Source organism: Mixophyes fleayi, chromosome 3, assembly GCF_038048845.1.
Source record: "Mixophyes fleayi isolate aMixFle1 chromosome 3, aMixFle1.hap1, whole genome shotgun sequence".
NCBI classification, from domain to species: domain Eukaryota; kingdom Metazoa; phylum Chordata; class Amphibia; order Anura; family Limnodynastidae; genus Mixophyes; species Mixophyes fleayi.
This window is the reverse complement of record NC_134404.1, coordinates 174,250,092-174,394,270: the sequence shown is the minus strand read 5'-3', so window position 1 is coordinate 174,394,270 and position 144,179 is coordinate 174,250,092.

The following is a 144,179-nucleotide window of genomic DNA, read 5'->3' as shown; positions in this document are numbered from 1 at the left end:
ATTAAGAACAACACTGCCAGCTCTATTATATGTATTTTAACAATGACAATTAGCAATGGAGCAATGGACCTCTACTCTTTGTGTGTTACCTATATATCACCGTACAATGTGACTGCAGATTAAGAACAACACTGCCAGCCCTATTATTTGTATTTCAACAATGACAATTAGCAATGGAGCAATGGAGGTCTCCTGAATGTCACTGGAGACTTTGAAGAACACTGCTACCCCTCCTCTTTCTTTTGTACCTATGATGCTGCCCAGCTGCACTAGAGACTGCCAAGAACTGTGCTACCCCTTCTGTGTCCCTCTGTGAAATGGCGCTGTATCAACGTGGAGGGTGGTACTTATAGAAACCAAAACTTGTAAGATCCGAGGTCTGACGACGTAACAATGAGGTTTTGCCTCCTTTTCAATTCCGAGGGCATGCGAAAGTACTCGGATCTGCTAAGTTCGGGCCCAAGCATTTCTAATATACATATATATATATATATATATACAAGTTAACCCGTGCATGATACTCATGCATTCTAGTCAAATCAAGCTACTTAAGGTGTTAAAAAGGATCTTGTCATGCATTTGGGCCATAGACCAGGCCTCCTCAGGGGAAGAGCGTTACTTCCCAACGCAAGCACCCTTTTTTAACGTGGTTTTGTCCACATGTCACCACCTCATCATTTTTCTCCATCACCTCATCCTTCATCTTTATCGCCACATCTATCCAGATGTCTATCCAGACACAGGGTTCTCTCTCAGCGGTCCTGAGTATCACACTCCTCTCGCTCTGTCACCCCCGGCAACCACCAACCACTCCCAACTGTCACCCCTGGCAACCACCAACCACTCCCAACTGTCACCCACGGCAACCACCAACCATTCCCAACTGTCACCCCCGGCAACCACCAACCACTCCCAACTGTCACTTCTCCTTCAAGAAATATATTTATATTTTTTTAAAATCTTTATAAACACTTTTAACAGTTAACAAATTAAATTAACAAATTAAAAACATTTTAGTATACCAAATTTCAGCCCTTTCTGAGTTTTTTTCCCACACACACTAAGAATTTAGTAGGTCAGTGTATAACTCCGCCCAGCAGGTGGCGCTGCAGCTTGTTTTTTTTTCCACACACAGACACACGCCACTAGGCTTTTATATTTTATATATATATATATATATATATATATATATATATATATATATATATATATATTTATATATATATATGTATATATATATATACATAATTATTGGAAAAGATTGCACTCACATCTTCAAGTAAATCCTCTTTAGGGTGCTCTACAATAGCTCCAATTTCCATAGTAGCTAGTACAAATTAAAAAAATTGAGAGGGCACTCACCATTTAAAACAGATAGATTTTTCTTTATTTTCAATCCAGTTCCTTTATATTATAGTCGACATTCCGGTTTTACATCCAGACCTTTTTTAAGACAGATTTTCATTGAACAGCAGACTAAACAAGCATAGACAATACAACATTATAATTACCTGACTATATATAGTGCCAAAGGGTTGTTAACTGTAGCTTATTTTAGGAAATTGACAATTCTAGTGCATGTGTCCATCTCCCACAGTGTTACAAACAATATGTGTTCCACCCTGGAACGCATATGAAGGTCACATGGTTTCAGACTTCTGTTGATAAACTGCTTCTAAATACTACATTCTACAACTACACAATAAATATCATTTCCCATTACTCCACCAATAAACATATCACCTTCTCCAGACACCATTTCTATCTGCACAACAAATTAGCTATAAATTCTTTAATACAAGTTTGTAATTCTAATTCTGTCATGCATTCCACTGTGGAATGCATAGCAGGAAGTCTAAGAAGGCATTTCTGGTTTGGAGCTAATGATAGGTGGGCAACGTCCGGTGTCAATGCAGCCCACCCCTTGCACCATCTCCACATCCAAACAGGCCAATTCTCTGGTCTCCAATGAAGTGAGTTCTAGTTGGGCCGGGGGACCACTGCCTTTGAGCATGCCTCCTGTGCTCTGTCAGTTTGTCCTTAAGGCAACTCTTAAAGTCTTGCCACCTGTGTCCAAAATAGATGCATTAGAAGGATGAAATTATCCCCAAAACCTTGACACATTTTATATAAGAACAAAGAGCTAATTGTTTCTCTATTTCACATTTACCTTTTTCGGACCTCATTCACCTTGTGTCTTATTGGAGCTACGGCATTGACCTCATTTGTTATTTCTTCCCATATTCTGGATTTAGATGCGGCCGAGAGTTGACGTGGAGTGGAATGGAGCCTATCAACAGTCATTCCCACCAAAATGTCAATTTTGGCATTAGTGAGATTTGTCTGCCGTTTTTTTTTTGCCAGCAATGGACGATGATCTGGAAGCCTAACTTGCCTCCTGTTCAGACATCTCTACAAATTCAATACAACAAACTTTAGTCCATCACTATACAAAAAGGCGCACACCTAGGCCCATTTTACTTACCTCACGCGTGGTACTGTAGTCAATCAAAAAAAGGTCTTGGATCACATAATTGGTGTGAAATACAAAGTTAACTTTAGTCACATCCCCCCGCAAAGAGGCCAAGGGAGCCATGAGGCCAGGGCAGCGGTCGATCCCAGTTACATAATAGATAGCCTATTGAGAGATAGCGAGATGCCAGACACAAACGTGAGGTGGCTGCAATGCTAAGGGTTAAGGCTGGCAGTATTTATATTCACCACCAGGTGGTGTTACAAGTTTGGAAAGATATAAAGTAGCAGCAATTGCAGTAATAAAGGCTTGCAATATAAGCTTTCACCACTGGATGGAGCTGTGAGCACAGAAAGTCCGTTCCCTGTGTAAGTGAGCAAAATATGAAAAGGAAGTGTTGCAGGCTTTAACACTTTGGTGGGAGCAGGTCTGTGTGTCAGATGGATAATCCCTTCAATCCGCCGTGGTTCCACTACAGGTACACGCCACAGGGAAGCTATTTGCCATCCTTTAGTGTGTGGTGCCAGTTAGATTGACAGCCAAGTCGCAGACAAGAGATAATGACGCCAAATTGACTGGAAGAGAAGAGGAGATGGCTGCCCAGGTACCTCTGGTATGTCTCTGCAGGCAGGGGTACACTGCGGGTGTTGATGGGCTAGTCAATCTGCAGTTGCCGGTAGTGCGCAGTGAGAAGTGTTCCACAGTGTGTCTGCTGCAGGAGGGGGACAAAGGACTGCGTCCACAGATCGCAAAGCAGTCCCAGGTGGCAGGTGAGTGGTGCTAATGAGGGGTCGTGGTCACTCAGTGGCCAGGGGGTATGAAGTGTAGATCTCCAAATCCATGCACCATTACTCACTGTGTACAGCTCCAGGCTGACAGTTGGAGCCGATGTGCAGTCCCAGGGCCAGGTGGGTAGTTGGGTTGCCGCACTTCAGCTGTAGGAAGAGCTGGATTCTGATGCTCCCTCAGATTGTTCTCAGCAGTGCCCAAAAGGTTATAGTTTAGCTGGACTGAGTTTAAAAGCCTGGCTAGCTAGGAAAGATAGTGATAACAATGAGTTGGCTCCAACAATGCATGGAGCTCCTCCACAATGCCACCGGCCAGGAAAGCTCCTAAGCCACATCCCCTCTAATCAATTTTTGATACAATCTCAGTGTAAATTTGTTTATATTGGTGCTGGTCAGATAATATGTGTCAATAATATATGCAGGCCTCTTAAGGAGTCTATAGGGATAACTCCAAGGAATCAATATAACGTAATCATATTTCATATGATCATGTGCAATAAAACATAATTTTTTTTTGTGGAATTAATGCCATATCCCAGAGAGAGGAAGTTCTTATAATATATTTGTAGCACCCCCTTTCTCGCAGTTCAGCTGGGTGTCTATGTAAAGTGTATTGTGACCTCTGGTGTTTCCTTTACTTCTATTCTCAGTTAGCGCAGTGCCTCCACCTTGGCCTGAGTGCAGTAAGCTCTTCGTTGGGTGGGGTTCTTGACAAGCAACAACAGGGGAAGACCAAAGAACCCTCTACACCTTACTAACAAAAACATAGGCACACACAGAAAGAGACAGCAATAAACAAATTGGACTTTGAAAGCCACGCCATCACTTTTATTGATTGGGCACGTGCTCGCAAAGGATTTTCATGTCTGATTAGACTTTATAATACAATATCTCTTATATAAACTGTATTTTAAAAGTATCCCTTTTAAAAAAGGTGAAATATAGTGAATGCACAAGAATACAATGCAATAGCCAAGAGGTACCTCTATCTTAAATGCTTAAGTGTAATTATTATCCAACTGGAATAATGTCTAGCATTAATACATTCTAAACTGAACACATATCCACTAACTTAACATGTTATACACCAAAATATGCATATTTAGCAATAAAATGCAGTTAAGCCGTCTTATGAGGAAATTAATGACCAGCAAATGTCTCTCCACTTCTCAGAAACAGTAGACTAGGGTAGAAAGTCGCTGGTGTCAGTTTTCCTCAGCTTTGTCAAACATAAATCTCTTTTAATGGTGACACTCTGTAGTATCCCTCACTTTTTTAATAAGCACAATCTCTACTCTGTGTTTAGTACACACTTTCCTCCTTGTCTCATCTTAGTACACAGGCCCAGTCTTGCAGGGAGCTATCTCTCCACTGTATTTCACTGCAACAAATGTCACTTGTCTGAGGTAAATTTTTTGTGTCTAGTGCAGATTTTCACAATATATCTCAGTCTCTGTTCCCTAACTGTCTTTCCATATCACTACCCCATATAGTTTATCACGGTCCTGCAACGGGGTATACAAATTATCCTCAGGGCTTCCCACCAAGTCCCTATCTATCTAATAACAAGATTCACAATACTCAGTTCCATCAAATAATAAATAAACAGCGGTTACTTATCCATTTATATAAAAAAAATAGAGGGATAATCTAGCGCTTCCTTCCCACAGAAATAAATGTACTATATACTATATCAAAATACACCAAATAGTATAATATAAAGAGAGAATCTGACTTATCTAGTCCATATAACGGAAGTCTTTTCCAATGTTATATTCCTTCAATAAGCAGTATCTAATCAGTCAGTTCCTCCGTCGCTTTTTCTCTGAACCAATATGTATTTAGATCTCAGTGTAACTCTCCGATCTGCCGCCTTATCCATTTAGATTCGTTTTTCTCCTCAGACCTCTCACTGGAAATTTCCGCTGTTTCTCTCACAGGACACGGTTGACAAATCTGACTGGGCTCTCCCTACAGTCAGAGCTGATACTCTTCTGTTCCTCCCGGAGGTTTCCTCATGAGCTGATTTTCTTCAGAGACTCACAGGATTTTTCTACTGACAACATGACTTGGTTCTTCCCTGGCAAACTTACAGGTTTTCCGCAGACCAGAACTTTCCCTTACTCCCTTAGTCTCTGTGATGTCACTGTGAGCAGAGCTTTATCATTCCCTGACATTAGTGCACATGTGTGTGCCATCATGTCTGCTGGCACTACATATTTATAGGACACATTGTTATAACTTTTTTTAGGCAAAAAAAATAAATCACAATAACTCAGTTGCAAAACAGATTAGCCAGATTAGCCAGATTAGACCAGTACACCACTTGCCATAATGTCACAGAGGATGGAGGTTTGGGCAAGAAAAAAAGTAAGTAAGTAATTAATGAAATTAATTTATAAATTGTAATTTTTGGGGGATCAGTTTTCTGCTGCTGAATTATTTTGTTGTTTTTAGCCTTCCCAGGTGGAAGATTATACAAAAGAATATGTGAGTGCTATTCTTCTATTTCTTAGGTTTTTTTTCTGTTTTATTTTAAAGAAACTTTGTATGTATATTTTCTTTATGTCAATTTGTATTCCGGATTTTTATTAAATAAGAATTGTGACGTTTTGTCATATTAAATTACATTTTGTAATTCTATGTCTGTGTTGTATAAGTAATCTTCGAGTAGGTACTAAATGGATAAACAAGTTTTCTTCCAATAATAGTTTTTTTTATTGATTAATAATGAAATATAATGAACTGAACGGAGCAAGTACGTTCAGTGTATATCAAAGTCAATATGATAGCCAATTCTGATTAGATATTATTAGTGTCAGTGTTTTTATAGGGTAAAATGGACACTGGTGCCAAAAACATTACATGTCATCAATTGTCATTCACCAAAACCAAACCTCCTGGCGTCCGATAAGACAGACAATATATCATTACTCCTTCTTTAAGGAGGACATTTCCTTGGACAAGGGTTTTGTTTGAAAGGTCTTTCTAACCTTATTTTAGGCCAAACTGGCCTTGATTCCCATCCTGTTGACTCCATCTTGTGCAACAATTGGACCCTATGCTATAAACCTGTGTCTCATTAGTAATATTACGTAAGTTGTTTTTCAACTAAAACTAGGGTAAAGTTCGTCTTCTTAAAAGTACAGGTCTTTATAATACATTGGTTCTATATATTAGTGTTATATGTGAATTCATATATATTTCTGTTAGTTTCGTTAAAATTTACTTTGACAGGTCCAGCCCTTTTATATGCACATAAAAACTTCTTTTTTCATGTGAAATGTAACTAAATGTGTGTGTAAATTTCTGTCATCATCATGGCTTCAGGCTTTGGTTTGGTTTTCGCAAATCTTTGAATACAACATATTCCACATTTGAAGAATGTATACAAAATCAATATTCCCATTATTATGACAAGAATAAATTTCATGCATGAATACAAAATATCGGATAAACATTTTCCAAATCCAGAAAACCAGGTGTTTGGATTTAGCCATGACCAAGAAGAATCATTCTCAGAGTCTTTATCATAATTTTGATGACGAAACTCCTCCTTCATGTTGTGAGCCTCATTCATATGATTAGCAATTTCGATTTCCGGATCAGAGGTGTTGGTGAGGTAATTACAACAATGAACGCCAAATTCGGTATCGAGTGTCAGACTATATCCTCCTGTCTGTGTAGTTAGATAGTCCAGAACAATTCGATGTTGCAAAAGTTAATTTTTAAATGCCTGTAATTCATGCCCATCATAACGAAAAGTATCATCATAGATTTCAGTCACATTGTCAATAAAACCTGCCAAACATTCAATTTCCTGTTGGTTAGTTATAAACCCAAGGTTTCCGTAAGTAAACACATTAGCTAAACTTATACCAAGTTTGTCTCTTGTTGACTTGTTAAGGAGTGGAACATACTTTTTATTGACATTTTCCCTTTTCTCTCTATTCAAATCATATGTCAAAACCTTTTTTAACTCATCATGTGTAATTACATAGAATTGTGGAACAACTCTTCCCAAATAGCATAATCCTTCAGAATTAACTGGTTACCATTTGTATGCATATTTTCCACCTATGTAATATATGTTTTCTGGTAACATGAATGGTATGTGCTGTTTTAACACCATAGTTGAGACAGTCATACCCAAGTGACATTTGGTATCTGGGATTTCTTCTTCTTCATCAAAGTCTGGTTCTTGTAATGTATGATTAAAAATGTGATTATAATAACTCATTGTGCATTGTGTACATATTTTACTTTTTAGTGCTTTGTTGGCGTACCTTTCAAACTTTGTGGTATCTGTATCAAGTTCTATTTGTAACTTTATTTTCTCCTCTTTCGTGATTTCTAGATCTCTGTCTATATTAAAAGTATAAGGTTCTTTACATTTAGGCACGTATGTTTCAGGAACTGTAATCACTGTATCCCATTTACTCAAGCTAACTCTTCCTGCTTGGAATACCTGTTGCTCTAGAGCGACATTGTATATACCAGATGCTGTCCATATTTTCGGTGTTATTGGTTTGAGCTCACGTATTGTTTTGTTAAAACAAAAAGGAATTTGTTCTGTCGTGTGTGCTGCTAAAACCATAACTGCGGGTTTGGTTAAGTTATATGCCCTTCCAACTGTTTGACCACACTTACTATGATCACAATTTTGTTCTTTGCACTCTGTGTCAAATCTAATACGTGTCATCTCATCATAAGATACTGGAATTGGTAATATTGGTATATCTTTACCCAGTAAAGGAGTTTTCGTACATACCCAACAGTTTGTAACTCCCAACACTTCACCTAGCATTGCATGCAATTTGTCAATTGGATATTTTTTCTGGTAATACGCATTGTCATATGTGCACCACTGTATACATCTTTCCTCTGGTGGAGAACCACAATACTCACAAATACATTTCGGAATTGGTGGTAATCCTTTACAGTGACTGAATTCTCTGGTTTGCCTGTTTAGAAAAGAAGCAGAAATGGTCTTATTAGCAACAACCTTATCTGGTATATCAGATGGGACATCACTCCCCCAATTCCTCCTCAACCCCTCTCCAGCATACACCAACCCTATAATTGAGACAACAATCACTGTTCCAATGAAGAGGGCAGCAATATTGAAAGATTTCTGCGACATTATTCGATGAGCTTGTAGCTGCCTATACATCAGCAGCTCCATCTTGATTGAAGAGATCTTCCAGATGCAAGTCAGTCTCTGTATCAGAGTTCAGTTCTGTGTCCTTTGGTTTCTTTAAGCTTGGGTCTTTGACCTGTTTACAATGGGAACTGTGAATCCAAGTGTCCTTTTTCGGTGACTTTTACAGCTGTATCAGTTGTTAATAAAACGTGCCACGGACCATCTCATTGATCTGTAAGGGAACCAGAGCGTAAGAAATTTCTCACCATAACAAAATCTCCAGGTTGTAGCTTGTGTGCAGGCCCAATTGATTCCGGTTGAATGTCTTTCTGGGCCTGCTGAAGCTTCTGTAACTGCTTAGACAACTGTATAACATATTGAATAGTTATATCATGATGTAAAGTTAAATCAGTCTGTGGATTAGTAAGATATTTTGGCTGAAGTCCAAACAACAGTTCATATGGAGAGAGATTGAGTGGAGGTTTAGGTGTGATCCTAATACTATGAAGCACTAAAGGAAGCGCTTCTACCCATGCCATTCCTGTTTCTTTGGTAATCTTGGATAACCTATTTTTAATCACTCCATTAATTCTCTCAACTTTCCCTGATGCTCTGGGGGGATATGGGGTGTGAAGTTTTGACTCTATTCCCATCATGTCACACATTCTTTGAAACACTTTTCCTGTAAAATGAGTTCCCCTGTCACTCTCTATGACTCTGGGTAAACCATATCGACATACAAATTCTTGCAAAATCTTTTTAGCCGCGAACTGCGCGGTATCTGAGGCCATAGGCCACGCCTCCACCCAACCCGAAAACATGTCAACACAAACCAACACGTACTGTAAACCTCTTATCTTTTTCAGCTGAATAAAATCAATTTGCAATATCTGAAATGGACCTGTAGCATTTGGTAAATGCTTAACCTGTGTAGGGACTGTCTTTCCCACATTGTTCTTAAGACAAATTACACATGTTCCACATTTTGATTTAGCAACAGTAGTAAATCCTGGTGCATACCAGTAGGATTTAACAATTCTAATCATGCTATCTGCTCCCATGTGTACTAACCCATGAGCACCTTTTGCAAGTGCTGGTAACAACATTTTTGGTGCCACAGGTTTATTTTCCTCATTTACCCAAATTCCATCTTCATTTTTATGACATTGTTTTAAGTTCCATGTGTTCACTTCATTTAATGTAGCCTTTTCCTGACATTGTTGTAAGAACTCAAGTGTGATCTCATGGAAAATCCTCAATCGGGTGTGTGGCTGTCCTTCTAATGCAGCTTCTAGTGCTGCTGAGTCTGCTAGTTTGTTTCCTAGTGAGACTTCATCTGTCTGTTTTGTATGAGCCTGACACTTAACAACTGCAACTTCTTCTGGCAACTGTATAGCCTCTATCAGTTGCTTGACTGTTTGTGCATGTGATATAGGTGTACCTGATGATGTTAGGTAACCCCTATGTTTCCAAATAGCTCCAAAGTTATGAACTACTCCAAATGCGTAGCGTGAGTCTGTGTAAATGTTGACCCGCTTTCCTTACGCTAACTGACATGCTCTGATGTGTGAGGTAAGTTCGGCTATCTGTGCAGAGTAAGGTGAACCCAATGGTTTAGCTTAAACTACCTCATCTTGTGTAGTGACTGCATATCCTGCCACTAGTGAACCATCATGTGTTTGTCTGTGACAACTTCCATCAGTGATTCTGACATTTGTGTAATGTAATGTTAGTAGGTGTTAGTAATGCAATTTCCCATCGTGAAAACCTTGCAGCAGACACATGTCTGGTTTGCGCATTATTCAGGAGTTGTGCGACAGCATGTGGAACAAACAAATGTAGCTCATGCTGCAATACAATATCCTGTGTCTTTTCCACTAGAACTGCTGCTGCAGCTATAGACCTTAAGCATGAAGGTAATGCTCTTGCTACTGCATCTAATTGTGCACTGAAATAACCCACTGGTCTATGATTTCCTCCATGAATTTGTGTAAGAACTCCTAAAGCAGTGTTCTCATCATCAGTGCAATATAGCTGAAATGGTTTCTTGTAATTAGGGATGCCCAATGCAGGGGCAGAGACCAAAAGTGTTTTCATTTTTTCAAAGGCCTCAATGGATTCAGGTGTATGCTCAACTTTATCAGGCATGTTTTGTGAAATTAATTGTTGAAGTGGCAATGCTATAGCTGAAAATCCTGGTATCCATTGGCGACAGAATTGTGCCATACCTAAAAATGAGCGTACTGCTTTCTGATTTTGAGGTAATGGATGCTTAAGAATAAGATCCACCCTTTGGGGATCTAAGTGTCTCTGGCCAGGTGTCAAACAATGGCCTAGGTATTTGACTTTATCAGTGCATAACTGAAGTTTCTCCTTGGACACTTTGTGGCCTGCTTCTGCAAGAAAACACAATAGCTGTTTAGTATCTTCCAGTGAAGCTTGATACGTTCTGGAACACAGCAAGAGGTCATCAACATATTGAATCAAGACGGAATCTGTTGGTACAAAAGATTGCAAATTATTCTGCACACATTATAACAAATAATTAGAACTGTCTATAAAACTTTATAAAGATTAAACCCCCCTGTTGGCAACAGCAAAAACAAAATTCTGAATACTTCTTATTAGCATTAAAAATCATCGCTGCGCAATCTATGACTGAGGTCTGCATTGGTATGCAGGGCGGGGTCCAGTCATTTGTCCGTTCGATGATACAAGCTCAGAACACAGAAAATTTTCCATATACTGAACTCCTCCTCTTGGCATGACAAATGAAAAATCCGCTCCATTCCATAAGACGTGGGAGATGGGAGGAGAGACATCTTTTCAAAATGGCGAAACCTCAAAAAAAACGAATGGATCACTGACGCAGCTATTATTTCTCAATCTCCCTATGTAAATCACTACACAGATGCCATTTTCAATGCAACTATTTTCTGATAAAGCTAGCATAAAACAGATTTTGTTGCCGTATTTCAAATATCAATTATTCTAATTCAAAACAGCAAAGAATTCTCAGTTTAAACACCCACACATTGTGTTCTATGTGTAACCGGAGATTCGTTTCACACTACATGCCAAAAATATTATGCAAGCGCTCTGAAAATATTTTAACATACATTTCATCTGCAAAATCACTATTTCACTATTTAACACACATTAAAGACCTTATTTAAATATTGATCCCTTGCCTTTCTGCCGATTCAATCAACAAAGTCCCTACCAATCTGGGTGTGACCCTGTCATTTGCAGTTGCTTGCTATAAAATTGACAAATACTATTTATTTACTTAATACCTACATAAAAGTTCTTTAAAAATTAAATTTAATCTGTACATCTTCCAGATTCATAAAACCAACATATTTTCTGACAATATATATATATTTTTTTCCTATCTCCCTGTCGTTCTGAAAATTAAACACACCACTTTCTCATACGTACTACGTTTATTAAAACCAAATGTTTCACTGAAATGACACACACACAAAAACTCAGCTATGCACGCTTACAAGATAAACTTACACTTGCAACAGGACATTTATCTATGCTTTAAAACCACATTTGATCATTTCACAAGTCTTAACAGGCACTACAAAAAAATCAGACTATCTTTAGCCTATTGTCTTCACAAAACAAACTTATTTCATCTCAAGATGACAAAGAAATTAAATGTCAAGAATTTACCGCAATAGAGCTGAGTATCAGTATGGATACCAGAAGTACGAGACAGATGTATAAAACCAAAAAATCACTGATCAAAAAAACCTCATTATTAACCCTATATGCTGCGCTGGCTGTATCATTATACTGCTTTCCTTTGAAATTTATGCATTTTTTTTTATTTATTCTTTTTTCACTGCTCATGTCACTTATTAACAACTAACATTTTAACGTCTTATTTTTTTCACTTTACTCTTATAAGAGAATTTAATCTCTCGTTACGTCTAGGTTCACATTTTATAACATCTTTGTTATTATAATTTTTTTCCTGGCATCCCCTCATTTTAGAGTTTTCATGCAATCAGGATTTAAAACTCTATAGGCACACACTTATTTGCCCAGGGAGCCACGCCCTTTCTCTCCTTATGAAAAGCAGACTTTATCTTGACTTAAAGTCTCAATTCATCAGGGATGCGTACATCACGAGAAACAGGCATTTCTACTCGTATATTATAACTTATTTTTTCCCTGAAATAAGTCTACCGAGTAGATCACAAAACAACACAATGCTTTCTGCCAAGTATAGGTCATCAGCCTATACTGCAAAAGCATTTCATTTAACACATTAGCTTTGCAAGTCTCATCTCTTAACTTTGCAACCAGTCATATACAGTGTTAAGCACTAAAATGTCTTTTGACAGTTATGGGTGGCTAGTCCACACTGGAAAAAAACATATTTTAGCCCATTTAAGCCAACAATATTTTCTTAAGTTGCTAAGTTTCTGCAGAAACACATTAAATTAACTACTACACATTTAGCAATAAGGTCCTAGGTTACTTTACATAACAGCATTCACCCCCACCCTCTCTTCACTCACTGCTTTGGTACATTCGATACACTTCGGAGCACAGATATATTTATATTTAACACATCTGATAACTCACCAGTGCAGAGGTGTGTAGGTCATCAAATCGTCTCCCCCTTGTCGAAGCAGTCATGAAGAGAGTAAGGTGTGGTATGTGATACTCATAGGATGATCGCCCCCAGCTTGTATAAGTAATTTTTCTTTCCGTCTCTTTAAATAATAAATGAGATGAGCAGGTTTCCAAAATATAATATTTCTATAAGTTATTAAAAAGATATAATACATAGATACAGCCATACTGGCCGAAGCAGACATATGCCCAGGGTCTCAAATGCCAATTGACACTCTATATTTGATTAACTTATTCTTTTATAGAATATGAAACTCCTTCTTACTACAAAACACACCTTCCCAGCTTACATCACTGCTGGCACTCTATCATTAAAATAACATGTTCTATTGGATGGTCAGCATGACCTTTAAGGGTGCCAATATTTATTTTGGACATATCCGGTGATATTGCTACATACAATCATATGATCATGATCTAATCTGTTTTTCTCAGGAATTGTGCAGTAATGGAAAATTACTAAAAACCTGTGTCTCCTTAGTAATATTACGTAAGTTGTTTTTCAACTAAAACCAGGGTAAAGTTCGTCTTCTTAAAAGTACAGGTCTTTATAATACATTGGTTCTATATATTAGTGTTATATGTGAATTCATATATATTTCTGTTAGTTTCGTTAAAATTTACTTTGACAGTGTTCTTAAAAAAATTCACACTTACATGTCACACATTCCCAGTCGGGTCTTGTTGTGAGACCCATCTCCAGAGACTACACAACAGGGGTAGGCTGGGCAGGGGGGCATATGCCTCCTGGACCAGTCCCATAGTGGGCTACCTTGGGATGGGTCACTGGGCCACCGGCATTTGCTTTCCTTTAAAATGTTTCTAATAGGCTGCTGAGCTTGTACCCTGGGCTAAAATTTGCCAGTCCTCCCCTGCTACACACTTTGTACAGAAAAGCATTAGGACCCCAGTCTATCATACAACAAGGTCTAGTTTGCATTGAATGACCTCTCTTCGTGCTTTTTTTTTTCTACTGTCAGTTTTACACTTATGTAATATAATTAATAAGAGTATCTAACATAGCAACACTAGTATTTACTTTATACTAAGCAAAAAAAGAAAAAACAACATTCTGTTTAACATACAGTATGTTGCATACTTTTATTTTAGCTCAGTTAAAATGTAAAGGTTTCTGATTATTTATAATACAAACCATGAAGGACCTTAGGATGTTTAAACAATCAGATCATTCAGTTGACTGAGCAACACAGCTATTGTTAGTTTTTGTACATTGGACTTATGTACAAAATGAAAGCTGATACTTCTGCTCTGCTACAAAGCTGTAGAAAAACAGGACTATATATTGGAGATATTTAAATATAGTTTTCTATCATAATAAAGAATTTTTTACTTTACTTACACAAAAACTCTAAGATGCTAAAAATATACAAGTTATTTATAAAAAACAGCGCTGAGTATTTTAAGATGTATTATTGCTTTTGCTGTAGCCAATAGGTATTTCATATTATTTTATAACATTTAAATTATAAAAATAATGTGAGATCATGTGCTTGACCATAAATACATTGGGTTTATTTAATAACAAATTGTAAAGGTGCAACTTTTCAGTAGCCTCAAGTACCCCTAACAGTGCAGGTTTTCCAGGTCACAAGTGAAACAATTAGTACCACCTGTGGATCTTTCAAAATATGTCAGTCAGTAATGAGTGCACTTGTGCTCCAGCAAGGAGATATTGAAAACATGCACTGTTAGGGGTACTTGAGAACTAGGGTTGGAAAACACTGGTCTAGATGATCAATGCTAATTGCAGACTGCTGTGGGTTACTGCACACTTCCATTTTAATATCACAACACATTTTCTGTGTATTTCTACACCAAGGTAGGTAATGGTGCTATTCAAAAGTACATTAAAAATTGTGTTTGCAACAGTCAGTGTATTTAAACAAATAGATCAGGTGATATTGTTTATATCTCAATTTATTGCCTGGGTAGCTATACACCTATTTATAAAAGCAGCTAATCTTGCTAATGACAAGCGCCAACAAATGTTTTTTGCATCAGTCAGTGCCTTGTAAAAAATAAACCAGTGTGACTTAAATATATTTGCCTGTGTATTTCTACACCTAGATAGGTAATCATGCTAAATACAAACAAATGTGTGTTTTGTGGAAATCAGTGTATTGTAGTGCGGGTTTAATGTGTAATGTGCAATGGTATGTTGAAGAAATAAAGGGACCAGGTAAATCAAATAGGCAACACTGTTGTACTATTTAATTATAGTTTTCCTTGATTACATAGCATCATAAAATTTGCTTTGATAGGGAATCTTCTTATTCCTTTGGAAGTAAATATTGACATTGATGAAATAATCATTTAAATGGCTTTGTTTTTCACCAAACTGTTCCTATTCTTAATATAAATCAGTGTACTGCACTATAAGACTATTATAATCTATGTCATTTCCAAAGTCCGGGATCATCCCGCTCTTGGTATGTAATGTTTTCAAACAACTAACAATTGGATCAATTTGGAGATATTGCTATTGGTGTAGTAACGAGCAGCCTGACATCTCTCCTTTTTTGTCCAGCATCCTCCATCCATGAATGTATGTTTATTTATGACAGATATTGCTCTTAGTTTAATCACATCTGAATATCCTTTATTTATATAACGCCACCAAATTATGCAGCCCTGTACAGGTAATACAGAGGGGTTCCATGGTGCATTTTCTGTGTTTGTGGCTCTGTGTAAGGAAACAAAGGGTGCTAGTGGGGGTGGGAGCTTACATTTGTGTAGCACATCACTTTAGCTTGGTGTGTACAGGGTGTGGGTAAGATCAAATATATAAATGAAGGTGCATCAATTGTCCTTGTGAGGATATATCAATTATCCTTAAAATTTTAGGTCTGTTGTGATAGAGGACTTCTGGGGGTAAATTTAAAAAAACTGCAGGTTTGAAAAAGTGTAGATGTTGCCTATAGCAACCAATCAGATTCTAACTGTCATTTTGTAGAATGTGCTAAATAAATGATAACTAGGGGCCTGATTTATTAAGGATCTTAAGGGGTGCAAATTAGTGTTCTGTTTTGCACATAAGTTAAATACTGACTGTTTTTTCATGTAGCACACAAATATCAACTTTAAATTTCAGTGTACAAATAAGCTATCAAGTATTTGTGTGTTACATTTGTGTAATGAACAGAGATAGATAAGAATAAGGCTGTTTATGGCTCTGGGGATAAACATTTTATCCCTCGCTAATAACAGGCTAGGAGGCCCCTCACTAACTATCCAATACAGAGCATGAGAAATGAGAAAGACACTCTGATTTTTTAGCAGCAGCTAGACCCCATATGGGATCTAAAACAAAAATTGTACACACAGCGCAGAGGGGAAGATACACACAGTGATTATTAATCAATTGATTTGAAAAGAGTGCTTACTACTAGTAGACAACTGGGAAGGAGGAGTTCGGTCGAAGCAGGAATAAGCACAAACTGATGCTCTAGAGACTGTAAGTGAAAGACTTTGCTAAACTCCTTTTTAGTCTGTAATTATGCCGGAATATGTTCGGAACTCCTTCCAGTGTATTCTCTCTGTGATGATATATTAACAAGTGCAGTTTGCTTGAGATTTTGGATCTAATGAGCTATTTAATATGATAATACTGCGGAATTTATTGTGGACTTATCAAGTCATAACATTCAAATTATTTCTAGAGAGATATTTATGTGCAGTATTGGTTCTTTTACTCATCTGTTCATGAGTTTTGATTTAAATGTTTGTGTTTTCATATTTTGTGGAATATTTGTATTTATTCATTTTTTTCTTTCTTATGCTTTTATATCGTATGTACAATCTTATGGGAATGTAATAAAATATTTTATATTTGCAATTGCCTCAAATACATTATTTTCATGTTAATTGATTAATAATCACCATGTGTATCTTCCCCTCTTAACTATGTGTACAATTTTTGCTTTGGCATACCTATTTAGGGGAGATTGACACTATACCCAACACAGCTGCATTCGGAAGCTCCATAGGGTGTTTCCATTATAATTAGCGCCAGGGGCAATTTGTTGTTTTTTTGGTTGTTCCCATATGGGATCTAGCCTTTATAAGCAACATTGATAAAATGTAGGGCAATGCTAAAAAATACACGTAACATAAGATATGCAGAACTCTAAATTAACATGTAAATGTGCTTCTTTGCAGCATGCACTATGAGAGTATAAAACAATTAATAGTTATTAAAAGGTACAAATATATGTGTAAAATACCTTAAAAACTATAGTACAGATACAGAATTGAAGAAAAACAAGTGTTTCCTATGGAACAGACAATAGCAGGATGCCAGACTGAAGGAAACGGCCTGGAGGAAATTATGTAGAACTTGACAAAGGATGTTGCCTTATATGTATTTATTGTTGCAAAGAAATATTTGCTGTGCTAAAGAGATTTCCTTATATGTACTTACAATTGCAAAGAAAGAGATTTCCTTATATGTACTTGTTGTTAACCAGATAATGCTGGACCTTGGGTATAAATAAAGGGCCAGTCTGAAAAGACCCTTAGAGCTGATTTTGAAGCTGCAACAACTTGTTTTTGCTTCACTTGTTTGTGTTTCACTTCCTCCTCTCCTGTCGACAGATTTATGCTAATAGGAAATCAGGTTATCAGAGATCAATAATGGGGGCACCAAACCTTGGTACCCTGACAGCACTTAACACCTGCATATTTGTCATTAGACTTGAAGTCTTCTTATATTCAATATCGCAGATCCTTCTTTATCATTTTATGAAACATATGAATGTGACTACTCTTGGATTTTAATTGATAGCATTTAGAATTTGGTTTTAAACCTGATTCAGATATATTTTCATAATTAAAAATTATTTATTTAATTTATTTCTGACAAAATGTATTTCATCGTGAGCTTCCTTACATATTTATTCAAATCTGAAAACATTGTTCAGCATATGGGTAGGAGCAAAGAAAAGACCCAATGTAAAATCCCATGTATACTAGATTAGTGTTTCTTCACATGGGTTCCTTCTCTTTGGGTTTCTTGATAACTTCCTCCTCCCACCACTTACTTTTTCTGAATAGCATATTTTTAGGGGCATGCTATTTTTACTTTCTATTTGAACATATTTCTTTTTTGTACTAAACTTAGGATAAAGAGTGGGATCTGAAGATACAAAATCATTGTCACAGTTGGATTCCTTGAAAGTTTGATTTAAAGGAGATGACAAACTATTTTGCAAGTTTTTACATTTGGGTCTAAAGGGAACAGTGGTGCAATCTTCACAGGACTGGTTCCTACACTGTTCATCCACCATCAACAACAGAGCAATCTCCATACTCTTTTATAATTTGCATCTATATGAATCATATTTATATAACCTCCAAAGAAGATCAATGGAAAATCCCCCAAAATAAATGCAAATAGCCGAACAATACCATCTATCCAAAAGCAAGTAAAAATTAAAAAAATGCCACTAACCAGTCTTTGTTTTTACACTAACTACAAATTTCATCTGCTTTGGACTTGTCCAATAACAATTTATAGATTTGCTACCTAATGTCACATTTCAATGCAGAAAATCACAGCTAAGGAACCCAGAATATGGTGAAATACACAATATTTATTGCAGATATGTTTCCAGAAAATGCTGTATGGTGCAAACCGGATGGTGTAGATAAAGAACAGGGATTGCAAGCAGATGCAGAAAGTAGATAACAGTAACACGGCTGATGCAGGTGAACAGGTAGTTTGCCCAACAAGGCGCAGCACAGCAACATATAACAACAAGGACCAGCAGAGGAGAGGAAGAGAGGCAGGTATAAATAGGAAATACCCAGGTGTAGGAGATAATTAGTGCAACAGGTCAACCCCTAGTGAAGAAAAGGAATGCCCAATAGCAGCATCTCTCGTGAATAGTTTGTTTATTATGTTTGTCCCCAATTGTAAAGTGCTACGGAATATGTTGGCACTATATAAATAAATGATGATGATGATGAATAGAGGTACTGCAGATAATACAATATACTGCAAGTCCAAGGTCCTGGAGGCAGGAGCTGACAATAAGCACCATGCAATGCAGAGGGTTGCAGGCAAATCCTTGCACCTAAATTGCTAACAATGTTTTACTTTCTGACAAACTAACATTTGGGGCATAGGTGTACGAATGTATGAATTTCTGAACCAAGGACAATACACCAGGTCGCCTGACACCTTATCAAAATTTTGCTCTTGTGAGAATGCATGGGGACCAGCATAGGGAAGCCCCCTTCATCCATCTCATCTTTTGGCCACACCCTGTGTAGTGGCAATAATTCTGCCATTGTCCTGAGCTATGGCAAATCAAATTTAAGAATTAGCCTACTCTCGAATGGAGCTCAGTGTTCCATTTCTCACGGCATTGTTTTTTTCAGAATTACATAATATAATCTATACAATTAGAAGCTTATATATTACTTTGAAATTTAGAACACTAACAAATCTGTTTTACAATTCATAACAGTAACAAGGCTATTACTTTTGTTCAATTAATAACACTTATTGAGCAATCTTACGCCAATATCTTGCAGCCAAAATATTAACTTAAGTTATTCCAAGTAGTGTTCAATAATAGTTTCTCAAGCAGGGAATACTGATTGTGCCCAGGAGCAGTCAGATAGAGTTTCGGAAGATTTGTTAAGCAGCTCAATCTAGTTCCCAGGACACACCATTACACCAGTGAATGCAATACTGAATAAACAAAAAATATTGCCATCGCACTAAGGACGGGTTTATCTACTGTTATACTATCTCAGTTCAGCAGCTATGTCCAGTAAGTTCAACTGCCATTGCTGTTGTCCTCCCTGTTCTTCCTTTGGTGATTGTGAGGTAACTGCAGACTATCAAACATATACTTTTTCTAGCCCTCTGGTTTCCCAATATTTGACAGTCATATTTAAGCTTGTGTATATTCTGTTTTGAAGTAACTGCCAGCCTGTATAGTTAGCATGCAGACTAGGCCATTGTTTCAGTGTAGGAAAAAGGGTAAATGTCCACCAGTCCTTTATGAATGTACATCACACCAGGGGGTTTCTTGTCTTCCTTTAGCTGTGGGTCTGTGTGTGCTAGTATAAGAAAAGGCCCAGAGACAGAGCTCTATGTTTAATGGCAGAGGACTGCATTGTGTATTTAAATGTAAAGGTGTCTGGATACTGATCTCTGTTTAAACAAACTTTCCTGTATAGCCACATAACAATATCTGTTCCTAATTAAATCAGAAATGATTCATCTGCTATCTCCTGGTCGGTTTGTTTACCTGTGAAAAGGTAAAGAAAGGAAAGGACCAATCAGGCTGGTCCTGGAATTGCTGATGAGGACATTTCTGGGTTTAAAAGAGAGTTCTAGGGGACAACAAATTGGCATTCACTTAAGAGAGATAGCTGAGGTCAGGCTGGCATTGAGCTGTATTAAGCTCTGCCCCTGACAGGAAAGGGACAATTGGTCCCTTGAGTACTGCCGTGACCTGAATTACCTCTCCAGGTCTTGGGGAGCTGTGTGTCCACCGAAAGCGGAGTGACAGTGACTTAAGGCCATTACATTTGCTGGTAGTCTTAAAGGAGAGAGGCAGCAGTCCCTGAAAGTAACAAGGATATGGGTGAGGTGTTTTCATTATACCCTGTATGTTGTGTGTGGCAGATTGTAGTGTAGTGATATTTGTTGCAAGTTATTATTATTTACATCTGTTGTTGCTGTTTTGTGCTACCATTTTGTTAAATAAACTTATTTGTGTTCTTTCGGATATTTGCCTGGGTGATGTTGAACCTTGGATAGGTACCGGGTAGGCCAGCTGTGCGGCCCAGAAGGTTACGTTAAACCCGGTATCCTCACAGTGATCTCTACTATCTCCTTGATAGCAGCAGTTACAGACCTGCAAACATATGGTTCAAATGTCCTGACTTTTCGTCCATCAGAGAACATGATGCCAAAAAATGTATTATTCACACAGCTACTTCAAGTTAATGTATATCTACAATAGAGTCCATGCAGCACAAAATTTAAAGCCTTCTCCACAACCAGAAAAGGAAGGAGGTTAGGTTAATGCAAATGTTTGCCAGCAGCTAACTGTCTTAATATGTCTCCAATTACTATTTCATCTTTTATGTCTCCACCTACCAAAGTCTCTCCTCATTCCAAATGCACCACCTGTAGAAATGCCAGTTGCCAATTGTTGCTTTAATTTTGATGCCTGATCATACTTCTGCCTTATGCGGGGTACACAGTACAGAAAAATTCTCCCAATGCGATATCGTTAGTATGTTTACCAACTAGTGAAAAAAAAAATCCCTTTCAGCATGCTAATTCATGTGTACACACTACAAACATTTTACAAGATTTACCTTCAGATCGGTGCTCTTCATCTGTCATAACCATCGGCTGAAAAAATTGTGACCCTGCACAATCCATAGAGAACTATGAACACTGCCGGTTGTGAGTGCAGACACACCGAGGAATTGTAACAAGATTGTTCTATCGTTGAACGAGATTTTTAGTTGGTTTAAAAATCAAATGAAACGATATGATGTGTTTTGGAACGATAACTGTTTATCGTTGGAGCGTACACATTAATGCAATATCAGGCCAAAAGGTTGTTTATTGTGTGATTGCCCCAATAATGGGCAGCATGGTGGTGAAGTGGTTAGCAATTCTGCCTCACAGCGCTGGGGTCATGAGTTCAATTCCCGACCATGGCCTTATCTGTGTGGAGTTTGTATGTTCTCCCTGTGTTTGCGTGGGTTTCCTCCTGGTACTCCGGTTTCCTCCCACACTCCAAAAACATACTAGTAGGTTAATTGGGTGCTATCAAAAATTGACACTAGTTTCTTTCTCTCTCTCTCTTGTCTGTCTGTCTGTGTGTGTGTGTTAGGGAATTCAGACTGTAAGCTCCAATGGGACAGGGACTGACGTGAATGAGTACAGCGCTGCGGAATTAGTGGCGCTATATAAATAAATGCTGATGAGGATGATAATGCTGTAATGTGCACCCAGCCTTACAGTAAACACACACACTTTCCCCACCATCAACAACAATTGTTATTCTGACAATATATATTTCAAATTTTCACTGCACAATTTAGACTGAAGCTCATTTGGTCAGGGTCACGTTTTCCTTCTGTTTCAAGTCATTGCACATTATTTTTATTTTTTTATACCCTCAATGTACAAAGATGTTTAATATTTTATAAATAAAGGATAATAACAATAATATAACTTAATGATGAAATCAACATTATTACTAGTTGTTTCATAGGGTACACCTCATGTATAGATGAGATTATTTCAACTAGAGATGGGCGGGTCCAGTTCCCCGAGAACCGAACCCACCCGAACTTTGGGTATCCGAGTACCGAGCTGAGTAGCTTGGTACTCTCCCGCCTGCACCGAATCCAAATTGAGGCCGAACGTCATTGTGACATCGTCGGATCTCATGGCTCGGTTCTCGCGATACTTCAAGATTATAAATACACGCCTCCACAGCAATCCATCGCCATTTAACAGAGGGAGAGAGCAGGGTGTAGTCACAGGCTGATTAGAGCAGGCTCAGAGAATACAATATTCTTATTCCAATTGTTGTAACAAAAATCGCTAGAGAAGGGAGGAGGATAGAGGTTTATTTTATTTTTTTAATATTTGGCACTCCCCAGTGCTTTTGGGGTGTCCCCCATAATTGTGCATAAATATTTCTGGCTGTCAAAAGTCATATTTGTCAGCAGTATCTACCAAATAATTTTTAGCACTCCCCAGTGCTTTTGGGGTGTCCCCCATAATTGTGCATAAATATTTCTGGCTGTCAATAGTCATATTTGTCAGCAGTATCTACCAAATAATTTTTAGCACTCCCCAGTGCTTTTGGGCAGGGCCGCCGAGAGGGGGGGGAGCGGGTACTAATTACCCGGGCCCGGCATGTCAGGGGGCCCGGCCCGGGCCCTTGCGCTGCTGATTTTTTTTTTTAAAAAAATAGAATTTTCAAAACGTTTTTTTTTCCTTTTCTTTTATTTTTTTTTGCGGCGGGGGGGATGCTCGGTCATTGGTGGTGGGAGCAGGCTAGTTTAAAAAAAAGAAAAAACATACTCACCTGATCGCGGAGCCGGCATCCCTCCTCTCTGCTGCTCTGTGCTCTATTCAGACTGTCTGAATGCCGGGTGTGATGTCATCATGTCATGCCCAGCATTCAGTCAGTCTGGATCAATGGAGCACAGAGCAGCAGAGAGGACCAACAAAGGAGAAAAGGTAAGTGAAGGGAGGAAAACGAGGGTGGCACAGAGGGGATAAAAAACGGGAAAGCAACATGTCAGAGGGGTTAAAAAATGAGGGGGAGCACAGAGGGGTTAAAAAACGGGAAAGCAGCATGTCAGAGGGGTTAAAAAATGAGGGGGAGCACAGAGGGGTTAAAAATGGGGAAGCAGCATGACAAAGGGGTTAAAAAATGAGGGGGAGCACAGAGGGGTTAAAAAACGGGAAAGCAGCATGTCAGAGGGGTTAAAAACAGGGGGCAGCATGACAAAGGGGTTAAAAAATGAGGGGGGCACAGAGGGGTTAAAGATGGGGAGGCAGCATGACAGGGGTTAAAAAATGAGGGGGGCCACAGAGGGGTTAAAAAACGGGGCAGCATGGCACAGTGGGGTTAAAAAATGGTGGACAGCATGGTACAGTGGGGTTAAAAAGGGGGGGAGGCATGGCACAGTGGGATTGAAAAAGGGGGGGGAGCAGCATAGTATAGTGTGATGAAGGGGAGCCAGATGAAGGGGGCAAAAGCAGCATGGAGGGCGCAGTGTGATCATAAGGAATGGCGATGATGAAGGGGCACATTATTGTAATATTGGAGCTGGAGGAAGGCCTAATTATTAATCGTGGATGGTATTGATTTAACGCCAGGGTTGTTTGGAATTATCTAAATGTAGCTCTTTTATTCCAAATAGGGCCCCCAGCATTCCAGGATCCAGACAAGCCGCAACTAGAGAAACATGCAGCAACAGGTGGTGAAAGTGAGAAGAACAGGTAGGAGAGAGCAGGACAGTATGTGAAATGTTGTGATTCTAGTAGGGACAATGTCAATTTTTGGTGAGTGTTGTGCCCAATGTAAGGTGGAGGCCAAGACTGAACTCTTTGTGTACACACTGCATTTTTTCTATACTACATTTTGGTGCTAGATGTCCTGAAAGTCAGGAGTGCTTGGACATATGTGAGGCTCGGGTTAATTGAGAGCCTAGTGATTTTGATGTGTTAGCTACGCCCCAATGGTGCATTTGCCACACCCCCAAATGCATGACTACATGTCTGAAAATTTTTGCGGCGCCGCATTTTTTTTTACCATACTCAACTATGAGGGGGGCCCCATGAATTTATTGTACAGGGGCCCTGAATTCCTCTTGGCAGCCCTGCTTTTGGGGTATCCCCCATAATTGTGCATAAATATTTCTGGCTGTCAAAAGTCATATTTGTCAGCAGTATCTTACCAAATAATTTTTACCACTACAAGTGCTTTGCGCTCTGAATGGATTTAAAACAGTTCACATATGATCAGAATGAGCAACCAGGTTCTGTCACCAGTCCTGATGTTAGTGTTCCCAGTACGTCATCTGGGCAAGGCAATGTCAAACTACACAGTGTTTCGAAATCAGTCCAAAAAAACAAAACCCAAAAATTTTTTACTGTGTTGAAGCGAAAAAGAAGTCTTACTGAGCAAAAGTTAAGTGCCGATAAAAAAAAAATTGCCAACATGCCATTCTACACACGCCATGGCAAAGAGAGAATGAGGCCTTCACCTTTGGCTATTAGTGGCAGATCCAAAAATGTTACCGAGCCTACAAGTGGTGCACAACTACTTTTACGCGTCAAAGCCGAGCTGCAAGATAACAGTAAGGCATTAGAGGATAATGTTTGCTCTGAATCAGAAATTACACCAATCCCTGTGGAGAGTCCATCCAACAGTGGGATGTCTAATTGTGAGCATTCTGATAGTGTACCCATAAAGAAGGGCCCTTTCATCAGTTCTGCTGATGTGTACCTGAACAGCCCGAGTGTAGCCGGTGATACACAAATTGAGGATGCCACTTTGGAAATAGAAGAGGATGAGGGGGAGATTTGTGTAGGCGACGAGGATGTTGATGATTATGATGCAGACAGATACCAAATTGCCTTTCTCAATTTCTATTTATATTCTAGATTATATAACGGCTGAATAGTTTTTTATTTTACTCCTAGTGGAGAGGGGATCTGATGCAGACAGATACCAAACTGCCTTTGTCCATTTCTTTGTATATTCAAATTGAATATGATCCAGAAGCCCCTGGCTACCATGAAAAGCTGGCATTTGTTGTTTGGAGGAGCTCCAATATGCTCTGACAGCTATGGGCATACTATCGTGTTCAAGAACCAAAATGCCCAAGCAGTCAATGGCTGCCAGGGCTGACCGTGACTTGTAGTTTAACAATAGTGCTTAATCTATTCTACACATTCAAATCCATTTGTTTCTATTATTTTGGCACTCACCATTCCATAGGCATATTTTGTGGGCCAAATTTCAATAGAGTTTAAGGCCATGCCGACTGAGATTTGGCTGGTTTCACTTTATGACAGGAGGACCCCATCCTGTGGGTCTACCTCTTATAGTGCGAACAGCATAATGTAACATAGCCTGATGCTGGTTAAAGCTGTTATGTTGGACCCCATACTAATTTTTTCCCCTGCTTTAGTGTTTCAGTCCATGCTATGGTATTGTTGCTGGATGCTTATTTGGTGAGATGTGGCTGTTTATTTATTTATTTTTAAACAGTATACATACATTAGTCATCATTGACAAGTTTGTAATGATGACTGGTTTATCTTTACTCCAGCTGCATCTATACACTCTGGGCCTGATTCATGTTTAAACGCAACTTGCACGTAACTTGTTTGTCTAAAAAAAGTGCACAGAACTTGTGTGTATTTCACTATTCCATGCCTACAATCACCACTTTATCATAGCCTTTACTATTAAATATGTCTCATTATTGCAGATTTGCATTTCAGGACGAAAGGAAACCCACAATTTTTTTATTAGAAGCTTGAATTGTTATATAACAACAATATAACTAACAAGCGTAAAACCAAAAAGCGCAAACATTGCAATGATTTAAGAAAAATGTAGCAATAAGATTTTTTAATTTCATCAATATATTTTTGTATATTTTATTTTCAGTTTTTTCAAGTAACACAGGCAGCTCTAACTGTCCTCAGCTGGATAAAAAAAAATATTAACTACTATATTTAAACATCACTACATGACAGCATTATTATATGTTAGAAACATAATTTTCTCCTATGGGTGTATTTTGGTCCCACATTTCTCAAGCTATACAGAGCTGAGAGGTGCTACATTACTATAAATTATCCTAAGGATTCATCTTTGTGTTAACACTGTATTAGCCAGAATACTGCATTTTGGAGGCAAGCTGTTATCGCTGCACAAATTGGACCAAATCCATATTAAAGTATATGTATTTGAATGCAATCTCATTACAGTCCCTGTTGGTGTAATGGTCAAGCGTCTGAATACTTTTGTCCATATAGTGTATGTAAGACTATTACTTTATCCACTATATTTTTAAGCAAACTTTAGAATTTTTGGGCACTTATCACCTCTGTTGATAGTGTACATCTAGGTTCATGGGAGAAAAAATAGCTTTACATTATATAGTTTTATCATTCTACTAATCTTCCTGTTTTATGGTTAGGATGCATGAATTAGTTTGCCACTCATTAGCCCTGCAATAATCTGCACTAAGACATGGGGAGCAGCAGTGTTCTGCAAAATGATGATAAAGTTCAGTGATGCATCTGTCCAAAAAATCATTACATTATACTTAACCATGGAGTTCAGATGCCAGAAATAGTCTGTAAGTAGATCATAGGACTTTTTTTTATTAAAACTTGATGGGGGAGAAGATTGATAGAGTGAATTGATAAAAGCATGGTGAACTTGTGTTCCTGTATCTGTTGTAGAACTACAAGGCCTGGCATGATGGGACATGTAGTACCACAACAGCTGAAATCCATAGGTTGCTTACCTCTGGTCCTGTCTATGAGTAGAGGAATAACAGAACAGTTTTATAGGAAGAGGAGGTGGGACACAAGAGAGACATAATTGGACATAAGTAAGGTTTGGGGCACCAAGCAGATAACCTTGCATTATTTCCAGCAGTTACACCTGCCCTGTTGCAGATGTGAAAGATACAAGTGAAAACAAGCATTCTTGAGACAAACACAGGACTTGAATCAGCCGCATCTGAGTTGTAACACTGTTACTATACCTGCTCTATGTTAGTTTTCCCTTTCCTTCCTCGTTCCACCTTTCAAGACATAGCCAGTCATAGGTGTCAGATGTGTGCAGATATGAATTGCCTTCTAATGAGCTCATTGGCATAATGACTGGTTCTGGGCACACACAGTGCAAAAATCACGCAAGATACACTATGCAAATGGACATACCCTGAACATAAATCAGGCCCTCTTGATGTGGTCGCATCTTTGTGCTCTAGTTGTACATTTATAAATCAAAATACACAAGTAAGGTCACAATTTGCATTAGTAGGTATGCGACTACATTTGGGCTGCAAAATTGCGCTCCAATTCTAAATGAGGCCAAAATTATGCCTTGTGCTGGGCCGTGTAGAATGTGAATCTCTTCACTACAGAATGATAGAGGTTACATTGAATTTAATAAGTAGCTCTTCAATTGTAAATCATATCTTTATTTACCTGTATCAAGTCTATTCAATTGTGGTAAAATGGTAAATTTTTAAATCTAAATATCTTCTAAAAATCGAAGCATGAATAATTTTTAAAAAATTTATGGTATCGGGGAAAAAAGAGCTGACATTTTAAAATTGGCACCATGGGGTAAGCATTGATTGAGTTACATTAGGTCTCTCATTCAGTGTTTTAAGTACCTCCTAAACCTTGGCACTCTAGACGACCATATAAGGTCGTCTTGTGGTAGCACCAACCCTGATGATTATTATTATTCACAAAATACAGGATACAAGAAGGAGGTTTTGCATGTGTAATAGATAGTTAACTTTGTTCTGATCATTGAATAGGTCCAAACTGACTTAAAAAAAAAACATGTTATCACTGACTTCATTTCTAATGAAAGCAGTCAAAGCACTGAGTACAATGATCAAATCAATTTCACTAGAGATTAAATTTAATGGTGAATAAATTTCGGAATCATTGATCAATGTAATAATTAGGATCACACTCACTACAGCTTAATAATATTTGCTTTTCTAGACAACTTTTACTTAACTATTTTATGTGTTATAGTCCTTTTACGTTCATTTTATATTTGGCAAAAAGCTTTATATTTATTATTGTTATATTTATGATATAATTTATTAGCTAATTGATGGTAATTAAGTTACATTGTATTTGCACAACATGATTTTGGAAAAAAATGTTTCCTGTTTGCTTATTTAAAGACATTTTCTGCTTTTATATTATTTTTTGTTCAATCAGTTCTTTCAAAGAGAAAAAAATATTTTGCTGTAAGTGATTCTTGCAAGCATTAATATAAATAGTATTTTCTTGAAGAAAAGGAGGTATAACCACTCACACTGAACTTAAAAAAATATCCCCAGATACGTGACTTTTGCCCTGTGTAAATAAAGCTGTGCGGTTGTTGCTGTTTCATGGATTTCATGCATGTAAATCAGATTTTCTGGCCACCAGTGCTGTTCAGTAAATAAATGATCCATCATTATGTCAAAATGTAGGAGTATGGAGATACTTCCATTTCTAGCTAAAGATACATTTTATTTGGCATATTCCACTGAAAATTGTGTTCGCTCGCAATCCTCATGTCTTCATTCAGCTTTGAAATACATTTATTCATGTTTTGAAATATTTTCACTGTAATGTTCATAATATAACTAAAGTGTTCATAGTTTATACCTCGATGCAAAAAAAAAATATAAGAATAGCTGTATCAACAATAAAGAGGAGAGAGAGGGGGCGAGAGAGAGAGAGAGAGAGAAAGAGGGAAAGTAAGATTATTTGTAACATGTATGTTCTGAATATTATTGGTGTTTGAATAATGTTAATAGATTAATGACTATCTGAAAATGTACACAGTTTATTTATGATGTGTCTACCCTCAGAAATTGGATGTTTAAAAATTCCTGTACAGTAGTAGGTGTACAGTGTGACACCAGATTTCTCTTTACTGGTAGTTCCAAAGGAATTCACACTGGATGATTGCTGATATTACCAAGCAAGTTAAAACTTTCCCCATTATTGTCCCAGCTAGTGTAAAATATTTTCTGTGTTCCAAGCGGTTTTTAGTGATGATGGTGCTCCCATACTGCCCCCAATTGGAATGCTCCACAATAATTGGTGAAAACTGAGTTGGTTTATTTATAATGAGTCCACTTATAACCACTGATGCAAAAGTTTATGTAGACCCTAATAAATTGAGTTTTTAAAAAACACTAAACAGTGGTTGATGGACAGGGTGAGACACGTTTCTCTCTTTCCTCTTTACAGGTTTATGTTGAATGACCAGAGCTGTAAGTAAGGTGTTGCAATATGTGTCCCGACCAGAGGCCACCAACATGGAAATGGAATCTAGAGAGTGGGAGAAGAAATAAAACACATCATGTAAATAATATACCTAACTTTTAAATTAATGAACATTCGTCAAGCTAATACTAGTTATACACAAACACTGGATATACACTGCACATTTTTAATTTCTCCGGTAACCTATACAAATACATTCAGGTAAGCCATGATAGATAGAGTATGTGACCAAAATTACTATTAAAACACCTATTCATAAACTTGTATTAAAATCTTCCCATTACACAATAGATGGTGTATGTTTGTGATCTGCTACTAAACAGCTTAGTCAGAAATATGGGTATTGAAGCTCTTTCATTATAATGTAATTGTCTTGCTGTCTAGGCAACAACTTTTACACAACATGTTTATGCCTAGTATAACTCTAATATATAGTGTAATATCACAAATGTGAGACTGAATGACAGATAATTGTCAAAAATATAATTTATTAGGTTTGTATATGTCTCCAGTATTTATAATCAATTCTTTTCTCGGCAATTTTCTTCAATGTAGCCTCAAATGTAGCCTCAAATTGTAATAAGCCTCACATGAGTGTACATGGCTGTGTGCCCTTCTCTAAAGCAAAGAATTCCATTATCAATTCTCTATCTCCATCCCTTTATCTCACTGTAATAATTCCACTTTCATTTTCCATGGGGCACATTTTTTGTACCCATCTCCTCCCATTGGGTGCCACAAATACAGTCATTCATCTTGGGCCACAAATTCATGCACTTTGGTGGAAAACAAGGAACACCAGTGCAAATGATTGTACATTACAATATGGGCAGGAAAGCATTTAATTGCAGATTGTTTTTAAATAGCTTTTTTTATTGAAGTCAATTGCAGATTTTTATAATTCTGGGCACTTTCTGGCACCGGTTAAGCTTATTCTGCCACTATACAAATCAAATGGGTGGCGATACAACAGGGCATTAGAAAAATGCAGAACTTGCAGTGGTAGCGGTCAGAGCTGGACCACAGGTAGAAGGTAACTATGAATGATAAAATTGAGGAACCTTTAAATATGTAGAGACTAGTAGTTAGACACAAGCGTACTCTTAATGGCTATTAACTCCAATTTAATTGAAATATGTGCATGATACCTAACATATGTGGATAAACGTTTTCTTTATTCTATATCCTTGAAATGTTCATGATCATTCCAGGCTTCATTGTCAACTGTATTGGTGTTGAGAATATTGTTAAATCTGAGATATGGGTTTTTCATTCAGCCAGGAATTTTGTTGCAAAGACAAAGAGACATTTTTAAAAACACCCTCTGTTTTCTGAGAGCTGAGGGTCTACAATGTAGGAAATTCAACACTCAAGGTAAACAATGTCTCAAATAACTTGGCAATTGACAATTGACGGTGATTTCAACAGTAAAAGGCAACACAAAAGTTTAACTTTAAATATAGACAATCTGCCTGTTTACGTTCATTCAAATTTCAGTGCACACCCACTTTCATAAATCCAAATGTGCACAATTCTTACTGTACAGCTTTTTTATATGCAATGAGTAACACTTTCATATGGACAAACTGTCTGTAAAAGAATCTGCTGGGAATGGATCTGCTAGGCAATGTCTTTATCAATGTAATTTGAAGAGATGTTTGAACACATCGCTAAGTAGTAAACAGATTCTGCAGCTGATAATCCCTTTTATCTATATTGATTCATTCACAAATAAGTCCAGGATCAGGTGTATCTAGTCTGAAATCTCCAATGTAAGGCTTGTCCCCAGGTACATTGGCTTTACACAATTAGACAGGATGAAATGGAGAGTCAAGACAGTTAAGTAGCATTGATATAGCTATAAAATAGGACATACAATTGCCAAGATGTAATACTTTAATACAATTTATTTATTTTTATAATTATGAAACTAATTATATATATATTACATATTACATTTAAATGTAATTAAAAATAATAATTTTGTTGCATTTAAATTAAAAGCTTGGAGGTCTCGTCATTGCGTCATTGGTCGCTAATATAAATTGAAAGAAATCCAAGATGTTCCATGCGTAAGTGTACAGGGTAAATCACCTTCTAGGTAAGTAGTCTTCAACTATGGCAACCGGAGGACTTTAGTTGCAGTCAATATCACTTTCAGCAACTGAGTGCAAATGTTCCCTCTATATACCTCATGGCTGATGCAGCAGCTAGCAGTAAAAGTTGCCACACATCTATTAAATATTAAAAATCAGTCCTGGCAGATCTCGAAGGTAACAACAATGCTACTTTACTTCAGTGTCTATGTGTATTGTATTTCCCATAAAAATAAGGCAAGGGAAATTGTTGAAAGAGTTTCTTACTGTTTCCCCAGCATCTAGTTAGTATTTTGCATAAGAATATCAAAAATATTGGATTATTATTAGCTTTAACATAATCTAGAACACCATGCATCATATATATCAAGATACAGTTACATTTGACCCATGTCTTTACAGAAACTTCCCCTGGCATTACTGTCTTCAATAAATTATTTCCAAAGCTCCTGTGATTTTATGGAAAATCTCATAAGGATCATGCCTGTGTGCATGACCAAACTACCGAACAGCAGTAAGTGTGGATGCATGTGCTTTAAAGTACGGGAAAACATATACTGTATGAGGTTGTTACAGATTAAATTATGCAAAATATGTAATAATGGTAGCATTTGTAATATATGAATTTTTCAATTAAATAAAAAAACAAATACAGAAAACAAATGCAAATATAATAGAGGTTCTTGAAGGACATCAAAAGAATAAAGTGGATTGTTGTCCTAAAGAGAAGAATAAGAAGACATGTGAATATGAAAGTTGAAGGTTTTGAAAGTTGTTCCTGAAAGTCATAATTCAAGTAATAGAGTATTAAAAGTTTTCCATTCTTCACTGTTAGAAACAATGTTAAACTTATAAAGGGATGATTACAAACTTAAAATTAAAATGGTTTATAAAATATATTCCATGTAGAAATTTAGAGCAAAAATTTTTGTTATTTGTTAAAACCAAACTTAAGCAAACATTACGAAATGCACTTAGACTAATGTAAAAGTACTATTTGCTAGATATTTGGTCATTTCACGGCTACATTTTGCGCAATTTAACAATGCATAATACAATGGTAGGAATTATGCTGATTTTTGTTTGTTTTACAAAAAGAAACCTTAGTAAATATATTCCTGCTTCACTTTTTATATGTGTATTTCATTTATGTGAGTGCAGCATATTTTAATTAGAATATCTTAGAAATAGAGTTGTAGGGAATAATCTAAGCACACAGGTATGTGAATGTAGAGTATAGGGATGAACTTAGAAATTAGAACTTGAGTGACTGGTGTGGAATTGAGAAGCAATTCATTTCATAGATATAGCAAAAAAAACTGTATTTAGCATACAAAATACACATACAAATGGTTGTAATAATGCAAAAAAACAAATATCACAATTGATCTTATATACAGGAATGCAGTCATAAGTAAGTACATAACCGTCATATCACTAACAACTGTGTTAATGGTGTCAGTCTCAGTAATGTTAATGTAAGTGCAAATAACACTGCAACAATGTAAATTGTTGCAGAATAAAAGTGATGAAACAACAGAAAATATCGGAAAAAAGTTGAAAAAGTGAATGAAATGAAAAAATGAATGAAAAACATAAAAAAAATCGATATAAAATATCAAGGTGTCTCTTCTTTAGTAGGTGACTTTATGCTGCTAGTGGTCTTAATGCAGCATCTCCGATAGATAAATCAAGCTAGATATGAGTCTTTACCTATGTACATGGTACGACTGTGCTATAGTGAACATTACACATAAGTGCTAGTGGAATTGCTGTAAGTCCATGGTATACCAGCAGAATTGAATGGAGAAGTAATGATAGGTTTTAGCAGCTGGTGCTGGGTTGGGGATTCTCTTTTCTGTGGATGGGTGGTCTTCAGGATAATGGTCATCACCTTAGGCGTCCCATATTGAAAGCGGTTTTGTCTGTATACTCGAATTGTCACTGCTAACTGATATGAACAGTTTGGAATTGCAAGTCTTTGGTTCTGCTCTGCAGCATCTTCCTCCTAGTTGGTGCTGCATCATTGACTATTAAGGTATTTTAGGAGAGTTGCTATGGAACCTTAAGTGTTTGGTTCACTGAAATCGCAGTTTATTAATGCTATTGTCCAACGTAGTACATCATTTCATGGCAAGATCATACTTCGCTACTATGCAGACATATCAGAAACAAGATAACATAACATTACAAGTATAAAAAGTATTCACATTTAAATGCTATTCAGAAATAATAGAAACAAAGTAACAAAACATAACTGATATAATACTGTACATAGTGTAATCCTTACATGTGAGCTCTTGGTATGCACAGTATGGCAAGGTAACAAAACAGATTAGAAGATAGTTGATGTGCACCATGTGACAAAGTTACAGAACAGAATAGAAGAGTCTAGGAGATTACATAAAAGGTTTGCAGAGAACGCACTGTATGGCTGAAGGTCTAAAAAGTGAGTGCTGATAGCACACATTAACTCAATGTGCATAATATGTATATACAAGTCTATAAGATAATATGAAAAGTATGCATAGAGCATGATGTGAGCGCTGAATGTCTAAAGCATCTGGGTATATGTGGCTAATAAATAATAGAAACTATGAGTGGGTGTTGACATATAGTGAATTAATATATACACTATATAATTCCAATCTCTTAATTATTAAAAAGGGGAGAAATACAGTATGTGTATTATTATGACTAAGATGTAAGAGCTAGTTCTTAAACTGTCTAAAAGTAACATCAACTAATAGACTATAAGTGCAGCGTATAGTGAGGTCTAGAAAGGGTGGATAATAGAAATGCTGAGAACTATGAAAGATTTGAATTCCATATAATATTATCTGAATTCAGAAATATAGAGGTAAATATTGTATGATTAATAATACATGGAAGAAGCAAGTTCAAGGTCTAGGTTAAGCTCTTTCAGGGCTAATGTACCTAGTTGGTATATCCATCTAATCTCTTATTTGGCTATTTTACCTGTATCGTCCTCCCTTTCCATGATATGGGGACTTTCTTGATACCTGTGTATTTTAGGGTTAAAGAGTTGCTAACTTTCATGACATGTTCTCAAACGCTATGAGTATACAAGTTTCTTTTTATATTTTTTTATACGTTCGACATTCTTAATTTCAGATTTCTGATGGTTCAGCTTACATATTGGTAGCCACATGGGCAATCTGATAGATGACTCAATGTATGATTTGAAGTTAGTTTCCTGTTTGGTATTTGTATATCCCATAGTCTTACATGCTACACACCTCGTATAATGGAAGAACCCTTGTTCGTTGTCTTGAAGCCAGGTGGTGTTTTTGTTTGATCCCGGAATGTGTTCTATGGTGTTTTTTAATAGCGTGTTTCTTAAAATGTGTGCCTTTTGTGCAATTTGTGGTCTCCTTGGTAGGATACCTTGGAGTTTTTCATCCACAAGCATGATATGCCAATGTTTGTTCATAAAATGCTCTATGTATCTATATTGTGTAATAAACAGGGTGTTTTCATTTGTTGTATGGGCTTTTATATTGTATTTTAGCAATAAGGATCTGTCAAGGTTGGCTGTTTCCTTGAATTTTCTTCTCTATTAGGTCTTCATCATTTCTTTTGAGTAATTTTTGCTTGAGAGTTGATGTCAAAGTAATCATTGGTATTAGAGCAGAACCTCCTATTGCAGCAGATCTGAACCAATGGATTGTTGTTCATCCATTTGGGGTCTTAATTACTGGATGCTGGAATGAAGAAGTTGCTATTTATCTTCTTGATGAAGGTTTTAGTCGCCAGATGGTTTTCTTGAATTAACTTTTCCAAGTCAAGAAATGTAACATTTTCTTGGCTGTTATTTGCTGTTAAAACTAAGTTTAAATTATTAGAGTTGATGTATTCAGTAAAACTCTCTAGGCCTGAGCGGTCTCCCCTCCAGATGCACAGTCGTCATCAATATACCTTTTCTGTACTATAATGTTGTCTATGAAAGGGTTTTCATTCCTAATGTGAAGGTTTTCCTAATGGGCAACAAATTCACCTAACTTGGCACAAACTTTGGGTCCATTGCAATTCCGCAGATTTGTTTGTAATGTATCCCTTGGAACAAGAAGTGGTTGTGTTGGCGAATGAACAAAATAGCTTCCATAATGCAGCTAATCTGGGGTGTTGGGATTATAGATACATTCTTAAAGATATGATATAGTGACGTAATGTCACAAGTTGTCAGTATGCAATCTTTCTGCTCAAGTTATTTCTTCCAAAATGTGTAAAGCTTGTGTAATATCCTTCAGATAACACTTTTTCTGGGATATTAGTGGTTGCAGAAAATTGACAATATATTCTGATGTATTCCTTCACCCTGGATGGCAGGTTTATCATAATTTCTTTTATTTTGCATTAAATTACACTTTCCGGTGTATTTTTTAGTTTGGATGCTTTCAATGTCTTTTTTGACCATTCCTTGAAGGTTTCTATGTATGGACTTATAAAACGGTGGTGGAAAGAATGTTGATCTACCTTTAACTTTAGCATGTATTTAGGGAGAGTGAACTGAAGATATGGCATTGGTGGTTATTTGTCTCTGTGAGAATAATGTTTTGAGTGTTTACTGAGTGAACCTTTGTAAATTGATGTACATCTCAAACTTATTCAAACTGTTTGCACTTGAGTCATTTTTTTAGGAAGCTTGTTTGAGGACATGATAATGTAGTATTGCTTAAGTGAAAATGCCTTCTGGTTTTATCACCTCCCCAAAACCTCTGGTTTTGTTTCAGACTTCAATGGCTTTTTTCTGTGCATCTGGTTTTAGATTTGGGCATGGATGTTTGGCTAAAAAAGGAGCTATTAATGCTGGTTGTGGGCTTGTCATTGCTGCAGGTTCTAAAAAATCTTTCATACATTGTTCCAGATGAGTGTATGCTGTAGTTGTGGTTCAGTGTTTTTTTTTAGCTATTGGTTAGATTCTGGATTAATTCTGATCTTTTCAACTCTAATTCTTCTCTTGCAAAACTTCTTTTTGAGGGCTGAGTTGGTTTTGGCTTTGTAAGTGTGTTTATATTTGTTCTCTTACAGGGGAAAGGTCGCTTTAGTTGGGTGAAGTGATGCAGGATATTTTTGATAAGTGGCGATCTTGTTCTTAGTTTCAGAAATTTTTTGTGGTGTCTTGACCAATGTGTTCTTTGGAGATGTGGTGTATTTTTTATTTGTTTTTTCAAGATAGAAGGTTTTCTTGAACAACCTTTTCCAAGTCAAGGAAATTTTTTTTTTGTCTGTATAGTTTCTGTGTAACCGATACTTTGTCCTTCCAGAACTTTCATTTTTTTACCTCAATTATTGATCTTTCAAGTTTGTCTACTTTTTCTTTTGTAAGTTTCTCCAGATTTTGGAAGTCTTCCAAGTGGTTTATTGGAGTGAATTTCTATTGTAGTGAAGAAATATCTTTTTCCAGTGCATCTAGTGATAACTTTCTAACAGAAAGGATAAGTTCTATTAGATTGTGTGAACAATCATCCAATATTTTGTTCCATTTGGTTAAGAATTATTGATCTTTTGAAGTAAAGTTAGGTCTTTTTAAGATTCTCAAACCCATTGGAATTAGATTATTCGCACAGTATTTTGTCAATTTGGAGCAATCCCACCATTGTTTGATCTCTATTGAGAAGGTTTTTTTGTATCTGAGGAAATGCGCCCAGAAACTGTTCTCATTGACCTAAGACACTATTTTCTCTTCATTTGCTGAAAAAATGCTTTATGATTTTGAAATTCTTTCTCATTTATATAGGAACATCATATATTTGGGAGATAGGCTGCTGTTCGGAGATAGGGTTACAGGTAAGACTGGGATGTGAATGTAATTCTGTATAGGGGTGTGCACCGGCCACTTTTCGTGTTTTGGGTTCTGATTACCTTGAGGTTTTGGGTTTAAATGGGTTTTGCCAAAACACCCCACTCAAGGTTTTGGTTCTGATTTTGGGTTTTGGGTTCTGATTTTTTTTTAAAAAAAGCATAAAAAGTGCTAAAATACAGATTTTTGAATTTTTTTCACTCCTACGCTATTATTAACCTCAATAACATTAATTTCCACTCATTTCCAGTCTATTCTGAACACCTTACACCTCACAATATTGTTTTTAGGCCAAAAGGTTGCACCGAGGTAGCTGGATGACTAAGCTAAGCGACACAAGTGGGCAGGAACAGTGAACGTAGTTATATATTGCAGTACTAAATCTTTTATACTGCAGGAAAGTGAACATAGTTATATATTGCAGTACTAATTCTTTTATACTGCAGGAACAGTGAACGTAGTTATATATTGCAGTACAAATTCCTTTATACTGCAGGAACAGTGAACGTAGCTATATATTGCAGTGCTAATTCTTTTATACTGCAGGAACAGTGAACGTAGTTATATATTGCAGTACAAATTCCTTTATAATGCAGGAACAGTGAACGTAGTTATATATTGCAGTACTAATTCTTTTATACTGCAGGAACAGTGAACGTAGTTATATATTGCAGTACAAATTCCTCTATACTGCAGGAACAGTGAACGTAGTTATATATTGCAGTACAAATTCTTTTATACTGCAGGTACAGTGAACGTAGTTATATATTGCAGTACTAATTATTTTATACTGCAGGAACAGTGAACGTAGTTATATATTGCAGTACAAATTCTTTTATACTGCAGGAACAGTGAACGTAGTTATATATTGCAGTACTAATTCCTTTATACTGCAGGAACAGTGAACGTAGTTATATATTGCAGTACTAATTCCTTTATACTGCAGGAACAGTGAACGTAGTTATATATTTCAGTACTAATTCTTTTATACTGCAGGAACAGTGAACGTAGTTATATATTGCAGTACAAATTCCTTTATACTGCAGGAACAGTGAACGTAGTTATATATTGCAGTACTAATTATTTTATACTGCAGGAACAGTGAACGTAGTTATATATTGCAGTACTAATTCCTTTATACTGCAGGAACAGTGAACGTAGTTAGATTGCAGTACCAATTTTTTTTGACTGCAGGAACAGTGAACGTAGTTAGATTGCAGTACCAATTTTTTTTGACTGCAGGAACAGTGAATGTAGTTAGATTGCAGTACCAATTTTTTTGACTGCAGGAACAGTGAACGTAGTTAGATTGCAGTACCAATTTTTTTTGACTGCAGGAACAGTGAATGTAGTTAGATTGCAGTACCAATTTTTTTGGACTGCAGGAACAGTGAACGTAGTTAGATTGCAGTACCAATTTTTTTTAGACTGCAGAAACAGTGAACGTTGATATATAGCAGTACCAATGGACTCCGCAGGACAGAGCACAGGACACAGCACCACTGAACTCAGCAGGACAGAGCACAGGACAAATCACCACTGGGCTCAGCAGGACAGAGCACAGGACAAAGCACCACTGGACTCAGCAGGACAGAGCACAGGACAAAGCACCACTGGACTCAGCAGGACAGCGCACGGGACACAGCACCACTGCACTAACCACCAGGACAGAACCACTGGAATGACCAGGACAGAGGACACCACTAAAACACACCCTCCCGCTTCCCTGATCAATGCCCGATTGAAGATGGCGGCGGCAAGCGGGAATTTAAATAATCCGAGTATCGCGAGATCCGACGGCGGAATTAATGACCAAAAGGGGGTGCTTTGATTTAGAAAATCCGAGCCCGCTCATCGTTAATTCTGTAAGCACTGCCAATCCCTAAGGAAGCTTATAAGATGAAATGCATAGGGTCCAGCATTTCTAAAGAGTAATAATAAAAATTAGGACATTCAGCGCATAAAAGTTCTCATAGATAACGAACAATACAACAGAGATCCATATTCAAAGTTCCATTCTTATAAAAAGTGCATAGTGACTATTTCCATAATATGGATGTTGACCTTCAAAGTGTTAAACGCCTTCCCATCACCTTCAGTGGAAATGATAAAAATGAATTCCTACCGGAAATATTGATTATATGTGCACATAGGGTATCGGAAGAACTCCTCTGGATCTCAAGGCTCTCGGAGTTATTCCCACTTTAATATTTTCTTCTCCAACAGCGATATCCACATCCAAAGATGTTAATAAAAAGAGAAGTAGACAAATTCTAGCGTGATATCGTTTAAAAAAGCTTCAAAACTTTATTTAAAATTCCACATATAATAAAAATGGAATGTGATTGCTCATACCGGAAATCAAGTATTCAACGCATTCTGTACAGAAATCAGATGTTATAATCCCGGGAAAATCTTTCCGTTCAAATGCCCTCAGCCAGATAGATTTGTTTGCCGTACAGGTATAACGCTCACCACACTCCCAATCACCAGTCTTATCACCCCAATGCGTTTCGACTTTCTGGAGGTCTTTGTAAAGAGTACTTCACACTGCTTAACCCAAAAATCCCCCCCCCCCATGGACCAGGGTACCCTCCTGCCCTCATTCACATTAAAAATTCCGCTTGCAATACTGTAGAACTACAGGCAAACCTAGCAACTGCACTAGGTATAGCCAGCTGTGGCTGGTGGGACTATAGCAGAGGAATCTGCAGCATGGGGTTCCCCTGCCATAATGACAAACCAGCCCCAGGCTAGTCAGGCTGGTTTGCCTAGGGACGTGCAGTCAAAAAGAAAATGCACCTGGAGCTCTTCATAGAAGGGCAAGTTTTGCATCATCCTAAATGTTTTGTTTTATTTGCTAACCAAGAATCCCATGGATGTATCGTGCTTCTTTTTTTACTAAGCAGGAAATCCATGGATGTATTTTTTGTTTTGTTTACTTGTTTATTTGCCAAGAGAGATTCCATGGATATATTGTAGATATTTTTTTTGCCTAGAATGTATTACAGACGAAGACCCTGGATGTAGGTGAGTGCTAGAGAGGTTGATTTTATTTATTTCAAATAAAGTTATTTTTAAAATGTTGTGTTTACATTTTGTTTGGTGCATCACTAGTGCCAGCGAGCCCTGGACACCGGGGCATGCTGGCACTAGTGGTTTCTCAGGTTCCAGCATGCCTTGGTAGCTATGGGTATGCTGGTGCTTGCAGTATTACAAGAACCCCCATGCTGAGACCTGTAGTGCACCAGAGACAAAATGCTCTATTATTACTTTTAATTTTATTATTTTATTTTATTATTACCCCATACCCACAATCCAAGATGTGTGGGAAGAGTCCTAGTGCTTTTAGCATGGACTTGGGTACCCATGGGGGTCTAAATTTTTTTGACACATGCCATTTCTCTAGGAAATCCAGCCCCATGCTGACCAGGCTGGGGCTGGTTTGTCACTGTGCAAGGGGACCCCATGCTGCGTGTTCCCCTTCTTTAGTGCCACCAGCCACAGCTGGCAAAACCTAGTACTGGTACTAGTACAATTGGGAGGGCCCCAATCCTTTGCCCCACACCCTGGTTTTGCTAGTAACAGTCTAGCACCTTGGGTTGGTGAAAATGTTTTGGGGGATCATGCTATTTGTTTGTTCTTTTCCTGCCATTTCATTTATTTACTTTTAACATAATGCCGGCGGTTTTATGTATTTATTTTTAATGTAGTGGCGGTAGTGCATGGACAGTTTTAATATAAACATTATGTAGACATTGTGATTATCAACATTTTAATTGTGACGACATAATGAACGTCGACATTCTGACTGTTGACAGTATGATGTCAAAATTTTGTATGTCAACATTTTCATTGATGCCATTTCGACTACATCGTAATGAAATATATGGCTGGTAAATCTAGAAGGCCAGAAGACAAAGCAATATACAGGGTGATTCAAAAGTCGCAGTACACCCTTTTATTTCAAGACTATACAGGAAATTGGGAAACCTGAATACTCCAGAAAGGTAGGGGTGACGTGGTCTATCTTTTACGGTATGTACCAAACATGGGCGCCATCTTGAAATCAGCCAATCGGCCCAATTCCTGTAGAGTTTTTGAAATAAAAGGGTGTACTGCGACTTTTGAATCACCCTGTATTTATTAAAAGTTGCAGAAGGACATGTACATTCCAATAAATTGAGTAAGATGATGATGGTGATCCCCTATACATTTATTTTGTGTGATTTCATGTCCATTGCAAAAACATTTGACTAATGAAATGTAATAAAACTGCCTATCTTTGCACTGAAAACCAGTAAATCTTTTTTTTTAGTTGTAATATTTTAAAGGATCTTTATCACCAAATGATTAAAAACATAACTTTTATATTTATCTCAGCACTAATCTTGACCTTTCAGTACACATAAGTTTGTTTGAATAAATACAATAGGGCTTACGCAAAATGGGACATAATTTATGCCAAAAGTGTAGGTATAAATTCTGTACATTTAAAATATGTAATTTACTTAATGTGCAGAATCACACATATCTTAAGATATGTGCAACTGTTTATAGTACGCAAAATGCGGACTTTTCATTATGATGCTCTTAAACCGTATGGTATGCAAAAAGTTTAAGTTTCATTTAGTGGGAAATATATGTAAGCTTTCATCTTGGGAAACGGGGTCAAAATAATTAAATACATTTTGGTCACACCTATTCTAGAGCTGCCAGCCTAAACTGTAACCGCAGGTTTTTTTTTATGGGACAAAAGGAGTGGGTCCCTCCCGTAATTGCCAAAATCAGCACTAGGCTATGCTTGCTTGGGCTGATAGCACTGTAGAATGAAAACACACAGAATGAGGTCCCCCTGGGCCATAGTTTCAAACCAACCCTGTACTGGTCAGCATGCATTTGAAATCACTAGGGGAATTGGGACACAAAAATTGTGGGCCCCAACCCTAGGAATAACCTGCCCCATGTTGTTAGCACTAGGGCTAATCCCACACCCCTGATGCAGTGGGTGTGGATTAATTCGTAAAATAAAGAGCTATTTTGTTATTTTGTCTGTGGTACACTACAGGTCCCAAGCCACCTTTAAGTGTTTGGGTATGCTGGTACTTGTAGTAATACAAGCTCCAGCATACCAATGTCTGCAAGGGCATGCTGGCATGTGGGGAACCACAAGGACCAGTATGCCTTGACATAAATGTAAATAAAAACACACATATGTAAGATATAAAACACTCTATGTACTTAATATAAACAAAAATTACCCAAACCATCCTCTTTATTTCCTTACCTCCAAGGCATCCAAGTCATAGATGACACCACTGGCATCATCTTGGCCCAATCCTGGTCTTTGAATTAAAAAAAAACTTCATAGGCACTGCAAGTATAACTTAGTTAAGAGCTCACTTTGCAAATGAGCTACTAGCAGCTATGCAGTTATATTAATACTAAGGGTATTTTCTATGCTCTGAGGTCAAGGCATGGGCAGTCTTTGGTTTTGTGTCACTGTGTGTACAGCAATGAGTATGAAGGAAAGAAATCTAAGATAATTGACTAAGGAGGTCAGACAGTGCTACATGAAAACACAGCCAGTATTTAACTTATGTGCAAAATAATAAACTAAATTGCACCACTTGCATTGTAACATGGTTTTGTCCAGAAAATTTAAGTAAGAAAACTTACTCAATTTTTTGTCTAAGGTTGTTAATGAATCAGGCCCATAGTCCATAAAATGATTCTGGTTTACTTTTATATAATATAATATCCAATAATAATTATGTAATAATAATAATAATAATAATAATAATAATAATAATAATAATTCAAAAATGATTCTAAAAAATCTCCCCCCTGTAGCTAGTACCAGTGCTTATAGTCTGAGCTGGTTTGGGGTCCCCCCTGGAAAATCAGAATACAGCACCACTAGGGGTCCACCTGTATAATGTACTCCAGCTCCAGTCTGGTTCACACAGGGATGAATTAATTGTATCTTTGAAGTACATCAATCTACTAATACACTTATTTTATTTAATGTAGTTTACACATAGATTATGAGGAGTCAATACATAATTAGCGATTTTCTCATGATCCAGCCAGAGGCAAGCCACACCGATTGTCTAGATGCAGACAGGCTTCTATTCACTCATTTCTTCGCAACTCCACAAGAAGCAGGTTGCATTGGTTAACAGGGGTTTTGTATTTTCTTGGATTACTTCATGATAGAAGATGATAATAATACAATGGATTTAGGAGTACAATAAATATAGGAATAAGTGATTTTTTTTGGGGGATTTTTTATTTCTAATAAATATTTTTTTTTATTGGTATGATTGTTTGTTTACTATTACTTAAGTGTATTGAACTGCATATCCCAGCTGTCAGAGCATGCTGATGCTTGTAGTTCTATTACTGCCAACATGTTCTGGCAGCCAAGGGCATGCTGGCACTTGTAGTTCTCTAAACACCAGCATTACCAAACAGGCTGTCAGCTCTAGCTTTGACTTGTATTTACACATATTTGACTAATGATTACCATTATTTTACACATTACCCCAACACCCACCTTCCAGTGGGGTCGGGAAGAGCCCAGTGCTATTCATATATGAATTTCTGTAAAATATATAACTTGTTAATGCATTTTTGTTGGGAAAATGTTGAAAGTATCTGGCTGCATTCCCAGACTTAAACACCTGTAAAACACACATCCTCTAGTTTTAAGGATGTAAATGATAACTATATCATTTGGGAAATAACTTGTTATGTAAAGGTTTGGATGTCAACCAACTGAAATAAATTTGGGTTGTACTTAGAAATACATTGTATTAGGATTGTATAAAAACTAAAAGTTTTGAGTACGGAATATGTTTAGAATCATCTGCAAAGTATGCTGTGAACACTTTGCTTGTATATATGCTCTCTTATGCTGTCTTGTTAATAAAGCTAACTATCTTCAAGGATACCTGACTTCTGACGTTCTACAAATGGCCAGGCTAGGGCTGGAGCACATTAATGATGGAGTGGAACCCAAAACTGTGGGTCTTTCTGTTATAGAATGAGTAGTCCATCTTGTCATAACCTGATGCTGATTGCCACTTTTTCTCAGGGACTCATGGTTGCATTGTTTTCTAGAGGGAGACTTTTTAACCTTTATATTTTAGTGCTAATGATTTGGGTTGATGATGATGATTATCAGCATTTGTCTTTACAACAATTACCTGGCCTAACTAGGCTGCATGTCTATATATATATATATATATATATATATATATATATATATATATATATATTTAGATATACCATCATCATTATCAGTTATTTAAATAGCGCCACTAATTCCGCAGCGCTGTACAGAGAACTTATTCACATCAGTCCCTGCCCCATTGGAGCTTACAGCCTAAATTCCCTAACACACACACACACAGACTAAGGTCAATTTTGATAGCAGTCAATTAACCTACCAGTATGTTTTTGGAGTGTGGGAGGAAACCGGAGCACCCAGAGGAAACCCCATGCAAGCACAGGGAGAACATACAAATTCCACACAGATAAGGCCATGGTCGGGAATTGAACTAATGACTCCAGTGCTGTGAGGCAGATGTGCTAACCACTAGGCCACTGTGCCTAGTCTAAATGAAAGAATAGCGCTAGAGAAAAACAGGCCGAAGAGTCTAATAAAGAGGAGCTAATGTGTCACGGTTTGGTAAACTGGATTCTTAGGTCTGCCCAACTTGGCACTACTCCCAGTAGGGCGCGGAGTCTAACGGGCGGATGGTTTTCACCAGGGACCACCGCAAGGTGGTTTGGACTAATCAGCCAGGAGACAAGACAATAAATCTAATCAGGCAGGTAACTTGATCAACAGGCACTGAGGAGAAGGGGAAGTGCCTTTTAAAGTTTGGAGCCAAACTGATAGCCAATGGAAAACATACAGAGAACATAAAGGGTAAGGCCTGCGCATGCGCAGAACCAAAGTCAGGACGCCAGCAGTTGAAGTATGAATCAGAGAGGAACAGGTGAGCGTGTTGGTCTTCGGTTGTGGAAGCCGAATAACCGTCGTGTGACATAAGGACAAAGGCAAATTTCTAAATGTTCAGCTTTTACTTTTTCTACAACCATCTTTTACATTTTTGGCAGTGGCCTTTTATCAGTTTTCCGAAAAAATAAAAAAATGTCAAGTGAATGATGTATTCTTCATATTTTAAATGTTTGGAATAGCAGTGTGTACAAGTCATCTGTTTCTGTACAAGAATTGTGCATCAATGCACCAATAAGGTCTAAGGTGTCCAGTTAATAAGCTGTGATAGAGCGAATCTCTACTATAATGCAATAAAAGCCTTTTTACTCCTCACTTTATATGTGATATGAACACAATCATTTTTTTTTCAGAACCTCCATTTTTGCATATTAGTAGAACTTCTCAGTTTAAACCAATAACTCTCCTTAGCCTGCTGTATCAAATTAGGGTTGTATGCACTTTTGAATAGCTTCTTAGGCAATTCAGAGGAATAGCTTTAAATACTAGAGATGAGCAGTTCGGATTCAGGGAATTACGACAGATTCAAGTTTTCGGATTCCGAGTGGAACCAAGTCATGACTCCCTTCAGATAGTAGATTCTAAGAAGTTATCCCCAAAAAATGGTGGATTAGTTGGTTAGTCCGTCCAAGTCACAAAATATTCCAATAGAGGGTGGACCTGGAGTCTGCTTGCAATCCTGATTTCACCCTGGTAGATCTCTTGTGGGTGCCCAAGGAATGGATCCCTCTGCCAACAGTTTGCCGGTTCTCACTAGAGATGCCCTAACAATATGGGACCGACTATGTAGGGATACTGAGGTATTGGTTCGCCCAACAGCAAATGTATCCATACAGACGGTGGCTAAACAGATTGTAGATTTGAACTTGTCGAGTTGGGCAGCTAGAGGAATCCAGACACTGGATCACTTATTTGAAGCGGGCAATCTCTCCTCTTTAACTCACCTTTGTGACTTATACCAACTACCTAGAGGAGACTTCTATAAATATTTACAAAGTAGACATTGGCTAGCAACTCCGCCACTTAGAGATATACCAATTGGCCCGCCCCTGTATTGTACTGCTCTAAACTGACAAAGGGGAGCAATAGAGCTAGCATAACTAATTGATATAATATCTTACAAATGTAAAATGACTCTCCCAAGTCTAAAATGCAACTCCAGTGGGAGGCGGATCTCCAGGTGGAGCTGTCAGGGAAAGACTGGGAGTGTATCTTTTTGAATTCCTTTAAAATGTCAAAATGTCTTAACCATACAGAAATGTTGGTAAAACTCATAAATAGATTGTATGCCACCCCAGAAAAGTTACATAGGATGTGACCCTCCACTCCCCCAACATGTTGACGCAATTGTTTAGAGAGAGGTGATATCCTTCATATGTTTTGGTCATATCCGGTGATACAGCCTTTGTGGAGTGAGGTGTTTATGTTATTAAGTAAGATTCTAGGCCACCCAGTCCAACCGTCCCTTGAATTGGCCATTCTGCACCATTACACAGCTTCAATTCCGAAATGGGATAAATATGTGATCGGGCAGGTCTTTATAGCTACTAGAGCGGCTATTGCCCAGGCATGGAAACAGCCTCTGTTACCTCCATTGGCAAAGATTATGTCTAAATTAAACTTTAGTTTCTAAATGGAAACACTCGGCATGCTATACGCCATGGCAGTTGCCTCTCCATTGGTGAAGTGGCGTGCTTGGCATGTTTATGTGACTGTGGGAGAGGGGGCTCCAACAAGAGACTCGCAACAGACTTATGGGAGTATGTCCCCAAATATATAGTTTCTGGTCAATGGACAGAGTTCTATAGCCATGGTTGGCGCTGGAGTAAAACTTTGGATTATGTGGGGAAAGGCTAGTTTTGAAGTGCTTCTTTTTGTCAAAATATGCATTTTTTGACATGTTGTTGTGTTCCTTACCCACTATGTACCCCCCTCCCTAATTTGTTTTTATGTGCTTTCCCTCCCTCCCTTCTTTTTTTTTTTGTACCCCTTAAAAATTCTTTAAAATGTAATAAAAAATGTTGAAGGTAAAAGCAAAACAAAACATGAAATAGTGCATATTAAAGATTATACAGCTGTAAATAAATAAAAATAAAAAATATATATATATATTCCAATACACTGATATCCATAGACTTAGTCGCATCAAAGTGTATAAAGATTATAAGGTTTTGCCTCCATATTCTGGTACCAGTTTATCCATCTGAGTGCTCTTCCCATGATGATTTAATTCAACTGCTGGTGGGTATCAATATGTGTAACTCTTGGCTGGATACTTTGGAAGCATCAGTTATGTTTTGTTCTGCTTCACTCTAAACGACTGTGACTTTCTGCTAGTTTCTCTGTGCTGTTCAATCAACTGACGCATTTTGTCCAATCTGCTTGGACTTTCTCAAAGCTATTGTGTTCTTAGTATATCTCCTCCTACCATATTTAATTTTAACTCCTGTGAAATGAAACAAAGCATTTTACTTTCAACGCAGATCATACAGGAAAAACTGAGATGCAAATAAATTAAGTCCATAGAAACAGTGAAAACAGAATCCCAGGATACTCAGGTAGCTAAGGAACAGGAGCACTGGAAACTTGGCCCAACAGGTAAACTGCAGGTACAGGTTAGACAGAGTAAGCGGGTTAGACTGGAAAGCTGGAGACTCTGGTATTCCATGTTATACTGTAAATTGTAGAAACTGGATGTCTGATTTGCCAGATAAAGCAGAGAAGCTGGAGACTTTGGTTTTCCAAGATAAACAGTGGATTGCAGATATTACAGGTGAAGTGCAGGCACAAAAAGACTGTCTTATCATGTAGTAGCAATAGTCTGCAGGCACAGGTAGCAGGATGTCCAGATTAACCAAGAGGCATGAAATGCTGGAGGATTCATGGGAGAATCAGACAAAAGGAGGGTCAGACAAGCCAGGGGTCAGAAACCAGCAGGACCAGAATCATACCAGGGAGAAAGCAGGAGTGAAGTCAAAATTAAGTCAGGGTCTTGGGTCATAAGATGAGGTGCTAAACAGAGGGAAAAGCAGGAGTTAATACCAGGAAGCCAGTCAGGATCAGAACATAGGAGTTACACTGAGGAACCAGCAGCAGGAGGATAATGATAAAGAAGATGAGCATGGTTTGGTGCTGCTGCTAGTTTTACCTTTGTTACTTCTGGTCCCTTTCCAGTCTGCTCTTTTATTCAGTAGCCAGTTACTGTCATGTAGTCATAACCACCATACGTGCTATTCTGGATGTCAGTGATTGAGTGCCCAACAGGATTAAATATTTTATTTTAAAATTGTGGAATGGCTGTGTTGGAAAAATGGGCCTATTGGGGTAAACACTTACATGATGAAGGCACCATTTATCCGGCACTCATGTGAAAATACAAAAGCCGGAAAGCACATGGGCGCAAGTGTGCACCTGTTTTTCCCTACCAACCCCGAAAACACTTTTATGTGGAAAGATCATTTTATTAATATAAAAAAAAGGATGATGCTAAAGATTTTTAATTCATATTGGGAACAGAATGTGATAGAGAACAGCATTGTGGTTGTGGAGGATGCATCAACCTTGATGCTTGCGGTATTTGGGGTGGTAGAAATTACATGGTTCCTTTAATACATACAGTGAGCAATATTGAGGTATTAATGTGCTTCTACTTTTGATATTGATGTTGCTGAAGTTACACCATGCCCTGTTTGATGCGGCTGAAATGGCACAATCTGAATCTAATCTGTCCACAAGGTATTACACTCCTTAGCATGTGCCATTGAACAGACAAATTTGCTATTTGATTTAATTCAGAAGAGGGTACTTAAACAGTGCACAGTTACACAATTAATAATTACAAAACAGTGGGGGCGTGGCTTGGACCCCATCTCAAGAGGTTAGAGTTTTGTAGAGATCTGCTCCAAATCCCAAAAGACCTAATAGGGATTATATTCCTCTAAACACTGGATAATACGGAGGCTGAACCCATCAGGCATGGATAAGGTTCCTTGGACCTCCATAATAAAAACTCCAGATTGAATTTTCCGCACAGACAGGCTATCTCCCGGGGCCGCATCGCCACAAGACCTCGCCACGTTGCTGATATTTGACGTTCTATGGAGTCAAAACTAAAAGAATTCCGCACCCTACCTGGGAATAGTATCTCTGGATCCCTCAGCGGTGTCTCCGCAATCTGCGGCCTGGTCGCGCTTTTGCAGCCACGGCTGTAATTTCTTTGGAGGGCCAACTCGTCTGACTTCCGGTTTGCGGAGGTTTACTGCCGGTTGGCGGCTGGAGGATAAACACCGCTCACAACACACAGTGCTTCCATTGGCTCCCACTCTGCATATCTGCCTGTGCCATAGGTGACAATCTGTCAGTCCTCATCTGATAACCACACCTGCGCGCACCCCCTCTACTGCCCTCACTGACCCCGATCGGTCTCCTCGCAGGGCTGTGGTCTCTCTGATCTGAGGTGAAGGTTTTTTTGTTTTTTTTTCCACTGGTGTCCTGGGGCTTGATAAGAGCTACAACAGCGGTATCTCTTGCAGTGAGCCGCTGCCCCGAGGGACAAAAAGCTGCACTCACAACGGTACATGTAAAGTAATCACACATACAGACCTCGGCTGCAAAGTTCTACTTCTGCTGCAGACTCGCCACTCAGATGCGTGCCGATCTCCCTCAACAAGATCTTTACCAGGACAGGTCAGTGTGCCATCCCCTGTGGCCTCAGCTAATTATCCCTGGAGACAACGCCCAGCCTACACCTTCTTAACCCATCCTGATACTGCATAACGCGGGCCTTCAAAGTGATCTACCAAGTCCTACAAAATAGAGGTTGCAATGTCCCTCATTTCAAAGGTTATATTGATACAACATCCTTGGTTACTAAAGGGTTAACCTCAGTTGCCCACAGCCCCTGTTGTTGTTGTTGCTGTTTTTTGCTTTCACTGAAGAACCTACAACTGCCATCTAGTGGTAGTTCTGATAAGCAACTACTATTTTTCATTCAAGCTCATTTTTGTCTTTACGGACATAGCTCCATCTGGTGTTTATTTCCCATACTGCATTGTTCTGTGGTGGACATTCAATATAACAAATTGGAGATTATTCTTTTGTGAGGCAAGGTTGGTAACCTGCCACTTGTGTCGTGATACCTTCACCGCCTCCTTGAATACCTATCGTACACTATGCAGTAATCCTCGATGCCCTACCTGGGCCTGATGTGCTCTGTATGATTATCTAAACTCTATTGTGCAGCACCTTCCCTTTTTCCCCCAACATCATTATACCCCCCCCCCCCCCTCTGCCTCATATAGTTTACTACATGCTCAGCAAAATCAGCATGTCGCAGAAGAACAGAAAACCCTCTGGCGGCTCTTCTACGTCTAACTTTTTTGGGGCCAAAAATAAAGCCTTGCAGGCCTCCATGGACATCTCAGAAGCCTCGCAACTGTACTCATCCTCTGAACTAGATTCTCAGATCCAGACAGTCATGACAAATTTATTGGAGGGGGTCAAAGAGGCCTTCAAGCAGGAACTCTCAAAGGCAGTTAGCGAGTTCAAATTGGAACTCTCTTCTCTGGGTACACGAACTGACACTTTAGAAGCAAAAGCAGATGACCTCTGTCGCTCCCAAGCGACATTTGACAGAGAGTTATCCCGTCTAAATGAAGAAGTTGAGTCTTTAAAAGAAAAACAAGAGGACTCTGAAAACCGTTCCTAGCGCAATAATATTCGAGTCCGTAACGTGGTTGAAGATATCTCACCATCTGAAAATCAGCCGTTTCTTAAAGGCCTCTTTTTACATTTACTACCAGGTCTGTCAGACTCCGACTGCATGATGGACCATGCACACCGCGCCCTTAGAGCCAGACCAACTGCAGACCAACCCTCACGTGATATTATTGTGCGCTTCCATTACTATCACATCAAAGAGCGTATTCTAGCTTCCACAAGCAACTCCACTTCAACTTCCTTTAGAGATATGGACATACAACTTTTCCAAGACCTTGCCCCTTCCACTATCCAAAAAAGAAGAGCTCTTCAACCCGTCACCAAGATTCTACACCAACACAGCATTCATTACCGCTGGGGGTTTCCATTTCAGCTCTAAATCTTTGCGGCAAACACTACTCATCACGTCAAAACCGTAGACCAAGGCCAGGAAATACTAGCCAAGCTGGATATTCTTCCCGACTCCAGATCATTGCCCAACTCCACGCCTAGGCAGGACCAATCGCCACCTCCAACCCCTGAGTGGTCTAGGGTTTCCCGACCTCGAGCCTGAGACGACTCTCCATTATGACATGTTTAAATGTTCTAATATATTCTACTTTATTTTTTTCCTAAGCTCACTGGTCTGGAGGTGACTATAGCAGATGGACTCACTTTGCAGAACTTATTCTTCTAATTGCAATCTGCCCACCTCAGTTGTCCTTATTCTTTTTGCACCTCAATACTGACACCGGCCTTGACATATAAAAGTCTATTTAGATGTTTCCACACCACCCCCCATGCTCCCTATACGATTTCTGTTTGGGCTACTCTTTTCTTTGTCTTCTCTTTCTCTCTTTCTCTCATAACTCTTAGTGGCGTCCTTCCCTCTCTCCTCCTTTCTTCCTCCTTCCCTTTCCCCCTTTTCCCCATTTTTAAAGCTCCCTGGACCAATTCCTTTTACTACTACAGCTCCCAGATGATTCATTTAACAGCAAATACTTCATATCTGCCTCCATGACCCTGAAACTCCTCTCCATCAACGTCAACGGCCTCAATTCCCCTCGCAAACGCACAATAGTCCTTGGAGCCTGCAAAAGGGAAAAAGCGGACATATTCTTCCTTCAAGAGACTCACCTTAACCACAAACAACTCCAGGGTAAGCAGTTCTCCCAGACTTTCTTTGCCTCAGCCAACTGTAAAAAACAAGGGGTAGCGATACTTATCCATAATAAGGTCCCTTTCCAGCTTTCCTCCACATACTCCGACCCGGAAGGTAGTTTCCTCTTAGTTATGGGCACACTTCGCTCCTTCCCGATCACATTGGCCGTTATTTATGCTCCAAACCAAGGCCAAGCTCAGTTCTTACCAACATTGTTCCGACACATTGAGAGATTGGCCCAAAGTCACATTATACTAGGTGGCGACTTTAATGTTGTCTTGGACCCGCTCCTCGACAGATCCTCCATCTCCCCTCCCAGACCCTCCACGCCTTCTTCCAAGGGCTCCTCTGCCTTGTCTGCCTTGCTATTACAACACTCTCTGCATGACACTTGGCGTTTCAAAAATTCCACTGCAAGAGACTATACGCACTATTCTGCCACCCATTAGATATACTCCCGCATTGACATGATCCATGTTTTACAGTCTTTGACACCCTTGATTACTCAAGTGGGCATCGTCCCATTCTCATGGTCTGACCATGCGGGAGTGTACATTCTTCTCAATCTCCACCACCACTACCCATGCCCCTTTAGATGGTGTTTAGACAACTCTCTGCTTTTAAACACTTCCTATTTTATGGACATTAAAACAGCTATATCTGATTATTTTCAAGAGAACGCTTCTCAGGATTTGGCGCCCGGCGTTATCTGGGAAGCTCATAAAGCCACCATTCATGGGCGACTCATTAGTGTTGCTTCGCAGGTAATACGAAAGACACCCTAGAAGTCTCTTCATTAGAGCAACGTATCTCCACTCTGCTGACTCAGCATAAGCTGGACCCCAATTCTTCTCTATTAATACAAATTAACTCTTTAAAGGGCCAGCTTAATACCCTTTTGTCTCGAAGGGCGGCTTCCATGTTACAGAAACTTCAGCAAAGCTTTTATGACAAGGCAGACAAGGCGGACACGTTGCTAGCTCGGAAGCTCCGTCAGAGGCGTACCCGAGGAGCTATTGACAAACTCCATAAGAAATCCACTAATTCAATAACATATGATCCACTTGACATTGTCAAGGAAATTAGAGACTTCTATGCATCTCTTTATAACCTCCCTGACCCCCCTCCCCAGGGGAACCTCCTATCGGATACTCTGGAGTCGTACCTAGCTAATACCCCTCTTTCACATCTTTCTCAATCCCAGCTCACTAGCTTAAATGAGGACATCACTGCAGATGAAGTTAATAAAATCCCTCAAACCCTCCTCTGCACTGGGTCCGTATGGTTTTTCAGCACAGTATTATAAAAAGTTTTCTGTGGACCTTGTGCCTCATTTAACGTCCTTTTATAATCAAATTCTGGAGGGGGCATAATTTGACTCTGCCACTACTCTCGCCAATATTGCGGTCATTCCAAAACCAAGGAAGGACCCTCTTCATTGTGAGGGCTATAGACCCATTTCCCTCCTTAATGTAGATCTCAAGCTTTATGCTAAAATCCTGGCCACCAGACTTAACCCACTGCTTCCCAGCCTGGTCCACCCGGATCAAATGGGCTTCATACCAGGGAGGCAAGCCCCTGACAACACTAGAAGGACCATCGATTTGATCCATTCTATCCATAGTGAAAAATTGCCCTCCCTCATGATGGCCTTGGATGCGGAAAAGGCGTTTGACCGCATCTCTTTGACATTTATGCGGGGGGCTCTCGAATCGATGGGCTTCTCTGGTAGATTTCTGACTGGTATTTCGGCTCTCTACCGAAACCCTTCTGCCACTGTATTGGCTAATGGCCTGACCTCCAAACCATTTACAATCTCCAATGGCACTCGCCATGGATGCCCCCTCTCCCAACTGATCTTTGCCCTTATAATTGAGCCACTGGCGGCCAGAATTTGTTGCAACCAATCCATTTCTGGTATAAAGGTCGGATCAATAGAAAGTAAAATTGCTTTATATGCAGATGATGTCCTCATTAGCCTGTCCAACCCCATTACTTCCCTTTGCCCCCTTCTCTCTGAATTAGAAACTTATGGGCACTTCTCTGGTTATAAAATTAATCCTGCCAAAACTGACAAGATAATTTTAGATCAAATATTCCCCTTCACTTGGCATCAAAGTAAAATAAAGTACTTGGGTGTCTTTCTGACCAAAAAGCTCTCCAATCTGTTTCAAGCTAACTTTCCCCATACCCTATCCCAAATTAAAAAAGATTTTAGCACCTGGTCCCACCAATTTATTTCCTGGATTGGCCGCATAGTCTGTTAAAATGAATATTCTTCCCAGACTATTGTATCTCTTGCAAACCCTCCCTATTCGAATTCCCCCCTACGTATTTAAATTTCTTCAATTTGAGTCATCTAAATTTATTTGGGCAAGTAGACGTCCACGTGTACGACTCGCGGGGTGGTGGTCTAGGTGTACCTAATTTCAAAAAATATTACCTATCGGCCCAACTTGCTCAATGTGTCTTGTGGAACGGTCCTACATCTGCTAGGGTTTGGGTAACGTTGGAGGCTGAGAGAGTCTGGGGACGCTTACTCCTGCCTCCCTTCTGTGGATTCCAAGGGCACGTCGCCCCAAAAAAGCTCTGACTCATCCCATAATCTCCCTCTCTCTAGCTATATGGGACTCGTCCATCAGGATCTACGGTCTCTACCCGCATCCATCACCAATAATCCCCCTTTTTAATAATCTGGATTTCTCTCCAGGTTTGCACCATCCCTCGTTCTTTCCATGGCACTCGCTAGGTATTCGTTCCCTAAATGACATAACTCGCAATATATCATTTCCCCAATTCGCAGATATTCAAGCTACACTTGGCCTGCCCACACGGATATTTTACCAATACTTGTAAATTCGTAATTTTCACACCACCACCAAATCACGCCTTACCTCTCGACCTCTCACAACAATCGAGACATTGTGCCTGCGCCAGGCATCGACGTCAAGTCTTATATCGAGTATTTACTCTGAATTGATCGTTCCCTCTACTCCTCCCCGAGACCCTCATGAGTTGTCATGGGAACATGACCTGGGCTCACCACTTGACACAGAGGAATGGTCAGAAATTTGGGACAACGCTGCCTCTTGCTCAATTTGTGTTCGAACAAAAGAAAATGTATACAAACTCCTCTTCCGGTGGTACTATGGACCTAGTCGTCTGCAAAAGATACTGCCTGATTCCTCTGACAGATGTTGGCGTCTATGTACTGGTGCAGGTTCATTTTTACACATATGGTGGGACTGTCCGAAATTGATTCCCTTCTGGCGTGAAATTAAATCTTTGATAGAAATGTTGATCCAAACTCCCTTACCCCTCAACCCTAAAAAAATTTTCTTCTACCCCTTGGGTTTCCTATGGCCACTAAGCACCAAAATAAACTTGCTCGTCACATTATTTCAGCGGCCACATGTCAAATTGCTATAGAATGGAAGCAGGTCGCCCCCCCCCCCTTCACTTACCGCTGTTACTAATAGGATTTGGCAAACTTATCGGATGGAGTACATGACTAGCATTATATGAAACAGGGCCAAATCTTTAAACAAGGTCTGGGACCCATGGATGTCTTACTTCCAATACCGCTCCCCCTTTATCTAATCATACCCCCTACCCATTAGGAACCCTTCCCCCCCCTTGACTCGCTGCTCCTATTTCTTGGGTGATCTCTGCCACACCACCCCCTCTCCTCCTTTACCTATCTCCATATTATTTATCTCTCTCTATCTCTCTCTCCTTTTTTTCTTTTCATACTTTCTCTCTTTAAATATAAAAAACACCGGTCTTTCTTTCACATCATCTAATTGAATCTGACCTATTTCCTCTCCGATATACGGAGAGCTCTGTTCCTTCATTTTAAGTATTGTTTGTATTTTGTTTGATATAACATGTATCCGTATTGCATTGTATATCCTATGTGACCGTCAATAAACACTTGTTTAAAAAAGAAAAAAAAAAATTACAAAACAGTGATAATTGTAAAATGTTACTGAACCAGGAGAAGGATTCACACAGTGCTTAATAAATGTGTTAACGACTGGACAGTCTGAGACACCAGCTTGCAGGTATGGCTGACGACAGACACCCCTTTGTAACTTTGTGTAAATCAGTTATTAAATCCAGGAAAACAGATTATTTCTCACAGTGATCCCCAGGCATGTTAGCCTCTAGCCAGTGGTCAATACAATAAACAGTACTAGGCATATTCATCTGGTTCAAGATGAATTTTATAGATTTCATCTGCTATATTTATTGTTTATGCAGGGCTTAATTCATTAAGGTATGTAAATACCGTTACATGCCACATTTTGCGTAAAAATCACACTGCACATGCCCAGAAACAAACCATACCCTGGAGGCAGCAGCAATGTCCAATTAATGTTCGAACGCAAAGGACCCTTACTACAGTGTATTATTTCAGGGGTGGAACTGGAGGGTATTTGACGCATGCATGTAGTCAATACAGTAAGGGTGTCCCAAGTTTGAGCCCATGCAGCATCGTCTGATTCAAGATTTGGGCGTCTCAAAGATACAAATTTTTCTGTCATATCACTTTCACCAGCTACAGATCTGGTGTAAGTGCCGATTATTAGGGATGATGGTCTGGTCTACAAGCTAGAACATGTGTTTGCAATCAGGAGCAATTGTAGAAATGCATTTTATGTACAGCAGACATTAATAACATGTTAATAAATGTATTTTATGGGGAAAAAATAACTTTTATTATTGTTTTGTCATTATTGACTATATTATTAACAAGTGACATAAATTGGTTTTTTTTGTGTGAATTCTGTTGGAACCCGCAATTATCAACAGATATAGCTTTATATTCGCTCCTTGTAACATACGGATATGTATATACCCGATTTATGTGCGTTTTGAAAAAAACGCACAATATGTTTGATTTGCATGCCTTAATGAATCAGGCCCACAATGCTTTGCTATCCTCATCCCTACAACTACAAAATTAATTGTCATCATTCTATCCCAGGGTTTATCAGTTTTAATCTGTGAAATGTAAATTGACTTTCACTCTTCTCTAAAATAAGTGCATCCACTTATATAAAGCTGCTGGCTACCATGTTTCTCTACAAGAGTTTACATTTTACTAATTTTACTTGCTTTAGTATTCTGTACACTGTATAAAAAAAATAAATAAACTGTAAATAAAAAAATGCAGTATCAGTAGAAACTGAACACAATGTTTTCAATATAATGGGGTTTTCTGAAACAGCAGAAGATAATAAACAAATTCTTAAATGAATGATTCCGATGACTATCATAATTGTCCTTAAAACTCATGGATGCATGAAGTCACTCTTAGCATTTGACAGCCTGGAACTGTTTCAGGCATTTTCTCTCTTCTAATGACGCACATATATATATATAACAACAGATGCAACAGAAGTTCTCTGCATAACCATTTTTTCAAGGTCAGACTTGCAGATAATGAGAAAAACAAAATTACTTCCCTAATTATTTTGTTTAGATCAACTCAAATGAATATATGCAATTAGAAAGAGCTTATCTCATGAAATGCATACTGAAAGATTTAAAATTTGTAGGTCATTCACTATGCTTTTACTAGATTTCATTTCAACCCCAATAATTTTTGTACTTGGATAGCCATTCAAAAGGTTGTAAGAATATGTTCTATTTATTTTTGAACTGCTACCGTAAGAGAGACTCTGAGCAAACAGTGTTGTTTATAAAGTTAATTGGTTGGAAATTATCGCCGAGCACTAGAAAGTCATGGAAAGGCTTCAGTCAATTTAGATCTTTTCTGTTCAGCTACAATAAACCTTTCCTTGGAAACCTCTGGAGAGTCTTTACAAAGTTACTATTGTTTTCAGGCATGAAATTATGTAATTTTTTCAGCATTGCATCAATAAAATTATTATTTTTTTAAATGTTAATTATTTCTATATATATTGTAAGCCTTACCTTACACACACACACACACACACACACACACACACATACACACATATATACAAATTGCTTGCTACTGTTATTCTACTTAAATTATTTTGTGCATAACTAATGTTAATTGATATGTCTGGTCAAGTTCGTCTTTTTATATCACATTGCTATAATATCAATATGTGTGGTCCTAAAACTATTGGATCTGACCAAATCATGATCAGATTTGAATAGGTATGTGTGAAAAACTGGATGGACAATTATAACATTGTCATGTGGTCTAGGTCAGGGTACAATGCGATAGTGGCCTGTGCACTTAATTACTGAATCTGTGAAATTTTTGTGTGTTGTCAAACTTGCCACAAATCTAGTCATTTGGTGATTGTGCCAAATGATTGCATCAGAAGTTGTGTACTTTGGGGGGGGTAGAAAAAAATGGTATGACACATTATAAAAGAAAACAAAAAAAACAGAAAAAGTAGAAGAAAGCACAAAGAAAAAGATACAGCAAAGGTGTTATAAAGTCAGTGCTACCCACAATAATTAAGGAATATTATTATCCAAAACAGTCCAATAAAAGGTTCCCTTAAATTAAATTGTAGAATCTTAATTCGAGTTGTTCTTACCAAGTAGAAATAAGAATCAACACCATATGGTTGAATTAGTTATAGTATCAAAATGGAGGGATAGATGAAAAGAAAAAAATCATCAAAGAAAGCAGCAATGAATCAAAAACAAGAAGTTTTTTAATCAATAAATTTATAAAATATATGCACTTACAATTGTGATAAATCAATCAGACTTTGGACACTTTGATATGCCCTTACCTCTTTAGGTAACTTGTCCCCTGTTCTGGATGCAAGATAGAATTGTGTAAAATCAAGCAAGAGTTGGAATACACTTTATTATAGATAAAAATACAAAGCTATGCACTTACAGTTTTTCAGATATAGAACACTTTGGGGCTTAGGGCAGCTTTGAACCATGTAGAAAGCAGGTGACCTGTATCCAAGTATGTGACCTGTGACTAGTTTCAAACTGCAAAGCTTCTTCCAGATAGACAAAAGACATCGGGCCTGATTCATTAAGGAAAGTTAAGTAAAAATTTGAGTAAGTAGTCTCCTGGACAAAACCATGTTAAAATGCAGGGGGTGCAAATTAGTTTTCTATTTTGCACATGAGTTAAATACTGTCTGTTTTTTCATGTAGCACACAAATGCTTCATAGCTTATTTGTACAGTGACATTTAAACTTTATTTTTGTGTGCTACATGAACAAACAGACCGTATTTAACTTACCGGTATATGCAAAATAGAAAACTAATTTGCACCCCTTGCATTGTAACATGGTTTTGTCTAGGAGACTACTTACTCAATTTTTTACTTAACATTTCATAATGAATCAGGCCCATCATGTATGAACAAGAAATAAATGCCACCTGTTTTCCAAATATTAATTTATACTGAATTGTTAAAGTCATGTGTTTTACAACCTAAACACTCAAGTTTCATATTTTTCAAAGAGTTTACGTTATTTCAAATGTTTGGTTGGCGGCAAATAGTTCAGTGAACCAGCCACAAGTGATTTACTAATAGCTAAAAGATACAGACAGACCCCTTGTATTTTCCTGTTTTGCAGTTTTCCAAAGACATACTGCCATTCACATTTTATTAACCCATTTTGGATTTATTTGTCATTCACTCCTTTTTTACACTTCCCATATTATGTACTTATCATATTATTGAATTAGACAAAAAGATTTCATCAGATAACCAATCATTTTATTCATATTTGCTTTTTTAAATTTTGAACAATAATTAATTTGAAATATTGAGCATAGGTACATTGTGTAGAACCTACATTTAAGATTAAAGTATTCAGCCTGTTGAATTCTATAACAAACAAGTTGGCAATTGTCAAAATGTTAACTAAACTTAAGAGTATATTGGTTTTATTCCTTGGCTGTCTGACCTTTTCTACTTCTTAATTGAATTACTGTTTACCAACCCGCTTTGTTCAGCTTAGTTTGTTTGCTTGTGACCCTGACCCTCTACTTTCATATTCCATTTTGTATCTGTACTGCCAGCTCATGACATTGGATTTGATTCTGATTTTGCTCCTGAGCTGCCATCCCTGATGTCATCTTGCATCCACCATTCTCCTGTCTGTCAGCCGTCACATAGCAAGACTAACCTGGGGTTTGCAACCAGTGGATTTTTCACAAAAAAGTCTATCATTCTCTTGCAGGGGAACATGGTTCTCAATATCTAGAATTATATTGCATTCCTCCAGGTTTAGCCAAGTTCACTTTTAGACATTTTAAATCCTTGGACAAAAATCATTACTTTTTTCAATCATAACAGATCCAGAGCAGGTACAGTATATCCAAGTAAATAGCACACATTGAAGGAAAGGAGAGCTAGTTGGGATGAAACATATGTTATAACAAGGTCTAATAACATACTTGAATAATGGTGGCTGTAGACTGTAGCTACAGTAGCTATGTAGACTGTAGCTATTTGTGGTTCACAATCATAAAGGCTTCAAAAGTGTTCTCGTGCTCATTAAAATCCAGGATTGTAATTTTTGGGGTTGAGTGCTTAGTCTGCCAATGTCATACAAATAAAGCTTGAACCATGTTACATTACATTACACTCTGACTTGCCATCTCCTGGTGTTTTTATAATGCAGAAGGAACATATAGCTTCCATCCTAAACACCTTATGGTTCTTAATAGTCATGTGACACAATGTCCAGTATTTTGAGCGCAGCGTTACTCATATCCATCTACCCTGACACAAGAGAGCTAGACAGAGCTCATATGCTTCTCAGCATGGGTATTTATTGCAATTAGCATTTGTACTAATGCTCCCAAATACTCCAGTCACCAACCACTCATTGCAGTTAATGACACATGAGTGGACTAAGGACAGGAGAAGAAAAATAATTATTTTCCCTCTGCTGTTCCAACTACTCCCACTATACTGCAGTTACTATAAGAAAGAGCATCATTCTGCTTTCCTTCATGAAATAAATCTTTACAGAGTGCATATTATTATTATTAGCTTTTTTTTGACTATTAGTCCAAAGGCATAAACAAACCCGTAGTATTGCTGTCTCCCAGGCAGTGGGCTCATTGCCTTGGAGAGGCAGAGCTCACTTAGCCGGTTGCCTAGTAACGGTAAACGGGGTCTAGATTCCAATCAGTGACCACAGGCACTGTATCACTTTTAGCTGGTTGCTTAGACAATAGTAACCAGCATTCCTGCTCTGTTCACTGATTTTATTCTGTGTCTAGCTGGTCGCTAAGCAGAGACAGCAGCTGCTTAGCCTTTCACAGATGCAGACTAATTAAATCTATGGGAGTGCCTGATTCCTATGGGTTATTAAAACTTTATATACCTCTCTCACCCGACCACTTGTTCTGCTTATACCTCTATCTGGCCCAGTGTGTTTGTTTCTGCAAATCCTGTTGTAAATTCTACTGACTCCCTATGTTTGACTTGGACCATTTACTGACCCTGGGCAGCCCAGTGGCTAAGTGGTTAGCACTTCTGCCTCACAGCACTGGGGTCATGAGTTCGATTCCCGACCATGGCCTTATCTGTGTGGAGTTTGTATGTTCTCCCTGTGTTTGCGTGGGTTTCCTCCGGGTGCTCCGGTTTCCTCCCACACTCCAAAAACATACTGGTAGGTTAATTGGCTGCTATAAAAAAAAAAAAAAAATTGACCCTAGTCTTTCCTTCTCTGTCTGTCTGTCTCCCTCTCTATCTGCCTGTCTCCTGTGTGTGTGTCTATATTAGGGAATTTAGACTGTAAGCTCCAATGGGGCAGGGACTGATGTGAATGAGTTCTCTGTACAGCGCTGCGGAATTAGTGGCGCTATATAAATAAATGATGATGATGATGACCCTGTTTTTGACCGCTGTCTGCTTTTTGACTTTAGAATGTTTTCTAAATTTTTTGTAGACTGCTGCCAGTCCTGACTTCAGCCTGTTCTAAGACTCTATTTTGGCCTCTGGCAGTCTTGACCTGTTTCATGCCTCAGATTACCACTAGCCCTTGTTCTCATTTATAATCCCTATCCTAAAACCATGCATCTGCACTCTGTACCAGGTTCCTTAGTCACGGGCTTACTGTGCTGCGGGGCAGGGGGGCATCTGCCCCCAGACCGGTCCCATAGTGGTCTACCCTGGCCTGGGTCACTGGGTTACCAGCATTTTTTTCCTTTAAAATGTTCCTAAAAGGCTGCTGAGCAAAGTCTCAACCCCCAGGATAACATTTGACAGCCAACTGGCAAATTCTATCCAAGTTTGTCCAGTTCTCCACTTTCTTTCATATGTTCCCTTTAAATTCTTAGCTCCCACCTCTACAGCATCCTGAAGAGCCTTTAACACTTGTCACCATCTTATTAGTCCAGTTGGGGGAGTGGTGGGAGGCTATCTACCCTCATGTATAATATGATGAATATCATGTGCTAAAGAATATTAATTCTTAAACAGAAACATCAACTACACTTTTGTAGGTCACTAAATGCAACTGTAATAGGGAAGATGTCAATCCTAAACTAGAAAATACCAAAAACAACACTAAATAGAGCAAATAGAAAAATCTACAAGGTGTCTATCATAAGTAGGTATGCAAACACCTGCACTACCTAATAAATACAGTCATAAACCAAGAAAATCACTTTAGTAAATGACAACAATTTATTAATACATAATATTCCTTAAGTAGAGTCAACAGTCATTACAAAATGAAACAAAATACAGCTAAAGGGTGATGCATTTCGTCTACATATCGGTGGACTAAATTACCATCTTTATAAAGGCAAAGCCAAATATCTCATTGGTTGGCTGCAGATGTAGCCTAACTGATGTCCACAGATTGTTATATGAAGCACGGCGAAGATGAATTGTTGGACTCTGCACTTTGAGCCTCAATCTGATTCTTACTGCTTTTGCAGCGTCCAGAACCTTCCCCAGATTTCTTGCCTGGATTCTGGAATGTCAGGGTCCTTAAGTTCAAGCACTCCTTAGCCACTGTAATTGTGATTGCCTTTGACATGTATTGTCTCTGGTGTTTAACGTAACGCCAATGCAAGCACCCTTATCACAGCAGTCAGCAGGTTACCAAAAGGGGCCTCCAAATGGCAATAGAGGACCAGCACTTTCCATTAGCTACTGATAACAAACAGACTTACAAAAAACAATAACCTTGTAGAGTTTTCTTTTTGCGCTGTTTAGCTTTGTTTTTCGATCTCTTCATGTAACTTGCACACAAACAGAGGCTGGCAACTCAGAGTGACTCTCTGTCAAAACCTGGCCGTTTCTTATGCTGCTTATGGGCCTATTTATTAAAAGTAACTAATAAAAACAAAATAAAATAGACTAAAAAATATAAAAAATATATACACAGTTTTTAAAAATTAAATATTTTAAACCTATTAATGATTAAAAATTCACATAATAAAGCATGTTTAATTCATTTTTTTTATTTTATCACCATCCTGATCTGACAGTAACAGAAAAAGGATCGCAGCAGTACCTGTACTGCCACAATTACTGTAAAATAGGTCTCCCCATGTTTGCATTTTAAGAAATTTAATGTTGGATAATTTTGATTAAAAAATAATGTAAAAGTATATTTATTTGTGTGTTATTCGATTTACTGCATTGTCTTTATCTATTTTTATGACTTAGATGAAGATCTAAACATATTAAAGGATACATTTGTGCAAAAATTCAGAAAATTCTAAAGGGTTCACATGCTTTCTTTCACCAATGTATAACTAACTCCTGGGCTTTTGTAAATAGATTCTTCTTTGAATGAGAAGAGTTGTCCAGGGCAGTTTCAGTCATATAGAGAATATATCATTCCCCAGCTGACACCAAACTTGAGTTCTAGTGACATCAATTGCAAGTGTCAGTAGAGCAGTCATGTATATAACTCACTGACATAACAACCATATAAACTATAAATAAAACTACTAACTGGATCTGTCATTACTACTAGATATAGATTTGTCACTGTGGTCACGGACTATTACACCCAGACAATGTACCATTTTTAAATGCACTGCTTACTCTATTATGCAATCACAACTAAAGTGTCAGACGTTACTATATATATATATATATATATATATATATATATATATATATATATATATATATATATATTATAGTTCAACATGCTGTCAAATTATGTTTCCTTTTCCAATATATTTAGGTGTTTTCTTACTAACTACTATTAACTAACTCACTAACTACTACAGCTTTAATTTAGTTATTTAGAGTGTACTATTGTATTTCTTACTTATCTAATTTTACATTTTTAAAATATTTGTATAACGTTTTAAGTATAGTATTTTTATTTTAAACCCCTGTACTAAATGCACAGATTGAGGTTAAAAGTTCAACCTGCTTACATTTGGTACATCTTATACCTTCTAAAAATATAAAGAAAACTTGTCAATTCTTTTCTGCTGAGATATGTATAAAATACATTTGTTTTAATTTGCATACATTTACAGTATCTTAAACTCATTTAATTAAATGTATGCATTCCTGCTCATAAATATATTTCACCAAAGAATGAATATATTAATAAAATGAATTTTATTTCCTATAAATCACAGAAAAAAATCCAACCTGCTTGAAAAATCACTGTGAACTGTGAATTGACATATCATATTGACACGGCCTCACTAATAGCGTTTTACAGTTCTTAACTAGGCTTTGTGGATTTTTACTGAGACAGCTGCTCTTTTCAGGGATTGAGATGCATTTTTGTACAAATTGCAGATTACAATGATGTCTTAATTTAGAAATCTTTTGAAAATTATTTGTTCATGTGTCTAAGTAGAATCATGCGGTTATGTAGAAAATTCAGAGTTTGCTCTAAACATGAATTATATATGGCAACCAACTGCTTTGAACTTTGACAGAATAAGTTTGTGTCCTTAAAGATTACTAAACCTAAAATAACCTTATATAGAAGCACTACTAATAACATTTACCCACACATTTGTTTAAATTTATATATGGTTCATGGGCTTATTAAAATTGACTATTTTTGAAATAAAACACTGATATCGGGGGAGGAATATTTTTTCTACATGCAGCATATTTCCCATCTACAATCCCATTGACGGGCACCACAGTTAACCATTTTTAACCTGCTTTGAACAAAAATAGCTAATAACAATGGACAAATGCTCATCTAATCATAAAACGTGCATGTTATGTCAAATATTAGTTCTGTCAGGGTCTGGGATATTTTACATTTATATTTCTGAATGTTGTTAGTAGCTCTTTGAAATAAGTCATCTTGCATTTTAATCTTAGCGGGCCATCAATTCGATAAAAAAGCATTTCTGGTCTTAAGGCAATGGAGAAAAGAAATTTGCCTTGGGCTCTCAACTCCACCAAAACTTTTAGATCAGAACCTGCCTGGTTTCACATTAAAATATTCACTAGAATTCAGAAGAATGTCACACAAATTGAATTTCATCATTTTGCAGAATTCTGGTGATGCCGTTTTTGAGTTATGCTTTTACTTTATCATTCTGCAGAAGAGGGTCCTGTACTTTAATTGTAAAGTTCACATTCTGCATTTTGCAGTATGTAATATCAACATATGCAGAATGAGGCAAACATTCTACTGAACCATTTTGAAAAAGGACATGTTCTTTTTCAGTATTTGTTGACATCAATGCCAAGTGTACCTCTTAGACAATTTAAAATCTGAATGTATGTTACACATCATCAGTAACATAAGTATAATTGAGCTTGACTTCAGTTCAGAGTGATAATGTGACAAACATATTAGCGCAGTACTTTAATGAACTAAAATAAATTTGTCAATTGATAATTGGAGTGTAACATACAATTTACAAGGTCAGAATCATTTCTATGTATTTAATGATAATCTCTACATGACTTGCAACAATAGTATCATTGTGTTGAAATACAGTTACCTCTACAGGCTAGATTTCATGTTACTAGTAAAAACTTGTACAGTATCTTGTAGTATTATTATTATTAATATTATCACTGTTTATTTGTAGGGTGCCGTAGATTCCGTAGTGCCAGACATATTAGTAAAACTATAACATACATGACAACATGCACATGGGTACAGTGCAGAATAAAAAATGCATGCATGCAATTAGCAGATCAAATCACATGTATACAGAAACAATTCAGCATATGACGCGACAGGGATAAACTGCGAAGACAGAGACTGGACAGAGATGAGGCATAGGGTAGGTGACCTTGTCTGTGAGAGCTTACATTCTAGAGGGAGGGGGGAGAGATAGACAATATTAGCTAAAAGTACATTAAGATAAATGAACCAGGTGGGTAGCAGAGGAGGTGGAGGCTAAGCAGTATAACTGATAGGAGGGTGGGTTGAATTAGGTAAGGATATTGGGCAGGAAGGAAAGGCAAAATTGAGAACATTGGAGGAGAGGCAGTATAGGAGAGATGAGAGGAATAGTGTTGAGTGACATGGAGAGCAATCAGTGTTGTGCAGTTTAAGGAATTTGATAGTATAGATCAGGGGTCAGAGAACTTTTTTACCTTTTACCCCAAAATATATTTAGATACATTTAGATACACCAACGTTACCCCCTTGATTTGAAAGGAAGGAAATCATATATTAATTATTGGAATTCAAAATTTTATTGAAGCTATTCAAAATTTCTTTGAAAGCTTCAACTTCAAAACTTCAGGTTTTGGAGAAATGATGTTGCTTCATTTTTGATACGAGAGCATCAATATTGGGGCATTTTGATGTCAGAGCAATTTGGATACAATCTTCGATGTTTTTATTGTCGTTAGAGTTTAAAATCTTTGTTCGCAAAGGTAGGTTGTTGCAAAAGTCAGCAACTTTTTGACTGCCTCCTCATGTGCAATTTTGAATGCCTTTATAGCTGTGGACATCCAAAAATATGACAGATCCGCTTTGTTTTCAAATACAATATGTGCTTCATTATTGCATCGCAGCTCAAGAGGTGCTTCTGCCAACCCTTGAGGCTCTTCTAATACAACAGCAATTTCACATTTAAAGGGGACTACAATCCAACTGACAGCATGGGAATCGGTAGCATTACCCCCAGGAAGTTCATTTTTATCCCATTTGGGGTAATTTACCCCTGTTCCCTGACCACTGGAATAGCTGAACAACATGGTGCTACAGATGAACAGATGGGATGTACAGAAAAAATAGAGACAATGCTTGCAAGTGGTTCATTAAATAAGCAGTGAATTTATCCTTGCTTAGAGGTCAATAGTGAGTGTCGGGAAGTATACGAGCAGATGATTGAGGTAGAGGGTAACAGGACTCACTGCTGACTGATAGATTTTGTCATCCTGTAGCAGTGATGTCTTGTACAGTGTTCTCGTTTTCTACCTCCTGTTTAACTCCAGTATAACTCTGAATTATGCTATATTAATCCCAATACACTTGTAACTAGCACACTTTGAATTACACACTAACTAAACAGCCAATACTTAGTACTGTCTATCATAATTTAATATCTTCGGCGAAAACGTACAGGTACAACCGAACGTCTTATCCAAAACAATAGGATTACATAGTTTTTGTTGGCTATCATAAAATAAAGAATTTTATAAGAATAAAAAACTCTCCTGCATGCTTAAGTTTCCCAGCTGACATATTTTCTTATTGTAGAATAAGTATATAACTAGAGATGGGCAAATTGAATCAGTTGATTCTTAAATCTGTCTGAATTTCATCAAAAATGTGTTAGATATTTAACACCAACTAGAGAATCAGGCAATCAAATTTACAAAGCAATGATGGCTAGAGATAACCTTTTGCTATTACCACTACTCTTTTTGCAATAATGGTCTGCAACGATAACATCACCCCCCCCCCCCTCTGTCTATAGACCCTGGGGTTCTATGCATCTTAGAGCTTTTGTTTTATTTTCTCTTGAAGAGAACAGTAGTTTTTATCTCTTACTTGATCATCAAGATTAATATGCTTTCTGGATCATGTTTTTGCTGTGACCTTTATAAAATATATAAAGACCCCTTCAGCACAAGGGATTTTTTATTAGTGTGTTGATAAATTGGCGTAATTACCTATAGCTAATTAAGTGAAACCTCATAGAACACTATCTCCAATGTAGGACATACATTTATTTGAGTCCTGAGATTTTTTTATCTATTAGAATGTATAAATTGGTGGCGAATCCCCACGTTTTTCACAACCTTAGAATATCTTGGGCATAAGAATTTTACTGGCTAACTGCCTATCGTGTAAACAATAGTTATTTAAAGTAAAAATGAATTGGGAATGAGTCTACATGATCCACATGATGCTTTGATTAGAGTTCAATGGGAAGACACAAGCTCTAACACTGGCTCAAAAATGTTAAATGTACAGTATCTAAAATGCAGAAAATTTTATATAATACATTATATAAAATCAGAAACAAATAAATTCTATATAGCAACATTATGAGTAAAGAGACTAAAAGCACAAATCAATTTCAATACACTAATTTTTTGAACATATTTTTTACTATTTTGGTTTTATTTTACTGATTTTTAAAGAATATCCAACAGTAAGAAACACATTTTTACATACATTTAATAAATGTTTTAACATAATCGAAATATCAATAAAGTAACCTCTTTCTTCTTTCTTAGATGTATGAACAGTACAATATTTACCTTCTCCACTCCTCCCACTTTGTGCCCCCAGACCCTAATGTATAACAGATTAGGTGATATTCTAAAATGTATTTAAAAATTACTAATTTGCCTAATCCTACATATTTAAAAGTAGGGTCACTATTGCAAACAAAGGTTCCAACATTGAAGTTCCACCATACACAACATGCTCACACATGTGCTAATTTCTATTGAGAAAACATTTTTGATGCAATATCAAAGTCTTGAAAGTCTGATACAAATGAACACAACAAAATGACACAATAAAATAAATCTTTACTCGTTACATTCAATTATGTATTGGCAGAAAAACTCTGTCACACCTGCAGAATGTGAATAACTTGACCGCTTATCATCTTAAAATGGAATGCTAACGTGGATATGCGTAAAATGTTTTGTTACACTAAATGTTCAATAAACAATTTCAAAGTCCAGTTCTTTTCTTGCAATAAGAATTCAACTACACACATCCAGCTCCTAAAAGCAGAATGCTGAGCTTTTCCAGCAAGTATGACTAAGCAGTTATAGAATATTTTGTGACGGTTACATGATTTTGCAATAATTTTGCTTGTCAACAAAATGGATCAAGGTGTTTGATATGATGTATTTGTTCAACGAATGCTTGTAGCAATTTGTCAGAGTACATTTCCTCAGCCAGCATCAAACTCCTGAACTTATTTTACCTTTTAACAAGAACCGGCCACACAGATGGAGGAAAACTAAAACTTCAAATCAACAGCAGGGAACATTAAACACAATTTTACACTCTGGTTACTGTTGGAAATAGCAGTGATTAGTGGTCACCATCAGCAAAGATTGCCTTGCCACCTGAAGTGTTACTGTTTCACACAGAAAAAAAGAAGGAAAGAAAATCTATACCACCTTCTAGGTAAAATGCTGAAACACTTTACACTATCACCTTGGTATGGGAATTTTTCAGAAAAGTACAGTATACGGTGCAGCTAAATGCTTTTGTTTTTACACTTTAGCTGTTTCTATATCATTTTTTTTCAAGCTACCAATCTGAAAGCACAGTTGGAACTGTCCTCGGGGAAGAGGCAAAGCTGTATTGTTTTTTAAAACAAACATTATAATTGTTTATTATTTTCTAATTGCATTTTTTGTATTTAGCAATAAATTCACATTGTTAACCACCAGCAGCGGTTTTCATCAGGCTGCAATTAATTAGAACATGTGCACAATGAATAATACACCTTATGCAAACATATAATTCCTAGATAAAAACTACAATATACTTCAAAGACTGAAATACAGAGCATGACTCATATATATATATATATATATATATATATATATATATATATATATATTAATATATATGTGTGTGTGTGTATATATATATATATATATATATATACATATATATATATATATATATATATACATATATATATATATATATATATATATATATATATATATATATATATATATATACATACACAGTCATGGCCAAATGTTTTGAGAATGACACAAGTATCGGTTTTCACAAAGTTTGCTACTTCAGTGTTTTTAGACCTTTTTTGTCAGATGTTGCTATGTATACTGAAATAAAATTACAAGCATTTCATAAGTGTCAAAGGCTTTTATTGACAATTACATAAAGTTTATGCAAAGAGTCAATATTTGTGTTAGGAACCCCAACAGCCAGCAACACAAAACCCGGAGTCTACTCAGAAGTCTGGTTTTCGCTGGAGCCCCTAGTGGTGGCTACAGACTTGGCCGCAGACAGCTGGGGGTCGTGAGTTGTGCACTGACTGGGGAGAACCCAGCAATAGCATAAAGGTGTAATAGCATAGTGAAATCCAGGCAAGGGTCGAGGGCCGGCAGCAGACAGAATATCCAGTAAACAAAACCGAGGTCAGAGGTCACAGGCTAATCAGCAACGTAGGAGTCCAGGCAAAAGGGTCTAGGGGCACAGGCAATCAAACAAAGTCAGGTAACAGGCAAAGGTCGGCAACAATAAATCAAATCCAATAGTAACAGGAGCAAGAACTATAGCAGGCTAGTAGCAGGCAAGCAGGAACTATAACCGGCAGGGGAGGATTGCCTCTCCCTGCCTTATAAATGCGCCCTATCCAATGGAAGGGGACTGGGGGCAGGACCTACATTTAGCCACCTGGCTAAGGTATTGATTAGGGCACGCGCTCGGCTACCCTGAATGCCGGGACGCTGCGCTGCATCTAATAGCGTCCCGACCGTTGGCAACGGTCGGGGTAAGGCAAAAGTGACGTCCCGGTCGTCATGAAGACAGCCGGGACGCCGGGAGACAGAGGGGAGCAAGTCGTGGCGGTGCCCAGAGCCGCCTCGGCTCGTAACAATTTGCAGTGTTGACCCTATTTGAAGACCTCTGCATTTTGCCCTGGCATGCTGTCAATCAACTTCTGGGCCACATACTGACTGATGGCCGCCCATTCTTGCCTAATCAATGCTTGGAGTTTGTCAGAATTTGTGGGTTCTTGTTTGTCCACCCACCTCTTGAGGATTGACCACAAGTTCTCAATTGGATTAAGGTCTGAGGGGTTTCCTGGCCATGGACCCAAAATTTCGATGTTTTGATCCCCGATCCATTTAGTTATCACTTTTGCCTTGTAGCAAGGTGCTCCAACATGCTGGAAAAGGCATTGTTCATCACCAAACTGTTCTTGGATGGTTGAGAGAAGTTGCTTTTGGAGGATGTTTTTGTACCATTCTTTATTCATTGCTGTATTCTTAGGCAAAATTGCCTTTTGAAGTGTATTTGTGGTCATTGACCTACTGGAAGACACATGACCTTCAATGGAGAACCCAGTTATCTGACATTGGGTTCAACCTTGCACTCAAAAATGGCCTGTTATCTCCATATTTCATGATGCCATGCACACGTTCAAGGCATCCAATGCCAGATACAGCACAGCAACCCAACACATCTCTGAACCTCCTCCATATTTGACTATAGGGAATTTCTTATTTTCTTTGAAAAGGTTCATTTTGCTTTCTGTAATCATAGGGATGGTCTGCTTTATTAAAAAGCTCTACTTTGGACTCCTCTATCAACCAGAAGTAATTTGGAATGTTCAGATGTATTTAGGCAAATAGTTGGGCTTCCTTATGTCTCTCCGTCGGCAGTGTGGCCCTTTTGGGCCTCCTACCTTAAAACCTACTTTCAATGAGTTGACAATGGATGATGCAAATTGATTATATCATACTTTGTATCTGAATGTCTACTTGAGTCTGTTTTGCAACATTAAGGAAATAATATTTAAAAAAGGTAATTGTGGCTGGATCACTTAGAAGCAACTTATTGTTTAAATGTATTCCTATTAGTGTGCCTGATGTATATCATTGTAAATGTATAAAATTTTGTATTCTATTGATTTCTGAGGCAGTAGGACATTTTGGAGGCAGCTTGCATCTGTAACATGTTTTTTTATGTATATATACCAATTTATTTTATTATTACTTCGTTATACCAATTTGAGATAATGATTTCTGATTAAATGTGGTATGCTAATTGTATACTACTGTAATTGTACTTTCTATTTTCTGGATTGGATGACCTTTGACAGTAGGTGTGAACCTGGCACTGTCTGACTTGAGCTTATCTAGGAGTAAGCTCTCTACTGAAACATTTTACATGAACACTATTATCTTATTTCTGCATAATTTAAATAATTTATAATAATATTAATAATATAATAATTATAGCTAAATAGAAAGCATAACCATAACGTCTGCTGAGGGCTCCATTTTGCTTAAAACAGACCCTGGCACCAATCCAGAGCTAGCAGTAATGTTGAGACAGGTTTTAATTGTAATCATAATAATACCATCCAAAACAGAGCAAGAGTATGAGAACCAATAAACAGGTGGACAGATGTGGAATGTAAACAGAGCATGTTAGGCATAACTTCAGAGGAAAATAGTCCATTGAGAAAATTCCAAAGTGTAATAAGATGATACTATCATTCTCTATCATTCTGGCACTCAAGATGACAAGTTATTTTCCATCTTACTGAAGTGGCTCTCATAGAATGCGATCAGCAGAGGTCTCCAAAATAATTACATGAGCTGTTTTGCTGCGAGTACTGATGATTCTTCTTGGCTCAATAGTTCCTTAGTCTAACTTTAGAAATAACTGGAATCAGAACAGGGCTGTACTGAATTAGCACATCTCTCAGAGTCAAAGTTTTTTCTGTGCAGATAAAGGCTATATATTGTCTATGTAATGCATAGTGCGATGTGTCAGTACAACTAGCACATTTCAGGCTGGAATATATAGACATAAATATTAATATATTTTCCTCTGTAGCAGAAAAAAATATTTTCCTATGCTATTCAGTGTGTCAGCAACCTGAGCTGGTTAAATGCTATTCTTGATCCATTGTTATTATTATTAACCTGCAGCACCAATGAAGTCAGTATGAAAATGGATATTTGAGAAAGAACTAGAAGGTCTGCAATCAGGAATAGTGAATAAAAAATATCCTGTTGTCAATGTGACATCATTACCTTTGTTAATTAACTTATGCAATCATATAATAATCACTTTCAAACATTACTACAATATTGTCACTGAAAAGAGAAACATAAAGGGTCTCATTTACCTCCCCAACCATATGTGTAAAAATTTTGTTACAAAAATGATATGTTTATTTTGAGTCACATGTGTTTTAAGTTACGTCCAATTAAATTGACAGAAGTATTTCTACAAAAGAAATGCATATTTTATTTATATAGGTTAGAATCTGCCTGTCCATTGTAGATTATTACATTTGTAGTCTGATAATTTGGAGTGTGGAAATTCTCTTTCCACTATTTGTATTAATCCAAGGTGCAATGAGGTAGTTAGTGCTAATGTGGTGTGTCTGGATGAGTTATCTTGATACTGCTGTTATAATTCTATTGATCAAGTAGGTTTAGTTAGGATGTGGGTTACACGAGCACTGTGTTGAATTATAATATTAAGAATGCAGTATTTGGTGTGTCTTAATAGTATATGGTATGTGTACATATGCAAGAGTATTGTCTGGGTATGAATCCCCCCAAAATGTTAATGAGTACATTCATTGTGACTTTACACACATAGCATAACAAGAATTGGATGAGTTTTGGATGCATCTTGGGTAAGAAAACGTTGTGTTTTAGCAATATAATGAAGTTATCGATGACATATAGTACCTTTGGACTATAGACTTTGGACTTTATTAGATTTTGAAAGGTTGTCTTACCGGATCTCAACCTGGCAATACAGATCCAGCTTTTATACAATCTGGAGCGCTACTGCAGTGTGCTCTACTCTTCTACCAATTTGTGCTCAGAGAGCACCTGTTCAATTACAAGAATTGAATGGTTAACTAATAAGAGGAAGACCTAATGCTAAGTCCAATAAAGGTATTCCTGAAACCAGTTTCTTTAGTACATGTATTAGCATAGAGAACATAGATACTATATGATTACACATATTGGCGTTTGGTAGCTAATAAATACCCAATTCAATGGGAAAATAATATTTCTATGGCTCAGATATCCTAAATTAAATTGAAAGCAGATTTCACAGACAAATAGTATTAAAACATGTTTATAAAGGTTGATTTTAAATTAAAACCATTAGTGTGTTAATATTTAGTATCCATGTCAAATAAGATAAGTAACAATCTTCACTAAGTCCATAATATTGTTGCTTGTTGAAAACAGAAGCTCTGTATTGTGCCTTCTCCTTTATGTATATTGTCCCTTTGTCCATTAACTGATCAGTGCTTCTTATCAAACTGTGTCTGTAGTCTCCAGTGAGTAAAAGGAGGTTTCTGTTAAGTTTGTTCTAATTAGTAGATATATTCAGGCTATAGACTGATGTTATGGAGACTAAATAAATGATTTATCTTCCAATACCCACCAATTGCAAAAATAACACTGTTAAATAAGTGTTTATTTAGACTATAATTGGTGAACAAATGCAAACAACAGGTAGTTAAATAGCTTTAACTTAGACTGAAATCAAATAATATGGAATTGCAGAACAAGGTAGTACATACCCTTCACAGTACTCTTTCCGGTGGTCCCAGTCCTCTCTACTTGATCTGTGTTGCATGCATGTGGTTTATTCCTCAAAAGAGCTAAGATCATGGGGTGGAGAGCAAAAGGTCATGGGATAAACATGTGGCAACAACTGCCATAGACTTGTCAACTTCTATAAGTGCTGTGGTACCACCTTATTCACTGTTCACTCTCACTTGCCATATAGATATCGCAGTGATATTTCCTGAGTGGAGTCTATTAGGATTGGTGTGTAGTCCAAAAATAGCAAAAAAAATAACTTACATGTTTTACCCATGTCCTTGATCAGGCTTCATCACATATGTTTGAAATTATGCTATTCCAAACAGTCTTATAGTGTGAGACATGGGCGGATGTACTTCAGTGATGGGTTCATCCTTAATCAGCTGATCCAGTCCTCATTATCATCTTATTGATAAGTCAAATTATACACTAATGACTTGGATACCAAGTTATAAAGAACATAATAGACATAATGAAAGTTACTAGTCACTTATAAAAACAGAATGCTCAAAAACAAAAGCTTATTAAAGCTAGAAAACAGAAGAAGTCTTGCGATTTTATATAACTTCAAAATGCACAGATAGTAGTTGAACAGTCGGGCAGGCCTTCCACTCAAGCATATGGAATTTTTAATACATCATGTGTATTAAGCTAAAACCCACAACTATGTAAATTGGACATTGATTCCTATTGATTACTAGGGGCCTAAGTATCAACACACTATTAGTTTGAATTGAAAATTGACTTTTATAAATTTGATTTTAGATTATATGTCTGTGAGGTCCTCTTTGCATGTTATTTAGTTTATTGGAGCTGTAGAAATTGCATGTTCTTCTTTTATTGGGTGTTTAATGATTATCAAAGAGCTATACTGTATATGTAATCATATAGTATCTGTGCTCTCCATGCTAATACATATGCTAAATAAACTGGACTTAGCATATGGCCATAGTTATATTAGTTAACCAGGCATTTACAACTTCACACCCTTCCCCCCTTTTACACCCTGGTATATCATATTTTTAGCAGAACATTGTTGGAAGAAAGTTTGTTACAAATAGATCTTGCTTTTCTGAGTTCACAGAAAAAGGGAAGAGAGATTAGTCGAGATATGTGAATAAGGTTGGAAGTACAGGATGAGCGAGATGGCTGGGACATTTCGGGTTGGAAATAGCAAATTGACCAGACAGTGGGAATTAAACAGGAACTGGTGTTGGGTAAAAGGTCCCCAACAGCCATGAGGTGGAGCAGGGTGAGAAAGAAAACATGTGAGGCTGATTTGTACATATGTGGTTCATTTCTGCTTATGTAGGTCAGTGAATAATGTGGGTGCAGGGAGCAGAAAAGTTCATCCCCACTCAATTGAGGATAAAAGCAGTGAGAGGGGAATAATGATGGAAGAGGAATAAATAAGTTCGAGAAAAAGTATGAGAAAAGTGAGTAGGAAAAATTTAGACGGTAAATTGAGTAAGTGCATTGAATAATATGAAATAAAAGGATGAATGTGGGTAGGTTTAGAGATAATAGGTTGGGTCAGTTTATCCAGGTAATACAGTGCAGTGGATGATGTGGAGGCTCCTACTGGTTGGGATAATGATGTTGGCAGCTTCTGCCGCTTGGATAAGGAGTCGGGGACACTATTAGGCTCAGTGACTTCAGCAGCTGAGTAGAGTAACCGCAATGACAATTTTAGTGGATCCAGTAACTGAACAGAGATAATAATCGAGAAGATCATCCAAACAATGTTGTTTTTTATTCCTTATTTGGGTAACAAATATTGTTTTTGTCCATCATGGATAATTGCTAAAACAAATACATAATCACAATAGATAAAAAATAGATGAACAGATAAAGAAACAAAAACATTTTTAAACAATTCATGCATGGCCGTATTAAACATACATATCTGAGAAATGTATTATACTCTGGCATTTCTGAAATGTTCCATTGGAGCAAGTGAAAATATCTGCAGACTGTATAAATATTATGTTCAAAGTGTAAACAACCCAGAAAAAGAATAAAAAATATAATATTATTATTAATAATAATAATAATAATATTTTTTTTTATAAAATATAATATAGTAAAATAAAAAGTTGTAAATAAAATAGAATAAAAGACATTTGTGCACTGAAAAATAAAAGGTGCAAGTAATAAAGTATGCAAGATATTATTTTAGTATGTATCCAAAGACAAAAGAAAAATTGTCCTTCAGAAATGTGCTTCATTGTTCATCAGAGAAGTAATGAGCAACGAATTATAACAGTTTCATAAGCAACATTCTTTCCTGTTACTAGAGCAATGCATTATTAATAAGCACTATTTTTGAAAACAAATAAATTGTTTGAAAAGCATTAACATAGTCTATTGGCTATGATTGACACTGACTTCCGTTTCATTTTGCTTTTGGCAAGAGACATTTAGACAGAATTATGTGCATCTGGACATTACTAATAATATTCTTGTTATTCAAGCTGGCCAGGAGTGATATGGAAATTTACCCATATTATATTTACCTATTATTTAGGAGCTGAAATAGCTGGCAGAGGTTTTTTCAATGTGATAAGTAAGAGAATTTTATTAAGTAAGAATTGTATAACTGTGGATTATTGTAAATTTGTTCATATTTACATGAGGATGCAAATCCAATTAGAATGCAATTAGCATGAAAGTGAGTTATACATTTAAGTATCACATTTCCAAAATTAGACCTGGAACTCAAACAGACAAGAAAACAGCACAGAGTGATGTGTGCAGGCACAATATTCAAAACTGTAATGTTTGTTTTACATTAACTATTAATAAACAGTTATATTTCTTAGAGAATTATCTATGCAAAAATAAAAAAAACACAATACATAGATTTAGCATATACAATTTTCCTGACCCCACTACATTAGAAACTTAAAAAGCTAATAAGCAAAGAAAACTAATATGGACTAGTTATTTTTCCTTTTAACTGCCTGGCTTAGAATATAATTTTACAGTGTGAAAATACACGTAAAAATATGGTGAAAATTATGGCCTAACGTGTACTTATCTGAAAACAGGAGGAATTTGAAATATTGTGTATGTATGCAGCTGCATCAAAATAAGGTCTAAGCATATCGTAGATGCATTTACAGTAAAGACACAGAAATCATCATTATCAACTTGCTGATGATGAAGGGAGTTTAATTAATAGAAAAATATATCATTCAAAATTCGAGATGCTCAGGCTCTGTTCCTCGGAAACCAAACACATCCGAACTTTGGGGATCCGAGTACCGAGCCGAGTCGTCTCGGTACTTTCCCGCTTTTTCGGATTCCAAAATGAGGCAAAACATCATCGTGACATCATCGGATCTTGGATCTCAGACCTAGCAGGTTTTGGAATCTATAAATACCGCCCTCCATGGCGATCTAGCACCATTTGAGAGAAGGATACAGAAGGGGTAGCATAGAGTGTAGAGCAGTTCGGCAGGCAAAGTTAGAGAATTGAAAGAGGAGGGTGGTAGCAGGGTTATAGAGAGTAATCAGTGACATTCAGGAGAGCTCCATAGCTCCAGTGTTAAATCTCATTGCAGAAAAATACAAATACTATTGCTGCTGTCAGGGTTGGTGTAATTCTGCAGTCCAATTCTACTGTGTTATACAGGTAACACACAGACAGGGGATAAATAAATAAGTTTGAGAAAAAGTATGAGAAAAGTGTGTAGGAAAAATATCATCATCATCATCGCCATTTATTTATATAGCGCCACTGATTCGGCAGCGCTGTACAGAGAACTCATTCACATCAGTCCCTGCCCCATTGGAGCTTACAGTCTAAATTCCCTAACATACACACAGAGAGAGAGAGAGAGACTAGGGTCAATTTTTTGATAGCAGCCAATTAACCTACAAGTATATTTTTGGGGTGTGGGAGGAAACCGGAGCACCCGGAGGAAACCCACGCAAACATGGGGAGAACATACAAACTCCACACAGATAAGGCCATGGTCAGGAATTGAACTCATGACCCCAGCGCTCTGAGGCAGAAGTGCTAACCACTTAGCCACCGTGCTGTCCAAAAAAATATATTAAAAATATATATAAAAATATATTTCTGCTTCCTGTAAAACAGACAGAGTTCTTGTCATTTGCAGGTATTTTGTTGCTCATCCCCACTGGGGGTAGCTCTCCTATCATTCTCCAGGCATAGCAGCCATGTAAAGCTCAAATCTAACAGACAAATGTAAAGTTATTGGATGGAATTGGAAGTCACATCCCGTGCAATCAAAGAAATCAGGTAAAGATTGTTATTTAACAATTTGTTTAGCTAGTGGAACTAGTTAAAGTGAAGGAAGTAATATGTGAAAGGACAAGTACTAGTCAAAGATCTGACTGACCCTCAGGGAAAGAATCAACTCATTGCAATGTGTCTTCAGAACAGTCCACAGAGACACATCGAGCCGATGTTGAGGTTGTACCATAATGGCTGGCAATGTGCGCAGCCAAACACCGCACTGATGTCCGATGACATATTGCGGCAAACTGCATCTCCCCCTGCAACTAGGTTTGAGGCTCTGTTCTGGTTAATCCACCCCTGCTTTACATGTAAACATAAAAATGTTAGTGAGGTTGGGGTCTACCCTCTTTCAATGATTTCTGCTAAAACTGACAGGGATTTACAAAAGCAAACAAAAATAATTTAGTTACTAGATTATTGGCTTGTACCTGTCTTTAAATGTGTCCAATTAACTTCCATCTAAACATAATAATTTAGCTGAATCATTTTCACAACCTAAAAACAGCTAAAATGCTGACTATGTTACAGACTTATCTTCTATTGTATAATTTGAAATAACCTTTAAATATTGGTCTATCATTTTATGATATCACATCAACTTTGGAACTGACCATGTAAGAACTCATGCACAAAGGTACATGTTAGGCATTCATGGAATGAACTTGGTTTAATATAAATAGTTATTTTGTGTTAATTGTGCAGATGCCGCTACGTGAGGTTCTCCATCAGTTTTTTTGCAAATGCATTGATTCTTACAAACGGCAGCATCTGTAGAATGAGACAAAATGTTGCATCTTTTTTGATGGGTGAAGCTGGGCAGATTGTAGTGTTCTTAGGTATATTTGCTCTAATACGCCTTGAAAGGTGCCCTCACATATATATCTTTAGGATTACGTTTATAAATGATATTTAGGGATAAGAGGCTTATTTATGGGACATGCCCTGGATAGCTGGTGGTCACAGAGTCTCTCTCCAGAAAAGAATGGATATTCCTATGGTTGTTCAAGAGGTGCCTGTAATCAGGATTCTAGAATTAAAATTTATACAAACAAGTGACATTGGAATCTGGAACATCCTTTACTAATTCCCAATTTAATTTAAGATATAAATGAGCTTGGAATAAGCAGTATTTTAAGAGAAATTGTCAAATTGGGATTAATAAAGTGGGTGGTGTTATAGTGGTAGAAGGAAAGACTTTGAAGTTTTTACACATTAAACCCTGCACATTTCCAGCCAAACTCATAAGTCAATACAAGCATACGAGGAGTGATTTTAGGGAGTAGGTTCCCAAATGTGAGTGTGCACTTTTATATTTACATGGTGGAAAAATAGGCACATTTGAACTTATGTAAATGACATTAAAATGCAGTTATTTTCACATTGTAGCACATTACACCTCCTTATTGCAGGTGGAACATTTTTATAGAATTCAGTAAAAAAAAATAAAACCACTCATTACAAGGGGAGATGGAGGCTTCCTTTTGGTAGCATAAGGAAGTAAATATATTTTTATTTTATGTGCATTATATATGGAAAGCCAGGCAAAATTGATTCTTTCAATGGTTACTTTTATGGAACTAGGGAAACTAGAGGAATGAAATAAACTTGGCTTGTTCTCATGTGTATAGCACTGTGGATATGGTGCAAAGGTACAGGGCTAAAAATAAAGGTGCATAGATTTATTTTCACATATGTGCAGAACCCATGTGCAAATATGTTTTATGTGTTGGTGAGATGATGCCATTGGGGAACCCACTAGCAGTGAATCACTATTAATAATCTATTATTGTGTGGGTATAGGAGTGATCTAGAGCATGTCTCCTATGCCTACCCTTGTCTTGAGAAAAAACTCAATGAGAATACTGTAACATAGAAGAGTATCCATAACAACTACAATATGGGATCTAAGCTCCAACCCTTCTGAAGGCTCTCGTTCAGTTCTTCTGAGTATTCCCTGGGGCTGGCGCATGTGCCTGTATACCCTGAGAAAAGACCCCGTTCTGCTTTTGTTAGAAATGCGTGGAGGTCGATGTATACAAAATGAAGCCCCAAAAGGCCTTCGTTACGTATGCTCTGGCCCCACTCATGCTCAGAAAAGAAAAGCAGGGACATCAGAAGGGTGACCTGACATTGTCAGAACCCCTATACTTCAGGGCCACATAGTGGAAGCACCTCCTATCGTGGTTGTAGTTCCGCCACTGTTTCAATTTTTTATTAGCCTCATAACCTCGGTGGGAGCTGCAGTTGGTGACCAGCTGGTATGGAAGGATTTTCACTGGAATTTTTAGAAATATTGAGTGATACGATTGCTATGTTATCCATGTTCAAACCAGTAATTTTTAGCAGTAGACACTGGTCTTTTGCAATGTTTAGTTTTTATACCTTGAATAGATAAATATCTTGGTACTTGTTTGTGGGATTGCAGGTGATGGAGATCTTGCAGCCATGTCACTGTCTTCTATTTAGTTATAGGTTTCAATCACAACATAGCTTGTTTGTTGTTTTGTTTGGGGGATGGGGTACAGGATTGGGCATTTGTGCTTCCAGATGTGGTTGGTGAGGAATAAATGTTGTTGCATTTATGTGCCTGCTAAATGGCAGCTGCATCTATTTTCTCTTCATAACTACTGCTTAAAACAACTTTAGAATAAGTTTCTGAAAATGAGTATTCTAATGTAATTTCAAATTGTTAAGCTATGTCCCCATAATCTGCATATTGTTATGCATTGTACACCATACTTGCCAACTCTCCCGGAATGTCCGGGAGACTCCCGCATTTTGTGAGAGACTCCCGGGTGAGTGTGGCAATCTCCCAAATTCTGCCCACTTCACTAGGAAGTGCCCCACTTCCTAGTGAAGTGGGCAGAATTAGCTACCAAACGCCGCGATTCCCAGTGAATCGCGGCGTTTGGCCCCTGTTGCGTCATGACATTACAGGGGGCGGGGCCAAAATGACGTGATTCTGGCCACCTTACCCCCCTCACGTCCCCCTCCACTGGCTGGCTCCCAGAAGAGAGCCGAAGAAAGTAGGTATGTATGTTGTACACTACTAACAATATTCCACATTGTTTTACTGTGCATACTTAAATCAGCAATTGCTGGAGAATGCACTTAGTGAGTGCAGGGACACAAATGCCAACAGAAATGATCACCAAGTAGGCTCAGATCCCATTTTGCATTCTTATGCATGCCTTTTCTGCATCATATGATACCTTGTCTGTGATTTTGAGCCATCCAGGTCTGTATTATTTCCAGCTTCTTTAGAGTTTGTCTCACCTCACCATGATCCTTTATTATTTAATTGTACACTGTTCTCACATCAATATATATTGGGCTACGTGCCACCATTCATTACAGTACCATCACCCATTGTCCTTTTTCTCCAGTCTTTCCACAGTATGTTCCTTTTTTGTTTGTTATTTATTATTTTTTCCCCTCTAATTATTCTGATTTATTTAAAACCATAACACTTTTCATGAAAGAGACTGAAAAACTGCTAATAAATTGCCCTTTGGATATATTTAAAAACACAAAGTAATTATAGCACTTTATATTATTTTTTCTGTTCAGGAAAATCAATACACATGAAAAGATTAATGTTGAATGTAACCCTTCTTGCATGTTTATTGGATCTATATATAACTATATTGGGTACTCTTCCTAAAATTACTATGGCCATCCCTCCCTGGGTTAGACCAATTTTCTTATATGAAAATACTAAGCACTTTCAAACACTGCACAGTTAATATTTAGAGTCTAATTTAATTTTAGCTTTTTGGACAGTGGCAAGATGCTCTAAACTCTGTTATTGACGTTTAAGAAGATGTTGATGCCTTTAAGGTTTTCTTAATACTAAGAGCTTATGCTTTAAAACAAGTAATGTCCCCCTAACTCCAGTTTAGGTAACACTTCGGAGCTACTTAAAACTTTAAGAACTTTAAGTATAAGAGGATGCTATATATGTTTTACGTATAATGTTGTAATATGTGGTATATGATTTATACACTATTTTTATTTAAATAATGAAACTGAAAGCATTAATGTGGGCTTTCAGTCCTATTGTGCATCTCTCCACATCTTCCGTCTTTTAACCCCTTCATCTTTCCCCCTTTATCAATAACCTCTTTCAGCTTTATCCCCTTCATCATTCTCCCCTCAGTAATTATATATCACCCCTATAGTGACATACCCCCTGTAACTATTTATTTCTCCATAGTGATTTATCTCTCTGTAGGATTATTCTGTTATAACCATTTGTCCTCCCATAACGTCATACCCCCTGAAATCATGCCCCTCCTCATGCAAAGAGCAGCAGTGCATGACTTGCTATTCAGAGGAGAACAATCAGTCCCCTCTGAGCTTGATGTGTTACTGCAGAACAAGCGGGGCTTTGCACTCATAGGGGGCTGATAATCACAAATAAGTCCACCCAAAGTGCAGAGCTCAGCTCAGCAGAGCCGGATCAGCAACATAATCCTCAAAGGGGAACTTCAGTTGTTAAGCAATGTTAATGTCTTACTTAAGACTTTACTTTAGGGTAGCCAATTTGTGTTCAGCATAGCTACTTACCTAAGTTTATTAAATATTTCATAATTAGTTAAGAAAGGTACTCCCAAAGCTCTTACTTAAAGGACCTTAGAGAAATGTTAGGTTGATAAGAGGTGAAAATTTATATTGCAAACCTGAGTTTTAACTCAACTAGTACAACTAGTGCCTGGAATACAAAATATGTGTGCTTTGTGTAGGGTTTCAAGCAACGGTTGATTTTTGATTTTTCAATTTTAATTATCTATTTTTTATTTAACAAGTGGCTTGACATGCTAGCCATTGTTATATTCAGATACACCAGTACCTGATGGATCCTGGAATGGAAACAAAAGGTCTACATCGAACATTGCAGAGGCATTTGTATGTAGTTGAGCGCAACCATTAATGTACAGTATTGTTTTTAATATGTAACAGTTTTTCTACTTGTATTGGTGGAAGGTTGTGCTGGTTTAGGAGAGGTGGGTTAAGGGAACAGCATTTGCAGGTTGAATGGAGGAAACATTTAAATACTGTTCTGTATTACATAGTATCAGTGCAAATAGTCAGCACATAGTATTCAATGTATTTGAAGCAAAATATAAAAACACTTGACAAATGGACCATTGTGTAAATGACCTTTAAGGGTATTAAATAAACAAAATATATAAATTTAAATGGATGACGTGAATACACGATATACAACACTACTGATAAGTGTTTGAAATTAATTAACTGCCCCACCAAAACCTCAAAACCTTAATAACAATGTATGTTAAGATTGATGGCATGGAATCAATAGTGTAAAATATGAAACCGATTTAATGTTAGAACTTAATTTCATATAGAGTTGAATTTGACAGAAACATCTCTGGCATACAGTTATTGTGCTTGATCCTGTAGTTTTGGCAACTTCACACTTCACCTCCCCTCAAGGATTCCCTGAGGGGGAGAAATAGAGTAGAAGTTCGCAAGTATGATATAGATATGAATTTGCTGGAAAATAAACATGCAGTGCATTGGTTAGATTTAAAGTGCATATAACATAATTAATGATGGAGTCAGATGGAAACAATGACAGCGACACTTATGAATGATTATGTTCACTGTGTATAGGTAACTGACAAGCAGAGAAAAAAATCACTCTGCTCTTACTTGCTAAATTATTAAGGATATGCTACCTCAGCAAAACTTGAAGGTGAGCACTATCACTATCACATTTGGTGTTGAAATAAAGCTTTGGCAAGTATTGTATTGGTGATGTAGTACAAGCCAAAATGAATAGGAGAAATACTGTATGATTTGTTCTGTGAAAGTCAAATAATTGGATGAAGTAAACCAAATTATTTAATACTGTTTTACCGTGCAATTGCAATTAGTATGCCATGTGTTATGACACAATCAAACAGATTAATAACACACACATTTACATTCCCATTTATACTTGTAAATAATACACTTGTATTAAGGTTCCAATCCACATTTATTTATTAGTAAAATGTATTAGAGATTATGTATACATAAATGGTAATGTATTAAATGTATCTAATTCTCAGATTGAAATGTTTAGTGTCATTTTGATCTGCATATTACCATCTGGAATCTGCTACCATCTGTGAAGTGATCTTTTCCTGAGATCACTAGTTATGGAAGATAAAGAATTAATGCTCTAAATTACATTGTGTTTGAAATGCTAATAGGTTGGTGAAAACTGAATTAAATCAGTTTTCTAAGGCACGTGTTCAGCTGTTGGAGTGAGCTGGCCACATCTTATCAGAGGAATCCTTTGAGCTGACCTATGACTTGCATTATACTGGACAGACATGAACCCTGAGCCAATGAAGATCTCTCTACGTGTTGTCTGTGTACATAGTGACATCACCAGTGTTTTTTGTGTAAACTGAAACTGCATAAAAGCAATCTTCTCTAGGCCATCTACCTCTTTTTCCTGACAACAGACAACAGGACTGTATCTGAACCCTGGGCTCATGAGAAGCGCTACCGAAAATGTAATGTATTTAGAGTTTTTATAGTTTCCTGTTTTATATAATATCTTTTATGTGTTATGATGGCTTGCTCTAAATCCTGCTATATTTTGAAATTAAATATCTTTGTGCGTTGGAACCACAATAATCTTTTTGGACAATGTTTATTGCTAAGCGATAAAATAAACTTAATATTTCAAACAATGGGCTGATCAGTTAAGAGATTCCCACCTATCAGCCCACCTGGGATGAGTGACATCTCCAATAATTCTTTTCATTCATATTTGGAGATTTTGATGAGGTGAAAGATGTCTGATCTAGAGCTGATCAACAATATTCTGCCACTATATAAAATAACTTATACTATCATAAAATGCAGAGAATAATCAAATTATAGTCTGTCTGCTTGTAATGTCTACTAGCAAGTCAATCCCATAGCCTTTTTATTTGCAGATAAGGCATATGTAGATATGTGTCTGTTTGGAATGATTTGGCATGAATGATTGTTTATTCCTGTTGTTTTTACAATGTTTCTGTTAAGATATTTTAAAAGTTCTATAAAAGCAAGGTAAAATAAATTTTCAAGCAATGTAAGCTTGTATTTAGCTATATTCGTACAGTATCAACTTAAGAATGACTGTTGATAGCATTCAGGACAGCATCTCCGAAGAATTACAATTACATACCTGAACATTTGTTTTTACTATAGGTAGTTTTTTTATTTGTTTTTTGCTGCCATAAGAAATATCGCACAAAAAGATATTGGGAGCTTCATTTTTAATATTTGTGTTATGACCAAATCATTTTATAATGCAAAATGCTTTCAGATGTTTTTGTGTGTTTAAAAAACATCCATGTGAGTAACAAGACACAGCTAGTGTCCTAGTGTGAAGGTGCTCTGTCCCTATTTTGTTCTTTGTATTTATCTAAGATATGGTCATGGGAAACAATAAATAAGCAATCCCATTTTCATTCACCAAGGTAGTTATGGTTCCTATGAATGATTCCATGGCTATTCAATTAAAATAGCTCAGTGTAGAATATACCTAGAAAATGAACAAAATCCAGTGATTGAAATGAATTGTTCCTTATATTAGAAAACAAAAATAGAAAGCAACAAAACTAATGAACACCTACCATATTTAATCATGGGGGTATTAAAGCAATATGCATTCAAAAATGTAAAGAACTTCGGGTGTATCTCTCAGAATACCAGTGAAAGACAATGGAGCTGGATTAAACAGTTTACTCTAAACACATTCAGACTTATTTACTAGCTGATGAATATGCAGATGAACAGCGCATTTCATTTAGCATAAATATGTTAATTGGTCACCTCTGCATATATAGAAGCATGCCTACTTCCATATTTGGGAAGTCCCCGCATGCACATATTCTATGTCTATGTCTGGAAGAAATGAGCGTGATGGCAAAAAGATAAGAAACTCACTTCAAAGTCTTGCTAAGAAGAACTTTAGGACCACCCTGTGTCAGATCAAAATCTATCTTCAAAGATGTGTAAAACACAAATATTTTTACAGGTGTAAAGTTCTAAAACCCACTAACTTGGTACCCCCCAGTCCCCCCTTGCAAATATGAACAATTTACTCCCTGAAGCTCATTTAACCCCTTCACAACTGAAGCTTGTCTCCTGTGCTGTGCCTTTTGCCACATTCCAACATCAATATTAGTCATTTGTTTATGCAGTACCCACACAAATAACACCTTGGCTTTTTCCAGAAAAAGTTTAAAAAATGATCATACATTTGCTTAGACAGCATAATGCATCAAATAAGTTAATTCAGTTAACACAGAATAAGATTCATTTTCTGCTGTTTGTAAACGTTTTTGACGTTCTGTATGTATAACTATATACTATTCATAGGCACACAATAGCAGATATCCTAGACATGAGACTTATGATCATATACACAGAATACATATCATTTCCTTCCAGCCACTAACACACAGCAGATGCTCATCATCATCTATTTATTTATATATATAGCGCCACTAATTCCGCAGCTGTGTACAGAGAACTGTTTCCAGGTTGGTAAATTTTCACTGAGCACTAGAAAGTCATGGAAAGGCTTCAGTTAATTTAGATGTTTTCTGTTCAGCTACAATAAACCTTTCCTTGGAAACCTCTGGAGAGTCTTTATAAAGTTACTATTGTTTTCAGGCATGAAATTATGTAATTTTTTTAGCATTGCATCAATAAAATTATTTTTTTTTAAAATGTTAATTATTTCTATATAAATTGTAAGCCTTACCTTACACACACACGTATATATACGAATTGTTACTGTTATTGTACTTAAATTATTTTGTGCATAACTAATGTTAATTGATATGTCTGGTCAAGTTCGTCTTTTTATATCACATTGCTATAATACAATATGTGTGGGCCTAAAACTATTGGATCTGACCAACCTATGATCAGATTTGAATGGACATGTGTGAAAAACTGGATGGACAATTAGCATCATCATCATCTATTTATTTATATAGCGCCACTAATTCCGCAGCGCTGCACAGAGAACTCATTCACATCAGTTCCTGCCCCATTGGAGCTTACACTCTAATGCTCCTAGCATACACACACACACAGACTAAGAGACTAAGGACAATTTAAAAGCAGCCAATTAACCTACCAGTATGTTTTTGGAGTGTGGGAGGAAACGGCAGCAGCTGGAGGAAACCCACGCTAACAAGGGGAGAACATACAAACTCCACGCAGATAGGTCATGTTCCGGAAGTGAACTCATGACCCCAGTGCTGTAAGGCAGAAGTGCTAACCACTAAGCCACCATGCTGTCCATATCTCAGTTGCCTGGAAACCACTCTTGCACAGTAATGCTGTGCTCAAGGGCCTAGGAGTAGATACAATATGTTTAATCTGTTTGTAGCCTTCATAAAGTCCCTCAGTTCTGCCGATATATTCAGGAGCAAAGTTTTGTTTTGGATTTCTCTGTTTGTGCTTTAAGAAGACTTGTTTTGTTAGACTGTACATCATTATTCTACCTTCTCAAAAACTTTGACCTCTGCTTCATCCGCCACTATTCTACCTTGTCCAATCCATTGACTTTGGCTTCAACCATCACTGTCCTACCTTCTACAAACCTTTGATTTCAGCTGGTACCTCACAACCAGTCATCTCAAGATTAGGCAGCTTGGTTGGACGTGGGTTTTCTCTGATAGCTACCCCAAGCAAGTGGTTCTTTTCCTGAGAGAGCTGCCAGCACCATGACATAAACCAGCCAGACAATGAGCATTCATGTGGGCAAAGCACTCAGCGCCAAAGAATTTATCATTTCAAGTTTTCTGCATTTACATGACAAATCTTTCAAATGTGAATGTGTGCTATAGATTAGTGAAATGAAAGATGACAGAGGAAACAACTATGTAGTAACCCAGAGGCAGAGCTAGCAAGCTGTGAGCCCCAGTGCAGAGAGGCGGGGAGGAGGGAACCGGGGCCCCTGATCTTCTGCATCTGCCATGCAGTGGGCCCCATTATCCCCATGGGCCCTGGTGCACTGCACCTGCGGCACCAATGGTAGTTCCACCACTGTAGTAACCAGTAAGTGGACTCCAGTAGGAGATTAACTAAACAGCAGTTCCCTAAGGACTTTCAGAGGAGTAGCCTAATAACATGTAACAATTTAAGCACAGTTACAGTAAAGCAATGTGAAAAACAATTATTCTTCAAAGGATCAAAGAAAGTATTTTTACAACACATGGTTTTACCATATTTATTAGATAAATAAAAAATGGCTGAAGGACAGCAGTGTATACGTGTGTTAGGTACATTACTTATACTTCAAATGCAAACTGACTGGAAATGACTTGGGGACTAGACACTAATAACTACCTGATTTTAACTAATATTAAAACATGGCAGTCATATATCTAAAAATGTAAATTCTTGTTTAAATCAGACAATTTTACAGCTATCAGATTTTTATACATTCACCAAAAGATTATAGTGCCATTGATACATGTTGTTTACAAGGCTGAATTTTATATACTCTGGACCTGATGCTGAGTTAAACACATGTTGGACATAAATTACACAGAGAAAAAGCTGTCTGTAAAAAAAGTATTTACGCCCCTATGCCGAGTTGGAGACATCTCAAGATGAGTTTAACTGTGTAGTTGTATCCCAGGTTTACATCAGGCTTAAGTCAGGAATGCCTATATACACAGACACACAACTGGTCATAAGCACAGGAAATTTTGTTAACATTTGTTTTGATTTGCTTTAATTCAGCAGATATAATACTCCTTGTAGTATATGAATAAATGTAGACAAAAAATGTTTTTAAATATACACCCACAAAATCCTATAATATATGCATGATCAATGCAGAAAGCACCTATTCGCTTCTGAGGTGAATTTGCAATCAGCCAATCAGAAGCATCTTGCTAGTGCTACATCATCATCATCAGCATGTATATGCATCTCTCCTCTAGCTTGTACAAAAGATAAGGCTCCTGACAGGTATATGTGTATCCATGCTGGTCTGCCTGAGCTGAATTTGTGTGAACATGCCCTTACTGTACTCTGCCTAGGTTGACTGCCATTCCCTTCCTCATCCCGCATCTCCAGTCATAAGGAGGAACAATTGTCACATGCACACAACTCTACATATACACATATTCGTGCTCCTTCTTTGTGGACATGAGCAGTGCAACTTTTTCGCAATTTATACTGCGCAAACCAGCATCTGAACCTCTGTTTTCTGTATAAATGCAATGAGGTATGAGACATACATATGAGTACACAGACTGGAGATGTTTGGTAATTTGTTAGTGTTTTACAACCTCTTCTCACCAACTTCTAAATCATAGATGCATAATAGTGATAGATCAGAGCTATCAAACAGAAGTGTAGTAAATGTTAAAAGGTGACAAAAGACACAGATGTAGGCCACAGTTAAACAGTTTTTTTTCCAACACCAACTTCCTTTACATTACCATGTATGCCAAGAGCTTCTTCCTTCAAATTACCATGTATGCCAAGAGCTTCTTCCTTCAAATTACCAGGTATGCCAAGAGCTTCTTCCTTCAAATTACCAGGTATGCCAAGAGCTTTCACTTTCTATACTATGGTGCACTGGAGTAATAAAAAGGGATCATCTAAAATACATTTTAGATAGCAGGAGAATATAAAAGAGAAATTTACATAAAATAAAAAGATGCATTGTAAAGTGAAAATATACTAAGCAAACTCAGAAAAAGAAGAGTAAATACAGAATAAGAAGGGTAGCTTTAAGAAGTTGGAAGATAACTTACGAAACAAATAAAGAATAAAGGGTCATGTCTTACTAATCAAAGTAAAAAAATGAGAGAACCAAAAAGGAGCCACTATAGGCAGAACCATATAGACAGAAGAGGAGGAAGCTGAGAATGGAAAAGAGGATTCTCTACCAACAAAACCAGAAAACAAGCCCTCCTCAGTAAAATAGGAGAGGTAATAGAAAGTGACTAGACAGTTAAAGTTGATCAGAGAAAGTGAAAAGTAACCAAATAAAGAATAACATAAAAGATAAATGATAGAAATACTTGAAGGGGTACATCAAATGGTGTAAAAAAAAGGGCATGGCAAACAGAGTAAGGATACACAGTGACAACAGAAACGACAGCAAAAGAGAATACAGAAACATACTGCAACATCAAGAGTAGAGACTAAAGAGACTACTGTGGGATTGCATTGACTACATGTGATCGAGAATTACTATTCCCAGAAAAATCTTATAGAATCAGGTTGTTAAAATCAATATTGGAAAGGATTTTAAACCAACAGTATCGCCTCATGAGGTCTTCAGCTATAGCAACTCTTCCCTTCCAAGGTATACAAGATGTTTTAAAGTATTCAGTTATCCCCAGGTTTAATCTCATAGTGGTAACAGCTAATAAAACACAATATTGCCGATGGATTGCACTGAATATGGAAGGAGGTAGCAGACAAATGTAAAATTAGCAGAATAAGTCCAAAATACAGGTCAGAGGTCAGGGTAGATTGAGTACAAAAGTGTGATCAAAAGACAATCTGAGGTCAGGGCTGGGTGTGTATAATATAATGAATCAGTAGCACAGGCTGAGATCAGGGCTGGAAGAATTCAAAGCAAAAAAGACCAAGGTCAGGACAGGAAGAGGTTAACAGCAGATAAAGAAACAGGCAACCATCAGGGGCAGGAGAGATCAGTAAAAATCCAAGGTACAAACCAGGTCACAACAAGAAGACAAACTGGTCAGACATTCAACAGTACTCTAGCTCTAGCAGAAACTATCACCAGCACAGGTGATAGACCGGAAGGGGCTTAAATACACAGAAGGACCAATGAGAGGAGGTCAGTCTGATTAACTGCACATGAGCAGTAGGCTCTATCTGAACAAGATTACCTACTGCTGCCTAACAACTTGCTAGATCAGTGGATTCCAAACTTTTTCAGTTCAAGGCACCCTTAGGGCCTCCACAATTTTTTCAAGGCACCCCTAAGCCAAAATAATTGCCAAGTAGTCCCCTGTCTTGCTTACCACTGGCCCTGGCCGAGGCACCCTTGTTAGATTGCCGAGGCACCCCAGGGAGCCTCGCACACCATTTGGGAACCACTAAGCTAGATGCTTGCAGTGCAGAAAGAACAGATACTGGTTGCCATTACTTGGCAACCAGATTGGAAAAAGGTGGCTACCACTGCCATCTGATTGATATGAAAAGCTGCTTACCAAAACTCTGTTGCCCTTGGACTTCATTGGACAGTGCAAATTTCTGCTTCTTTCCAGAAATCACCATCTTTCTCCATAAAGCCATGTGCTGTAATGTAAATATAGTTACACAATCAAGGTGACCGTCACCTCCAAATGGGTTTTTCTTGCTGTGCCTCAGCCATATTATGCTTTGATAATGAGGCCCACTGTTTGTTTTGTTCATTGTTCATCAATTCTGACCGATTCACTTCTCTTGTTCTCCCCAGGTAGTAAAAAGGTGGCTATTAGCAGCCTCACCTTCAAATAAAAGAGTCTGAAGCTTAATTAATAAACCTATTAACAGTCTTTTGATTTAGGCCCTCAGCTGGAAAAATGCCCTTGGTATAATACAAAACTTCCTGGAATTCTTATGGAAAAATACTTGTAACCTTCAGCACCATCTGACTCTTTCTACACAATACTTTTATTAACCCTATTGATTTTTTTCAATCAAAAATTAGCTATGTTATACTGTGTAAGAGGTAAAAAAAAACACATATGAAATTCCTGAATGCAGACCGGCTTTTTAGCTTGGTTAACAAGAGCAAGAACAATTCTAAAGAGACATAGATAAGTGACAGCTAGCAAATCACTCTCTAAAATGTGAACACCATCTGTCATTATTTATTACTTAGCATCAGAAAACAAATTGCTGCAAAAACAAATAATTTTAGATGTGTCTAAATATACAAGATGCATTGTGCACAATATTGTATCTGCACATATAATACAGGAATGTGTGCTTTATGATTATTGCATGTGTACTAGATTCTTCTGCAGTTCAAATTCTTCACTTAATCTGGCAAATTTTAGCCCGGGGGGCAAGACTCGACTCAGCAGCCTATTAGGAATATTTTAAAGGAAAAAAAAATGCAGGTGGCCCAGTGACCCAGCCCAAGGTAGCCCACTATGGGACCGGCCTGGGGGGCAGTTGCCCCCCTGTCCCCAGCCTGTCTCTGCTTGTGTTGCACTTTAATTTTCACATACATATAAAGAAGTACATGGAAACAGAATGTACATGAGCTGCAGTGTCATTACTATAATTCCACGCTAGAAGCTGATGAAGGAAATGTTCTCCAGCTGTCGATTAATTGTTATAAATATAGCACTGAACATTCCAGACATTACAGATGTAAAGTAAAGAATAATGCGTTTGAACAAAATAACTTTGGAAAGTTAGTGTATCACTCATCAGACATAAGGCATTCCAGTGAGAAACTGGTTCAGCACTAGATGTTAGTGAATGTCCTGCCATTTGGTCTGCGTGATAATTTGTGATATTGAGCCATTACTGTGTGTATTCAGTGAATACATTCTCAAATTACTATTAGATGCTGTATTGTAACCGTGACAGCATTGTCTTTCATTCAAACATGTATTTCTTACTTATAGAATGGGGTTAGGGAGGCAACAAATATTGAGATAGTATACCTTTATGAAAGTGAAGGATGACAGAGCCCACCTGTAGCTCCGACTATAACCCAGAGAGCAGTGGAGATAAATATGCCCCGGACGCTTCGGAGGAGAGCGGTTCAGACACCAGCGGTGATACCTTGTTGTCCACTAACGCAGCACAGTGCAGGTACCCAGAGATGAGTTCTATGTACGACCATTCTCGACCTTCTGGCAGCTGTGTTTTAAACACAGAGTGTCGGAGAGATGATGCGGTGTCTGTCCAAATGCTATTCAGAAACAGTGATGGCTCCAGGGCGTATAACAAAAAGCAGTGCTGCCTGTACTATGAGAAGCCCCTCTTAAAAATTCCCTGACACATGGAGTATGTTCACCGCAATGAGACTGAAGTAGCCTGGGCCCTGAAATTCTCCAAGCATTCGAAAGAAAGGTGCATGCAATTGGCACATCTTCGCAATAGGGGCAAATTTGTACATAACTTTGAGGCAATGTTGAGGCAATGAGGGCAGGCCATGGCGTTCTGGTCCCATGCAAACTTCCAGACAAAGAGATGGATGTCGAAGGCTTCATGCACTGTATAGCCTGCCAGGTCTTGTTTGCAAGGAGCAACAAGCTCACACCTGGCAAGAACAGAGTCCAGACACTGTGCACCTTTGCTTAGCCTGTTCCACCTGACATCAGTGGTGGCTTTTGGAAGCTCTTGCGTGACATGACCCAGGATGAATCATGCAGATGGAGCAGCATCTCTTCAACCGGGTCAGATCAAATGTAGGCAGGCACGAGTACATCTGTTAGAAGCTTAGAGAAATAAGCAGTTTACTGCCACAGGCCAGAAGAGCTAGCTTTTTGGAGAGGATGGAAGACTTTACTACCCCATCGAACTTTCTGCACATAGTAGATGTTGTGAAGCTGGTAGCTGGCTATGATGAGGAGACAGGTACATTTAAGACGCCCTCGCTGGCACTCAAGGTCGGGCTCAGCCTGCAAAAGATAGCGAGTATTGTGGAGTGCTGAGCCATGATGGAGGGCTGCACTGCTGTGGTTGAAAACACACGAAATTTCAGGAAGATATATGAGGCAAAATGGAACGAGTTGATCTCATCGGCTGCCTTGAAACTCTTAAGGAGTCCAAGTGGAACATGCCTCAGCTCTTACCTTTCACGGAAGATGTGAAAAAGATGCACTTGTACCTCGATGAGAAACAGCAAGAATACCAAAGTAGTCTATCCACCGACCCTATGGATAACCACTGGGCAGTACTTGAGATCATCACCATGGCACAGGTGATCTTGTTGAATCGAGGAAGGGAAGGGGAAGTTTCAAAAATATTGCTGACTACCTTCTCCTCAAGAGATACTTCAGATCTCCATGAAGATGTGTTCTTAGCGCTTTCCAAGGTTGAGAGGAAGCTATGCCAGCACTTCACTCGCATTGAAATACGAGGAAAACGAGGGAGAAAAGTCCCCATTCTGCTGACACCAGCCATGCAAACTGCAATGGAACTTTTCGTAGAAAAGCGTGAGGTGGAGTCGATAGCCAAAATGTCTAGGTGTTCACCAGACCAGCTGCCTTGTCACACTTCAGAGGCTCCGTTTGGATATGACTATTTGCCCGAGAGTGTAGGGGCAATCATCCCCGCGCGCTGTCTTCCACGAAGCTTCAAAAGCACATTGCCTCTCTCTCGAAGGTCCTCAACCCAAACCACACAGAACTGGATCAGTTGGCAAACTTCCTTGGGCACAACATCAGGGTGCACCGGCAGTATTACTGGTTCCCAGAAACTACCCTTCAACTCGCCAAGATCAACAAACTGTTAATGGCTCTTGAGAGTGGCAGACTGGCCGAATTCAAAGGCAAGAATTTGGACGAGATGCACATTAATTCGGATGGTAAGTAGGAAATTTGGTGTCTGATGTATGCTTTTTACTTTTACCTCGGTCATTTGCATATCTGTTTCTTTTCAGAACTGGTCCAGCTACAGAGCGATATGTCGGATGATGACAGAGGGACAAGTGGCCAAGCGTTTAGTCCACACTTCCATGTCAGAAGAGAGGCAGTGTATGGACCTGGCAACATGGGACCAGTGCCCAGCCATGGCTTCCACAGGTAGGTGTAGCACACAGTTTTGCTAGGCAGAAGAACTTTGCCTTCTCTGTATTTTGCACTTCCTTTCAGGTTGTAAAGAAGTGCAGAGGAAATCCTGGCACAGAGAGAAAGTCCAGGCTGTGGAGAAACACTTGACGAGGTTTATACAGACATGCTGGGTGCCCGGAAAGCAAGACTGTGTTGCGTTGCTCATTGCTGAACCATCCATACTGAAAGATCGGAATTGGTCGGGGGTGAAATTTGCAACGGAAAAATGAATGTCTTGTAATTGGCAAATTTCCTTTAATTTAGCAGTATTTGTGGATACAAATGATTGGGATATACTTAATCCTTGTAGAACCATATAACATAACATGTCTAATACACACCTCTTTTTCATTAAAATAAATTTTGTAGCAAGTATGGTTATAGATTAATGAATTATAGTCTAACCTTTTAAAACCGTAAAGTGTTTTGTTTAGAAAGTCTTAAAAACACCTATTCTTAACTACTAGAGCACATAATACATTTCACTTATGGGAACAGCAATATGATTGAAAGAGAGCAATGCACTACAAAGATCTCAAATGCCACATTCACAAACGCATAAAAAGAAAAAATCCTAATGACAATTGCAAATATTTAAGAGCTGTATCAGCAGCTGTCCTCATGGGATGCAGCTTCCCCTGTAGAGGGGAAACAATTAATCAAACTTATTCACTGAGCTTGATACAGATCAAATTTTGCAAATGACATTCATTTGACATCCAACATATAAAGTACAAATATTACAATATGATCCTGTGCAATAATAAGTCAAACAATATATTAAAAGCACACAAGAAAAACTTAAATTACTTAAAACAATTAACACATAAATTGATACAGGTTTGCAAACATGTGTATACTTCCTAATGGGTTCCTTTGCTATTATTGTTGTATATACATTTCAATTGCAGCATAGGTTGTAAAAAATTAAAACAAAATACTTTGATATCTGTCAAAAGGTTTGTGGAACTATGAGTCCCAGAATAGATCGTTTATAGCAGTAATAGCGTGCTTCATCGGAGAGGAGCTATATGGCATAAAGTATTTTGTTCCAAGGTGTGATATATCACAAATTCCAGATAGTATAGTCATTCAAAGAGAGGAACAAGTTACCTACTTGCCTGTCATTGGATGATAAGGTCCACTAATTAGTACTCACTTAGTTGCATAAAATGATAATCACCTGGTTCAATTAATGTATGGTTTCTAGTTTAGGATAATGGTTGCATCCATTGTTAATAAACGCATCAGTGCATTAAGTTATGACTGATATCTGATTTATTTTCCTATTGTGGATTACAATTATTGCAGCAAATACTCGTTTCGCATTTTTTGAAAAATAACATTTCTGATCCTAATTAGGAAAGAGTCTTGGACACTTGTGCATAGTTCCCTGTTGTCGTATAGATGAGAAACTACTAAGCAGAGCTACTTAGTTTGGTCCATGGTGAGGTTGTACACAAAGATAGTTATTCCATTTTATTAAGTAGCCATAGTGGAACCGAGAGAAGGAAATACCTACACACAATAGTCCAGCTAGTTCCTGCTTCAATCATTGTGTATGTTATGATCTTTATGTGTCAGAGTTATCGGTTCATGCAACCAAGCCATTGCTAATCAGCAGACCTAGACAGAGATGAATGCACACAAGGGAGAAGGGGCAGAGAATGGAAAAAGAGCCAAAGTGATAACAGTCACAATCTGATAGCCGCAGCAGCCCATGATAAGAGAGGTATTTGGGCATTTATCCTAAATACCTTCTCCAACCAAACTTAGTGCTGTATGCACGACATTAACCAAACTGACCTGAATGTTTATAAAATGGCTTGCTGCTTGCTGTACAGTACAATGACATTTGAGCTTACTTTTTGTATGGAGACATAACATGAGGGTTTTGTTTTATGGTTTAAGTAAAGTTCTAAATTGCAAAGTGTTCAATAAGGGAAAATTAATGAATAATAAGGTTCAGTGGATGATCATAGTTAAAGAAAGTATACAGAGTGGGGGCACAGTGCTTGACAACCATTCCTTGTCCAGGGGCTTGGGGGGAGCGGTCTCAAGCACACACAAAAGGACAGAGGCACACACACAAAAATTGGAGGGACAGGCAAATGCACAAAGAGGGGCAGGCACACACACACACACACACACACACACACACACACAGGGCAGGCAGGCAAGGTACACACACAAAGGGGGGACAGGTACACACATAAAGGGTGGTTGATAACATGAGGGGGCCATCGGCCTACCTGTACAACTCCTAATAAGGTCTATTGCAAATCCACATCTGCCGGCTAGCATTTATTTAACTAGAATAGCGGCCTTACAAGTACCGCTGCTATATTCCAATTGCTATAGCCATCTTGTATTGTAGATAGCTGTGGGTCAGCAAGGGAAAAAAATGCTTTGTTATAGATAAAAGCATTTTTCCCATGTTTATTTAAATAAAGTTATTTACATTTTTCTATTTTTTAAAATTGTTTTTAAATTAACTTTATTATTTATTGTATTAGACCTGGAGCTGGAAGCCCATTCGAGGCTTCCAGTATCAATAAGCATGAGCTACCATTAGCAAGTCGGCAAGATGGTTCATGTTTGCGCAGATTGAACCCAGAATGGCTTCAAAAACTCCTCTTACTGCTGCCAGCCAATATCTCTGGGGACCTGAACATCACTAAGTTGTCCAGGCAAACATTTGCATGTGCTCGTTTTGAACAGGACAGGGACTATGAGAATAGAAATATATTTTATATATATATTTTGATGGTCAAATGCAAAACAAACTGATGTTTATTTGTTTTTCAATATACCCAGACCATGCACTAAAATAAATAGATACAGAAAAATATTGCAGTAGGCATGGTTTAAATTCTCAGAATATATTTTATACTAACTGCACCTAAAAATAATCTGTCTTTGTCAGAAATGGAACTAGCAAGCTGTGGGCCCTGGTTGCAGGGTGGCAGGGAGGAGGAAAACGGAGCCCCCGACCCTCTGCATCTGCCATGCAGTGGGCCCCATTATCTCCATGGTGCCCCCCAGTGCATGGCACCTGATGCACCAATGGTAGTTCTGCCTCTGGTCTTTGTGTTCATTCAAATAAATACTACATAAAGTGGGATTCAAATTCTTTCACTATAAATTATAAATAATTGGTATCCCAAATTGTCTTATAAACATTTATTTTTCAGAAAAAAAATAAAAAAATTCTATGATTGCTGTAGTTCAAATTCTTTTAACATACTTTATTCCAATTTTGACTGATATTAACTATTATAAATTCCTATTTTACACTTATATATTGCAGTAGGTGCGGTTGAAATTATTTTAATTTAATATTTTTATTTAATATAATCAAAATTAAAAGCCAGCTTTAAATTCTGAAATTTTTTATGTGATCTGTTATGACAGTTATGAAACAGTGAGCCACAAGTGAACCACAAGTCTTTCACTCACCTATAGTCAGCACATCAGCATGTCTGAGATCATGGGACATAGTAGAGGGAAATCGTTACGTAAACATGTATAATATATAAAAAAAAACATCCATAATAAAACTAGACCAGCAAATACTCTTTACATGAGGTGCAGGCAATGTGAACAATGGCTAAAATGTCCTTCTCTATTTTTCTTCAGAAATTATATTTTTTTTCCCAATAAGTACTTGAACTGGATGAGTAAGAAGGAGTGTACATGTATAAATACATTTGGACAGGATCTATAAAATGACAAGCAAAATAAAAATTGAACCAGCACATCATTAATACACAAAAGACACCTAATATGACTAAAAGCTAAAAGAAATTAACATAAATGTAATTTATATTCCCACACTGCTATAAACACTTCTGCACTTTTATGGATCTAAGAGTCATCATGCTGGCACACCAAGATTAGCATAGTACCAATTTTTGAGACCAAGGTTAGCATAGGTCCAATTTTAGAGATCAAGATGTCAAGGTAGGAGATCACTCCTGATTGGCTGTCGGACCTTAATTAATTTTGCGTCAGACACTTTATGGCAGCAGTTCATCCATTACATCTGGTTACTTCTGACCAAGACAAGATGAATATGTCAGGTAAGTATTATTATGGGCAAATCTTTCTTTTTTTTTTCTTTTTTACAGGTGGTCAAAAACGTATTATTATTTATGGGGAAATTATTAATTCAGACATTATGGGGCAAAACTATTTGATTGAAGATAAATGGGGGCACTATTATTATTATTATTATAATTATTAAGATCACTTTTATTTTATTAATTTTACCCTAATACCCAATGGCCTGGCTTCTCGGAAGAGGCCTGTGCTCAAACAGCATGTGGTTTGTACTATCTCATCTATCAGAATCAGTTCTAAAAAAAACCTGCCATTTTCCGATGGCTGGATGTGCATTTTTCCAAACCACACATTCCTAATTGCATGGTTTCTATAAATGCCATTTGAAGAAATCAGGATGGCAGTTTTAAAACATGCAGCTTAAAAACACTTCTATTTTTTTTGCATTCAAGTGCTTTTGAGACATATAAGTGTACTAAGGGTGAATTATTATTTTCACAGTATAGATACATGAAAGCCTGCAGTTGTGCAGTTTTGTAAGTGACCTTTACTGTCATTTTCCCCCAGTAATGATAAACAGCCTTGACCGGTTAATTTAGAGTCCTTGTTATAGAATTTATAGGACATAAGGTGCATGTTTAGTTTTTAATAATCATAATAATTATAATAATTGTAATTGGGTGAGGTTCTGTAAACTTTCCTAGGAGAGCCTAATTAAACTTACAGTGCATTGTTAGCCTTCAGTTGATTTTTAGTTTGTTTTTTCAAAAGCTTGCCAATACCACTATTTAGTAAGATAGGTCAATTTTGCTTATAACTAAAGTATAAACTATCGTATTCTGTATGATGACCCTGCACTTTATTGCGGTTTTGTAAGAAGATCTGATAGCACCATGTTAGAACAATTTTATGTATGTATAGAATGTCAAATTAAAAATTAAAATGTAAATATAATGTTAATTTAATTTGTCCTACACATCCTATGTGGTAGAGAAGTATTTATTTTAAATGATAATGTTCTTAGTTTTATTTATATATATATTTCTTTATTTTTCTGACATTATAATTTTAACTATAAGAAAATCACCTAATAAAGGTATTATAAAAACAAAGATGTAATGGATTTTTCCCCTGTAAATTTTTTTCCATTTACTAAAGGAAAAAAACTACCGTGCTTAATCTCTATGTACTGGATATCCACAAAAATAGGTTCCAATTATTATGTTTCATTTCTGTCATAAGATTAAGGAACATATTTGACGACAGATGGAAGTTAAGACCATGCACTATTAAGGTAGAATAAAAACATTAGCACTATGTTTGCTAAAAAAAAAAGGGACACAGTGAAGATATCACATTGCTTTCTTAAACCCCTAATTTTAGGATCATGTAAGCTTTTGTTACTGTAGCAACAGATAAGCACAACAATAATTGCATGTTAACCCATTGTGACTGCTGTATACTCTATTGTCAGCATAGAATGTGAGTAGACAAACTATTACTGTTTACAAGCACTTTTGTGTTTATTTTTCCTAGCTGTGTATGGAAGCACACTTTTCTTTATTGTGGTGTTGTTTATGTGTTTTGCAAGCTCAACGTCTAGGAGATGTTCTGTAACTGTAGCCAAATATGTACTTATACTTCCCCCCTTATATGAAAACAAAATTGTTATTGTCACGTCTGCTCTCTTATGTGGACATAAATAAACAATCAAAGTTCAGAGACTATAACTAACAGCTTTCTTCTCAGATGTTTCACAGCGAAGTGTGGTGACCCATCACAGGAACAGAAATGGAATAAAGAATTAGAGATACATTTGGCATCACAGTGTAGAATATTGCATATTTGGAAGACAACACAGTAGTTATGCTTTTTTCTAGGAGTTTAGCCAGTAATTCAGCATTACATTGGTAGTTTAACAAAGACAAAACAATGGATAAATTCTTTACAGGCTGTACCAAGTTTACATGTATGCAGTATTTTGGCTCACAAAATTATGATTTAAAAATAGAAAATTAGAGCAAAAATAAAACCAGTGAATTTAAAACAAATTGTTTCTCAATTAATGATTTTCCCTATAAATATAGGACACTATGGGGAGAATTTAATTGGCTGTGTTACTGTCAAAAGTAACACGGCCTGTGCACTATTAGAGATATTACAGTAATAGTGCGCATAATTACCATTAATACGGTAATTTCAATGCTTGCGACTCAAGAAATCTGTACTAAAATTACTGTATTACGGTAATAGACTTAGAACCCTTTGTTTCGGGGGGAATTGAATTCCCCCCTGTGTATAACATATTTATTACTACTTTATTAATTGATACCCATTCAATTTCCAGCAGTTTGGCTAGTATGTCAAAGGTGTGTTTTAATGTTTCCTTAATTTATTGCCAGTTGACATATAGGATTTGCAGCAATGCAGAAACCAAAGTAATGTTAGCCATAAGTGTGAAAGAAAAAGGAAAGAGGAAAATGCGGGCAAATGTAAGCGGTACTTTCACTAAAAAAGATCACTGCGTAGTGTCTTGCGGCGGTTAAGGGACATTACGCACCATTTTTTGGGCTAATTGAATCTGCCGCCTTGTGTCACAAATTCACAAGTATTCCACAAGTAAAGAAAAATGTGCATGGATATGCACCAATGAAACATTGTTGTAAAAAAATATATTTGTCACTTATAATAACAGCAACCCCATTGCTAATGAAAGAGCAAGCCAATAACTAAAATAACAACACACTGGGGATCATATATGAAGAAACTGACTTGCAGAGTGTAGTTTATATTCAATGCATCTCCTTAATGCCATGAGTTATATTAAACATTTATGAAGGACAAATGAACACCAAATTGTGAGAAAAAATGTTCCTGGCTTACATAATAATATAGGAGACCAAATGTGTCAGTAGAGCGTGCTTAGTGGTAACGTTTTCAACTGTGTAAGTGATGTACTGCCGTCTCTCACATCTCAAACCACAATAATTACACAGATTACACCCACAGTTAGATCATAACCAGGCCTAATGCTGGCATGAACTTATGTATGCACTGACATTTAAAAGTAGATTTAATTGCATATGTAGAAAATCATTGTATATAGACTACACTGTGCAAGTCTGATTTTTCATATAAGATACCCACTGTGTTTTTATTTTAGTTTTGCTTGTTCTTTCATTTGCAAATGGATTGATTTAACCTCATGGACCTGATTCATTGAGAAAAGTAAGGCAAAACAATAAGTATGTTTTCTCCTGGACAAAACCATGTTACAATGCAAGGGGTGCAAATTAGTTTATTATTTTGCACATAAGGAAAATACGGTCTGTTTTTTTCATGTAGCACACAAATACTTGATAGCTTTATTTGTACACAGAAATTTAAAGTGAATCTAGAACATTCCCTACCCCAACTATAAATACAATCTTCAATACAACATGGTTTTGCCAGGGTGCAAAGTTATTAATTTGTTTGCTTTACTATCCTTAATGAATCAGGCCCTATATCTTGATGTTACTATGTTCCACAGACAACCTAGCAAACTCTTCCCCAGAAAGTTGCTTCCCTTGCAAGACTTAACCACCTCCAAGTATACAATGCTCTTTCAACACACAGGGTGTCATGTAGAGTTGGAAGCAAATTGCATTTTGAGCATATAATACACTTTTTTGCTTCTGAGCATGAGCACAAAGCACTAGTTTCGGAACTAGTGCTTTATGGTCTTGCACAGTTAAAAGACAGTGTATAATATGCTGAAAAAACAATTTGTTTACAAACCTGCAAGACCCCTTCAGTCTGCCAGTGTCCATTTTAGGATACAATCAAATATCACAATCAGACTGGACATTATCAAATGACACACACACAAACATCAACATTTACTAGAATCAAAGAAGTATGTGTGTATGAAGAGCAAAAGCGATGACTGAGCAATGAGCAAATATCAGACATTATAAGTTATATGTAAGAATAAGAAGCTTTACTTATAAGTTTAATTTTTAAATGTAATCATACAGGCCACTAAAGGTCTCTGCTTTCTGTTCATATTTCCATTATGTAAAATGCATTCCCATGGTTTACAATCAAGCCAATCAGGAAAGAGCTATAGATAACACATAATTATAATCTATTTATTTTGAAGCATGTTTTGCAATAGTTGAATTGCTCAATGTTTTCTATCGCTATACAATATGTTTAGATTTTCTCTCCATATTCCCAAGAATGCAGAGTGATGGGTGAAAAATAATTGTAAATTTAAAGTTTCAGGTTCAAGTAAGGCAGATTTGCTTTCAATCTCTAATATTAGCCAGATGACAAAAAGAAGACAATTATGATAAATATTGTTCACCCCTGTTTTTTTTTTAATCTACCATGTTTCATTTACCAGTTACTCTTTTTTAACAAATGCAAAACAAGTAGGAAACACAATAACAAGACAAAAACAAAATGTACAGTGAGATGTCAAGATATATTAATACATTTCCAGCTATAACTCCCTAGAACTGTAATTTGGTGCTGAAATAACTTGAAAATAATCTATGTTTCATGCTCTGAGAACATGGATTTAATAAGTGAGAAAAACAATTCTGAGAAACAATCAGAAAAAGTAATTTACAAAAGTGCAAAAAATGCGGCCTCACATGCATATGAAATTTTCTTGTGCTATTGCCTAGTTTTAAGGAAAAGCATCCACTTTTTTGTGACACACATGGAATAAGCACATGAAAATGGAGGCGTGTCCAAAGCCCCCAGCCAGAACACCAATAACTGCACTATGAAGCTATTTTTCCTGGGATTTTTTTGTTCCACTGACACCCCGGACAGGTTGGAGGTGGTATTGGTAAGTGGGAGGACTAATCACAAGTTGCTATCAAGTGATTGTGGCTTGTGATTGTCTTCCTGCTCACACCCCTCCTCTGGCACTTAATATTGGCTATCAAAACTATTTAGTCTGTTCTGTATACATGACCGGCAGAGTCGAGGGAAAAACATTTACAATCAGCGGTGCCCAGGACTCTTGATGGAGGGTTGGAAGGGAATTTGAAGTGCAATTTTTTATTCTTACCACCATGTACATTTCTAGCTGAACTAACATTCCTGAAATATAAGGCCACAATTTTTTTTTCGGAACTAGTTCCAAAAAACAGAATGTGGGTGTGTACAGATATATGTGCAAGCTGTATGAATGGGCCTATTTGCGCAAAGTAAAATGTGTTGCAGGTACATTTTTCTTGTCTGTATATAGCCTCCAGAGTTATAAATGAATTTGTTTGATGGTCAAAGATATAAACTATTTAATGATTTGAAAGATTTTCTGTGATCTATGCAAATAACTATTTCAGCTAGCATACAAATTACTTTAAAAGAAGAGGTATGAACTTATTAATAACCTTGAAAAAGTTATTTCAAACCCAATCCAAACAGGAACAGGAATCAACCTGGTGCTGACTATAAGTAAACCAGATCTAAAAAAGCGTAATAAGACAAATCAATTACTAAAATAATATTAAACCACCAATAATGCCTTCATAGAGGTTCCATGCAGCTTTTTTAAAAAGTTGTTGTGTTACAACTACTAATTGATTAAACTAAAAAGAAAAAAGTAAGGAAATAAGAAAATAAAGAAGCACAAAAAGGGAAACTCTCTAAAGTATAAAATAAACAATACCACCATGCAGTATTATAACCATATATAAAAAATGTTATTTAATTAAAAACACAGAAAAAAATAAATAAAGTAATAATTGTATCATAAAACAAACATAAATAAAAATTCTTTCATATGGGATTAATGAGGACCAATCATAGTATTAAATTAAAAAAACACCAATAGTGCACATATAACAAAAAAAGAATTTGAGTAAATATAGTCCTGGATAATACAAAGATTAGACAAAATCAAGGGATCCTTCCACAGAGATTACTCAAAACCATAATCGCTCAAATATCATCTTGATTCAAATGTCACCTGGGAAAAAAGATTCATAAACAGACCAATTGGCTCAGATGGTTATACCAGCGGTTACTGACTTCACCCGCTAGAACCTTGACTTGGGTCATTTTTCCACAATCAGATGCTTTTCCTCATCACATAGATCTTACCCTCACATGGGCTCAGAAGATTGATCAAATTAGGATGATGGTAAAGTCCCAGGATGAACACAGCAACTACCACATTATATTAGCACCACCTATTGTTCCACGAAGAAGGTCTTGCTCTGATAATGGTAAGGTCCCAAACACAATTAGAACTTGTGTATAATCTCTACATATATAAGTAATATCTCCAGAACTGTGGACTATATTTGCTTGACTTTTTTTTTTTCTATATGTGCACTATAGGTGTTTTTTAATTTAATACTATGATTAGTACCCTATAAGAAGTGCATTTTAATTTAATTTTGTTTTATGATACAATTGTTATGTTTTATCAGTTTTTTTAACTAAATAAATAATTTTTATATATGTTTATATTGCTTCATGTTGTATTGTATATTTTATACTTTAGAGAGTCTCCCTTTTTGCGCTTCTTTTTTTCTCCTGTTTTTTTCTTACTAATAACCTTTCTGTACCAGCTCAGTGCTTAAATCATTTTAAAATCAGTCTTAAAAATATAAAGAATATTTGAATTTGAATATACTTTCAAAAAGAAGGGAATGTGGAGCACGGCATAGATATGGAGTGATTTTTTTTCAAGACAGCATTTTTTGGTACCATAAGGCAATGTCTTTGTAATTTATAGCTATATTATGGGGAAAACATGCATTTCTTCCCTTAGCAACTTTGCTAGTAATTCAACATATACAATTTCCCCAACAGTTTATCCTGCATACACTACAAGATAAAAAATAAATACTTTTTTTTAATTAATAATATTAACAATAGACTTGGATGTTAGGTTAACGCATGCTTTAACACCAGGGATGTCGTGGGAGCTTCTCTGACTATTTTAAGGCCCACAGGCTCAATTTCCTGTAGGGAAATTGAAATGATGGTACCACCTTTATCTCCAACATTACAGATAACCCTGGAAGTGCTTGCTGGTGAGAAGACATATACAGTAAATCGATCTACCTGAGACCAGAAAGCTATGCAATATCACTAAAACTGATTAGCAGCATGTTCTGTGTGTGCCACATGTATGTGGAATTTATGCTTGTGGCCCCCTGGAAGTTGAGGGGTACCAACTTATATTTTACATCTACGGTGGTCATAACTCTTCCCTCCATAAATACCAGTTCCACTAGAATTACAAGTCATTGTTGAGGTTGTGCTCCTTAATTATACTAATATTCACATTTGAATGCCCTATCTTCTCACACTAGGTGGTGCTGCAGCACTGTGTGTGTACTGCTGGGACTTACTACTACTAGTATTTGCCTACAAAGCACCAATTTGCATTGTTCCTGAAGTTTTAATTAGATAGTCTTAGTTTTTAAAGAAAGCAAGCATCATGACTTAAACTCTTCCATACGTTTAATCCGAAAATTTACATTTCATGTGATATTTATATGCTTACTCTACATCTTTATATGCTAGATAGGCATCATAAATTATTTTGTAAGCTCAATTAATGTGGAAAACTGTTCTTAGATGCAATAGAAAAAGTAAGTAGAAGTAGAAAAGCAGACATAATAATACACACAATTAAACAATTTTAAATTTTATAACATAAAAGCTGAATAACGTGGGTTAAATAAATTATAATTATAACAATTTAACTTTGTTTTTTTGTTTTACAACTTTTTTGAATAATATGTCTGTTTAATATTCATGTTTTGTTATGTTATTTTCTTTTTTATTTAATAGGCCACTATTCTGATTTAATTTACTTTAAGAAATTACTTAGAAGTGATTGGTCTACCTTTACATTCTAATAGCAATGGATTGTATGCACTTGGCTATAAGATATTCTGACTGCCAACTCTATCATTTGTACACTTCAATCAATGAAAAGAAATGGTAAGTTCATCAATTACGTAACATAATTCTTATATTATTAGGTTATATCATACTACTGTAAACTGTATGGATATTAGAAGTCTCTGGGGAGATATTTAACCATATACAAACACAAATCTGATTAATTTGATAAAGGTCACAGAAATCCAAGCTTAATGTGGAAGAAATCAAGATCTAGAAGCATCTATAAAGTGAAAATTGATAGTCAAATGTATTTTGAAAGTCAGTTACACACCCAAAGAGTATTGTAATTAGCATGCAATTATCCTGTAAGTTACACAACACTTTCCTCCTTCTGTTAATTGTAACATGATCTTGCCATCTTTTGTCCATACAAATTTCTGTATTTACTATTTATCCTAATTATAATGCTGTGATCTATGTATTTTTAATGCCCTGCTTCCTTTACTTATGGAAAACATTAAAGTTAATAAAAATATATATAATATTTTTGGCTAATTGTCGGAAACTTACCCTTTGCCGAAAATGATGGTGAAAATCTGGCAGACAAAAATCTCACCTCAAGAAAAAGCATTGTTCTAAGTGGAGCTATAACTTATGTCTATTTTCCTCCAGGATAAAAATAAGGATTCTTTTATTTGCTGAACTTACTTTTCTCAAGCGTGCTTTTTAGTATTTTATAAATATTATGTGAAAAGTTACTGGACATACTTTTGTTGGATTCAAATAAAAAATGCCTCACAAATAATATTGGAGCACTATAAAGACTCCAATCACTTTAAAATAAAAAAAAACATACTTTGAATATGTAAGTTACAGGTATTTTAGTAAAATATATTATAATTGATAATTCTGTAAAACTTAAATATTTTCCCCATTTTTATTTAATCACATGAGTGACAGCTGCCATCCTACTTCATGATCTAAGATAGAAATGAGTGACCTCCAGTGGGCAAATGATCATTAAAAACTGGTAGGATGTTTCTTTCACTTGCCATCCAATAGGAATGCACAATATACTTCTCTATGACTATCTGTGTGTTATACAACAAGGAAAAATGCACAGAAGATGCATTGTTATTTAAAAGAAGTAATGTTCTGTTACTTTGAAGCAGTGTATTCATTTTTATATTTCACAAAAAGAATTGTTCTTATTGTTTTATAATTATTCAAGAAGTATGTAAGTAGTTTTTACTATTTGGTTTTAAGAATATGAGAGGTTTGCTATAATTATGACTCTGCTCACGTGAGATGTATAATAATTAAAAGACTATATTTCAACAAAGTAGCAAACATATCCTAAAAATAGTAATATATAATATTTAGCCTATCTTCCCTTTAAATATGACACATTGTGATAGAAATGCACAGATTTTAGTACATGGAGATAAGCAAATAAAGAAAAAGAGCCACATTGTGTTTCTATAGAAAGAAGTGCAATGTGTGTTAACTTACAATAATGTCACATCACATTTGTAATGTTGAATTCAATAGCTTAATCCTCTTTAGCAAATCTAGCTCTTAATATGTTTTAGAACCCCCTTTTCAAGTTTTCCCTTCTCTAAAAAAAAAACATTTATATAAAACATCAAGAAAGATTAGAAGACGCCGTGGAACACAAATGGCAGTTGGCAGTCTGGCTTATCAGTGACTCCTTCACAGTGAATGTTTCTGGAGTTGCACCATAGGAATTCTGTGGGGTTCAAGGGATAATTCTGCCTTTCAACTTCTAAAATGTATTTAATGGCTGAACACTGTCATTATAAGACGACAAGATGAAAAGCATTGTTGTGCAAAGGACATTAAATGAAAACCTACTTGAGGCAGCAGGATAAGGTATTATGTTTGGCTCAGTAATGATTCCTAGGATAATATATAATCCTTGGAGAAAAATGCATGAGATGACCACCTAGTATAAGTGGCTTTTCCTAGGTTAGCAATTTACTATGGGTGACTGATTGTAAGACATATAATGATGGAGATTGTCAGTCTTCACTTAAATATAAGACCTTTATCTTTGCCTCTTTTTTCTAATAAAAGACACTAATAAAAGCATGGTGAATTACATGTCTAAAGGAGACATTTTCACAAATTAAGGTAAATGATAAATACTTTATTGTTCAGTCTTTTATTAGCTTGGTATATGTGTAGTGTTTGTATACCTTGCTATTACTAGTAGTATTGTTTGCATTAATATATTTTCTGGAATCTATAAATATAATAATATGCAGTAATTCTTAAAGCCTACTGCTTGTTTTCAAAGAACAAACTTGCAGCAGGTGTATAAGGACTAGATCAGTGATAAAACAATTCACATGTATCCGAATTGTTCGTTAAGTCACCTTTCCTCATTCACAAATATTTGATTTTGAAAAAAAACGTTTACTGGAAATTTGTTTGCTGTTCCACACTCAAGTGGTTTGCAAATTACTTTAAAAAAAGTATGCCTATCACTGTGAATAATATATGGCCAGCAATAACATTTAAAGATCATGCTGGGTAACTGCATAAATTATTTGCAGTATACTAAGCCTATGTATGAAAGAATTGCCATAAATAAACAATGATAGATTACTGTACACATCTGCATTTATCTTTTGTTCCTTGGTTGCAGACTTAGGTGCTGATGCTGCCTAGATGGTAAGAAATGATACAGTATACTGCAAAGGAAGCAGATCACTGTTTGCGCTACCATGTCATTAACTTTTTAATAAAAATGTATTATTTTACTATGTTTATCAGGTGTGGTTTTGAAATAGCAAACCATTAAAAATTTGCTTGATGTGTATCCAGGCTAATATATGAATAGTTGTATTGAAAAGCTAGGAAAAACTCAGTTAGCAGTGCACCACAACATTCAACACTAGTGCTAGTTAAGAAACTTATCAGTTAGTAAATTAACTGCACCAGGAGTCCAATGTACACTTAGATAATGTTACACTTACATGCATAGTAATTAGCAAATTTATGATTCTAGTTCTTTTTTGCTATGTAATTTTTTTCCAATGTAAACAGCTTTATGATACCATAATGATCTCTGCATCACTGAGCTGCAAAATATTAACACATTTTATACTGGACTGTCACTGGTGTTTTGACTTTACTACTCTATATTTGTTTTTTTCTTTCTGTCTGTATATTGGCATATGGTTGGAGGCAATGGAAGCTGTATGGCATTGATCTACCCAGCAGCATATGAGGTGCTTTAAAGTCTTCATTTCTGGTACGCATATATCACAATATTGGTGATTTGGGAATATCTCCTAGAGGACATTGCACTACTTGGTGCCAGTATTCCTCCTATTTGGTTGGAATATATATATATATATATATATATATATATATATATATATATATATATATATATATATGTATATATATATATATATATGTTAGTGGTCGAAGTGGGGGTGTGTATGGTGGTATGCAATACCACAACTTCTCCTACTGCCTTCATTGTAAAACTATCAAGTTCAATTTACTTACACTCCCATTGAATTTTTCATACTGCTCTGGGGTAAGTGGAGCAAATAAAGAAAAGGTTGAATCATGTATCAGAGCTTGAAAATCAGATGTAAATAGGAAAATGTGTTATATCCTGATGCACACTGTGCAAATAGTATCTCTTAACTTTTCTGAGATGGTGAAATTGTATGGTATTTTAAAACTGCAGGAAAATAGCAGAATATTATAGTATTGCAAATCACTGTATATGTCAATCAGTCAATACCACTTGAGCTCGTATTCAACCAACATTTATTCAGCACAATGTTAACATCTTCATGATTTGTGTGAAATATATATATATATATATATATATATATATATATATATATTTATGTATAGTTTCATCTAAATAGTAGATCTTAAAACAAACTTATGATTTACAGTTTATAAGTGCCCCCTGTCGATTATGCAAACTAAAGAAAAACACAAATTAAATTTAGCCTGAATAACATGTTTGTGCATTTGTTCTTTCACTTGTCCTCTTGTCCATCTATGTAGCTTCTTAGAACTAACAAAGACAGGCAGTTTCTATCAGAAGTATATGTGTGTGTACATACTGTGATAGGTTTGAGAACATTAAAAGTGATTCATGCTGTGTGTGTGCTACCGAGTCTTGAGAACTACGTACATTATATGCTAAGATAAACAACATCAAGGCTACGCTTTGGCTAATGTGCTGTCTCCATGTTAGACACCATCTCACTTATTGTTGACAGTAGGCATATTATAGATAAGAATAATTAATATTACAGGCTAAACATTGATTTTTTTTACTGTGCCATTAGTGATGATTGTGAGATAAGTAATTTGCATAAAGGGCTGGGAAGCGCACTGTTGTAGGAACTTCTTCCATGGACATCTTGGTTGTATGTGACCATATTGTGTGACATAGTGGCTCTATGGCTGGAGAATGTCTTGGCTAGTGGGATGGGAGTTCCCTTGCCTTTTATATTACTGGCTATGTTGATCCTATATGCTGATTTTCCACCTGAAGCTAAGTAAAACCTTTATTGTCTATCTTGCTGGTGTTGTGTGATCTCATTCTTTTCCATAGCTTTTACTGGCATACAAATAAACAACCTGGCACAACCCCAAATTTTATTTGTGCAATGGGAAGCTGTACTTAATTGATTCTGGCTATATTTTACTTGTTGTGACATATTTTATGTAAAGCACTGTAACAGTACCAGGTTAATCATGAAAGTAACGACCAAACTCCTAAAATAAGCTCAACAAACCCTTCCAAAAAAAAGGTATCTTTTAATGGAGCAATGCTATATATTCTTAACAGTTTTGTGGTATATTTTCTGCAAATGCTTTAATGCATTACAAAAACAAAATAAAAAAATAGCTGGACACTCTCCACAAATAAATACGCATGTGAACAAGATATGCAGCAGGGCATATAGAAGTAAGAAGGAACCCAAAACATCCATACAAAGCTATGCGGCATCTAAAAAGTTACCAAATGTAGGACAAAGTGTCAAATATCCAAACAAGAAATACATCCAAAATAACTTTATATAACAACTGGAATACATAATAACATCAAATGCAATTAAAATAACATGCAAGAATAATACAACTTGAAACAGGATGCATACCAAAGTAAAATGCTCTCTGGGCCTTGTGGTTACTTGGGACTTTCAGCAATTGTAGTTCTTGCTGCTTTCCATAATCAATCTATTGCTCTTTTTGCATTTTCCATGTAGCATCCCTTACTGCCAGAGTTTGGAATATGTTTACATAATAAAAAGTTTTGTATCACTTACTTGCTAGGGTTATTTTACCCAGTATCATCCTTGTTAGCTTCATGGCTAATTGTCCACTCATAAAAACTTTGGGTAGAATTTCAATTCACCTTTGACATTTATCTACACATCCCCCATGTCCCGCAACAAGCAGCAGGTTACATTTCCAGCATTGCTCTGGCCTTTCACTTTGGAACCCTGCCCCGTTTCTTCTATGATTTGCTTGCATGCTTTTTTAATTGTATGTGTTTTGATGAGAATTATATTGTGGAATAAACATGTTACATGTTTCTTCATTTTACACAATGGCATTTACAGTCTGTGTATATTTAATCACTTTTCATTTTAATGTATTGTAATAAAATATACTATATATTTTCCTGTTGTCTGATAATGTCCATCAATTTCCAGTTCCAGAACTATACATTCAACTTGCATGTACACACGCACGCACTCATGCACACAAATGGTACAAGTGCGTATGGGTCATTGGATCCAACTAGCTCTATCCCTGTACCATTGTACATGCTTTTACTAGCCTTAAAATGATAGTAAAATGAATTTCTTTATGTCAGTGTGTAAGGGGCCTTAACTATTTTTTTAAGAAAATATTGATTGAAGCAGTAATGTGGAGTGGGTCAAAGAATTGACAAACAAATTATAGCTATTACAAAGGCAACAAAGCCAAATCTATTTTTAAGTAAGATCTCTTCTAACTTTATTTTTTGTATAAGTGTCCTGTTAGGAAAAGTAATTCTACTAAGAGAACCTTAGCCCTCGGCATATTTTCAGGGGAATCTGCCATAAAGATTCCCTGATAAAAGTAACATGAAATCCTGTAATAATAATAGAATAGCATATAAAAGCTTCCCCAGTGACTAAATTATTCTATGAAATGATATAATTCTTACCTGGTTTTAAGAAGCAATAATGTGCATGTACAACAAGTACTCTGCATGCAATGATTCAGTATAATGTCATTAAGGTAATACAATATTTGTTGCCATAACAGCATTCTGTACTTTATGAAACATGTTTTGTATTTCCTTTTACAACTTTAAATAATAGCATCATGTTTACAATTATAACTATGATTACAAACTGTGATTTCATTTATCACAATTAAATCAGAAAGTATATTACAGACAATAATTCACATTTTTACTGCAAATGTGAACACAGTCCATGTGATTTCATTTATCTCAATTGAAGAATTCTGTAGAACTACAGCAGACATGACATTTTGGTTCAGCTCCATTAAAGCAAATACCTGTTAAGATATTTAATTATCTTTCAGAGTTAAATGTCATTTAGCTAACATACTTTGGTGTTTAGTAGTGCACTGAAGAAACTATGCAGAACAGTAGTTCTCTTGTATTTCATAAGTAATTGTTTTCATCTCCTCACTTAAAATTGAATTTTAAATTTAAATTTAAAGGAACCTAAACCCTCTAAACTTTAATTTTCTAGATATGAAAAATTGAGATTATATACATTGATCAGTGTTAATGTAACTCACCGGACTGTGAGTGCCATTTCCCGTGTGTTCAGGAACCGTGGCCGTCCGCCATCCTGAGGGTCTGCGCATGTGCAACCCTTATCAAGCCTTCAGTACCTGTTGCTTTTAATTGATTGGATGATCAGGCAACACTCCCTATTTAAACCACCTGTGATCATTACCTGGTTGCCTGATCTTGGAGTCTCATTCCCCATGAGCCTCTGAAGGTGTTCCTGTGTTCCTCGTGTATTCAGCTCCTGCTGATTCCTGTTTGCTGCTATTGTGGTTTCCAAACCACTTCAACTCTCCTGTGTTCATCGTGCCTGCATGCAGCTGATTCCTATCCGCTGCCTCCGTGTCTTCTACAGAGTTCCTGTTCATTTCAACTCTACTGTGTTCATCGTGCCTGCACTCAGCTGATTCCTATCCACTGCCTCCGTTACTTCTACAGAGTTCCTGTTCACTTCAACTCTCCTGTGTTCATCGTGCCTGCACTCAGATAATTCCTATCCGCTGCCTCTGTTACTACTACAGAGTTCCTGTTCACTTCAACTCTCCTGTGTTCATCGTGCCTGCACGCAGCTGATTCCTATCCGCTGTTTCCGTTACTACTACAGAGTCCCTGATCGTTTCATCTCTCCAGGGTTTATCGTGTCAGCTCTCCGCTGCTTCCACATCTACTACTGGATACCAGACAACCTCAACCCTCCCGTGTTCTTCATGTTTCCAGTTCCACTTACTATGGCTTCCTGAGTATTGCTTCGTGGATTCTGGATTACCTGCCGTGCGCTGCACCAACCTGATTACCACTTCCACTCTCCAGTGGTCTCTCCTCCTGCCGGCCTTCAGCCGTTCAGGTATCCCTGCACGTCTCTCTGACAGCCTGCTCTCCTGAACCGCGGTATGCATACCTTCCATTGACTTTGCTTATGTATTGCATATCCATCTGGACTGAGTTGTGTTCTCCTCAGGAGCCTCCTATCCATTGAAGCTATTGTTACCATTGACTTTGTTTACTATTGCCTGGATAGCTATTGTGACTTTGTATATTTCAAGCAGTGCTTGTCAGTTATCGTTGTATTGTGGATATCATCGTGGGATCAAGTTCTGTGTGCCCCGTGTATACTCTGCTTTACATTCATCTCCTCATGTCCCTCCTCACATATATATAGCAGTGGTACAACTTGCTGACACAGACCACTGACTCCTGTTCCCTGTGACACCTGCCTCAAGTATCCTCTCACATAAGCAGTGGTACAACTTGCTATACGCAGACCACTGACTTCCCCGTTACCTACCTTCACCTGGATTCCATTCCTTCACTATAGACAGCGGTACAACTTGCTATACGCAGACCGCTGACTCTCACTACTTACTCGCTACTCCTGGACATTCCTCCTCACTATAGCAGTGGTACAACTTGCTATACGCAGACTACTGACTTTCCTCACGTTCCCTTGTCCATCTGGTTCCTCGTGTACATTCATCTACTCATTACCAGTTGCTGCTAGTCATAGACTTTCCTCGAGCATTCTCTCACCATCTGCTCTTTCTCCTGTTCCGTTGTCACCCTGCTACCAGAGAACCATAGTACCAACTATATCACTCTGGTAAGTCCATCATCTGGTGATATCCTGGGCAAAGACTCCTAGTGCCCGTGACAGTTAACAAGACATTCAGCTGCAGCTCTGTCAAAATATAAAGTATTGCCACGTAAAATTTAAAGCTTTTGATAAAAGTTACAGAATTCTGGAGCAGCGGGTTATCACGTTCCCACAAGGAAGATGACCAGGTAAGAGCTTGGCCTGAAAGGAGGGAGATTATATATGCCACCTTAGTTCTGTGTTAGGAAATTTTTTTCTGGTGCAAGTTCAAACTATATGACACACCGGCTAAGGACACTTCTTCGGATCGCCGTCATATTTCTCTTAAGGAGGAATACGAAACCCTCGGGTGATGGTGTAGCTGATCGAGGCAGTGGCAGCAGTGGTGATGTCTGTTCCACTAGGAGCAACTGAACGTACTGGTAGAGATCCTTAAAGGATGTATAGGCGGGAGACCACACACTGATTGCACTGCAATAGCTGAGCCTGATTGGCGTCTTGCTGGTTCACATGTTGGGCCAAATGCAGAAGAATGTCCCGGGCCGAAGGCTCATCCTGTGTACTCATGGCCAGAGTATACTGTCACGTTAATGACTCTATTGGTACGACTGACTGATATAGAAGGAACAAGCTAGGAGTCAGACTCAATACAACTATAGTAGGAACAGGGAACTTGATAAATGAATGCTGGAGCTGGTGAACCAATACTCTGGCACCATAATTGAGTAAGGAAGAGCTTTATATGTTGGTAGGTAGCCCCTGATTAGAGGAGTGTGATTCCGGCAGTCAGATGCACCTGACCGCCGACATATGAAGAGAGAAGCATCCTGCTGCCTGGTAATGAGACGCGGGTCTACTGCACATGCGCATGCAGCGTCGGTTGAGAAGTGGAAGTGCCTCCCATTGCACGTGACTCATCAAGGAGAGCAGATGTCTATCCCCGGCACTTATGGACAGTGCGGGGATGGTGCCTGACAGTGTCAGAGACTAGATTCTGCATGGGGAGTGGACCATGGAGGCACTTGGACCGTCTGCTCCAGTGGTAGGCTTTTCTCCTCTGGTGGCCACCATCTTGTCTGGGCATGGCTGGTTCCTCCCACACATGGCTATACTGCAGCGTCTCAATGAGTGGGCACCTCTACTACTACTATCAGCTACCTCTCCTGCCTAGCAGCAGTGACCCAGCTGACTGAATCTATGGTGTCAAAGAGAGAGGAAAATATCCGCACTAGGTAAATCCCATACCATTTATCTTATAATAAGCTACTCATATTGTAGCTTATAATTCAGGATGTTTGTAATGTATAAGAAACTCCTGAGTGGTGCGCCCAAACGCCAGAAATGCAGTCAGTATTAGAAAGAAAGAGAGAAAAAGAAGGTGACTAAAGTGGCACTCAAGAAAATGGATGGATATAAATTGTAAAAATGCATTATGCCAACTGTGAAGTTTAGTGGAGAAGGGATAATGGTATGGGGCTGTTGTTCAGGATTTGGGCTAGGCCCCTTATCTCCAGTGAAGTGCAATCTTGATTGCTTCAGAATTCCAAGTCATTTTAGACAATGCTATGCTTCCAACTTTGAGGCAACAGTTTGGGGAAGGCCCTTTTCTATTCCACAATGACTGTGCCCAGGTGCACAAAGCAAGGATTACAAAGACATGGTTTGATGAGTTCGGTATGGAAGAACTTGACTGGCCCGCACGAAGCCCTGCCCTTAACTCTATCGAACACCTTTGCGATGAAATGGAAAGGAGATTGCGAGCTAGGCCATCTCGCCCAACATCAGTGCCTGACCTCATAAATGCTCTACAAAATGAATGGGCACAAATTTCCACAGAAACACTCCAACATCTTGTGGAAAGCCTTCCAAGAAGAGTGTAAGATCTTTATATATATATACACATATATATATATATATATATATATATATATATATATATATATATATATATATATATATATCTATACTGTTAAAATCCCAAGTCTTTCAAAGCAATTGTGTGAGGGACAGTTTCAATGACGTCAGAACTATTTGGTGGACAAAAAACTACTATGCTAAAGGGATGAGGGTGATGCACAGCTGCTTCTGAAGGCAACACTCATACCCAGTGTGCTGTCACAGTCATGTAATCTGTTGTTTGACCAGTAGCGTTTGTTCACATATCCGTAGTTAAGTCGATAGTTGTTACAATGATATTTTATAGAGACTGAATTACTTTTTGTTTAACCTCTCAATACAGCTGAGTTATTGATGTTCGGGAGAAATGGAATCGAGATGGAATTTGATAGCTTGGACACATGATCTCAACTAATCTATTAAAACTTGATAAGGTTGTTGATGACTATTGATGGAGGTAATTGATTGCACATCCAATGCTAACACAGCTGCCATGGCTTTAGTGATCCGCTGTGCAACAGGATGTTGGGTGTCATACTTGCAAACATTTGCTTCACAGACAATTGTTTTTTTAAAGCTATGCTTACTCTTATTGATCCCCTTTTGTATAGACATTTCACTCCCAGCAGCAACAGCAGCAGTCGTAGTGTGCAAAGATGGCTCTTGGGAATCATGGATTGCATTAGGGGAATCAATTTGTATTTGAAAGTTGCATGTTGGACTATGTACTAATAATTAGGAGGTTGATGATGACGGTTGTCAATGGTGACGATTGCATAAGGTGTCTATCCATTTTGCTGCTAGCTGATGCTGGACTGCTTGTTGCTAGACATGATTTTCCACCTTTTGATAAAATGCTTGAATGAACTAGCTGCAAATAATGTATTAGGGACATTGTAAGCTTGCGCACAGGGCTTTCTTACCTCTCTGGCTTTCTGTATTGCCCAGTATTGTTTTATTACTGTGTTTGTTCCCAATTATAAAGTGCTATGGAATTTGCTGGCACTATATAAATAATGATAATTATGATGATGGTAGGAGGTACCTATCTCTACTTATTGTGGCATCACAAGGGCTGCAGATCCCTTGACAGATGTTGTCTTGGTTGGGATAAAAATATTTGCACATGAAGGAGGTGGATTTCTTTGGTCTTTTGCCTGGGCATGATAATGCACTTATCATGGGCATGAAGTGGTACCACTGGTGACTGTCTTACTTGGGCACATACATCATTCTCATCATTATCTTGTTTAAGCACAACACATTGCAACATGTTCAGATCAACAATTACCCACCTCATGCTGTTGCACAGTAGCAAGTTCCAAAGTTGCAGCCTCAATTTCTATGTCTATATCGACATCATTACTACTCATCCTCACATTTCCAAAGGTATGCGGTCAATGGCTAGACATTAAATTGGGTAACATTAAGAAAGTCGACAACATTACATTGACAATTCAAATGTCGACAGTATAATTAGGTCGACAATTCAAATGTAGACAGTATTATATGGTTAGTGATCCGGAGAGGGTTAGGGATATAGTTAGAGATTGGGCTATGGATAGGGTTACAGATAGGGTTAGATTATTATTGTCAGCCTAAAAAAACAGTCTACAGTTGAATTGTTGAACTAAAAACACAGTCTGCATTTCAATTGATGACCTAATAATGCTGTTAATGTCGTTATTGTCGAACATATATAGCACCCAGCAAGAGGTAGTAACAAGGTGGAATGCCATACTTTATATGCTTCTGCAATTTTCTCAATCCATTTCAGTTGTGAGTGGCAATTGGGAAGTAATCATTAGAAAATAGACTGTAAATGACTTTACATGAAGGTTAATGCTCTAAATAGTAATGTAGGAACAAAAACAGCTCAAAATCACATGATTTTACCTATCTTGTACAATTTTAAATTACATCCAGATCCCAAACCAAAACTAAACACATGATAATTTTTAGCAAACCAGAATCAAAACCAAAACACAAAGATGGTTTTAAACTCGAAGCCAAAACTAAAATATGGGGGTCTGCGCATAACTCTAAAATAAATACATACTAAAATTGTATGCAACTAGTCTACTTTTTAACTAGAGATATCAGCTGAAATATTCCAATTCAGTTTATTGATAGTAGTCAATGCTCTCACTCCACTGTTTCTTCTCTATAAACTACAAAATTTGACAGTCAGTGATGATTACTGTTACCTGTAGTTATTGTCAAACTAAGTCTTAAGAGGACAATGCAAAGAAAGAAAATGTATTTTTTTTAAATATTCTTAAAAAAATGTATTAATATTAGTATATTATTTCTGCTATGGTTTGGTCCCTAGCGATTTGCATGCTTTTGAATGTTCATGAAAGCAAATAAAGTATAATTTACATTAGTGCTCTTCAAGCTAGACTTGAGCTTGGACCTCAGATCTAGATAATTCAGCACTTAAGTTAGGGGGACAACCGCCAATTTGCTTTGGTCAACATAAGCAGAACATTTTAATGTATCTTTAATGTATCTTTAAAAAAACATTATATTGTGTAACAAAATTGTCAATGTATTTAAGTAAGTAAAGAAGATAATATATAAAATATAAGTAAGAATATAATATATAAAATGACAGATACAGATAATAACAGTGATACGAGTAGAATTAAGTAAAATAACGTCATCATGGATAGTTATGAGCTAGCAATAATAGCAGGAGGTTTCCACTTAAAACATGATAACAAGATTGAACAAAGGAGGTAGACATGAGTCATAAGGAGGAGAGGACCCTTCCATCAGTGCTTATATTGTAGAGATTAAGCAGAAGCACAATCCAACACAATTCACAGTTTGCAAATTATCTTTTATGATGGATTTTAGCAGAACAAGGACTGAACATTTGAACAGCCACAAGTGTCTATGCACATATAATGTTAATTCTGTAGTGGACTAAATTGTTATTGTATATTTCTCAATAACAATGACAATTTATTAATTAGAAACACAATAACTGTCCAAGATTGTATAGATGTGTGATACAGAGAGAATAGTGGCCTATCCAAAGTATCAAAATTATTCTGGTTAAATCATCAATGGTGTACGGCAAATCTACAAAGCTAATTTAATTGTTGGATTTTGTTGACCCTGTCATTCTATCCTTTAGGTTATAATATTTCAGCCAGAAAACACCCTTTCCTGCATGGACATTGGCAGAGTGGTGAGACTTTGAAGCACTGATTAAATGCTAAACCACATTGATTTTTATTTTCCTGATAGCCCATCCTTTCCTCTATAAGTTTGCAATTCAATTTAATTTAATAATACCTGATGCAAAGTTATAAGAAACAATAGATATAGATAATAATGATGCAATAGCAGTCTCCTATCATGGATACTAATAAATCATTTTCTGATATGTGGATTTATTTCTGTGAGGCCGGAGTGTGAGCTTGCTTCTGTTCTCACTCCTGATCCCCAAGGTGAATTGGAATAACTCTCCTAGGCAAATTCCTAAAATAAAGGTGGATTTCAACCTAACGTATACAGTATGTCTCACAAGTGTGATTGATTGAACTTAGAAAACGAACAGCATGTTGTCACTGCTCGTTTCACTACACTGCCTAGCTAACTATCTGAAGCATATTATATCCCTGCTCATTGCAACTCAATTATCTAAAGCAACATTGTATCACCACTCGTATTTCCGTGATGCCTGACTAACTCTCTAAAGCAATTCAGTTTCAATCTATAACTCTGCCAAGCTATAGATAGAAACTGAAATGCTCTAGAGAGTTAGCTTTAGATAACTGAATAGAAGCGGGCTCACACTCCAGCCTCATAGAAATGAACCCGTATATCAGAAACGAGCAATCATACATTGTTGCTAGATTGCATAATTCAATATCATTTATACCTTTACAATCCATTGAGAATCTAGACATCTACTCATTCTGATGTCCAGGAATGATTATGCTCGTGTCCACCAAACAAGAACTATAGTAGACTTTTAATCTGGTTTAATTGAAGCAAAGTGGATCTTTAGTTTTTATTGAGCAGTCCCTCAACCTTGGCTCTATATGTTTAAAATGATTCAACTCACTTACTAGGAAAAAAATCTAAACTTGAGCATTTGTGATATGAACTTAACCATCTGATAGAAATATTATTTTGAAACCTAATGTCTCAAAAAGCCTAATATCTATATAATAAGGAATAATCATATATTTTATACTAGCGGAAACAAAGCCGAACTCTCACATTGAAATGTCCTTCATTTATGCAGAAAGTAGAAAGAAAGGTAACAGGACGTGACATGTGGTTTCCAGACACACATTATTCTTCTGTTTTTAAGATTTTCTGAAATAAAGATATTTGTATCTCTAGTGAACATTGGTACAGCTGCCCTCTTTAAATAAATAAATGAATAATTAAATGTATGAAATAATATATATATATGTATATTGATAGCTATTTTGATAGCTATGGTACAGCAATTCAATTAGCATTTTTGAAATATATAAATGCAAGTCTATTCTGATTTTCTCACTATTCATTTGACATATAAAGTGCATCAATGAAAGGTGAGTTGGATAATTCAGAGCTTGTGGACACAGAGCAGTAGTGAGAAGCTGAGAAACAATACCAAATGTCACATAGATTACTGATCAGGGACTATATGTGATATTAATCAAAATTAAATAAGATATTAAAAGTAAGAAATGATTTAGAAAATGATTTCATTATAATAATTAGGGATAAGCGGTTTGTATTCAGAAAAATCTGACAAAACCACATTTTGGGGTTCCGAGTCGAACCAAGCCATGACATGGCTTCTCCCGTCAAATTCAGAAGTGAAAATGATGCAAATATTTTTTCCGGGAAAATGATGGATCTTGCATGTTCTGGATTGAGATCTTTTATATAATGCTCTCCCTCTTGTTCTCAGATACTATTATAGAAATAATACCATGTGAGGAGGTTCTTTGCTGAAATTATATGCTGATCAAGTGGGTTGTAAAGGGTTTAAGAGGATGAAAAGACAATCACTGTGTACTGGACTTGTTGTGATTTTACTACAGAAATCTTTGCAGCTTAATTCCAGATCACAGTCTGCTAGAATTGTGTGGTAAAATGGGTGCGAGAGTGAAGAATAGACAACCATTGACTACTGATAGTAATGTTAGTATATTAGTATAGTATTTTTTTTAAAATACAAGTCTTTGATGAATGTGACGGCTAATGTCTGAGGGGTAATACCACATCTGTAATAGTAAGTGGTCATCAAACTGGGTGCTGCATTTGACTGTGAGCAGCACACTTCAAAAAACCAAAATATTTCTTGACTTTAAACTCTAAGTGTTTGAATGTGAAGATTATTGTGTAAGGTGCTGTATCATATCTATACTAGCAAGCATTTAAAAGACATGGTGCTGTGTTTGACAGCACAAACCAAAAGAAAAAAACATGGCACTTTTCTTAGCTTACCCATTGTATCAAGTTGAATACAATGAAGCAGTGAATTAAAAGGTAACAGTTCTTCCTTTCCCTATCTCATTGGGTGTTCACCTGGTGTGGTGGCAGCTATAAGTAACTCCAACTCCAAGTAGCTTTACTCCTTTTGTCATTAATATGTTAGTTCATAGATCAGAAGCATCCCAGTATAGCAATTCCTCAGCTGTACCAGGAAGTTAAACACAAAGTCATTCAGCCCCTAAAAAACGCCATTGTACCGACTACCCACTTAACTATGGGTACTGATCAAACAAAAGGCTACATAACAATGACAGCTCACTGGGTAGGTGTATCTCCTTCAGTAGCAGTAGCCTCATCCCAGTAGCATAGTAGTGCTAGCACACAGTACTAGGTCATTCATTGGAAAGACACATTCGCTAGCTCACTAAGAAGCATAATGGTGTCAATCTGTTGGATAAACAAAGGAATGTTATAGCAAAATAGCTCACCCCTCTAAGACTCTCCTCAGGAATCCTCATTGCCAAGAGCGGAGCAAACATTGTGTATTTACGAATAAGACTGAATATGAATTTCAACATGAACCAATGCTACCTCCAGAAAGGAAGTTACCTTTTCTAAGAGTCAAACTAATCATGAGTCAACAGTTCACCAATATAAATGGTTATTATGTCAGGCTTAGAAGAAATTCCCAAATATATTATTGACACATCTGCCATGTATTAATCTGATACACTTTGTATAAATGGAATGATGAAGGATTACTTTAGTGATAATATACAAATTAGCATCACAGTTTGTCCCTTTGAATTCTGGGAGGAAAAAAGCCAATTTGGAGCCCCTTGTACAAACAAGCTATGTTGTACTTAAGTTTCCCACCCTCCAGTGTGTACTCTGATAGAGTGTTTAGCACAGCCAGGAACATTGTGAGCACTTGTTGTAGGAGACTACTTCCCAAAAATGTTGAAAAACTGGTGTAAAAATTAACTACAAATTGTATAAAGAATACCATTTTTGCCGTCAATTACAAACAGATGGCCTTATGTAGAGTTGGATGCAATTTATGCTTACAGTGTAAGCGTAAATTGAATCCTGTAATTTTAGTATTTTAAGTCGCACACATCTAAAGATGTTCTTAGCAGAGTGCTGATTACAGGAATTGAGAGAAAGTGTTGTAGATGTCATTGTAAACTGTTTTCTGACAGCTGTCATCTGGAGCTAGTATTGTGGTTCTTCACAGTAATTGTTTTCTGACAGTTGTCATCTGGAGCTAGTGTTGTGGATTTTCACAGTAATTGTTTTCTGACAACAGTCATCTGGAACTAGTGTTGTGACTCCTCACAGTATTTTAGTTTTCCATATCTTCTCTGCACTCTACCTGGACTTGCCTTCCCATAGGGAAATAGCCTTTACATAGAGAAATCCCTAATAACATCACTATTGCAACATGAAATAGTGGATACAAAACAGAACACGGGCACTGAAGAATGCCAATAATGATTTCTAGGATACTCACATAAAGCATTTCCTATCCTACTTGAATTATGGGCATACAGGGAAAACAGACTGCCTCCATTCAGTTCTTAAGTACAAGAACCACAGACAGCTCGCTCTCCTAAGCTTCGCCAGGACTGATAGTAGTGTAACATAAAGGAAAGAAGATATATAGGGCTCCATTGATGGGGCCTATTAGCTAAGAAACATGAAACATGAATATGATTAGAGATAATTACCACTGGTAATGATTAATATGAGCATATGCTATAATGTTAGTTGTATATCATTTCGACAAGTACAGGTTCTTTGTCTCCTGGGTGGAGGTATGTGGGGGAGTACATTCAAAATGAACTGCACTTCATTATCTTGTATGTATAATGTAACAAAATATGTATAGACTAAAAAGTGTAAAACATCAGCTGAAAGCATTAAGACATACATACAAATCTATTCAACACATTTAATTGTGTTAGACCACTTCCTTGAGAATGCTTTCAATGAATTGCAAGTTCCTTGGTGTTTGTACGCATGTGTTTAATGCCATAAGCATTAGAGGCAAACTCATAGGTCAAAATATTGTCAATGTCAATATTGTCGTAATGTTACTCCAATAGAATTGTACAGCATATAGTCATATAGGATATTCATATGCAGCCACTCATACCAGGTGTTTTATTCAAATGCATTGAAAGCACTGAATAACACTCACCTTGACAATACATTGCTTTAACTTAAGAAAGGATAAAGTATTTTATTCACTATACTCAGACATATTACCAGGTATAAAATGAATAAAATACACTGTCTACTTTTGTTTGTGACAATCAAACATCTAATTTTTCAACAGTGAGATCTGATTTGCATTACAGTAAACCATCCATTGCTGCCTAACACTTCCCTCGCAAAGTAAATGATGTTTGGAGAATTTCAATTCCAGTTCCTGGTTGTACGAAACCTATTTAAAACCTTTTCATTGGAATCACTAACTTTTGAGTCAGTTACATTGAAACCAGTTGCAAGCTTTCATTTACAGAGATTTTTTTTCCTTAACATGAGACACCATTATTTGATATATAACTGTATTGGCCTTCATTTTTATATATTATTAAAGTGCTAATTTTATTCAGTGGGGATTTTAATTGTTATTTTTTTATTTTGATTGATCAATGTTATTATGATGTTGATTTGCTGACAGTTCACATTCAAATCTCTACTGTTAATGACTTTAAACACATGCAAAATTTTGTTTATATCCTGACCTGGATCTTGAGTTAGCCCTTTAGTATTTATGGCTTTAAGCAACATGCATCATCATGTTTATTTGCTGACCTCTTGTACTCTAGTGTTCATGGCCTCGAATACTTGCATAGAAACATCATGAACTTGTCATTTATAGAAAGAATACCTGCGAAAGTAATGTAGCAAAACAAAAAATGTTTCATGTATCTTACTATTTTAATTTGATTTTGTACACTTTTTAGTCTACAAATCAACTATTACATTATAAACATACAATATTGTACAATTCATCTCAAATGTAAGTAGTTCTACCCCAGCATGCTCTACCCAGGAAACCAAGCAGCTACATTTATCACAAACACATACAGCTGATGTTACAGAAAATGCTCACATTAGCTACTTGCAGAGATAATTATCTATTCATATTAACTTTTCTTGTTTGTTAGATAACCTTTTCCATCTCTGGCACCTTCTTTCTCTTCTTTTATTTTCCTATTATGACATCACATGACTTAATTTTAAGTGCAAGAGCGCATGCACTTTTATATTAGTGGTATATAGCCTTCACTGTGAATAATGGTTTCTTAGCAAGAAACATACAACATAATCCTGGTTTATTTTTGTAGCTTGTCAACCACTTCCACAATAGCTAAATCATTTCAGAACCATTATTTCTACAAACATGTAATTATTGTTTGAGCAATTATCTATATCATGCAAGTATGGGCAATTTATCAATCAACAAAATATTAATTGTTATTTCTATTTGTGCCACATCACTCTTTATTATGTTTTATGTTAAAGGCTAGCTTCCAAAACTAAAATAAAAAATAAAGAAACAATTTAATGCACATAAATGCAAGTAAAAGTAAATATATCTATTTAGCATTGCTTTGAATACCTTAAACTGCAGATTGCAGAAGCTTCACTTTCACGGCACCAAACCCCACTCACCCATTAAGTCTTAACTATACCTATACTAAAATAACGACACTGACACCAGAATTTGTTGGCAATTAATCAGTCACAATTTATTTAAAACAAGACATGGTGGAGGAGAAGGCAAATTTTGAGTCAGCTAAAACTAATAGCAGGAACCAAAGAGTGTATGGCCATCTGGCACTAACCACTGGACCCAGGATATAATCCTTTGCGATTGGCCGGTGCTAAATCGGGCGTCAGCATGACTACGTCTCCTCTGGACTCACAGTGACTTGCCCTCATAAAGTTACTTTGAGGTCAGTGACCTGCGGCCAATCAGCACTATATGAATTAGTCTGTGACTCACAAATGCCTACCCGACAAACTGTGCCTACTCTGTGCCAAGGGAGAAAAATTGTTAGACATATAAACATTTAAACCACAGCAAGGACATATGATGGGAGGGAGGGAATTCCTGTAGTGAAAGAGACCAAGCAATCCTTGGGAGGAGCTTTTATTTCAGTGCTGAGAACACTTCCATTGGATTCCAATTGGCTGGGATCTGCATTGGACTCAACCCCGAATGAGTAAGTACAGTTATGGCCAAAAGTTTGGAGAATGACAAAAGTATTAATTTTCACAAAGTTTGCCTGTTCAGTGTTTTTAGATCTTTTTGCCAGATGTTGCTATGGTATACTGAAGTAAAATTATATGCATTTCATAATTGTCAAAGGCTTTTATTGACATATACATTAAGTTTATTCAAAGAGTCAATATTTGCAGTGTTGATCCTTCTTTTTGAAGACCTCTGCAATTCGACCTGGCATGCTGTCAATCAACTTCTGGACTACATACTGTTACAATGCACATATTCTTGCCTAATCAATGCTTGGAGTTTGTCAGAATTTGTGGGTTTTTGTTTGTCCACCCGCCTCTTGAGGATTGACCACAAATTCTCAATGAGATTAAGTTCTGGGGAATTTCCTGGCCATGGACCCAAAATTTTGATTTTTTGATCCCTGAGTCACTTAGTTATCACTTTTGCCTTATGAAAAGGTGCTCCATCATGTTGGAAAAGGCATTGTCTGTTACCAAACTGTTTTTGGATGGGTGGGAGAAGCTGCTTTTGGAGAATGTTTTGGTACCATTCTTTATTCATGGCTGTATGCTTAGACAAAATTGTGAGTTTGCCCACTCCCTTGGTGTGAAGCAACCCCACACATGAATGGTCTCAGGATGCTTTACTGTTGGCATCACACAGGACTGATGGTAGCGCTCACCTTTCCTTCTCCGGACAAGTGGTTTTCCGGATGCCCCAAACAATCTGAAAGAGGATTCATCAGAGAAAATAACTTTACCCTAGTCCGCAGCAGTCCAATCCCAGTACCTTTTGCAGAATATTAGTCTGTCCCTGATGTTTTTCCTGGAGAGAAGTGGCTTATTTGCTGGTCTTCTTGACACCAGGTCATCTTACAAAAGTCAATGCCTCACTGTACGTGCAGGTGCACTCACACCTGTCTGCTGCCATTCCTGAGCAATCTCTGTACTGGTGGGAGTGGGCTCACTCACTCTTTGCATAAACTTAATGTAATTGTCAATTAAAGCCTTTGACACTTATGACATGCTTGTAATTTTACCTCAGTATACCATAGCAACATCTGACAAAAAGATCTAAAACCACTAAAGCAGCAAACTTTGTGAAAAACAATATTTGTGTCATTCTCAAATCTTTTGGCCATGACTGTACTTGACGTTTGCCCTAACACCTGCATTTAAGGGCGTTCAGCTTATGGCCTCACTTGTCATTCTAATGCTTTATTCCTCCATCTGTATGCCCTGACACCACATAACCAGTACTGGGCTAACTACAGCAAAGAGTCCCAGCAGGAGACTGCAACACAATACTGGAAGCAAATAGTCAATTAAGACAAGGTACAAATTAATCTTCCTTAACAAAGTAAATGTCATAGAAAGACTTTTAAATGTGTAGTTAGCATTCAAATACTGTTATAATGACAAATGATGAATTGTAGTTAAGCTCTCTAACCCATTACATAACTGTCATGATAGAGTCAAAATAAAATTTGAATTGTCATAGTTATAGCATGGGATAAAAAAAGGACATAATTTGATTTAATTGACATCGCTTCCTCACAGCAGACATCCTGCCAGGCAGACAACCCATGAAAGGAAGGTTTTTGCACCTAAATACGCTATCTCCCAAATAACAACGTCCCATCTGAAAACTATCTAGATCAAAATAAAATCAGAGTATATGGGTATAGAAAGTTGGTAGGTATGTCAATTAGCAAAAAAGAAGTGAAATCCATAGGTTGGGTAGACAAAGAGACCACAGACATGTATGTAATCATCATGTATTCATATATAAAATATTAATCTTCATAAAAATCTTTATATATCATGTTTTTAGAAAACTTTATGCCAAACTAAACATAGGGACAGATAGTGTATAAGGTGTCCAAATTATAAATAATATCTGTGCAGAGAACCTACCGTAATAACACATCTTCTATAATGAGACATACTATTCTTTTGAGTGTTTTACTGTGTTAACCCTTTGAAATTGTCAGTTACAAAATATTTAAAATAATAGTTTAATTATATGTTAAATATATAATTTTTAATAAAAACACTGTAACAAAAAATTATTTTGAATAGCTGCAAGTAGATCTGGAAGTCATTAGTTGTCTCTGCACTTTGGTAACCCTTGTTTAGCAAGTGATAGCCTATTCCGATCACCTTATGCCACACACATATGCCACAATACCAACTTTTAACCCATATGTTTTGATTTTGACAACAGGCACTTTAAACGCAGCTGGAACACCCCTGCCAAACTTGCAAGAGAGTAAACAACACCCACATTCTTCTAAAGGCTTCAAACAAGTGTCAAACTTTTCCATTCTTTTGTAGAGATTTCCATCTGAAACTCTGCATCCCACTGTCTTTCTCCTTCCATTGTTGTTAATTTTTCACTCCATTTCATTATACTGCAGTTGTTCCTGTCACCTACCGCTGACATGCATTGTAACAATATTTTAAAGCAGTTATAGAAGTGTAATTGGCATGGTTCATGCTCACTAAAATGAATTTCTCTGCAAAATTTAACTATGTGTCACTGTTATATGAACAATGAAGGGATAAGCTGTCATAATACTATGTTGCAATATATTTATGAACAATTAAATTACTACTTTGGCGGGAAACAAAATATTAAATAACTTGTTATCAATATTTGCAGTTCTTTTGAAACATAAGTCACATTTTGTAACCACACCAGGATACCATAATGCAGACACATATTAGATATGAAATAAATTATACACCCATAACTATGCTTTGCAACAATTGCATTTGAGAAGAGCATAGTAAATTAAGTAAGTTTTAATAGCTTTTCAAGCAACAACATTGTTTTAATAAAGATAAGTTTATTTCTGTACTATTAACTATAGGATTTAATTAAATGGTCAAGAATATAAATGAAGTACATTGTCTCTTACAAAGTCTCATGCAATATCTAGGTGCAATGTATGTACAGCTTATTTACAGGGTGCTACCATGGTGTATAGTATTTTACAAAATTTCAGGATATTTGTGCACCCTCTGAATCCACACACAATTTCCATTACAGACTTTGGTCATAACTTTCAAATGCTCAAAGAGGGACACTTCCATATTAATGTGAACAGGTGCACTTTTCTTACAGACACATACCTGAATATTCCTTTAAATACACTTAACCATGCAACACACTTTTCAATACGACTATACATATTACAAATCACTAAGTAAATAACACACATAGGGCCTGATTCATTAAGGAAATTACTCATTTTTTTCTACTTGAGTTTTGTACTGAACAAAACCATGTTACAGTGCAAGGGGTGCAAATGAGTTTTATATTTTGCACATAAGTTAATTACTGGCTTTTTTTCCTAGATCAACTTTAAATTTCCAGGTACAAATAAAGTATCAAGTATGTGTGTGCTACATGAAAAAATAGCCAGTATTTAACTTATATGCAAAATAAAAAACTCATTTGCACCCCTTGCAGTGCAACATGGTTTTGTCCAGAAATCTTAAGTAAGAAAACTTAATTTGTTGCTTAACTTACTTAATGAATAAGGCCTATAGTGTGTATACTATTATATTGAATATAAGAGGTAGACACACACTTTGGGGGACAATAATATATTAAATAAAAAAGTGGTACAATTTGGAAAGAAAGAAAAGCAGAGGTACTTATGTTCAAAAGAGAGACTGTTTCTCCAAAGTAGAAGAACATTTGGGATGTAGGCCATATCCTTAGCTTCTAAAGGAGAATATATTGTTATTATAAAAATACACTTAATATGTTGATTAATCATACACAATTTACAAATTCACATTACTTAACTATTACCCCACTTAAATACATTATTATCTATTATTATTATTATTGTTATTATTATTATTATTATTATTATTATTATTATTATTATTATTATATTATTTTAGACTTTTAAATGTAGTTAGTCTTGTAGTAAATATTGCTCTTGTAGGAAAATTATACTTACCAAATATTAAAACATGAGTTACCATTCCACTAAAATTTGTACGATGGAAACCCAGTTTTAAACATTAGTTTTCAAAACTTTTCTGAAAACGAACTTCAAAGGGCATTAATTATATGTTTTTGTGATTAAAGGCTCAGACTTGGATTAAACATTTTGCATTTGCCAATTGTGTAGTGCCTTACAATGGTGGATGGCAGCAGCTGGTGTGACATAAAAGTAGATGAAATTACTGTTAAGCATGTATAATATTATGACTAAAAATGTGATTTGCATTTATTGCTGCGTACACATAAATCAGGTTGTACGTTTAAGAATTCACCTTGAGCAATGAGTTGCTTGAGAGCACAGGGATTTGCCTGCCCATGACTTGTGATTGCACAGGCACCTCCACGTGCCCAAAGTGAGCCTCCATACTGCCCCAAGAGAGACATGACCAGCAACAAGAAGGTGTGTTTCTCGAGATAGGGACGTAATTGGAGAGGAACAGAAGCCCTATAAAGAGCAAATGCTGTTATTGTTGAGCTAAAAAGCAAAGGAAAGCAAGAGAGGAAGAGATTGAGTGATGAGGAAGATAAGACTGATTAGAAATGAGTGAGTAGAAGAGGCAGGTTGATATCGACAGAACTAGAAAAATTAAATAATTAGAAGAAACAGAGGGCCTAATTCGTTAGGGCATGCAAAAGGAATGTATTGAGCATTTTTTTTTAAAAGCAGGCAATGCGCTCCTTTATTATTAAAAAAAATAAAATAAAAAACAAGCCCGCGCTCTGTATATCCCATATTATATATGGCACCAGCTGTTTGGCAATAAGCCCGCTCTCGGTATATCCCATATTGGATATGGTACCAGCTGCAATGCAATATAAATGCCCACATATGTATACAAAGTAAAAAAGACAGTTGTCAGCTCTTATCCATTTTACTACATACCTGTGTGTATCTAGCAAAATTAAAACATGAAGTATTAGTTCATATTTTGATCAAAACATTGATGTCTGCATCCCAGCGTCAAAGGCACCTCGTTATATGCAGGTCCTACATTGACCTATATACTTTAAACACTATTAAAATCATACTGCCTACTTTTTAATTCTGTACTCCAGGTGATCCCGGAGCACAGGTCATGTGACAGAGAGTAGGAGGGGGCGTGACAACGTCTTCGCGTCACAGAGGGGGGGGCTTAATGACACAATTAAGCCCTGCCCCGCTATTCAATGTCATGCATTTCTGCATTTATGGGATCTGGGAGGTTGGCCTACTCTTTCGGGAGTCTGGAAGGTCTCCCCAAAATTCAGGAGCCTCATGGAGATTCTGGGAGAGTTGGCAAGTATGATTAAAATACAGTTAAAATAAGATGCACTCACCTGCCAGGTACATGAGTTTACATGTAGCAAGGGCTGGCTTGTGCGCCACACCTAAATGTGCCTTAAATAGACTTAATGGACAGCTGCTATGACAATAAGGCAATATTTTAAAACAAAACCAGAGAAAAAACAAGCCCACACTCGGTATAACCCATATTATATATGCTACCAGCTGCATGGCAATAAGACCACGCTCAGTATATCCCATATTGTATATGTAACCAGCTGTGTGGCAATATAAATGCCCATATATGTATACAAAGCAAAAAAAGACAGTTGTCAGCACTTATCCTTTTCACTGCATATAATGAGGTGCCCTTGATGCTGTGATGAAGTCTTAAATGTTTGGATCAAAATATGAACTAATACCTCATGTTTTCATTTTGCAGTGAAATGGATAAGCACTGACAACTGTCTTTTTGTTTTGTATACATATATGGGCATTTATATTGTCACGCAGCTGGTACCATATACAATAAAAAACAACAAACAATAAAAAAACACCAAAAAAACAAACATAATCTATATGAGAGAAGATGGTATTACCAACACCCTTTACTAAAATTAATATAAAACTCAGAACATGTGTGCATACAAGTAATTAAGACAGTACATTCCCATATACATAAAGTATGCCTTCAACACCAAGGAATTACAGCATGGACACAACAATGACTAGTGCAATAGATCAGAGACGACTAAATAGCATTAAAATCATTGCAAAGCAATGTTTCAGATTCAAACAGTAGATAACATAGTCTTTTGTAAATAGTACACACCAGAGTCTCTGTGTGCATTCACAGATCCAGTAGATCTGTTTCTCAACAGATAAGTTAATAAGAACAGAAGAAACAACTTGAAATAATTATAAACAAACTTTGGCAGATTCTTAATAAATACCAATATTTATCACAAATTATTCCTCCACAAACACAATTTATATACAGGCAATCAAAAAATCTCAAAGATAACCTGGTGAAAGGAGCCCTCATTGAAAAAACGTCACTATGAACATCTTTGAAACATTAAAATTGGTTATGAGTTACACTCTTTGTCTTCTCATTTTAAAAACAAACATAACTGTTCCGTAAAACACATTAAAAAAAACTTCATAGGCATAGATATAGTTTTTAATAGTTGAAAGAATAGAGACACTAAAAGTTCACTTGCCTTTAGAGAAATGATGTGGATAAATAAACTTAAAAACCTGATAACTTTTGGACTTAATAACGATTATGAACTCAAATGAATTTTAGTGTGATTTTTAATAATTATTTTATTGTCCATTATGAAATTAGCCCTTTATTTGATTATACTTACCCATCATATATGTATGATATATCACGTTAGTAGACATGTTTCTGTTGAGATGATATACTTTATTGAAATGTTTCCTTTTCAATCACAATGCATTTTTATGATTACCGGACTTCTGAGTAACATTTTCTATAAAATAATGACTTAATCAAATATAGATTGTCAATTGGCATTTGAGACCCTGGGTGTATGTCTGCTTCATCCAGTATGGCTGTAACTATGCATAATATCTTTTTAATAAAAAATATAAATATTATATTTTGGAAATCTGCTCATCTCATTTATTATTTAAGAAGAAGAATAGTAAAAATCTTATACAAGCTGGGGGCTCGTGTTCAACTTTCACCCATCACCGTTTGCTTTGTTCATCACCACCTCATCAAGGGGGAGAAGCTGGAGATGCTGGAGACGCTGACCAGAACACTCGACGGGTATCAGATGTGTTTTATAACTGTACTCGAAGTGGTGAGTGAACAGAGGGAAGAGGGTGTGGTAGCTGAAAGGTAAAAAATAATCTAGGACCTTATTGCTAAATAAGTAATTAATTGAATGTGTTTCTGCCAAAACTATTGTTAGTGTTAAATGTTGCTAAAATGTGCTTTTCTTCAGTATGGACTGGCCACCCATATTTGGCAAAAGATATTTTAGTGTTTTAACACTGTGTATACTTGTTTGCAAAGGTAAGAGATGTGACTTGCAAAGGTAATGTCACACTTCTGGTATCACAAACGAACCGAATAGCCAGGTATTTCTGAATTCAAAAGGATTTATTTTGGTATACAAATAAATCTCCAGTGTCCAACAAATAAAGTCCAAAGTAACAAGAGTATAAAGGTCTGGTGGAAGTATCAAGTAATTGTAGTCCAAATCACAAGGAGGCAAGGTTCTGTGGAAGTATCTGGTTCAGATACAAACACAATACTCGTGCAAAGGCTTCATAACAGGAAGTGCCTTTTCTAGGCCCAAACAGGAAATGGGATCCAAGATGGAATCTTCATGAGACAGTCCCGGCCATCTTGGATAAGGGCTATTGTAAGGGCAAGTTCATAACAGAGATCCAAGATGGAAACTTCATGATGCAATCACGGCCATCTTGAATGAGGGAAAAACTAAGGGCAAGTACATAACAGGATGCCCCCTTCTCAACGACGTCCTCTGGACGACTTAGGACCAGGCTTCCCAGGATGCTGTCGATGAAATGCTTTTACCAAAAGTGGGGCATGAACATCCTTTGCAGATTGCCAAGAGTCATCTTCTGGCCCATATCCCTGCCAACGTAGCAGATACTGTAATTGGTTTCGAAACATACTAGAGTCCAGGATCTTTTCGACAATAAATTCCTCATGCTCATCAACTTGAATTGGCTCAGGAGGAGGCAAAGAGCGACCAGGAAATGGATTCTTAACTGAAGGTTTTAGTAATGATACATGAAAAACAGGATGTACCTTCATGGAATCAGGAAGATCCAATCTAAAAGCCACTGAATTAATCTGTGCAATGATCTTATATGGACCAATAAACTTACTTCCCAATTTAGCAGATGGTACTTTCATTCCTAAATGTCTAGTTGACAACCATACTTCATCACCAATACTAAAAGTTGGAGCAGCCCTTCGTGATCTGTCAGCATCACGTTTATATCTTTCTTGAGCAGTTTTCAAAGTCTCGTTTAATAATTCAAGATTATTTTGCATAATAATCAGTCTATCTTCCACAGCAGGAATTGGAGAGTCACAAGGTAGATTGGGACAAATATTTGGATGATATCCTAGATTAGCATAGAAAGGGCTAAATCTTGTAGATGAATGTTGAGAATTATTGTATGCAAACTCAGCCATGGGGAGGATATCAACCCAATCATCCTGTAGGTGACAAATATAACATCTGAGATATTGCTTAAGTGTTTGGTTTGTTCGCTCCGTTTGTCCATTTGACTGTGGATGAAATGCAGTGGACAAGTTCACCACAATGCCAAGGGATTTGCAAAACTGTTTCCAAAATCGTGATGTGAATTGAACGCCTCGGTCTGACACCACATCATTAGGAACGCCATGCAAACGAAAAACTTCTTTTATAAGTAAGTCGGCTGTTTCTTTTGCTGTAGGAGTACCCTGGCAGGGTATAAAGTGAGCCATCTTTGTCAGTCTGTCAATTACCACAAAGATAGTGGTCATATTCTTAGATCTCGGAAGTTCTACAATAAAATCCATGGAAATGGAATCCCATGGACGTGTAGGTATTGGCAAAGGTTGTAGTAGTCCAAAAGGAGAAGCACGAGGAGTCTTAAATCTGGCACACGTTGTACAAGAGGATACATATTTTGCTATATCTTCCTTATAGTTGGGCCACCAGAATGAACGGCTTAACAGTTCTTGAGTTTTCTGAAGTCCTTTATGGCCTGCTAATTTAGAGTCATGGAATAGTTGCATGACCTTTAATCGTGCTTTTTCTGGAACGTATAGTTGATGTGCCATATGCCAGACTCTGCTGTCATAAGATAATTTAACATTTTTTGGAGGATTCATGAAGGTAGAATCCATATCATATCCATTCTTGATCTCTGTTAATAACTCTGTTGTACAAATAACCCCCAAAAAATTTGAATCAGGAATTATTGTTTGAACAGGCTTTACCTGTTGAGGATTCTCCGCATAAGCTCTTGAGAGGGCATCAGCTTTTCCATTCTTCGATCCAGGTCTATAGGAAATTAGGTAATCAAAACGGCTTAAAAAGAGAGGCCATCGAGCTTGTCGGGGAGATAATCTTTTTACTGATTTAAGGAATTCCAAATTCCGGTGATCGGTGAGGACTATCACTTGATGCTTTGCACCTTCTAAAAGATGTCTCCATTCTGAAAAAGCAGCTATAATGGCAAGAAGTTCTTTATTTCCCACATCATAGTTTCTTTCAGGAGCAGTCATTTGCCTTGAATAAAAAGCACAGGGGTGAAGTAACATTTTTTCTCCTACTCTTTGTGAAATTACTGCTCCTATAGCTGAATCTGATGCATCAGTTTCCAAAACAAATGGGAGTGTAGGATCAGGATGAATTAATATAGGAGCTGACGTGAACTTAGTTTTCAAAATGGAAAAAGCTTTATCAGCTGCTGGTGACCACTGAAAGGAGGAAACCTTTTTTGTGAGCTGAGTAATGGGGGCAGCAATTCCAGAAAAGTCCTTTATAAAACGTCGATAGAAATTAGCAAAGCCCATAAATCATTGCACATCTTTGATGTTTTTAGGTATGGGCCAATCTACCACAGCATGCACTTTACAGGGATCCATTCACAGTCCTTGAGGGGATATAATGTAACCCAAAAATTTTATTTGAGTACGATGGAATTCGCATTTCTCCAACTTGATGTATAATTGGTTTATACGTAGCCGTTGTAAAATAATTCGAACATGTTCTTGATGTTCTGGTAAAGAATTCGAAAAGATAAGGATATCATCAAGATATACAATAATGAACAGATCAAGCAAATCTCGAAAGACATCATTTATAAAATGTTGGAAAGTAGCAGGGGCATTACATAACCCGAACGGCATCACGAGGTACTCATAATGTCTATACTTCGTTCGAAAAGCCGTTTTCCATTCATCACCTGGTCGAATGCGTATTAGGTTGTACGCTCCTCTTAAATCAAGCTTTGTGAAAATACTTGCTGTCTGCAGTCTTTCCAATAATTCTGGGATGAGAGAAAGTGGATGTCTGTTCTTTATAGTAACTTTATTTAATTCTCTATAATCAATGCATGGCCGCAAAGATCCATCTTTATTTTTTACAAAAAAAATAGGAGCCCCTGCTGAAGATTTTGAAGGACGTATAAAACCTTTAGTTTCATTTTCCTCCAGGTAAGTCTTTAGTGTCTTTAATTCAGGATCAGCTAATGAATAAATCTGACCAAAAGGAATAGCAGCCCCAGGTAATAGATCAATGGGACAATCATATGGTCGATGGGGTGGTAATTTGTCAGCATTTTGTTTGTTACAGATATCTGCAAAATCCTGATATTGAACAGGCAATTGTTCCTCCACAGAAGAGGGGGACACTGAGATCTGACTCTCCTCCTGTGCAAGCGGGACCATACCGATAGGATCTTGAAACATTAGGGTTTGAGACTCCCAGTTAATGGCTGGGTTATTGTTAGTGAACCAAGGGAGACCCAAAATTATGGGAAAATTTGGAGAAGAGATGAGAAAAAAAGTGAGTTCCTCCTTATGATTGGGTTCTATCATCAAGGACATAAGTTCTGTCTCATGTGTGATGAGACCAGAATTCAGAGGGGACCCATCAACTGTCTCCATCAATACAGGGGTCTTTCTTTCTTGAAATACTATATGGTTTTGTTTAGCAAAATCTATATCCATGAAATTACCATTGGCTCCTGAATCCAGCATTGCCATGGTTGAAATAAGTTGAGAGTTTATCTCAAGTTGTATTGGTATTGAAAAATGATTCTTTATTCTTCTGTTCTCTCTCTCCAATGTAGACAGTGAAGAGATTTGAGGAATAATAGCATTCAGTTGATGTGAGCAGCATGAAATAATAGATTCCTGGTCAGAGTCTTTAGGTTCCATTAATGTAGCAACTGTCTTGCGAGGTCGTTGAGAACAATTAGAAACATAATGTTTAGATTTACCACAATACAAACAGAGATTTTCTTGTCGTCGTTGATCTCTTCTTTCAATCTGTTTGCGAATGGTATCTATTTGCATTGGCTCAGACTCCTCAATTTGTTGTGTTGCAGGAGTTCCAGAGTAATTTGATATTGCTGGTTCTGGATAATTAGGACGAGTCCACATGGAACCCCATCTATCTTGTTTCCTCTCCATTTGACGAGCATCAATACGAATACAATGTTTAACAAAGGCTTCAAATTCAGTGGGTGCATCAGCTCTAGATAATTCCTCTTTAATGAACTCAGATAACCCCTTTCGATAAACAGACAGCTTAGCTGCCGAATTCCAATCAGTGTCCAAAATCCATCTTCGGAAATCAGAGGTGTATTCAGCCACTGAACGTCTTCCCTGACGCATTTTTAATAAAATTGACTCAGCAGTAGCACTTCGATTTGGATCATCAAATATCTGGTTCATTGCATCCATAAAATTAGAAAGATTTTGTAATATGGGTGTCACTCACCGGACTGTGAGTGCTTCTTCCCGGACATTTAGGAACCGTGGCCGTCCTCCATCCTGAGGGACTGCGCATGCGCAGCCCTTTCTAAACCTTCAGTGTATGTTCCTTTAACTTAATTGGCAGATCAGGCAACCTCCCTATATTAAGCACCTGTGGTCAACACCACGTTGCCTGATCTTGGAGTCTCATTCCCCATGAGTCTCTGAAGGTGTTCCTGTGTTTCCTCGTTTATTCAGCCCAGCTGATTCCTGTGGTTTCCAAACCACTTCTACCTCTGTGGTTTCCAAACTACTTCTACTACTGTGGTTCCCATACCACTTCTACCATCTACTGTATCATCGTGACTGTGAGCTGATTCCTATCCGCTGCCTCCGTGCACTACAGTCTTCTAACCACTTCAACTCTACCAAGTATTATTGGGACTGTTAGCTGATGCCTATCCGCTGCCTCCGTGCACTACAGTCTTTCATTCACATCCACTCACCTGTTCATGATTGTGACTGCCAGCTGATTCCTATCCGCTGCCTCCGTGCACTACAGTCTTCAACCTGCAACTCGTCTGTGTTTCATCATCGTGACTGCTAGCTGATTCCTATCCGCTGCCTCCGTGCACTACAGTCTTCAACCTGCAACTCGTCTGTGTTTCATCATCGTGACTGCTAGTTGATTCCTATCCGCTGCCTCCGTGCACTACAGTCTTCAACCTGCAACCCGTCTGTGTTTCATCGTGACTGTTTGGCTGATTCCTATCCGCTGCCTCTGTGTGCTTCAGTCTTCAGTCCTTGTCAACTCTCCCGTGTTTCCTTGAGTCTGCTGCCACTATTGCTACCCGCTATTCTCCGTGATCAACAGTTCCAGTTCAACTCTGCTCTCACGTGTCCCATCGTTACTGCACCTGCTGGTTGCTATTGGCTACCTCCGTGTTCCCGCAGAGACCCGCTGCTGTTACTCCTCAGCGCTACTCATCCATCTACTGCTGATCCGCTCTCCACGCCTTCCTGTGTTCCCTGCTGGTCTACCTACCTGTGCGCTGCACCTGCTAGACCACCGCTTCACCCATCCAGGGACTTTGCATCCTGCCGGCCTCCTGCCGTTCAGGTATCTCTGCACTCCTGTCTGACTGCCTTCTCCTGAACCACGGTATGCATTCTTCCCATTGACTGTGCTGTGTATTGCATACCTTGCTGGACTGTGTTGGTTCTTCTCTGGAGTGTGCTATCCGCTGAGTCTATTGCCATCATTGACTGTGTTATCTCGTGCTGGATTCCTTCTAGAGACTTTCTATATTGGCAGTGTTGTTCAGTCATCTATACATTTATATTGTGCATATTACTGTGGATCAAAGTCAAGGTGCCCGTGTATATCTTGTGTTGCAGTCTCTCCCCGTGCACCTCCTCACATATATATTCAGTGGTACAACTTGCTGGTGGCAGACGACTGACCCCTGTTTCCAGTTTCACCTATTCCAGTATCCTCTCACATAGCAGTGGTACAACTTGCTAACGCAGACCACCGACTCCCCGGATACCTCCACTTGGATTCTATTCCTTCACTCAGACAGCGGTACAACTTGCTATCTGCAGACCGCTGACTCTCATCACCCCCTCGTTTCTGTTGGACATTCCTCCTCACTATAGCAGTGGTACAACTTGCTACCGCAGACCACTGACTACCTTCACGTGTCCTTTGTCCATACAGTTCCTCGTGTATTACTACCTTCATATTGCCAGTGCTGCTAGTCATAGACTTTCCTGAGCATCTCATCATCTGCTATTTCCTGTTCCGTGATCACCCTGCTACCAGAGTACCATATTACCACCTATACTGCTCTGGTAAGCCTATCACCTGGTGATCCCTGGGTAAAGACTCCTAGTGCCCGTGACAATGGGACTTTTTGCTTCTATCAAAGGAGAAGCCCATGCCAAGGCATCATCTTTCAACAATAAAAGAATACAACGTACTTTCTGTACATCAGTCAAAAAATAAGTAGGATGTAAATCAAAATGCATATTACATTGATTAATAAAACCTCTGTATTTTTTACGATCACCTGAGAATCGGGCCGGAGGTAGTGGGAGTGTGGGCTGATGTACTGCAGCTGAAGGTGCTACAGCATTAACTTCTTGACGCTGCACCTGTAGTTCTGTAATAACTCCATTTTGTAGCGCTATTTGATCTTTGAGTTCATGAACATTTATTTGCAACTCCGTTACGTGTTGATTTTGCTGTTGAAAATTATTTGTACACTGGGTCTCCTGTTCTTGAAATTTTGCATGAAATTCCTGTAGTTATCTTGAAGCAGAATGCATGTGGAAACTCAGATCCGAAAGTCGCTGTAAAGCAGATGATTCTGACCCGGCGGGCTCCGTCATTTTGGGCACGAGTATCCTGTCACACTTCTGGTATCACAAACGAACCCAATAGCCAGGTATTTCTGAATTCAAAAGGATTTATTTTGGTATACAAATAAATCTCCAGTGTCCAACAAATAAAGTCCAAAGTAACAAGAGTATAAAGGTCTGGTGGAAGTATCAAGTAATTGTAGTCCAAATCACAAGGAGGCAAGGTTCTGTGGAAGCATCTGGTTCAGATACAAATACAATACTCGTGCAAAGGCTTCATAACAGGAAGTGCCTTTTCTAGGCCCAAACAGGAAATGGGATCCAAGATGGAATCTTCATGAGACAGTCCCGGCCATCTTGGATAAGGGCTATTGTAAGGGCAAGTTCATAACAGAGATCCAAGATGGAAACTTCATGATGCAATCACGGCCATCTTGAATGAGGGCAAAACTAAGGGCAAGTACATAACAGGTAATTTGAATGAAAAGCTTTGCAGTATAGACTGATCACCTATATCTGGCAGAAGGCATTGTGATGTTTTGGGAACTACTCTGTAGACGTATTTGGAAAGTTAAGAAGTTAATATGTGAGTAGAAATGCCTGTTTCTCACGATGGACACATCCCTTAGATGAATAGAGACCCTAAGTCAGGATAGGATTTGTTATTTCTAAGGAGAGAAAAAGTAGCACCCGGGCAAGAGTGTGCCTGTAGAGTTTCAATCCTGATTGCATGAAACTCTGAAAAGTGGTGCTGGGGAAAATAACAAAAAAGTTATGAAATGTGTTCTGCAGAGACTGGAATTTTTAATGTTGAACACTAGATGTAATGAGAGATGAAATTCCCTTTAAAGAGTAAAGTGAAAAATAACACAGTTAAAATGTTATTATTAGTTGTTAATAAGTGATATAAGCAGTCAAAATTGTATAAATGTCAAACAGCAGGAAAACAAATAACTGAATGTTTTGTTTTTTATATCCTGATGTTTTGCATGTGTGTCTATCGTGGAAATACTATTAGTTCACTGCATATTGTACATTGTAACTTGAGAATATTGGGAGTATTTTATATGAACAGATGCATATTTGAACTATAACTAAAAATATGTTGCAATTACATTGAGCTATGGTTCCAGAGGACGGGTCTGGTAAGAAAGCTACTTAAGAATTAATAACTGTTCTGCTGTCTATGTGTAAAATGCTTCATCTGTTTTTAGAATTACAAACCTTACTTCAGCTGTGTTAATATTATTGATCAGTGAATTATTTGTTCCATATATGATAAAATGACATGGTATATCTGTCTCGTACTTCTGTCATTCTGCTATCCATACCGATACTCAGCTCTATTGTAATAAATGCTGGACATTTAATTTCTTTATCACCTTGGAGACAGAGGTGAGAATAAATATGTATGTGTGTAAATATGTCTGTTTGTGAAGACAGTAGACTAAAGACAGTCTGATTTTTTGTAGTGTCTGTTAAGACTTGTGCAATAATCAAATGTGGTTTTAAAGACTTTATAGATAAATGTCTCGTTGGAAGCTAAGTGGTAACTTCTCTTAAGATTATCTTGGGAACGCGCATTCCAGAGATTTTGTGTGTGATTTCAGTGAAACAGCTGGTTTTAATAATGTGTCCAAATGTTAAACTATTAAATAAATGATGCCTTTACTTTTAATTTCAGAATGGCAGGGAAATAGAAAAAAAATAAAAAATAAAAAAAATTAAACAGTTTTCATATTCAGTGGAAACTTGTGATTGATTGGTTTAAGTCGTAGTTGTATTTCTGTTAGAAACAGTTGTTAACCTCGAGTTGTGTTTCCAAAGCTCAAAGATTTATTCACAAATAGTAGAATAAATATTCTC